This window comes from Cibotium barometz, chromosome 39 (genome assembly GCF_041138505.1).
Source record: "Cibotium barometz isolate CiBa-2024 chromosome 39, ASM4113850v1, whole genome shotgun sequence".
In the NCBI taxonomy this organism is placed as follows: domain Eukaryota; kingdom Viridiplantae; phylum Streptophyta; class Polypodiopsida; order Cyatheales; family Cibotiaceae; genus Cibotium; species Cibotium barometz.
This window is the reverse complement of record NC_141084.1, coordinates 1,857,313-1,975,451: the sequence shown is the minus strand read 5'-3', so window position 1 is coordinate 1,975,451 and position 118,139 is coordinate 1,857,313. Positions and strand designations below refer to the sequence as shown.

At 43.2% G+C, this 118,139-nt stretch overlaps 2 protein-coding genes across 8 annotated transcripts; one reads left to right on the top strand and one right to left on the bottom strand.

Annotated features, from left to right (window-relative positions):
• Nucleotides 1-7,122: 7,122 nt before the first annotated feature.
• LOC147615614 (putative fructokinase-7) lies at nucleotides 7,123-48,680 on the bottom strand. The gene is made up of 7 exons (XM_086778133.1): nucleotides 48,242-48,680; nucleotides 47,543-47,757; nucleotides 10,038-10,250; nucleotides 8,524-8,721; nucleotides 8,259-8,396; nucleotides 7,973-8,089; nucleotides 7,123-7,706 (listed from the first exon to the last, which is right to left on the bottom strand). Exons 1-7 carry the CDS (start codon nucleotides 48,459-48,461, stop codon nucleotides 7,572-7,574), a joined length of 1,236 nt encoding a protein of 411 aa, XP_086634259.1. The 5' UTR covers nucleotides 48,462-48,680; the 3' UTR covers nucleotides 7,123-7,571.
• A 146-nt stretch (nucleotides 48,681-48,826) lies between these two features.
• Nucleotides 48,827-101,708, top strand: LOC147615613 (uncharacterized). Of its 7 annotated transcripts, none has more exons than XR_015262605.1 (2): nucleotides 48,827-49,261; nucleotides 100,947-101,708. XR_015262605.1 is itself a non-coding variant. In XM_086778132.1 (2 exons), the coding sequence occupies exon 2, from the start codon at nucleotides 75,578-75,580 to the stop codon at nucleotides 76,037-76,039; it is 462 nt and encodes a 153-aa protein (XP_086634258.1). In that variant the 5' UTR covers nucleotides 48,827-49,261; nucleotides 73,147-75,577; the 3' UTR covers nucleotides 76,040-76,552. The 7 variants fall into 7 exon arrangements, 1 of the variants encoding a protein (XP_086634258.1); XR_015262607.1 differs by lacking the exon at nucleotides 100,947-101,708 and adding an exon at nucleotides 100,328-100,379; XR_015262604.1 differs by lacking the exon at nucleotides 100,947-101,708 and adding an exon at nucleotides 94,901-95,268.
• The last annotated feature ends 16,431 nt before the right edge of the window (nucleotides 101,709-118,139 follow it).

Genomic DNA, 118,139 nt, shown 5'->3' with positions numbered 1-118,139 from the left:
AAGGATAAGATTTTAGTATATCCATATAAGGTACAAGCAATGATAGGCTGGCTTGAAACCAAAAACAGTAAAAGAAGTTAGGGAATATCTAGGGCTAGCAGAGTGGTACAAGATTTTTATATCTAAACATGCCAAAGTAGCCACATCCCTAGTTGCATTTTTTAAGAAGAGTGTACCTTTTTCAATGGACTCCCATGTGCCAAAGTGCCTTTGAAAGCTAAAGGTAGCTTTAGTCACCAACGCTCCTGTCTACATGATTGGGAGTGATTTTGATTCAAATTTTGTGAGTACTTACTGTCATAGAGTTGGTACATGTGTACACTTTACTTGGGGAATTCAAATTAGTGGCTCTACAAGTACACAGTGGGACAACCGTACAAGCTTCTTTTCCCAAGAGAAATTTTCATGGATTTCTCCTTGGGTTTGGGGTTTCATCTTTATATCAATATTTGCTATAGTATACTCGCATTGACCTTTACTCAAGCTTAGTCATATTTATCAAATTCAAATTTTGTATGGCTTCTGTACAAACCAAGTACAATAGTACGGTTGGCCTTTTTCAAATTTCCTATTTGTTTAATAGTTTTCTCGACCAAATCCTTGTGTTTTTTATTAACTCTATAATTTCAAAAATTACAAAAAGCATAAAAAATAACCTTAGCCTTTGTGGAGTTATATTTAAAACTTTTGTAAACCATAGTCTACCACTCCGACAAGGTTGTATGATCTAAAACCTTATGAAAAGTCACGATCCAACTACCTTTTCTTGACAAATTGTTATTTTGCACAAACCCAAATTATTTAGTGAACCCTTAGGCAAATAGGATTAATTTATGAGTAGGATTGCATTCTAATAATTCTAAAGCTAATTCTAGGCCATGCAAGATTTAATTAGGATTACTAAACTATTAATGACCCCTTCACTTATTAATTATAGTCTATTAATAATTTTATACCTACATTCACACCTAGTTTGGTCTCGAATTTTAGCTTCTATTTATTCTAATTTTTTATATCAATGTTTTTAGAAGATCAATCACCTTTTAATGGCACCAAATAAGATTAGGGTTAATATGATGTAGTTTGAGATGTTTAAAAGCTATTCATACAAAAATTAGCTAAGAATATAATCCTATGTTGCTCTTGATCGATCCATGTAAACTTAGGTTTTGAAGTATAGCATTGAGAGTTGCCCTAAAATTATGACGTGAGCTCTCGAACAAGGGAAGGGTCAAAGGTTCTATGCCATTATAATTTGTCTTGTTGATGCCTGGTGCATGCGTTTTAAGAAGGAATTATTTTGTTTATGAAAGAATTGTGTCTCTTTTATCTATAATGGTGGCCTATGAAGGGTACCCCACATGTAGGTGTAACAGCGTGCGATTGTCACTTCGTTGGGGACTTGTGTGAAGGCGTTTCTCCGAGACCCAGATCCCTTCCGGATTGAACATGGACCACAAATCAATGAGACATGTAGCCTTGGTTTACACATTGGCAAGATGAGTAGATCCCTAATAATTTTTAATAGTAGTGGGATTGAGTAAATCTCCCATTTTGGTATTGTGTAGGGGGTAAGTAGATCCCTCCACGGTGGCAATGATGGGATTGAGTAGATATCCTGAGTGTCATTAAATTTTGGTCCATTCTGAGGGCTCATACTCTTATATGTCATGTGGAGACCGGTGCCTATGAGTACTTAGTGGGATGAAGATTATATCTTTTTATAAAGGCCTATTTTTATGAATGCTTATTTTTTGAGCATAAAATTGAATTGTGCAAAGCGTGTATGAGTAAAATCTAAATGGAAAATCCAATTATGGGTGTGTTTGTCAATCACCAAATTCGGGGACTACGTGCTTAGGTTGAAACCCATTGGGCTAGATGGGGTTAGGCCTGGCCAATGGATTTAGTAAAAGCTGAATGGATTAAACACTGGAAAATGGGTGATAGGGTGGACACAATATGGGTACTTTCCAAATGTCGAGACCAAAAGGCCAAAAGGCCAAAAGTGATTTTGAACAAGAAAGGGAATAAGATGTCATGTTGAGCCTAGGGGAGCCTACTACCGATGTTGCCCTCTTCTTTGTGAGAATTATGAGGACTTTGACTCAATTCCTACTGTAAGGTCTATTCCAATCCAACTACGTTGAGAAAGGTGTTAGATTGCCGAACAAGAAAGGGAATAAGACGTCGTGTGTTGAGCCTAGGGGAGCCTACTACCAATGCCTCTTATTTGTGAGAATTGTGAGGACTCTAACTCCATTCCTACTGTGAGGTCTATTCCATTCCAGCTATGTTAAGAAAGCTATTAGATTGCCGAGCAATAGACTATTGATGTATGGAGGCCCTGAATGAGTTTGCTCTACCCTTAGTTTATCTTCCATTTTGATTTCTCATTTAATATGGGGTAGGTTCTCACAATTTATTTCCACAAAGAGATGTTTTGGTGTACAATTTTCTACCAAAACCATACAAGTATAAAGTGGGTACCTAGACATCAACTGTTTTGTGCTCATTATACTAGTGCCATGGAAACCATGCTCAATAGGGTGGAATCTAACACCATGATACGATAGCTCATTGTTGGTACCAAGGAAACTCAATAGAGTGAACTCTAGCACCATGATATATGCTCCCCATGCTAGGGCAACCATTAGCCTTGCCAACCCCACCAGTCACTCCTACAGGCATAAGCTTTGATGTCTACTGACCCAAACCCCTTACCGAGAGGTATGTGTAGATCCCCATAATTTCCATATCCACCTCCAGTGCTACCACCTCAACTAATTCCTCTAAGAACCACACTAGAATGGCAGTACTTGATACCTATAGAAACATGAACTTCAAAACAAAGAGAGCTATAAGTCTGATGAATAGCAAGACCCATACAGGTAGTTGTAATATGATTCCTATGGGTATCCTAAATAGGCTCCATCCATAGATTATGCCTCTCTATTCAAAGCCATGGTGCAACAAAGAGCGCGTGAGACTGATCGATGCTTTGGATGCAAAGGCCCACATTGTATTACGAAGTGTCATCACAAAAACCTTGCATCAAATCCCTTAAGTGCTTAAAGCAATCCAAATCCCGTTTCAAGCCCCAATGGCATTCCTTATAGAGGCACGTACTACAAATGCAAATTTGACTATGCTTATAAGGTATCCCAATAGAGTGAGCCTTAACTTGTTGAGTGTCCAGGGAGGAGTTATTTACAGAGTCCCCCTTAATGCCATCACAAGGCTCTAAGCACCAAGACGAGGGCAATAGGCAAGCGAACATCTAACAAGGCTACAATAAGCAGAAACCTCCAACTTTCACTTTGAAATAAGAAGCCAAAGAGCATGAACAAGCCCTAAGAACTGTAGTATCCTCTAAAAAGGCTAATGAATCAGAACTAGAGGTCTAAAAAAAAAGAAGACTTCCCACCTAAGCATACCCCTGACCTTGTTCTCTAGATCCAATTACAGAAATGGTGAGGGAGCCCAAGAGCATGTCAAAGGCCTTGACTAAGTGACCATTCTCAAGAGGCTACAGAAAGACCTAGTTCTCAAGCATGTGCCTCTGGAGCCAATTTACCCATGCCAATACAAATGGGAGGCAAACTTGGCCTTCCATGGGTCATCATGGTCACCGGTGACATTTTCTCCAAGGTGATTAGCAATGACTTCATAACATCCCCTTTAAAGACAATGCCTCATAGAGGAGATTCAATGCACACAGGTCGAAGCCCACCTCCGAGTGAATATAAACCAACTGAGTGTGAATCCCCGTGGGACATAGTGGTCTCACAACCTTCTTATCCTTGGAATTTCAAGTCCTAATAAGTTCTGTTTTGCAAGGAAATTCTTGACTTTGGAGAGACTTTTCGATCAGATGAATGGGAACCTAAGAGCCTACATAGTTGAACCTGAACCTAAACAGAAGGAGGATGCCCATGCCACATTTGATCGCTCTTCGTCCCCATAACTAAAACTAAAGGATAACCAAATATGCCCATGAATATGTTGGAGTGGAGACAAAGGTTGCAACACACACACAAATGTATAACAAGTAAGCAAAGATAGAGAGAAGCACAATACTCAAAGTAGATTGTTGAGAATGAGTGAAGTACAAGTGAAGTGACATAATAGCTCACTTACACACTCACTCATAAGAGTGTGTACACATGTTTGGGTGAAAAAACCTCCTAAGAAGGAAAAATTTACATTGGTCCATAGCCTACATCCACATATCATCACTACATAAATGTTACAAACCTGTGATGATATAAACATGTACAAGGATCACGTGGATGATCAATCCCTAAATGGCAACAAGCCCAAAGCTTTATAAAAAGCTTCAAACTTCTCTCGTGAGAGCGTTTATGACGTATCTGCTACATTGTTGTGTGTAGATACATAAGCAAGGCTAATCTCTCCTACGAATAATCCTCTCCCTGACATAATCATAATGCATCTCAATGTGCTTTATGTGGTCATAAAACACTGGGTTCCTTGCAATGGTCAATGTACTCTGGCTGTCGAGGAAGATGGAGGTGGGCGACTTCCATAACACCAAGATCTATTAAAAGGCATCTAAACTATACACATTTCACAGAGTTCAATGTAAAAGCTACCATTTACTAAAATTCATAGCTCAAAGTAACAAAGCCTTCATTATGCTAAGCCATGATATATATGAATCACCAAGATAGCAAAAGCCACTAATGGACCGTCGCATGCCATAGCATCAAGCACAATTAGGATCACTGAAAGAATCAACTAAATATCACTCCCTGTAGTATATAATAGCCCAAGAATTGAGTGCTGTATAAAGTATCCAAATGTTCACTTAGTAGCCTTCCTGTAGTATATAATAGCCCAAGGATTGAGTGCTCTATAAGTATCGAAACATTCACTTGGTAGCCTCTTACCAATGCTTACTTCTGGAACTATGATGCATCAATTAGCAAACCCCAAACTAAATGTTTGGCCTCATATTGCATAGAGATAGATGAGGTACCTAACAACTTGCACCTAATAACCTACTGAGAAAGTGATACATCAACCTAGTGACGACTCCATAGGTTAACATAGTTTTACTCACTTGACCTATTGTAAGACATTTTATTATCTTACCCACTCGAATGGACAATATATTTTGTAAGATGGTGGTGGAATATATAAAGTGGCCTTACTATGTGTACATAGTTGCTTAAGACTAGTAAAGCGATCGTATTCTATGCTGGAATATACAAAGCACTACAATATATAAAGCAACCGTACCCTGTGGTTAACGTCAAATAGAGAAAGTATGAGGTCAGAACCTTGTGTACGTAGTTGCTTAAGACTAGTAATAGAGGCATGACCACTTTTCTCCCATTTCTAAGTTTGGCTAACCTAGTGTAAAAACTAGTCATTTTTATATATCATTCTTAACAATAAATAATACACCATATTGCAATAGTTTACTTATGAGCTCTCCTCTTCCCTCTTCTTGCTTGCTTGTATGCTATTGAATCTTGCTTGCTTGTTGATGGATACATGCTAGATAGGTTTGGTTGTAGGTTGTCTTCTTGCATTAGCTTCCCCTTCATTTCTCTTTTTTGTGAGAGACAATCATCATGAAGGACCATCTTTTATTTCCTCCATCTAGGTAATCCAACAACACATGGTTTGGCAAGGATAAGGTAAGCTCTTGACTTAAACATATGTTGTTGGGTCTTGCCTTAGAGCAATTTTGTTGGGATCTAACAAGGCATCGACTTCTGAGATAGTATTGGATATTGAGGCCGTCACTTGAATCTTTTTAGCTTCAAGGGTTATATATCTCATTCAATTCTATGGAGGCTTCCATTAAGAGGCAACTGACATACCCTAGAACACCTCAACAAAATGCCTCCACAAAATGATGTTGAAAGCAAAACAATACCCTATGTGAATGTGCAGAAGCCATGCTTGTTGAGACATCACTTCACAACTATTATCGAATCAAGACGGTGAATACTTCAATCTACCTTGGAAAAATATTGCCCTTGGTTGATCACTTGAACATGCTTTGCTCATATACCTTAAGAAGATAGAGCATAGGTTATAGGTTATATAATCTTCAAAGAGGAGCATTTATGGTTAGTAGAGATGTTTTGTTTGATGAAGGTCAAAGCCTTGCAAGTCGACAATGGCAGATCAGCTAAAAATCATGAACAACAAAAATTGAGCCATGTAGATGAGAGCAAAAAGAGATTGTGATAGAGAATATGAAAGACAATCACTGAAAATGAAGAACCATCCTCACCATCATCTGCCAGCACTTTAAGGTTGTCTGAAAGAGAGCCTAAGGCTCCCAAAGTCTTACATATACAAGGAAGGGCAATAATACAATAACGCAAAACAACTATGCTACAATAGAGTACTCCCAACTAACAAGCCTTCTATCATACAGGAAGAAGAGCCTCTTATTTGAAGACGTACTCACAAATCAAAGATGGTGTGATGCTATGAATGAAGAGCATCCTACACTTAGCAAGAACAAGACATGGGATCTTGTTGATTTGCTTTATGTTATTTTCAAACATATCAAGAGCAGATTTCTACTTCGATCTCGTGAAATTATTTGCATAGGATAGACTGCAACATAATGCAACATTCCCAATGCCCAAAAATAGTTTATAATATATTTGCAAGTTTGTATGTGTCTGCCTTCATATTCACATTATTTGCATAGGATAGACTGAAACATAATATGCAGCATTAACAATGCCCACAAATAGTTTAGAATATATTTGCAAGTACGTATGTGTCTGCCTTCATATTCACATCACCAAGTCTATCAATGCTTCGGTGAAGGGCTACAAGAGTGTAGCACAGACTTTATTTAGTTTGAACCAAATATACCATCACTTGGACTTGCTTTAAAGAATCTCATCCACAACATTATTTGGACAGGGTAGCTAATGGCCATAACATATTTACTCCTATAAATCAAGCACAAACCAGTGAGTTCCTATCTCTCATAAGCACTCCATTAGAGTAGACTCAGCCTCATTGAAGCTAGCAACAAAAAGAAAATAAAGCCAACACAATTTCTTTCTACCATCCATCAACGAAACCAAACTAAACAACTCACTCTTAGCAAACAAGCAATCATTAACAAACATTTATTCCCTCCAACTGGCTTAGATTGCATTATGTGTTTTCAGGCCAACCGCCTGACATGAATGATTCCCAACCTAAAATTGTCCATCTCAAAATGGTGAAATTTACGGAATAGCTTGCATAAACCTTTTACCTCAAACTTGATGCTATTCTTTTTTCCTATTCAGGGAAGTAATAGAACAGATAAGCCAGCAGAGAATGTATATTCATCATTTGTTCTACAACAAGATACATAACAAATCGACCACATGGAGATCCTAGATGGAAGTGACTATAAAAGAAGCTTTCTGCATGGTCTATTGGGATGCCCTAGGGTCTAGTGAAAATATGTATTTCACAGCTAGAAATTTTCAGCATGCACTAAAGCAAGCGCAACCTCAAACTCCATGCTGTTGACCTCTTGTGAAGCACCTTACAACTGTTTACTGTCGTAGAGATCAAGCTGGAACTTTGTTCATAGCTGTCAAGACTGCCTGCCTGTCTGGCAAGGCTGGAATAGCACCCCTCTCTGTTGTTGCAATGGCCCCGCAAGCATTGGCGAATTGCAGTGCCTCTCTTAATCTCTCCTCATCCTTCACAAAATGTACAGTATGTAAAGCCAAACCAAAACGATCACACTGCCTGTGCTCTTCTTGCTTGTCAATGCCACAACAAAAATGCACCAAGCTTTGTAAAGCAAAGGTGCCAAGCACAAGTTTCCCGCAAGTTTTCCAATCCAAAGTTGGAATAGGGAACAAACAGCACAAGGATAAAACATGGAGCCCCAAGCCACTCCTGCAGTGTCTCACTACAATTGTTATATTATACTTAAGTAAAACAAAGCCCACAGCGGACCAACCTGAATCAAAGATAGATCCTTTGCAAGCTGGCTGAGGATTCCAGCAACGAAGGCATCCCCAGCTCCTGTTGTGTCAATGGTCTCAACTTTTATTCCGCCCACTTTGCCACTAAAATCCTGTAATGTAAAGACCGCAAAGTAGTAAATAATCCATGCTCAAATGCCACAAAGTTTCCACTCTTTCACATCTATTATTTTTTGCACCTAAGCAGAAAAACATATTACAGCTGCACTCTGATAACCTAAAAGAATCAACACTCTGTACAGAAAGAGAGATTCAAACTACCTTGGTGTAGTATCTGCAACCATCTTGCCCTTCAGTCACTAGGAGCAGCTTGAGGTTTGAATGCATCAACTTCTGAGCCGCTTCATCACTATAAGGATCGCCTCCCTCTGTAAGAAACGTAATTTCCTCTTCACTTATCTGGAGTGTATCATATATGACAGTAATTAGATCATTGAAATTGCTTGCAAATGGCAGAAAATCTTGAAGATCTGGCCATGGATGAGTTACATACAGCGAGGCCCTACAGGAGTAAAACTCTACTTACTTTTATGATATCAGCTTCATTCCAGATACTCAAAATGCCTTTACGAGCTTCATCTGTTGATGGCCACAAAGGAAGCCGAAGATTGGGATCATACGACAAAATTGCGCCAGCCTCTCTAGCAATGTTCATTGCAGCCAAATGTGCAGACCTACATGGCTCTGTTATAAGACTGATAGATCCATAATGGAATATGGTTGCCTGCATACATAAGATTGATGCTGCAAAAGTGAGGCAGCTAACATATGCTAATTCATGTGCTTTTGCACATGGTAATCACAACCCTGCAGAAAGCCCTGGGGAATATATAGCAGGTGCTCTTCTGGCTAATTAGCTGCTGAGCCCATTACAACAGCAAAGCCAATGATGGCAAAAGTGCTAAGACCAACAGCGACCCATGCAATATATCTCTTTTCAGGCAAGTCAAGTTTAAGGAGATCTCTGTGCCACTCTTCCTGCTTACTGTGTAACTTTGGTTATTATGCCCAATGATGCTTCTATAATGAAGATCATGCAAAGGAATGTATGTTCTTTCAAAATGTGTCTTTAACTTTTCAACACAAAAAAATCTGAAAGAGATCATTTGTTCAAGAATCCTAGAGGTGGGGGTTTGCCCAAAGCAAAGAATCCTAGGCACTTAACTGAGACTAGGTATGAAGGATGGCCAATTGAAGAGGTCAAATTTCATGGTTTACAGCGGGCAAGAAAAGGACTCGAAAGTACATTGACTGGAAGTCTGTAGAGAAATACACAAGGACATCTTTCTTATGCAAAGTTAGGTCAAGGCTTGGAGGTAATGTTAAGAAAGCCCTCTACTAATCTGCAGAAACAATGGGAGCTGATACATACATGATCTCAGCTCTTCTATAAGGAGGACAAAGTAGACATGATTTCATCCTAATGATACCTTAGAACATCAATGCCACTCTCCTCTCACGACAATTGGTTACACAATCCACAATCTCATCAAGCACAATGATAAGTAATCGAAAAAACATCTTTGCAGTATCTCTGGCAATGTTACCTTGAAGGACCCCTACCTGAACTTTCATATCCTTCTCATGTTCCAAGGACGCCTTAAGCCCTAAGGCCCCAAAAGGAAATGACGTCCACAACAAACATCCAACTACTGCCCATTAGAAAAGCCAACAAACAGAGGGCTGATTATATCTATTCCTTGCGACAGGGTCGCCCATACAAAAATTTCCTTAATTTTTCCTTGACTGAATCTGGAATATCTGTAGAAAATTAGTGATCAGAAACAAAGCTTGAAAATCGCTCCTTGTGACAGGATCATCCATACAAAAATTTCCTTACTTAATTTTCCCTTAACTGAATCTGGAATCTGTAGAAAATTAGTGATTAGAAACAAAGCTTGAAATTCTCGTCCATAGAAGACAAATTTATCTGTACAAATAGTGTCAAACCATCAACATGAGGACCAAGCAACCATACAGTCACAAACAGGAACCTGCCATGAGAAGACAAGCAACATCCACATATAAATGGGACCAGACCTTTTGAAGAAGATCCACGTTCAGCTCACTCTCCTGCAATAGCATATCTGCACTTGGATTGCGGAAAAACATAAATTCTCGTTCACCATCTGAACGTAGTGTTACAAAAGCTAGAGCAGTTCGAGCTCCTTTATCAAACAAAATTCCTTGATCTTCCACATTGTTTTTCTTTAAAATACTGGCTAGCATGTAGCCAAACTCGTCATCACCAACCTGCAGTGGCAGCAGTATAACAGCAGTTAAAGCAAGCCTCAACAAAATCCAGAATTACTTCATCTAGAAAAAGGTGGAAAGTTACATAATACCTTCTCAAGGCCATGACAGAACCCTCTATGATGTAAAAATCAGTAGACAGGAGGAACAATGAGAAAAGTACTTCAAAGATCATTATGCTTCCCCCCCCCCCCCCAAAAAAAAGGGGGGGGACAGAAATCTTAACAAAGAATCAACAAAAGAGGAGGCAAGGAAGAAGGATATATATAAAGATGGCACAAAGACACTGAAGGCCATGCGAAAAGATAAATCCCCAGTTTGATTCTTATTCTCACTCGTAAGAAGTTTGAAGAATGCTTCATCATCACGCCAAGTCATTATTAAACAGGAATTTTTCCAGGTTGCTTCCCAAATTTAAACAACAGAAACAGTGCTACCTTGAAATATAATTCAAACTAACTCGATCATGCACAGAAACAGAAACAGTGCTAACTTGAAATACAAACCAACTCTATCATGCACATCCTGGACTACAACATCTAACTGATCACCCCTCATCTACACCCAAGAATATCTCCCAATCTTAACTTGTGCATCTGCCTGCAGCTAACTAAAACACAGAATCGCATGTGCATGTGCACAGATGTGGTTGTAATGAGTAGAGAGTTTAGGTGAGGGCTTCGCTTCACAGATATGATAAACCCCCAAAAAAAAGTGGACATGGTGTCAGATGACAGTAAGCATACATAAAATCACTGGTGGTGATGCCTTCTATTCCATTCAGTTTGGATGGTGGATGGAGAGATGTGATGTGCAGGTGATCACATCGGGCTCTGTGATCCATCCAATGAGAGTACTGGGTCACTTTGGGAAGTGTTGGTATATTGACCCTTCCCCAGTGATGGTTACTCATGCCTCGTGGTGCCTATGGCTATATTGTGGATGCCCTATCAGATATCTACATTGGGACCCTGGTGAGTGGGAATGGACTGATGTGACTAACCCATGAGGAGCATACCTTTCTTCAGCTACACTGTGCATAACGCAAGGTTGCTCATGCTTGGACAGACCGAGAGTTCCCAGTGCCCACTCTTAGGCCTCACTTGGAGGCATATGACATTATACCCCCCATTCAGAGGAGATAATGGCAGAGACTCCGGGGCACTAGTGCAAAGAAGCACAGGATTTTTATTTTATTTTATTTTTCCGGGAAAGCGATCCTTCTATTAGTTATCAAGCAAAACAGCTGTGCTGGCTAAGTACAAGCTCAAGTCCATGGAGGGGAGAAATAATCAAGAAAACTGCAAAAAGGGGGAATGGTGTTCCTCTCCCCCGGCTGGCCGCTCTGGGAAGATAAGGCTACCTCATCCAAAATTGGGAGGGAGGGGGAAGGGTGGGTGGACAGCCACATAGGTGGTCTATAATGCCAAGTGGGCTCACTGCCCCTGTCAGTGAGAAAAGGACCGTGACGCCAAATCCGCAGAAAGGCCTCGCGGTGCTTTTGCATGCGATTGGAGCCACCTTGAAGCTTCCCCCAATGTCCATAGAGGGTATGAATAATATTGAGCCAAATGCTCTGAATGGACTCCATTTGCAGGGTGAGGGTGCCTCACTACAACAAGCTCTCCAAATATGCCATGCAACAATATTTTTGTAAATCTCCCATCTCTAGCAAGACCCATGTAAAGCCCAAAGGCTTGCAGACCCTGCGATTAAGCATTTACACAAAGGACAAACACATAGACTCAAGCGTAGCATCAAAGACATGGCTCCACGTGCAAAGCCCACAACGTCCCATACCACCAGAACACACCTATCGGATGTACGCACATGATAGTCTCAAGGCCTCAAGTCCAAGTCTGAGGAGCTCTTGCTCGAACTGTCTCATAAAGTCACTTATATAGGCCTCCTATAAACTAGGAGCCAAATATAGCACATGTCTCAAAATAGTTGCTTAGCCCCACTCATAGTTTTTCCATGCGGCAACCATACGGCAAACGCATACAGGTATGGAAGTATGGAAAAAGTACCGTTCACACCTCCAAGAAATTCCATACGTTGGATACCATACGGCACCCTAAATTTAAGGAAAAACATGCTACATATTACACAAAAAACCAAAGAAACTTGAAACTGCAAAGATTTTGGGATTAGAAAAAACATAAATGATGTAGAGCCAAAATCCAAACTCCGGACTTTATATTACTGTAACCTATTTACATCATACATGTATGATAATGATGTATCATGTAACATGGGAGGTGGAGTGGGCAAATGCCAAAACCTATCACCTGTAGATTGTAGGCTGTGCCATGTGGACAAACATGAGTAGGTCCAAGCCTCAAGAAACTAAATAAAACATGAGTGGAAGCGAGCAAAAAAATGGATGATGGAGTGCTCACTGCTCAGTGGGCAAGCCGCAAAACCTGTAGATTGACTCCTGAGCAATGAGGAAAAACATTAGTAGGAAGTGGACAAAACATAAGTAGAGAGTGGAAGAATACAAAGTAACCCTAAGCCTCATCAAAGCTCCCCTCATCTTCAGCATGATCAATGGGCTCCTCATCCTCATCTGCAAACTCCTCCTCCTCCTCCTCCTCATCATCATTATCAAACTCATAAGTCTCGGTAGCAACTGAGCATGATGTCCCCACATGGCTAGAGGATGGCTAGCCATCTGTAGAGGGTGGAGCGATCGAAAGAGGTTCCAAAACCTCATCTACCTCTGCAATAGCCTCTTGCAAATCTTGCAAGGCAATCAAGCACTTCTCATCTTTTTCTTTGTTAAGCATATCCAATGTGATCTCCATTCTCTCATAGCCTGTTTCTTTGATCTTGGAGATGAGTCTCAAGTTTGTGTGTATGAAAACAAGCTTCTCCGTATGAGAAGGAAGAAGCCTGTTTCTTCTCTTAGTATGAATGAGAGAAAATGTGCTCCAATTTCTTTCACATGGGGAGACACATGTGCCTTGAAGTTCTCACCATCTTTTCATCCACAAACAGATGGGCAATCGGAAATTGCCAACTCAGTTGTATTGGATCTTCTAAAGTGTTATGTTTCGGATCATAAGGAACAGTGGAAAAAGTATCTTCCTTTGGTAGAGTTTGCTTACAACAACACCATTCACACTTCGACAGGTAAGGCACCTTTTGAGATTGTGGAAGGCGGGAAGAAAGTACCTCCGATCCTACATACAAAAGATAAGATCTTCGAGGCAGATCGTTTTGTGGAGAATATGGATGAGGCTTACAAGAAGGTCAAGGTAGCTCTTCAAAGGACTCGAGAAACAGAGAAAAGCAACAAACCTACTGTCGATCATTGGTTTTTGATTTGGGTGATTGGGTGCTTTTGAGATTTGAGAAGGCTAGAACTGATGGAAGGCAGCTGACGTGGCACAGCTGACGTGGCACAAGTGACGTGTGCAGGTATGGCTGGTCGCACAGGCTGGACTGCACGTGTGCAGGCGCTGACATGGCAGGTACAGGCGCTGACGTGTGGCTGGTTGCAAGTGATGAGAGAGAGCGAAGCGAAGGCTAGACTGCGGGTACTGTCAGCGCATGTGTGAGTGGCGGCTGGCTGCAGGCATATCATAGGCGGCCTGTGGCAAACAGCCCTACGGGTGCATACAGCAACAGAGAAGCGAAGCCGTGCAGCAAGCGCAAGGCGGGCAGCAGCGAAGCGTGGGTGCCGGGCAGCAAAACACGCAGAGAAAAAGCGATGGAGAAAGGCCGGACACCCCAAACGCAAAAAAGAAAAGCGTGGGATTCCTTTTCGAAAAAAAAACGTGCATGCGCCAAACGCCGTGTTTTTCTTTTATTAAAAAAAAGAGAGAAAAAAAGAACTATTCGATAGTTTCTTGGGAAAAGCTTTTGTAATAGTTTTTGGGAAAAAGCTCTTGTATTAGAATTTTTCCCAAGGGGGAAAAGCATAGCCCCCAAACTTGTATAAATAAGGGGCCAAGGCTCTTGTATCCCACAACACAATTTGGGTGAAAGCTAGAGGGAGATCTCCTCCCCTTGGATCAAGGAGGCATCTTCTCGGGAATTGTACAAGGGCTACGCCGACCTCGAGTCATAAATAAATACCTGCGGGGGTGCCACGCTTTGGGGCCAATTGGTCTTTTGTGCAGGAGCACTCTAGCTCCACTTATTTATTTTCTTCTTCTTCCAAATTTATTATTCCAGTTCATAAAGCGATTAAAGTGTGATTAACTGTGTTCACCGCCTCTCAAGTTTCTGAAGGCCGGTTTCAGTATGACTATCATCATGTGCATGTATATCATAATCATGGCGTCTCAAGAGTGTAGGACACTCTTGAAAGAAGACTATTCCATGTCAACAATGTACCACACATGGGCTACAGAATGAGCCAACTACCCCCATTTTAGTATGACCCAGACTCACCCTACACCAGGCTCACACATGTGGATAGGAACTAGGTAATTCGATCTGACTTGCTACAGTTACACATTTGAGATACATGGATTACCGCCGCAGGGGAGCCCCCACCACCCAAGAGGCAGTACTATAGTGACCATTTTCTGAGGCTTACAGAGGATGGATTCATACAAAGGCCAGGGTACTTGGATGTTTTCATGTCACGTGCCATGAGGATAGCGCTTGGTCAACTCAAGGTCTCATCCTGTAGGCTGGAGATTGAGGTTGGCAGCGCAGAAGGGATCCCTAGAGAGAGTACTCTATAGATTGTGGTTGGCAGAGCATAAGGGATCCCTAGAGAGAGTACTCTGTAGATTGTGCCATGGAGGAGTAGAGTCTAAGGAGCATTATATTAGTCAGTGCCCGGTGTATTATGAGATCACGGGGAGATTCCATTGCCTATTTAGAGAGGGGTTTGGACCATTAGTTGGGTTATGGAGTATCCAAATCAGCATTGAACTCTCCTTGTTGGAGATCTGACGACACAGAGAGTTACTATTTAGAGATCCTCGACTCCGGCACCTATATCACCAGTTTTTCCCACCCACAAGAGCAAGACACTTAGACAGATAAGGCCACCACCACAGTAGCGACGAGGGGCACACTATCTTGCCCCTTGACTGAAGCTACCCTGCCTCTTGCCACCGCACTTCAAAGAGCCAAATGGCCTCACCCTCTTGGACCTCAAGCATACTGATGAGATCCTCGCCCGCCACTGAGCAACTGTAGCTCCTACCTTGTCCCAACTTCTCCTTAGCCCTGCAGATATAGGGGCCCTCCTCACCCCCTCGACGATACAAGACATCCTTTATGGACCCCTACCACACATCGATAGATAGCTCCCTCTCCACACACACACCCCCGTATGCTCTACAACCATGTTGATGAGGATGGTGATCCTCCATGATGAGGACGACGATGACAATCCATACATATCCACATTTACCTGGGGATTAGTATTATTCTTTTTGTTATGTTGTCTTTTTTTTCCATGATGAGATTCCATAGACAAATTCTCATAGACCCATTGGGTCTTTTGCAAAACATTAATATATATCTTCTTCTTCTTCTTCTTTCCCTCTCTCTCTCTCTCTCTCTCTTGCCCATCACCCTAGTGCCATGTACACCAACAATTCTTAATAGTGAGCTTATTTAAAGCTCGATAGTCTATGCACACTCGCATAGAACCATCCTTCTTCTTCACCAATAAAACTAGTAAAGCCCAAGGAGAGATTCTCGACTAAATCTAACCCTTTCTTAAGTATCCACCTAGCCGCCTCTCCAACTCTTCTTGTTCTACTTTACTAAGCCTATATGGATTCTAAATAGATGTAAACTACCAGACACTAGATGTATACAATGATCTACTTCCCTACTAGGTGACAAGCCATTAGGCAAATCTTACAAAAAAGAATCCTTAAACTCATGCATTAAATTAAAAAATCAACATAATAACTTTCATTTTTTTCTAAAGAATAGCAAAGCAAATCATCACAAAAACTAACGCTACAAAGAAGTACCTCTTATGTCCTCAGTGTCCATCAGTCGCTCTATCTCTATAGAACATATAAGGTAAGCAAGGTCCATCATGTTCGCCTTGGAGTTGGATTCTTCTTCCTTCAAACTCAAAAGAAATTAAGTTAGTTAAATAACTTCTTTGTGGAGTTTGGCCCAATTTGAAAAGCCACTCCCTGCCTAGGATAACATCTATCTTGCCTAAATTCAAACTTGAAAGTCCAAAGGTTGTTTATATCCTTGAACTTCAACTTTGACACCGTTAATCATGGCATCCCACAGCACCTTATTAGGTGCCAAACACCATGTACTTATGAGCACTTGGCGCTTTGGGCAACTTCAATTTCTTAACCAATGCATAAGTAATCTACCATGATCCTAACATTATGCCCCTTGATCTTACCATGCATCATGGGGTCCAAAAGTAGGCTTCCACATTGCGGATGATAAGCAACACATGTGCTATTCTCATGGTAAACCTCGACTTCTCTAATGTACAAAGCACCCCCAAAAAAAGGGACATCTTCTGCAGAGAATGCACTTGCTTTTATTGAGATTTACCCTTTGCACCTTTTTTGGGCACTTCAAGGCGGCGCATCACAAAAAAGAGCATGGTGGCAAAAAGCTCAAGCCAAAAGTTGAGTTGACCGAATACAGAATGGGGAGAGTCATTTTTGATGTTGAGTCTAAAAAGGGGAGGTGGAGTTTTAATTAAAAGCAAGACAAACTTTTTCTTGTGTAAAAAGTTAAGAGGGTCTTTTTTAAGCCCTAGCTTTTTAGGAAAACACAAAATGAAAGCTAGCTTTTTTTGAACTCACTTGTCCCTATAAATTCAACCTTGCCCTTTGTGTTGGCTTGTACTTGCAGGTTTGTGTGGGCTTGGACTACACTATCAACGCCCTTCCTCTCCCATTGCTGAAAACCTCGTCCTCGTCCTCGTCCTCGTCCTCGCCCTCTCATCCATCCTAACGCTTTTCTCCTAACCTTTCACTTCTTTCCGGCCCGTAACTCGTCACCTTTCTGTCACTGCTTTTCTCCAAATTCAGCACGCCCGTTTCGTGTGCACCGGAACTATATGGAGTCAATGGGCAATAATTCCGTGAAGTCATCCGACAGTAATGATGTGGAGTCGGTCGGCGATGATGACTTTCAGCAAGTCAAGCCACCGGGATGGCTAGGATTTTACTAGCCACCAACAATAAGGCTGGAAGATAAACTGGAGCACATTATCCAGGATCCTTTGAGGGAGGATAGCGTAGCCTTCGACAACCTATGAGTGTAGGGTTGTCACATGGTGTCAGGAGGCTCTTGATAAGTGGGATTTGAAACCGATCCCGTCAAGTGGGAATAAACTCCGTTGGACACCGACACGCGTAATAGCACAACTTAAATATCACAATTTGAGTGGACAACTTAATAACAACTAAAAACTGAAATGAAATGTTGATCAATGGACACCAGCACTAGGGCCGGAACGGGCCGACCCCCCCCTCAATATATAATATATTTTTAGGAGTATTTAAAAGATACAATGCTCCATGGGTTCAATGAACCAGAATTTTGGACTCCAATCTCACGAAAATCACTGCCGGCTGCCAGAGAACTTCGCCGCCCTACTGTCATCTCTCCAAGATTGATTTTGTAATGACGTAGGTTTGGGTGCACATGCACATGGGGAATGGGCCCTAGGCATTTGGGCTTAGGGACATTTACATGTGTACTTTTGGGAAAATAGAGCAAAGATAGAGACTTAATGGATTAATAATTGGAAATATATGCTCTCTAATCACGATAATGCAAGAAATTCACTAAAAACTAGTTGCAAAAATCTCTGCAAACCCTAATCCGAAAATCAAGAAAATCGAGAAGTTAAAGAACTTAAAGAAAATCAAGAAACCAAGGGATAATGTGGATTAAGGGTTTTGAAAATAGAGATTAATGTCCTTTACCACTTTGTAAAAGAAATCATAGTCGTTACGTTGACGACTGACAAGCCCCCGCTCGCTGAAGCTCCCGCCTCCCCCTGCTCTGCGCGCCATCGCTTCCCCCCCCCTCCTCGCGGCCTTTCTTCCTTCCGCCCCCCGCTTGCTCCCCTCTGTTCGCCGCTGCGCCCCCCCCCTCTTTCCTCGCTGCTGCGCCGTCCCCCCTTCCTTCCTCGCTGCTGCGCCTCCCCCCCTCTTCGCCATTTCGCCCCCCCTCCCCTCTTCGCCATTTCGCCCTCCCTCCCCGCTGCCGCCTGTTCGCCCCCCCCCCCCCCCCCGCCTCTTCGCCTCTTCACGCCCGCCTCCCATCAGCAGCGCCCCGCCCCCCTCCTTCTCGCATTGTCGCCGCCCCCCCCCTTTGGGCCTCTCCCCGTGCTTTTCTCCCCTTGGGGGTTTTTGTCTTTTTTCTCATCGTCATCCGTCCTTCCGCCCCTTGGCGTGCAGCCCGCTTCCTGCAGGTTTTCCGCTTTCGCCTCGCCTTCGCTTGAGCTTCAGACTCTGATGGAGACTCCTCCCGCCTCGCCTCAGAGGGACTCTTCCGCAGCCCCCTCGCCCGCCCCCGAGGTCATCCCCATCAGGCTTTCTCTTTCGCCGGAAGAGGAAGCGAGCCTCACCGCAGAGGTGGAACGCCTTCAGGCTCACTCCACCATCTGCCGTATAGTCGGCACTCGCCCCAGCAGAGGGGAGATCAGGGATCTACTTCAGGCTCGCCTTCTTGCAGATGTGGGCAAGATCCTCGATGTACAGCTCTTGGGCCGGGGACATTATCAGATCGAGTTCGAGGCCGCCCAGAGCGTTGCCAAGGTCCTTGCCATGAGTCCTCTGGATATCAGGGGTGCTCGGGCTTTCTTCAGGCCTTGGCAGCATGGATTTGACCCAGCTGCGGCGGAGCAGGGAGAGCGCCTCTTCCATATTACAGTTTGTTTCCCTGGTCTCCGCCGGGAGTATCTTCCGCTCCTCTCCAGGCTTGGAGCATTGGTGGGCTCGGTTCTTGAGACGGGCCCCTCAGCAGCTTCAGTGGTGGCCAGAGCAGCTGGGCTACCTTCGGTCAGAGTGTTGGTATCTGACATCTCCTCCCTTCCTAAGGTCATTCAGCTACCTAGGATAGGGGGGGGGGTGGATAGATCAGAGAGTGGAGTTCTCGAGGCTCCCGAACCAGTGCTTCATTTGCAGGCAGGTCGGTCATTTGGCCAAGGCCTGCCCTCGTAGGAGACCTCGACCCTCACCACAGCAGCAGGCCACGGATGGCCCGCCCACAGATTCGGCTCGGCAGGCTGCCTCAGGGACACCTGCTCAGGCCACAGAGACCTCGGAGTGGCAGCCTGGACAGGGGCGCCGTCGAGGGAGACAGCCACAGCAGCGCGCCCAGACACCGCTGCAGCAGCAGCCACAGTCTCAGCCTCACTGGGTTCCCGTGAGGAACAGATTTGCTCCCCTTCAGGAGGAGACCCCTGCAGCGACCGAGGACCAGGAGATGCCAGCTCCCCCTCCTTCACCTCCCCCACACCCACCCCCTCCCACCGCCTCGCGTCCACCATCGCCTCCTCCCGCCCCCGCTCCGGTCTCGGCAGCGGCTCCCTCTCCTCCTCCCTCGCCTCCCCCTCCTCCCCCTCCGCCCGCCTCGCCTTCCCGGGAGGTCCTGGCAGTTCCCTGGCGATCACCTGCAGTCCGGAGGGCGCTGAGCACTGACCTCGCTCGAGCATCACAGAGGAGACCTATGCCGATTAGGGCCTCACGGATTTCATCTATCCGCAGTCGGCTGAGTCGCCTCGGCATTCGACAGCGCTCGGAGGCGTTTGATTATACCTTTACACGGCTTTTTGGAGCAGAGGGCCCCCATGAGCCAGCACCCATCCGAGTGCATGTAGTGATACCTCCGGCCCGCGGGGAGGAGGCACTAGACTCAGCGGTGGCCTTCTCGTTCCCTCTATGTGGACCTTGTGACCGGGAGTGGACTCTAGAGCTCGCTCTCAGCACGTTGAAGACTCAGGCAGTTGAGTTTTCTCATCACATGAGCGATTTGGAGGTTACAGATGTGATAGGCCGACTTTGGGAGTTGGCTCATTTTTTCTTGGATCCCGGGAGTGTGGATACATCCGGGATTCGGCATTTGGTCGTGCGCATAGTTGCAGATTTGGCACGCGACCCAGGATATGTGAGTATCCACGAGGTTACTATGTCAGAGCAGGAGGCAGTCGCCATGGGTCACAGCCACTGGCGCCTGATCCGGGATTCTTGCAGTACACCGGGTGGGCAGACTCGCAGCCGTTCGGATGGGGACTACTCTCCATCCAAGCCGCTTGCGAAGGCTCGCCGCACGGCTGAGACAGCATCCACCTCAGTAGGACATCCATGAGGATCATCTCATGGAATGTACAGGGCCTTGGCGGAGCACACTTTATACGCTATCGAGGCTGCTTGAGGCAGGAGCTACAGAGATGCCTGGTTGGTGGCAGCATTGACATTCTGATGATGCAGGAGCACCACTTGGGTGAGAGCAGGATCCGGAGATATGGTTCGGTGATGCCTGGTAGATGGGACACTTTCTGGTCTGCAGGGTTTGGTCCTTTGGGTGGACAGGGAGGAGTATGCATGGTTATTGCAGATGCATGGCGGCAGGCCATTGTGGATCGAGGGATCATTGTGCCTGGTAGAGCACAGTATGTCATTCTGAGGATGCATGATGAGCTATTGGGTGTGCTCAACATCTATGCGCCCAATCATGCTAGTGCCAGAGCAGAGTTCTGGACTCAGGTTACAGATGCATTGCCAGAGGCCGCACATTGGTGTGTTGGGGGAGACTTCAACATGCTTGAGGACCCGGCAGATAGGGTGGGAGGCAGTCATGTTACAGTGCACGGCACGGAGCTTGCAGCTTGGGACCGGTTTTGCATGTCACTGAGGATCACTGATGCATGGCAGCATGGGGCTTTCTCCCGGTCTCAGGACAGTCTAAGTTTCTCTCGGTCGGATCGCCGGCAGGGAGGGACTAATCTATCTCGGATTGATCGCTTTTATGTGGGCGATTGGTTGGGGGAGCGAGGGGGCTCCGTCGGCATTCTTGCTGGCACCTCATTTTCAGATCATGCGCCAGTTATATTGACTTTGGAGGAGGGGACACGGGAGCCCAGCTTGCAGTTGAGGATCCCAGAGCGGGTACTTGCAGACCCCAGTCTCGCTGAGGACATTGAGAGGATCTGGCATGATAGTCAGTGCTCTGACCAGGATGCAGCGGGCCAGTGTGCCCAGGGACTCATTGATCTTAGCTCTTTTCTGCACGCTGCAGCTTTGACACGACTGGGAGAGATTCGCGAGCGGGAGCAACGGCTGAGACGCAGCCTTGCTTCGCTACAGCGCCTTCAGGAGCAGCAGCCAGCATGTGAGTGGGTGGCGTCCCAGCTGAGCCAGGCCCGCCAGGAGGTTAGAGAGGCAGAGGAGCAGAGACATGAGTTTTACTATCGTCGTCAGGCCTCTCAGTGGACGCAGCTTGGTGATAGAGTGACTGGGGAGTTTTTTGAGATCACTGGACCCCGTCATGCGCGAGCAGGGGTTCGCCAGCTTGGTAGACCGGATGAATCGATAGCTACTGAGCTCGGGGAGATCAGAGCCATTGCCACTGCTTTTTATAGTGACTTGCTTTCAGCGGAGCCAGCCACTGAGGATCGAGATGTATGCAGACAGACTGTGTGGGCCCATGTGCAGAGGAGGGTCACAGACCATATGCGCACAGTTCTAGGTGCGCCTCTGTCAGAGACTGAGCTTGCCGAGGCCTTGAGGGTCCTGCCGCGACATAGTTGCCCAGGGGAGGACGGACTGACGCCGGCCTTTTTTATGCGCTATTGGGACCTTTTGGGGCCAGGCCTCCGCAGGGGCTTTCAGCATGTTTTGGACACTGGGGTGATGCCGCAGAGCTTTTCAGAGGGCTTGATCTATCTTATCCCCAAGGGAGAGGGAGTATCAGACGATATTCGGCATTGGAGGCCTATTACGATCCTCAATACTGTCTATAAGGTCTTGGCAAAGGCCTTGAGTTTGAGGATCCAGCCCTTCCTGGGGGAGTTGATTCATGCTACTCAGACAGGATTTGTCAAGGAGCGCAGTATCCTTGACAACATCTTTACTTTCTGGGAGGCGACGGCCCGAGCTAGGTTTCTTGGCGAGGACTTGGTCGTGATGCTTCTCGATTTTGAGAAGGCATACGATAGAGTTGATTGGGGATTCTTAGAGGGCACTATGCTACGCCTGGGCTTTGAGCCAGGATGGATCAGAGGGGTGGCAGCTTTGTATTCCACAGCTCGCAGCCAGGTGCTGATTGCAGGAGGTCGGGGGCCGAGTTTTGAGCTGACCAGATCAGTCCGTCAGGGGTGTCCTCTCGCCCCTTTCCTTTTTCTCTTCTTTGCGGAGGCTATGAGTATGTATTTGTCGGCAGAAGAGGTTGGTTTGAGAGGACTTCAGCTCCCAGTCCGGGGGGAGGATTTGCTTGATGCTGAGTTTGCAGACGACACGGGCTTATTTTTGCATGGCCAAGAGGCCAATCTTATTCGGGCAGAGCAGTCGCTCCAGGTTTTTAGTGCAGCTTCGGGAGCATTGATCAATTGGCGCAAGACAGTGGCCTTTTGGATCAGTAGTGCTCCCACTCCGGCATGGAGTCCGGACCCCGGTTTTAGATGGATTCCTCCCGGCACAGCAGTGCGGTATTTGGGATGCCAGATTGGCCTCGATTTGTCACCTGAGCAGCAGATTGCCCCGCTTCTTCTGAGCATTCGGAAGAACCTATTGTATTGGAGTACAGCTCGACTATCCTTGGCTGGGAGGGTGGTGGTGGCAAATCAGGTGCTGTTAGCGACTATGTGGTACATTACGTCTTGCTGGATTTTCTCGAGCTCTTGCATCAGCCAGGTACAGAGGCTGATCAGGAACTTTCTGTGGTCTGGGCGGGACGGTCAGCCAGCTCGGGCAAAGGTTGCATGGGCAGTTATTACACTTCCGCTGGCTCAGGGCGGTTTGGGCATTATAGATCCAGTCGATCAGAGTAGAGCCTTATTGGGGAAGCTTATTGTTCGGGGGTTGCTTCCAGGCGCTGAGCCTTGGAAAGAGCTCCTCTTGCAGCGACTGCAGGCCCGGGCGCCTCCTGCAGGGGGTACTTGGGCACCAGAGATTCGCTGGATCTTCATAGAGATGAGGAGGACAGGCCTCAGTAGAGGATGGGAGGACAGATTTGCTTTGAGTATCCTGAGAGCTTGGGAGCTGCTGAGACCGGGGCTCTCTCAGCGGCCTCCTTCTTGTGTTGAGGAGCGGGCCAGGCAGCCGCTCATCTGGAGCCCAGCGGTTCGTACAGAGCAGGGTCATATGCTGGGTTCTCGGCCTCGTCTAGCCTGGGGACCTTTAGCGGCAGGCCCAGCTCGTAGTTTTGGAGACTGGCAGGCTTTCTGCAGTCTACCAGAGGAGACCCAGGTGGAGAGGCTGAGTCACTTCAGAGGGGGGTTGATTATGAGGGATGATATTCAGGAGGCACTTTCAGAGGAGTGGTTCACACCTCTCGAGCCAGTGGCCCCACGGTGGATGGGAGCCTTTACACAGTTGGAGATCCTGATTGCTGTCAGAGCTAGCACTGAGGATGGCAGATGCCTCTACTATGAGATTCAGGATGAGGGCAGACTCCAGAGAGTGGAGGTGGAGTCGCCTTTGGTTGCAGAGTGCACCTTTCAGAGGATTCGGGTAGTGGCTGCCGCTTCTCGGAAGTGGCATATTGACCCCGACCCTGCTGACGTGCTCCCGGATTGGCGCATATGGGCATATGCCGCGCGCCCCTTGGCCCGGCTACAGTGGGACCCCGGAGAGTACGAGTGGCATGATCCTTATGCATCCCTTGAGGCCACAGAGATCACATTTTTCCAGTATACTGTTCGGCTGGGATGGCATATTTTGACGGCGAGGAGGACGGTTTCTCCAGCGGCAGCGGGGCATTGGCGATTGCAGGGACTATCACAGGAGTTCCTGGAGGATTTCTGGGCTCGGCTCTAAGCTAGTCGACAGGCCCGCAGGATCTCGGCTTTTCAGTGGCTGGTCGCCCACAGGGGCTCAGCAGTTGGCACTTGGCTTGTTTACAGCGGTCTTCCGGCGGCCTGCGTCCGATGCGGCCACCCTATGGAGACACAGAGACACTGCCTTTGGGACTGCCCTCAGGCACAGCAGATTTGGCTGCGGATGCTGCGTATTCTGGCCCCCCTCTCTCCAGAGGGTATGTTTACGTGGGGTGCCGCTGCTTGGTCGACTTCGTCAGGGCCTGCTATGGGCTATGAGATGGAGCAGGACAGTCAGGCCATCAGATTTATTAGGGGCCAGCCTCGCCTGGTTCCGGCACCGGATTTCTCGTCCGCCAGCTGGACACAGGAGAGGGATTTACGATGGGAGCTCCTCAGCAGCCTCACCATCTGGTTCACCTGGAGGGCCCGGTGCTTTACGGCCTTTGAGGGGAGATTAGAGCCACCAGCAGAGACTGTTCGGGGGATTTGGCAGGAGTTGATCCACACCCTGCGAGGACAGTACGACCGCATCCGGGGAGACTCGGATGAGGCGATCTTACGGCGCCAGGCCTTTCATACCACTTGGCGCTGCGGCCCGTTCTACACCCTACACACGGGATCCCCCCGTTGGCACTACAGGCCACCTGTTTGGCTCTTTCCCCCCCCCATTGTATGATTTAGCCGTTCAGTCCTTTAGACTGATGCTTGTATTTTGCAGCACCTAGGGAGAGTCTCCCGGGCTGCCATGATGTATTCACTGCTCTTCTCTCTGTTAGGAGCAGGAGAGATCTCTTTTGTAGCCCTACGGGCGTTTTTTACATAACTAATGAAAGGATCTTCTCTCGGAAAAAAAAAAATAGAGATTAATGTAAATTCAAAAATGATTATCACAGGTTTGATTGCTAATCTTTTCAGATTAAGAAAATAGCAACTCTAAGAAAATAGCAACTCTAATCTTTCAAATTTAAAAATGATTATCACAGGTTTGATTGCTAATCTTTTTAGATTAAGAAAATAGCAACTCTAAAAATCGTGTAAAAATCAATTTCAAAAATGATTAATGGTTTAATCACTCCAAAACAAAGGATCCAAGCCAAGAGCTCTGATACCAATGTGAGAGACTAGGGTTGGCCACTCAAAGCATTAAGTGACAACATGAGTTGTGTGGATCACCATCCTAGGGCAATAGCCAAGAAGGCCATGAAAGCTTGGGCATGAGCACCAAGAAGACATGAATGTCTTTAGAGTGAATATCATCAAAAGGGTACAATGTCCTTAGCCCTATGCCTAATATAGCCTAAGGCCCAAAAGTACACATGTAAATGTCCCTAAGCCCAAGTTCTTAGGCCCCATTCCCCATGTGCATGTGCATCCAAACCTACATCATTACATTAATACCCCTTAAACGCACGTGATACATAGGGTTTCTTAGTAGTGCACCCCTCAAGGGAGAAAGCATGGGTAGAAGTTATAGGAAAGTAGATAACATAGATTTTGTTGAAGGTAGGGAACTCAAAAATATAGAGCGCACTTATCACACATCCCATTCAGAGCTTGCAAGCATCATACAAAGGCAAAGGGAAACCCCTACCTCGTGGAGATGCGCTTTTGGGAAAGGAGAAGCAATGGCAATGGAGAAGTTATGAAGAGCAAGAAAACAAGGAGCAGTTTTAAATACTAGCAAAAGAGATAAGTATGGGCATCTAACTCATAAAGTGAGATTTTGCAGGACCCCACTATGTGTTGAAATAGGAATGTGTGAGGGTACAACATGAGGGGCAATCCCATTCTCCGAGCAACCTTCTCCGAGAGAGCGAGGTGAAAATTAGAGCCAAACTTGGCAATAAACCCCAAAAAAATAGAATTTTCTAGACTAAATTTCAAAACACAAATGCAATTAGAAAATAGTGCATCACTTTTCGCCAATCCAATGAGCATAAGACATATGCACTTACATAATTTCCCATTCACACCTCACCATAAACTTGTCAAAAGACACCAAAATTGCATGAACCACACATGCCCTCCAACAACTCCACTAGGATACTTTCTACGACCCCAAAAACATGGAGCCGGAACTCCACTATTTCTATCCAACCCCACATCAATAATTTGAGAGACACTTCTACCATTATGTCCCGGTGGCAATTGCCCAAAACAAGTTACTTTGCTACTAGGAGTAGTTCTGTGAATTGACCCCAGCAAAAAGCCCTAATATCCCACCAAGCTAGCCATGTCTCTAATGCAAGAATCTCTCCCTGCACAACATGGCCAGAAAACCAAAACTTTCGAATCTCATTTTTACAAGCCTCTTTAGTTGTCTCTAAAGGAGAATTTCTCCATTTTCTACACAGAGACTTATGTTCCTCAATGAAAGATGATCGAATACACTTACGCAAGTGCCTCACCATACTTTGTTTCAATGAAAAACACAACTTCTCTCTTTCTCAGGCAATATTTTCTTAGCCCCTCCAAAATAAACGGTGCGAATAGCAATCCAATTAGCATTTACTTCATCTGCCATGAATCCACGGAACTCAGGTTTATCAAAGCTGTTTTGTTGAACCACTGTATTCAACATTTTCTAAAATTCTATTTGTGCATGTACAAGTGAGATGAATACAGTTACCAAACAAGAGACTCGAAGTAGACGTTCGAAGGAGAGCAATTCCACTTGAGTAGTCTAGTCTCTACGGTCCTGTGCCTTCACTAGAATCCGCAGAGAGCGCCCCACTGGTGTTCCAGGACCACGCACAAACAGGCGCTCCCGTACTAACACCTGGCTCTCCTGATGGACCGTGGTTCTCCAGAAGCTTGGACTACCCGGCACCGAACGGGTGTTAGCAGCAGAGAGTAACCCTTATCAGATTTACATCAAAGTCCTTTGCTTAAATCTCAATCCACTTACCTGTAGCTCGCTAGTCGAAGACAAATACCAGAGGCGCCTAAGTGCAGCTGCTAGAGAAGGACACAAGGGCACAGCAGCCTTCTGGCAAGAGAGAAGAGTGTGCAACTGCCTGGAGATCTGAGTGCAGCCGTCAGCAAGTGGAGAGGTGTCCGGCGCAGCCGCCTGTGTCTGGGCGCAGCTGTTTGCAGAGTGGAGAGGTTTATGGGCGCAGCTGCCTGTGTCTGGGTGGGCGCAGCCGCCTGCAGAGTGGCGCAGCCGCTTGCAGAGTGGCGCAGCCGCTTGCTGTCTGGGCGCCTATTGTCTAGGCGCAGCCGCCTGCTGAGTGGAGAGGAGTCTGATGGGATGGTCGCCTGCACAGTCGTATATCCCAAGCTCATGAAGTAGTCGCCCATATGTAGGTGTTGGAGAGGGCACACGTCCAACAGTTGGCCGGCCCCCCTAGCTTGCATGGAGGCGGCCAGTTCCAAGGTGGGGGGTGGGTAGGTGGCCATGCACCCTCCCCCACACATAAGGGGTTCCCTTTACCCTCCACGACCCAAACGTGGGTGCCCACCCTACCAAGGACACCAAGTAATATTTGGGGAGGGTGTCCACTCATTAATGAGTGTGAACCTACAACCTTATAAAAACAAAGGTTAAAAAGAATGCTATAAAATAAACAAGTGCAATACACTTACCACCTGTTCACACACAACAAAACTCGTCAGAAGATAGAGCAAACTTCCCGACTCACTGGCAGGCGTCCCCGCTCAGTAAGTGGCACGTCAAACAGGCAAACACAAAAATACAAGTCATGCGAAAACAGTTCCAAACATGCAAAACATGAATGCATGTGCAAACAGTATCATGGACATATGTCCCGTTCATGGAACAAGTACTAAACATTTTTGTCGGGCACAATGATGGCACGACAGAAAACATAAATCCCGGTCTTCCTATGGAGTGACAGTCCCATAGGTAAGACACAGATCCAGGCACAAGCCTCCCTATGGAGTGACAATCCCATAGGCAAGACATGGCACAAATACTGGCTCTTCCATGGCGTGACAATCCCATGGATAGAACACAGTCCAGGTCATACACGGGTGGCACTAGTCTGGCTCCCGTCCATGTTATGCAAAAATACTGGCCCCTTCACATGAGACACCGGCCTGCCCTCAAGTGAACGAGACACAAGTCTGGAGATGGACCAAATGGTCAGCCAATTGGTGACATCCCCCGGGGCTTCTAAAGAGTTGTCCTCAACTGAAAAGCCTCAAGATATGCCTGCAACAGCTGTGAATAGTCAACAAAATAATCCTCATTTACCCACTTTGCATCAATGGGCAAATAATTCTTGAACTTCACAAGGTATCTCCTGGAAAGCTTTCCTGCAGGTAGCTCTCTCCTTGTGAAAGACAATCTGTTCTGGTTGGAGGATCTCCTCAAGCTCATCAATCTCTGGCGGATCTTCTGTGATAGGCTCGTCAGGATCTAGCCCGACATATTTCCGGAAAAGACTCACATGAAATGCATTGTGAATCTTCCAATGACTAGGTAAAGCAAGCCTGTATGACACTTCATTGATCTTTTGAATCACCTCGAAGGGTCCATAATAGCGAGGAGAAAGCTTAGGATACGATCCTTCTCGTCCTGGCCTCTTCCAAAGCCTAGCTTTCTCAAATTTCAGCAAAACCCAATCACCTTCTTTGACTTGCATGTCCCTTCTATGCTTGTCAGCGGCCATTTTATGCTTATCTTGTGACCTTGCAATGGCTGTGCGGACCTGAGCAAAGGCTACATCCAAGTCACGTACATACTCATCAGCTGCAAAAATCTCATCCTTTGCACGAAGGATGGGTGTCAATACCACTCTGCCATAAATAATCTCAAACGGGGCCTTTCTCGTGGAGGCATGGATCGTATTGTTGTAGGCAGACTCAACAAGTGGAAGATACTTCTCCCATGTAGTCTTTTGATCTGCAACATAACTTTAAATAGCATCATTCCCATGCTCAGATCTAGGCAAGTCCATAATAAAATCCATAGTAATACTTTCCCAAGGTTGCGAGGGAATAGGCAATGGCTGAAGTAAACTTGGAGGTTTTTGCTTGTCAAATTTCACCTTTTGGCAAGTAATACATGCACGTACATATGCCTCAATGTCTTTACGCATGCTTGGCCAAAAGAAATATCTCTCAATCATGCGTGTAGTGGGCATGATACCTCTATGACCAGCATAAGGTGGAGCGTGACATTCCTCCATAACCTTTGGACGCAAATCCTTCACCACACATAGGCAGTTATCCTTCATAAGATAACCCTCGTTGATAACATAAGAGGCATGTGAGTGACCAGCCATCAAATCAGTCCATATATGGCAAAAATCAGCATCCAAATGATACAAATCTCGCATAGCAGATAAGTCTCCATGAGAGGCCACTGAAACTGCAGCCACATAAGGCCTCTTGGATAATGCATCTGCCACCACATTTTTCTTTCCCGGAGTATGCACAATCTGAAAATGAAACATGGAAAGAAAGTTTGCCATTCTCATCTGCTTCTCCGAAAGCTTTGTTTGAGATAGAAAGTATCTCAAGCTTTGATGATCTGTCTTGACTACAAATTTAGCCCCAAGAAGATAATGTTTCCATATCTTTAAGGCATGAATTACAGCCAAGAGCTCTTTCTCATAGATATCCATATGAAGCTCAACATCATGCAAACGACGGCTCTCATATGCAACTGCATGTCCTTCTTGATTTAGGACAGCCCCTATACAATCGCCACAAGCATCACATTCCACTACAAATGACCTTTGCAAGTCGGGCACGATAGCATGCTTGAGTTGCAAAAAGGCATCCTGTTCTTTTGGAGTCCATTTGAAAGTGGTTTTCTTCTTTGTGAGATCATGTAGAGGGGTGGCTATCATAGCAAAATGCCTTATGAAACGCCTATAATATGAACATAATCCCAGAAAACTACGTACTTGATGTATGTTTTGCAATTCTGGCCAATTCATCCTTGGATACAATGTGACCCAAATAATGTATCTCTGAAAGAAAGAACTCACTTTTCTTGGCATTAATGAAAAGTTTATGCTTCCGCAACACTTCGAACACTGTGACCAAATGAGTTCTATGTTCCTCCTCATTCTTAGAGAAAACCAAGATGTCATCAAAGAATACACATGTGAATTTGCGATGGGGTTGGAATATCCTATCCATCATACGATTAAATGTGGCAGGAGCATTGGTGAGACCAAAAGGCATCACCAAAAATTCATATAATCCAAAAGCTGTCCTGAATGCAGTTTTATGGACATCTTGTGGCACCACTCGTATTTGGTGATAACCACTCTTCAAATCAAGACGGCTGAAACAAGCCGAGCCATCAAGCTTATCCAAAATGTCATCAATACGCGGGATTGGAAATCTATTCTTGATGGTAAGCTTATTTAAAGCTCTATAGTCCACACACATGCGGAATGACCCGTCTTTCTTTTGAACAAGAAGCACGGGAGAGTAATAAGGTGAGGAACTAGGCTGAACTAAACCTTTCTCTAAAAGCTCATTTACTTGCTTCATGATCTCTTCTTGTTGTGTGGCACTCACACGGTATGCAGGTTTGTTAGGTGGAGAACTTCCTGGCACAAGATCTATGCGATGATCCTCGGGCCTTTGGAGAGGTAATTCACCTGGCAATGCATCAGCAAAACAATCGTTGAATGCATGAAGAAAATTTAGCCTATCGTAAGTCATAGCATCCACATTTTGATGACTTGGTACAATGCTATCACGAACAAAAACCAAGTACGAAGAAAGACTATTTTTCATTGCTTTATTAATCTGGATGTGAGATACAAGTGGGATGGAATCCCCTTCCTTGCCGGCATTAATGAAATGCATGCGACCTCTATGCATAAAAGAAATCATGTTTGTCTTGTACTCTTTGCGGGGCTCAAGCCTATGATGCCATGGCTTGCCCAGCAATACATCACATCCATTAAGTGGTGCAACTAAGAAATGCTCATTATCAAGGTAACCCTGGATATGTATGCGCAACTTCCCTATTAGTGGGGTAACGTGCACCTCTTTACCAACAAAGGCAGCTTTTGCTTCAATCTGAGGTCCCATGTTCTCAACCTCAATACCCAAGGCAGTTGCCATCTGAATGGAGATGAAATTATCGGTTGCACAATCATCAAACATGAATAAGGCAGACTGATCTTTGATTTGACTCCATGCTTTGCATACCATCCGTTCTTTTGCATCATGTTTTGTGTTTCCCTGCACATCGGGAACTGCATGCACATTAGCCTTGGTTTGCTTGTCCTCATGCTTTGGTTTGCGGTCAGGGCATTGTCGAAACATGTGCTCTTTGCTGCCACAAGAAAAACATTTCCCCTCCTTGGCATATTGCTCCCTTTGCTCGGGGGTCAAGCCAAATTTGTTCTTCTTTGGCCCATGATCTTTAGATGAGGTATTTTCAGCTTTACCTCCCTTCTGGGTCTCCCAGAGTTCTTTTTAGGTGGCTGTCCACCTTTTTGCAGATTTGGGACAGCCTTATCTTTGCCCTTTGAACCCCCTTGATCTTGCTTAATTTTGAGCACCAATTGCTCCGTAGCAAGAGCAAAGGCTACAAGCTGTTGCAAAGTATGTTTCGGGTGCAATTCAATGCCCGAACGATAAGTTGGTTGCAATCCGGAGCGAAACTTCCTCTTTCTTTCATCCTCAGTGATTTGCATAAAAGGAGTTACCTCAAGCAACACTTTCCAAAACTTATTGACATACTGTTGTACACTTTCATTATCTCTTTGCTCAAGTCTATCCCACTTTTGGGTGAGAGTTTGCTCTGCATTAGGTGGCAAGAACTGAGCATAAAATCTGTCCTTAAACTCTTTCCAGGTGCAAATGGGGTCTTTGGTGATCTTTTCAGTGATCCACCAATGAGCAGCGGTCCCCTTCAAGAACATGCTAGCATGGTGTACTTTAGACTTCTCGGTGAAGTCCTCATCGCTAAAAGCAATGTCAAACTATGCCACAAATGCTAACACTTTGGAAGCATCATGCTCTCCATGAAAAACATCAAACTTAACGGACTTGTCACCTGCTTTAAATTCCTTGAGCTTTCTGGCATGAGGCTCATGGTCCTCTCTTTTTCTTTTCCCCTTTTCCAACAGGGCCGCCCTATCTGCATAGGCTCCATGGACCATCATGGGAGTTTCATGAAGCACGGTGGCATGTGCTTCACGAACCTGAGAATCAGATGCATGTGACCTCCCTGCATAAGGCAATGTCTCTCCATGAGACAACTCAGTAGGCAAAGCTCTTCTAGTGGCAGACCTATCACCCCCTCCATGGGATACATGTCTTGGATGCATGTGACCATCATGCCCTCCATGAGCACTAGCATACATATACCTGTCAGCCTTTGTGCCTTGTGGAGAAGATGCATGACGAGAGGTGAGTATCACCTCTTCCCTTTGCATAAATGACCTCAACCTTTGAGATGCGGGATCTCCATGCTTCAAGCGAGGTGGATTTCTGAATTTCAGCTCTCCATCTTCCCCCTCTTTGATGTCACCTTTGCGGAGGAGGTAGGAAAGTGCCAACTCCCTTGGCTTCTTGCCCACTTCCCGTGCCATGGACTCACAAGTCACGTCTACCATTGCATCGGCTTTCCTTGCTTCAATGGCACTTTGCACATGGAGATCTTCATGCAAAAATTTCAGCTCTTGCTCTTGTGCCTGCAAAAGCTTTCTCATATGCTCCAATTCAGCCCTCATTGCATCAGGCTCTTCTTCTTGCATGACTGTCTTTCCTCGAGACAGTTGTCCCCTTGAATCACTATCATTTACCCTCTCAAGGGGCTTGTGCCTTCCCTGTAAAGCATCAGAACCACGCGAGGCACTAGATGGGCCCCTCGAATTAGGCACTTCCAAAGGGTTGCCTTGGCTGTCCATTGTGTTAAGTGTGCTAGAAGCGGGGTGTCCAATACACAGGTTCATTTCCCACTAAGAAGAGGGAAATAACCGTCCTCTGATACCAATGAAACCGATCCCGTCAAGTGGGAATAGACTCCGTTGGACACCCACACGCGTAATAGCACAACTTAAATATCACAATTTGAATGGACAACTTAATAACAACTGAAAACTGAAATGAAATGTTGATCAATGGACACCAGCACTGGGGCCGGAACGGGCCGACCCCCCCCCTCAATATATAATATATTATTGGGAGTATTTAAAAGATACAATGCTCCATGGGTTCAATGAACCGGATGATGTCCATGTACAACTCAAAGTAGACGTTCGAAGGAGAGCAATTCCACTTGAGTAGTCTAGTCTCTACGGTCCTGTGCCTTCACTGGAATCCGCAGAGAGCGCCCCACTGGTGTTCCAGGACCACGCACAAACAGGCGCTCCCGTACTAACGCCTGGCTCTCCCGATGGACCGTGGTTCTCCAGAAGCTTGGACTACCCGGCACCGAACGGGTGTTAGCAGCGGAGAGTAACCCTTATCAGATTTACATCAAAGTCCTTTGCTTAAATCTCAATCCACTTACCTGTAGCTCGCTAGTGGAAGACAAATACCAGAGGGGCCTAAGTGCAGCTGCTAGAGAAGGACACCAGGGCACAGCAGCCTGCTGGCAAGAGAGAAGAGTGCGCAGCCGCCTGGAGATCTGAGCGCAGTCGTCAGCAAATGGAGAGGTCTCCGGCGTAGCTCCCTGTGTCTGGGTGCAGCCGTCTGCAGAGTGGAGAGGTTTATGGGCGCAGCCGCCTACTCTCTGGGCACAGCCGCCTGCTGAGTGGAGAGAAGTCTGATGGGATGGTCGCCTGCACAGTCGTATATCCCAAGCTAATGAAGCGGTCGCCCATATGTAGGTGTTGGAGAGGGCACACGTCCAACAGTTGGCCGACCCCCCTAGCTTGCATGGAGGCGGCCAGTTCCAAGGTTGGGGGTGGGTAGGTGGCCATGCACCCACCCCCACACATAAGGGGTTCCCTTTACCCTCCATGACCCAAACGTGGGTGCCCACCCTACCAAGGACACCAAGTAATATTTGGGGAGGGTGTCCACTCATTAATGAGTGTGAACCTACAACCTTATAAAAACAAAGGTTAAAAAGAATGCCATAAAATAAACAAGTGCAATACACTTACCATTTGTTCACACGCAACAAAACTTGTCAGAAGACAGAGCAAACTTCATGACTCACTGGTAGGTGTCCCCGCTCAGTAAGTGGCACGTCAAACAGGCAAACACAAAAATACAAGTCATGCGAAAACAATTCCAAACATGCAAAACATGAATGCATGTGCAAATAGTATCATGGACATATCTCCCGTTCATGGAACAAGTACTAAACATTTTTGTTGGGCACAATGATGGCACGACAGAAAACATAAATCCCGGTCTTCCTATGTAGTGACAATCCCATAGGTAAGACACAGATCCAGGCACGAGCCTCCCTATGGAGTGACAATCCCATAGGCAAGACACGGCACAAATACTGGCTCTTCTATGGCGTGACAATCCCATGGATAGAACACAGTCTAGGTCATACACGGGTGGCACCAGTCTAGCTCCCGTCCATACGACACCATCCTGCTAACACACGGGTGGCACCAGTCTGGCTCCATCCATGTTATGCAAAAATACTGGCCCCTTCACATGAGACACCGGCCTGGACTCAAGTGAACGAGACACAAATCTGGAGATGGACCAAATGGTCGGCCAATTGGTGATAGGATTCAAGTTTGAATTGAATTTGCACACACATTCGTGGGTCCAAGAGTGGCTCAATAGTCTTGACTTCAAAGACCCTAAGTTGTGATGCTTGTTTTCACATGCTTTTTTGTAAAATCCCTAATTAGTAATTTTTAAAATATTTTTGAAGCCTTTGCCAAACTGTGATGGAATCTAATTTGTTTCATGCTCTTACTTTTCCACTTGAGTAGATAATTCTGTTTAACACGGTGAGGAGATCACATTAGGCTTTACCATGACCTTCATGTTATCTGGATAGCCACTAGGTGGCAGGTGACGCAAGCGATCTTGTTGGGTGTTGAATTAACCCAAGATGGGATGCCCATTAGGCAATCTTGTGGTGATGGTCATACTCTAGGATGCCTGGGCCGAGGTTTCCAGATGGCTTACAGACAGCTAGTGGAGCTAACTACAGGAGTCAGGGACACGGATTCGGGTGTGAACATGGTGGTATCTCTCATCCTTGACTTTGCATGGATTAGATTGACCATCAAGTTGACATAAGATTTGACCTTGGTGTTTAGAGAGGAATTCGGTTGCTTCAAGGCTAGGTTGTAGAGAGGAAAGTTGGCCATTCAATCTTGTTAAATATTAATAGTGATTAATGTGGGAATAAACAAGTGCTAGGTGGTTGAGTAAACTAGCACTAAATGTAAGCCTTAAATAAAGAGGTTCCAATGTGTGAACAACCGCTAGTATGTACAAGACTCTTGTGTAGAAACAGCCTCTTAAAAGGCATATGTGGTGGCCATAGTCACAGGGGACGGCAGCTTGGAACGCCGGGACGACGATTCGGGACGGACTAGGGACGGGGACGGACGGGGACGGACGGCCATCCCCCACGTCACGTTTCTCACAGGGGACGGCGATGGGGACGGCGCAGGAACGGGGACGGCGGTCGGGGACGGCAGAGAGCCGTTGCTCGCCATTTTTTGCCGTTGCGCCTGCCGTTTTTGGCCGTTGCGCCTGCTCGTTTCTAGCCGTTTATGGTTGTTGGCTCTTTGAGGCTTGGCCCTCTCTCTCTCTCTTGCCCTTGAGGCTTTCCTCTCTCTCTCTCTTGCCTATCTATATAAGAACAAGCCTCTACAAGGCTACAAGCACACACAAGTTCACAACTCTCAAGGCTCAAGCTTCTTCTCTCTTCCAACTTCCAAGTTCCAAGCTCTAGGCTCTCACACAAGGCCCGCGGGCCACCGCCCTACTATCTAGATTCTAGAATCTAGACTCTCTCTCTCTCTCTCTCTCTCTCTCTCTCTCACCTCTCCCTCAAGCCTCTTGAGTCTTGACTCTTCCAACTTCCAAGCCTCTAGGCTCTCTCTCTCTCTCATTCCTCAAGGCTCTCTCTCTCTCTCTCTCTCTCTCTCTCTCTCTCTCTCTCATTCCTCAAGGCTCAAGAGTCAAGCCATCTTCAACCATGGCATCCTCCTCACGTGCCGGGGCTTCTCGTAGAAGGACAACGGGATGGACATGGTGGGAGGAGGTTAACTACACCACATCCGTTCATGGAGGCGGTTCTCGGCCATGGGTATGCAAGCTTTGCCCGTACCGGCGAACGGGTGGCGCCGACAAAGTGCGAGCCCACCTCTTGCATGAGAGTGGGCATGAGGTGAGGTTTTGCATGAATGTCACGCTCGAGAAGAGACGGGAACTTCTTGACAAGCTTAGCGTCTACGAAGCAGTCGAAGCGACAAGAAGGACACCACGAGTGGCCGTGGATCCCGCGACGATGGGGAGAGGAACTCAAGCCTCTACAATGGAGTCATGTGGTGGATCAGGATCATGCACACCATCACCTTCACCATCAAGTCGGAATGTTACTCCATCCACGACACCGGCACCCTCCATCTCCACGGCCTCTCAATCATTACGTGGCCCACGGCGACAATCTACACTTGGGGAGAATTGGAACCCCAAGTTGAAGGAGGAGGTGGATATGGCGGTGGCCCGCTTCTTCTTCCACGACCACATTGCCTTTCAAGCGGCTAGGTAAGTGCAATCGATCATTGCCAATTCATCATTCATGTTTTCATCATCCTAGTCCCCTTCTCATTAGTAAATTACTTTCTTGAATAGGTCGGAATACTTTAAGGTCATGGTTAAGAAGATTGGGGAGTATGGCTCAACCTATACGCCGCCCTCATCCGAGAGCTTGCGCACTACATTGCTTGAGAAGGAGAAGCGCATTGTAGAGCAAGCGGCCGACAACACAAAGCGGCAATGGGACAGGAACGGAGTCTCCCTCATTGTGGATGGATGGAGTGACACCCGCAAGAGGAGTATTCACGGCATGGTTGCATATTCCCGCGGAGAGACGTACTTCATCTCATCTCATGATGCATCCGGCACTGGGAAGAGCGCAGATGTGCTTGCGGCGGAGTGGGCTACCACCATGGATATCGTTGGGCCCGAGCATGTAGTGGGCTTTGTTGCGGATGGGGAGCCTTCCAATAGGGCGGCGGGAGCTATTCTCCAAGGTATGTATGGACATGTCACGGTGTCCTTTTGTATGGCTCATTGCCTAAACAACCTCCTCAAGGACATCGGGGCATTACCATGGATCAGCCCGCTCATTGAGGAGGCCAACACCATGGTCTCCTTTGTCCTCAACCACCAAAGACTTTGGCATGAGTTCAACAAGAGGTCCTGTCTCTCTCTCCTCAAATATTCCGACACCTGGTTTGCCTACAACTTTCTCATGTTGGGCCAGTTGAAGGATTGTAGTGGTGCTTTGAGGGGGCTTTTCCTTAGCGACGAGTTTGTCGCCATGCAAGAGTCCCATACAAACACTGGCCAAGAGTGTAGGCTACGGGCGGATGCTGCCTCTTGGTGGAAGCGTGTGAAGACCACAGATGCTATGGTGAGGCCCATAGTCCACCTATTGAGGATTGTAGACGCTATGCAACCATGCATAGGCAAGGTCTACGAGGCCATGGATCGCATGATAGAGAAGTTGAAAGACTTTGTGCCTGACGAAGACAGATACGAGGAGATCCATGCCTTGTGTCTAGGAAGGTGGAATTCCTACTACTCTCCATTGCATGCAGCAGCTTATGTGGTGGACCCACAATTCCAAGGCAACAAGCAGGAGAGCGACCGAGAGGTGAGCGCTGGATGGAGGATCATCTTGGATCGTCTTGTGCCTGATGCATCGGTTAGGCGCAAGATCAGGGACCAGCTTTCGATGTACAGGTCATTTCATGGCTCCTATGGCTGTCATGATGCACAGGTTGACCGCTCCAAAGTTGGTGCTGCTCTATGGTGGGAGGACTTTGGTTCAGATGGACCGGAGCTGCAGCAGCTTGCCATCCGCATACTTAGCCAGGCTGTCAGCTCCTCTTGCTTGGAGAAACTTTGGAGTACCTACAGCCACATTGCCTCTAGGAAGAGAAACCGACTCGGGGTAGAGCGTGCCAATGACCTTGTCTTCGTCAGCGCAAACTTGCGAATGCTTTGCAAGAGCGTGACCAAGAAGGCAGATTTCTTCACCGAGTGGGAGATGAGTCAACAAGAAGAGCAACAAGAGGATGAGGTGCAGAAGCAGCATGCCAGTGAGGATGAGACTGAGGATGAGCTTGATGCTTCTTTGGCACAAGCTACCCATGACCATGAGGCGAGCACTTCACGTGGATGATCATTCATGGATCATGATTCATGGGCCTTACTACTTAGCTCTAGCCTCTAGCCTCTAGTCTTCAGCACTTTTTTGTCATTGACTCATTTGAGTCCGTCCATGTATTCTGCCTCCTTAAGGCTTAGTCCTGACTCCTGAGTCCTGACTCATTTTGTATCTACTTAATTATTAATATGACTCAAAAGCTTACCATTTTAGTGTAAATTTGTGCTCATTTTGATGTACTTCCAAAGTAGAATAAGTGTAGAGTAGAAAAATTTAAAAAAAAAGGTATTTTTTGAGTGCCGTTCCCTCCCCCGTCCCCGTTCCCTACTTATGGCCGTCCCCCGTCCCGTCCCCGTCCCCCGTCACCGTCCCCCATTCCTTGTGACTATGGTGGTGGCATCATACTTAGAATATGTGGTGGAATCTTATTTAGCATATGCAGTGGCATCACATCTAGCATATGCTTAGAATATGTAATGAGGTCTCTCTTATAAAAAAGACCTACTTCTATAATGAATTTATGTTTTCCACTACATCTTGTACTCCCACAATCCATTTCATCTTATGTTGATTCTCTTGTTGATTATCATCTCTCTTCCTCTTCTTCCCATTTGTGTGGTTGCACAGAAGGCAATAGACAACATTTTGGTATCAAAGCAAGGAGGTGTTGTGTAGTTTCGAGCACACATCCCGCCACCATCTCAGTGCCTGTTGCCGCCGTGCGCCCCTGCCCTAGAGCCGCCCGCCGCCATCTCAGTGCTTGTTGCCGCCATGCGGCGCCGCTACCCTAGAGCCGCCCGCCACCATCTCAGTGCTTGTTGCCGCCGTGCACCGCTGCCCCAGAGCTGCCCGCCATTTAGAGCTGTGCGCCGCCATTGGCCAATCAGGCAACGCTAGTGCCCAGCACACCACCTCCACCGACTAACTAGGCGGAGCCACCGCAGTCAGCTCCGCCGCCGCCGATTTCTGCTGCCCACGCTCCAAGCGCCACCACCGTTGAGCCTGCCGCTTGCGCCCGCCCAGTTCCGTTGCCTCAGCCTACTCTACAAGGACCTCAGTTCATTGTCGCCCACATCTCTGTCTTGTTCTCCACTCCCGAGCTCATCTTGGTCTATTTGAGGGAAAGAGGAAAGATAACGATCAATAGCATCTTCCTCATAGAGGTGCACACATTTGGGGCTTTCTTTCCATACCTTTTTTTTTGTCAAATACAAAGCCTTTGTGATGTATATTTGGCGATTCTTGTTCATCAAGGGAAGTTTTGTAAGGTGGAAGCATCCATAGGCACTCTTGTTCCTGTGCCCTACTCCTGGAATCTTGTGTTAGCTCATTCAAGTATACTTCAATGATCGCATCTTCATTCTTGTCATATCCCGATGCATTGTATGCACATTCCGTAACTCTCCCTTTCTCATATTTTCCCAAGAGCTCACAGCAAGGGGGAGGAGGCTTTCCTGTTCCTAGTTCTCTCTCCAACTTTGGGAAATCTTGTACTGCTGTGAGGATATTGCAAAGAGCTGCTTCCACTGAGCTTTCTAGATTTGGTGCATTCATGACAACTCAAGATCGGCTTGATGGTCCCAACTACTCATTATGGAGTTTCATGCTGAAGAATCTCTTAATTGCCAAGGGGCTATGGGAGATTGTCCCGGAGCAAGAACCTTGTCCTGTTGCACCAACTCCTCGTGCCTCGACATCAAGGGCGACTTAGACTACAAGTTGTGTCAAGCATTATAGCATCGCCTCCTGGACCCACTAAAGACGGTGGGATGACCATGATTGCTCTTTCAATCAAGTGCTCAATTGTACCTCACATCCAATTTTGCAGCTCCGCAAGGGCTACCTGGGTGGTCCTCGAGACCATGTTCCAGTCCCATAATGAAGCACGAGTCATGTACCTGATGCGGGAGCTGGACGACTTTACCATGAACGAAGGTGATTCCATTGCAGATCATCTTACACCAAGGTAACATACCTAAAAGAACAACTGCTGAATATAGATGAGATAGTTGATAACAGAAAATTGGTCACCACCATTCTTAACTCCTTACCTGAGTCCTATCAGAGTTTCCATACTTCTCTGAATCTCCCTATGAGAGGAGGCAATCCTATATACTTCGAGGAGTTGGTTGATTACTTCTCTATGAGATGCAGACGAGGAAGAACAGATCCAGGGGTGATGCAAGCAAAGGAGACCAAGCCTACTTCTAAGGCAAAGTGGACTCGTCACACAGGGTGACACCAAGAAGAAGAAAGGAAAGTGTCACTACTGCCACAAGCCAAGGCACTACAGAAGATTGCAAAGCTGAAAGCTAATAAAGTAAACCTAGTCCAAGATGACGGGGCTTTCTAGCCACATTATCACTATGGGGGGGGATATTATTAGTGATTAATGTGGGAATAAACTAGTGCTAGGTGGTTGAGTAAAGTAGCACTGAATGTAAGCCTTAAATAAAGCGGTTCCAAGAACAACTGCTAGTATGTACAAGTCTCTTGTGTAGGAGCAACCTCTTAAAAGGCATATGTTGTGGCATCATATTTGGCATATGTGATGGCATCATACTTACAATATGCGGTGGAATCTTATTTACCATATGTGGTGGCATCACATCTAACATATGCCTAGAATATGTAACGAGGTCTTTCCTATAAGAAGAACCTACTTCTATAATGAATTTATGCTTTTCACTACATCTTGTACTCCCACAATCCCTTTAATCTTATGCTAATTCTCTTGTTGATTATCGTCTCCTTCTTTCTTCTTCCCACTTGTGTGGTTGCACACAAGGCAATAGACAAAAAATCTATGATCATGCTTAACCGAGATTTTATGTGGGGTATGCTCTCGTGGTATGGCACGTTAGAGTGGATCTCCCGAGGCTTCGTGGTTTTCTTGTCCGGTACACTCTATGCATTGGGACATCCATATCTAGGCAAACAAACCTTTCCAAGCCTCAAAAGTAATCGACTTCGAATGGAACACTAAATCAATATCTTTTTCTATGAAGCACCCATTGAAGTATCCGAATCACTAAAGTATCCTGAACTAGTGCCAAATTCTCCAAAATGATAATCACCTTGGCAACGCATCCTAAAGCGGACACAAAGTGACATGACAAGGGGCTCCAAGCCAAGATTGGAATGAACTTGTGTCATAAGTAGACAGATGTCTTTTCTTTTCTTTTTTTTTTTCCAAGCAAAAGATCCTTCAATTAGTTAATAAAAAAACAGCCACAAAGGGCTAAGTACAAACACGACGGGCTAGATACAAACTCGCCTCATATAAGGGCGGGAGACAAGTGATCACAAGGGGATGAGATGCTTCTCCTCCGGCTGGCTGCGCTGTGAGGAGAAGGCTATCTCATACACAGGGAGGGGGGAAACAACCACACAGGTGGTCTATAATGCCAGATGGGATCACCGCCTTTATCTGTGGCCAGGCCTCCAAAGCCTCAAGAAGGCTTCCCGCTGCTTCCGCATGCGGTCAAAACCTCCCTATAGCTTCCCCACTAACCGCGGAGGGTGTGAATAATATCAAACCATATGCTCTTGATGGTCTCAGTCGACAGAGTGTGGGTACCCTCGACGGCCTTGCTGCATCTAGCACACCAAATGTGCCAGGCTGCGATGCTACTGCAAATCTCCCATCTCTAGCATGAGCGTGGCCACCTGCCATCTATAGGAGAGGCTATGACCGGTACTGCTGCAATACCATGGTGAGAGACCTGAAGGGCTAGCCCTCCATCATCCTCCTCATAAGCCCTGATCGCTCCAGCCTCTGTGACCCAAGCAATAGTGCCCCAAGTGATGATCCGGGTCGATGCCCTGTCCATAGCGAAGATGCGAAGAATCCGCTGCCAGATCTGTTGAGCCTTTGGGCAATCCCAAAGGCAATGTCGCTGAGACTCCTAGTGGTGGACGCACCACGGGCAAGCCGCTAACCGACCTCCCACTGCCAGCCAAGTACCGACCGCCAAACTCATGTGTGCCATCAACCAGAGAAAGAGTGATCTTTCTAGGCCGAAAGCTATCCCAACGCCTCTTCCACAAATCTAAAAGGAAGCGCTGTGATGGGCCCTGTGACTGCCAATGCGCTGCTGCTGCCGGTGTGCCATCTATCTCAGGCATCTAGATCCTCTGTATATGCAAAGAAGGGGACATCCAGAGTCTCCTCCCGATCCCCAGGATCATGCCAAGTCCACTCTCTCGGGACCCACTGCAATCGTGTGAGAGGTCGGCGCTCCCAACTCCATAGCCGCCATAGTCTCAGCCTGGCCACCTTGGCCGGTGCTGGATCTATGTGCCATTCCTATGCCCGAAACTGATCACCCTCACCCTCTGCAAGGTGCAGCCTCTGAAATTCTCCAAGGGAAGCTCTGATTTCTCTAGTTTTCCCTAGGATCCAATAGAAAAAGTGAGCAGACCACTGTCCTCATCTGCTATGTGGACAGCCAGAAGGATATCGTGTTTGGTGAACACTCCTAACCACACTGGGGGGTCAAGTCTGGAATAGGCATCAACCACTCCTAAGGGATAGCTGAGTCAATGTCGGTGCTGAGCCTATCTCGACTCCGGATCCCTATCAGGCCTCTCTCCTGCTCCTCCAGGGGTAACAACTTGTGTGCAATCCAATCTCCAAGAGACTTGGCTGGTCCCGTACTCAAGGCTCCCCAAGATACATGCGGTCGGGCCCCCAACATGTGGCCACTGGGTAAACATATCAAGGGGTTCCAGACCAAATGTTGCCAGAGCCGCTCCTCTGAGGCAACTGGAACTATCTATCTAGGGGCTGGCTTGAGATGATCCCAAGCCCGAAGTAAACTGCCTGCAAATATGTCCTTAAAAGTTGGGCTAAAACCACAAGCTCTCATCTCTGTGAAGATCCATCGAGTACTCTGTGGCCACGGGCCCCCCAGGCTCGAAGTGCGTGCTAACATCCGAGCCAATAAGAAATCCTTCCAGGACTCACCACCGAAAAGGAGTCATCTGACAATCAGCTTGCCTAACAGGGCACGAATCTAAATAGTTGGATCGATGAGGCCAAGCCCCCCTCTGCTATGTGGCTCAATGATCACTCGCCATGCCACCTTGGCCCTGGGTGGCCTCCCAACACTTCCGGCCCATAAGAAGTTTTGGATCAAATGATGAACCTGGCCAATGCATGCCTGAGAAAAGACCCAGCACAAAGTGATGTACCACATGGTGGCTAGCAATACTTGGTTCGCCACCACCACTCTGCCTGCTAGGGAGAGCCTCACCAAGCTCCAATATAAAAGCTTCTTTCGAATACTCAGAAGAAGCGGGGCGATCTGCCACTCGGGAGAGATATCAATGCGAACCTGGCAGCCAAGATATCGAACTGGAGTGCCCCTTGGGATCCACTGAAAATCCTCAACTAGTCACCAAGTCGGGGCGGGTGCTGAGCCTATGTAACATGCAACGGAAGTATTCGTAATTAAGGATCCTGTCACACAAATTCTCACACCGTCTTCTGTATCCTGAGTTCCGCGAGTTTAGCAATCCACTTTTATGACTTCAAACTTTAAGAGATTTGAGAGAGAGAGAGAGAGAGAGAGAGAGAGAGAGAGAGAGAGAGAAATGAAATGATATATTAACGTCTTCAAAAGGCCAAAATGACCTATGAGACCAAAAAGGTTACAACAATTGGTGGATCTGATACAATGTCTATGTAAGCAAAGCTAAAAACAACTAAACAACTAACTGAAACTGAAACAACTATGAGGAAAAGTACGGTACTAGGAGCTCCTAATGGATAACATCTGGGAGGAAAACTCCAGCAACAAAGGTAAGCATCATACACATCACTATCCAAAGATGTCTCTCATCGGTCGATGGCGGATATCCTCAATGTCCTCCATGGTGAGTACTCTGACTGGACGTTTCCCATGCCGTGCTAGTATGGTCCTGATCCTTTGTTGTAGTCTCCGCCGGTGTCGAGATGGGCCTCTCATCTTGGGGTGCCTGGACCACCCCAGCTCTATAGCCTGATCAATCAGTGTACCTCTGGTGCGGCTATACTCTGGGGCTAGCTGCAATGCCTGCTGACCTAACTGCTCAATCTCTGGAGAGAGAGAGAGAGAGAGAGAGAGAGAGAGAGAGAGAGAGACTGTACACCGTATGTGGTCCCGAATTACCCACCGAAGGGCCCCCTATCCCGTTACCGGAATAGTATTTGCTTTATTACTTTGAAGAGACTGACGATAAGCCAAATAAAAGATCTCTGAGAACCAAGAGTCGGGCTGAATTGTACACGGCTGTAGAAGCACCAATGATGTCCAATCTCAAGCCTATGCACTCTTCAGAATGGATGTAGGAAGGCGCAAATCTGAGGCTAAGAGAAGGGGCTAATTGGGACTGTTCTAGGCTATGTATGAATGCTAAAAATGAATATGAATGCTGAGTTTTACCTTCACCAAGTGGCTGGAGCAAAACGATGCATATAAGGATGCTGAAAATGCAAGGTGATCTGTAGGGCTGAATGCTGTAGATGCTGCCTTTTGGTCAAGCATTGATGCTCAAGCGTTGATGCTCCTATATGCTCAAGCGTTGATGCTCCTATATGCTGATGGATGAAACACTGATGGCTGATATGTTGAATGCTCCAATCGCTTATGCTCCTTGGGCTGAAGGCTCCAAGCGTCGAGGTCTTCTTGGCTGAATATGAATGAATGAATGATGATATGCTCAACTATTTAAATGGGCTTTTGATGCTGGTCGGCTGGCTACAGAGCTGGCCGACCGCATCATGTCCTGGATAAATGGATAAATAAGGTAAAAATGCCAATTAAATGCTATAAATTATGGGAAAAATACTGGAATAATACTGAGTAATATTCTGATGCTTCTGTCATGGTCTATGTGGTCTTATGTGCCTATGGGATGAATGACATGCAAAATGCAACCATGAGCTAATGCAAACCCTTAGGCTTCTACTGACTTTACATGCAAGCCGCTGTAGAGAGGCAAGACTCCTCTGCAAACTCCTCTCTTGCTCCTGAGAACCCTCTAATCGGCTCTGGGCTGCCTCCTGCAAGAAAAAACCTATCTCCCGTAAGCCCTCCTCCACTGTACGCAGAGCAAAGCTTGAAAGAAAATCCAAACCCGCCTATATATGCTCTATCCTGCTGCAAATCTCTGGGTCTTGAATGAGGCTGTCCGGGATCCTCGAGCTCATCTATCTGTCATGCCTCCAGGGGTCCTCTAAGGACAAAATAACCGGGGCGTGGTCAAAAAGTGTAGTGCCTACCAAAATACCAATCATACCTCCTCGGCTGCAAGCCCACTCATCCACGTAAAATCTATCAAGTCTAGAGAGGTTGGGGCCGGTGCTCCTCCTATCCGATCTCGAGAAGTGAAGGCTCCCGAGGCTACGCCCAAACTCTAAAAGATGCCATGGGTCCTGTCCCCTGACTGCAAGAACCATCTCCTCCCAGGCTAAGTACTCTGCCCCTGAAATTGTGGCCGTGCCACCCCCAAGTCTATCCTCTGCTACCTCTATCATGTTGAAGTCACCACCCAAGCACCAAAAGTCAGCCTAAGGGAGGGCCTGCCATACTAAGCTCCAAAAGAGGACTCTAGAGTCTACCTACAGCAGCGTTCAGAGCGTAGACGTTGAGGAAGCCAACGCTATCCTCTCTGACAATAATGGTAATCCACTGTGCACGCCCGGGGACAATGATTCTTGAGCCAGATACTACCGGAGGCAGCTGCTCACTAACAGAAATACACACCCCTCCCTGCGTCCCAGAGGGGCCGAAAGATGGGGACAAGAAAGTGTGCCTCCTGCCTAGAAGAATCTTCCCGCATCTACAGGTGCGCCCCTCTGAGTGGTGATGCTCCTGGAGGAATAGAATAGAACAACAGATAGCTTGAGGCAGCTACGAATGGACCCTACATTTATATAGTCAATGTATTGATCATAAGACTTGAAACCACAAAAAAAGTTACATTGAAGAGCAGTGTGGGACAGAATAAGGACTGTGACCTACCCTTATTTACTTTTTGGGACCCTCGCTCGGGGGAGTTGAAACCACACTTCTGCATTGATATATATATATATATAATACCTAGATGAATCCAGGAACATGCCCAAATTCACCTTTTAGGAGATACTACGACATCCCCACTAACGTCATCAGTGCCCAATAGTGGGTGTAGAACTTTGTATCAAGATATGCTCTCACACACGCATTCCACACACACACACACACTGATTAATTAATGCTTGATACAAAGGCTTCACCTATCACCTAAGAATAGAAGGCCCTAAAAAATGGGAAGGATGATGCACTGATGTCAAATACCCAACCATGTGAGGGAGTACAGTTACAAAAGGTCCTTACTACATATTGTTCTGTAAAGGACAGATTCTTCTTACTTAAAGCATAGAACAACTTAAGGGGTAGCGGTAATGTGTATCACTTTTATAAAAGTTTAAAGCTTCATCCTTAGTAAGTGATGGTAGATATTTTGACAGTGGGAGCCCCACAGTGTGTGTGTGCCAGCTCATTAAAAAACATCAATCACTCTGTGTAGGGACTTCAAAGTTTATCTAAAATAACTGAAAAACAATAACAAGCCCATAAATAATAGCTACTGGTTGCTGACACTGGCTAAAACATATTGATCGCTCAAATTTAAGATGAGAGAATAAGATTTCCAATATGGTTGCATAAAGATGAAATAACAAGAACATTCCCATTGTATCCATACATCTTGCCTCTCCTTTCTCCTTCTCAAGCCCCTCAAGTTTCACCTTGACAAAGCTGCAACTTGCTAAAGAGGTCAGTAATGATCACTGTGGCCTAACCTATCATGGCATAGGGAAGACGATGATGCAGGAGGAAAAAACTATCTTAAATACAGGGACAAACTGATCAGGCGGAACCAAGGGTGGCACCCAGCATAAATCGAATGACTGATGACCAAGTCATAGAAGGTGTTACAAACAAAGACAAGGCAGCAGAATGAACTTTTCGTGTTCCTGCATAAGAATCAATTTTTTTCAGCAACTACAGAGTCAAAAGTGCTTACCTTGCCAATGAAGGCAGATCTGCCACCAAGTCTTGCAATTCCCACTGCCACATTTGCAGGTGCACCTCCAGGAGCTTTCTTAAAAGCCGGCGCTTCAGCGAGGGACACTCCACCAACAGTAGGCACAAAGTCTATCAACATTTCCCCAAAACAAACTACCAAAGGTGATTCGGGAGGTATCACATCGCTATTCAAAGCTGCGACTCTTACAAATTCTGCATCCGGTATATACCAATTTATGACTGGCGCGCAAACCAAACTGTGCAAAAACATAATAATTCTGTAGAACTGAATAAACACACGTGGTAACTCGCTGGCCTGCCGACGCACAACAGAGGTCATGGTTTGATGATGAACACCGGCATCTATAATCTATAATAATATAATAAATAACTCACACAAAAGAACAGAACAGAAGAGAGGTAAGCCCGGGTGTAAACGCAATAGCCCAAAAGACTCTAAGGCGAAGCAAATTTGAATGCTTGCTAGCAGCAGACTCGGATCAAGGGGGACGATGACCATAGCAAGCCCATCCCGATTACAAGCCTTACCCTTCTTTAACCGGACTCAGCATACGCAGCGAAGGTTCCGTAAACCAAACGTGACGGGTCCGCTCTCTCTAATGCCAGTGGGATGTGAGGACGTAAAATCCTATCACTGTTAGACACTGTTGGACCCATCGCGGAGGGAGTCACGAACCTTGATGACGCCGTCTGCTAGAAGAACCGGAGAACTGCTGATTGGTTTTTCGGACGCTTGTGCTGGTTCTCAGGGAAAAAGAGGGGTTGCAAATCAGCTGCGGGCCGAACTTGAGCGCAGCCAACCCAGTGGGTTCGGAGAGGCAAGGCGCCCGCAGCCACTGTTTTGTTGCGAGTTCCAAAGAGGAGGACGACGACAAAGACGACGCAGCACAAGCCATGCTGTTGCTGCTGCTGCTCCAGCTCCTTGAAGGATGTCTTGGTGCCACAAAAACACAGATGAATGACCGGAGGACTGGTGTCGATTACCGATATTTCGCCCTAAACAGGCCACAGTTTGCCTATTTCAAGCGCCATAGCCAAAGCCTGCGCGCAATTTCCAAAGACTGCTGACGTGGCAGCACTTTTTGGACGGGAAGGTGTCCCTCCTTCCACGTCGTGTCCAAACGAAACACATTCCGAATTTTTAAAGTTTGAGAAAGAAATCCGTACTGCAAACGTTAATGTATAATAAACAATGTTTAATTCGCTGACATTGACTTATAAGATTCATCAAATGCAAGACACGTCACGGCCATGCTAATTGAGACTCTCCATGCTCTTGCCTGTTAGCGTTTAGCATAGCATTCTTTCCCCCTCTACCCCTACTTTCGGTGGTCGCCTGCAACTGACATTCCGTCCCCAGCAACCCCCCCCCCCCCCGGGTGCATGGGCACCGAGTGGAGGGGTTCCCATTCACTCATTAGGCCTCAAACAAGTACAGCAGGGCAAGCAAGCTTGCAGATCAAATCCCCTATGCAGTAGTTGTTTCCCCCTTGGCCCCCATCGATGGCGCAAGGCAGAGAAGCCATAACTGGATACGACAGTGTCATCGAAGATTTCTTGGCCACCAAGCAATAGTTGGAAGATTATAGAGCAAGAGTGGAGGAACTTAATCTGTTGCTGCCCCAGAAGCAAAGAGACCAGCTTGAAGAACAGGAATAACACGCTGTGCCAATAGAGAGGACTGCGAAAGCATCAGGTAATCCCTATCCCCTTGTTCCCCAAGTCTGTCTCCCAACAGAATTGGTGAATAAACAGGAGAGAGATTACACAACCAGGCTACTGTTTGGCCCTAGACCATCAGAATTCCTGAAGGGGTGGGTAAGAGATAATTAGACTAGCATTGGGATTGAAGTGGAGGTGATTCAAGCCCTCCCAAATGGCTATTACATCTTCCTGTTAAAGACCCTTCAATGGCCTTGAAGGTGATGGGCTCATGCCAATGGATGTACATGAACTTATCCTTAGGTGGTAGACCGAAACCCTCTGCATGTCCGGTTTGGGTTGAGCTCCCCAATCTGCCCTTCTATCTTTATCCTTGGTCAAAGAGAATAGTAGCTCCTATAGGTAAGGTCTTAGGTCTAAGGCCCAAAAATTATTATAACCCCGCTTGGCATCCTCAAATTCTGGTTGAAGTGGATCTGGACAAGCCCCTGATTGAGGAAATTGAGGTAAATTGTGCTGAATATATGTTCAAGCAACAAATCATGTATAAACACCTCCCCACTGCCTGCTTTCACTGTGAGGCTCAAGGGCATGTTATAAGAAATTGTCCGGTTAGATACCTTAACCTAAAATCCCCTAGCCCCCAAGTCTCTCCTGCTACCATCCCCAAATCGCAGAATATAGAGGCTAGTACCTCTCAGAACCACACCCCCCCTCCCCCTCCCCCCCCCCCCCCCCCCCCTCCAGCCGATGTGCATGGAAAAGATAAAAATGATGTCTTTAGTGTACCCAATAGAAGGAAAAGTTTTAGACAACCAAGGACCATTCACCATAAGTCATTTGCCAACTCGTATGCCCCACTGGACAACCCCTCAGATTCTAATGAAGTAGAAGACTCTCAGGGGACTTCCATCCTCCCTACTCCCTTGGATAGAAACAGACTGAACGCTGAGATTAATCAGATGGATCATGACCTAGATAATAATTTTAACCCTCTAGAAGATGGACAGTCTGAAGAAGCCCTAAACAAGGTCAACCTTGAACTTTCTGACCCTGATGCAAGAATGTTGGGAGAAATGGATGTTGCAAAAGAGCTGAAAAGGGTCCACTCTCAGCTGGGATCCTCAACCCCTCAGTCAACTACCAAGAATGGCTCTAAAAAGCCACATGCTCAAAGGAAGACCAAATGAGGTGCTCGACCTTTAATGTTAAGGATCTTACAGACCCCTTAAAGGCCCAAAAGGTTAGAAATTGGCTAAAAAAGAAAGGAAATTTTGACTTTATTGCTCTCACAGAAGTGAAAGCTACTGGACAGGAACTAGAAACAAGGTTGTAGACCATCTCAACCATACATGGATATACACTGCACACTCTCAAGGTTCTGGAGGAGTTGCAATTGGTATACATATGGACCTTCAGGAAAATCTCAAGGATGTTCATGTGGATGTATTTAACCAGTGGGCTGCCTTTGAATTAACTACTTTCTCATTCATTGGCATATATGCTGCATGCCCTCAAACCATAAGGGGTAGAACTTGGAGAACCTTGGCACAGGTCCCGGCTCCTATCATTCTAATAGGGGACTTTAATATGGTTGAAAATAGAGATGACAGGTTCAGAGGTGCAGGGCAGATTCTGAGAGGGGCTGAATTGCAGTCATGGCATTTCACTTTTGATTTTTTTGACCTGTGTGACCTTGTAAATGTAGGAGAATTCACTTGGCATAATTATGTTGTGGGAGAACATGCCAAGAAAGCTAGACTAGACAGAGGTTATGTCAACAAGAGTCTATGTAACTCCTTTATTAGGACTAAATGTAAAACAAACTTTTCCACATGTCTGTCTGATCACTATCCCATCTTACTCCTCATGGATAATACTGACAAAAAGGTCAGCAATCAGTGGAGGAAGAGATCAAGAAAAATTGGAGTGACTTCTTTGGAAGAGGACTCACTCCAGCTAAGGCATGGAGTCTTCCTATAGTGCAGGAAGAGATCAAGAAAAATTGGAGTGACTTCTTTGGAAGAGGACTCACTCCAGTTAAGGCATGGAGTCTTGTTATCAAATCTTCCCAAACCCTTCTTATTTGTACTAATTGACCAGAGTCAGGAAACAAAGGAAAGATCAGCTATATTTGAAACTTAAAGAGTTGGAAGAAGTAGCAAACAAGAAAAACCCTACAATTCAGGAAGAGGTGTGTAGGCTTAGAGCTCAGATTAAGAAGGAAGAAGACATCTCCCTGCAACATTCCAACCTCTTCTTCAGAGATTGGTGGGCTGGCAAAAGTGACCTGCCATCCCCTGAAATGTTCAAAATGCTGAAAGTGAAACAAAGCAAAGAGTCTCTTCCTTTCCTCCAAGATGTGAATGGGACTAAGTATTGCTCAGAGGAGGGCAATAGAAAAGTGGCCCTCCACCATTTTAGGAATATTTTCAGCAAGGGGGGAGAGATCACAAAGGATCAAACCAAATGCATAGCATTAATGGGGGAAGCTAGGAAACCTACCATCCCAGAAACCATATCCAAAACCATGGAGAATAATCTGTCAGAGGAAGAAATTAGTAGGGCCATAGACAGCCTTAAAGGCAAAAAGAGTCTAGGGATTGATGGTATGCCCTATTGTCAAATCCCCACGGATCCCCTCGTGATTGATCTTGGTTCGAACTCGAATCCTGCAAACAAACGAACAAACAAACAAGCAAGGGGGTGCAGGCCTGACTCACCTCCCAACCATGACAGCCGTGGGCAAGCCCACAGTCTTGGCTGTCCCCACCGAGCCACGAGCTGAGCTAACTAGGTTGACGTACCGACCAATCTCCTCCTCGCGACGTCCCATACCGCCATGAAGCTGCCCTCGCGGGCCTCGAGATTGCTGCCGGCCTCGACTGCATAAAGCAGGTGCACGTCTGCACTAGATCCAGGCTCCAAGACCATAGAGCTCTCACAAACTCGCGAGACTCTCTATATTACAATAACTAACCTTGGCCACCCTTTTATAGGCTCTTGGCCGGTCATCGGGCGTCCACACTTGGCCGCCCGCCCGTCCATACTTGGGTGCCCGCCCGTTAGTATATCCCTAACTCAGCTCGTCAATCAGCCTGCCTAGTTCCAAGCTTCCCCAAGCCTCGAAACTAGTCTTGCATGCGTATAGCACACGGTAGATACACACTGTGCACATGACATACTCCCCTTCCTCTAAGAGCTCACTCCTGAGCTCACTAAAAAGCCAGGATAATCTCTCTGAAGAGAAGTCAATGTCTCCCATGTAGCGTCCTCCTCAACACGATCCTTCCACTTTATCTTGTATTCCGTGATAAGCGTACTACGCAATCTTCGTTCACGAAATCCAAGAATCTTTTCAGGTTCGTGCGGAACAAATGTCATGTCCTGGACATCTATAATTTCTTGAGAAGTAACTAACTGATCTGCTCCACCCAGTACTTCCTTAAGTCTACTGACATGAAATACAGGATGAACTTTCACATGAGAAGGCAAATCCAATTCATATGCAACTGAACCAATCCGTCGAGTAACACGAAATGGTCCACAGTATCTAGGGGATAATTTCGGAGATCTACTTGTCCGTAAAGTCTCGGAATCTTTCGGAACTCGCAAATACACCATTGTTCCTTCAGAGAACTCTCTAGGTGAACGATGTCTATTAGAATAAAACCTGTCTCGGTCTTGAGCACTTCTAATAGATTCCTTTGCAACTTGTAACATTTCCTGCATATCTTGCAAAAAATTACGTGCTGCATCATGCTGAAGTCCTGAGAATCCTACTGTAACAGGTGATCTTGGTTGAAAACCGTACATAAGCATGAAAGGACTAAACCCTGTACTCGTATGCTTAGTACTGTTATATGCAAATTCTAACATAGGAAGATAATCCTCCCATGAACACTGTCTTTTGGATACATATGCTCGAAGCATATCCTTCAAAATCTGATTCACTCTTTCAGTCTGGCCATCAGATTGAGGATGATCTAAGGAACTCAAATTCAAAGTTGTTTCCAACTTCTCAAAAACAAGTTTCCAAAAGTCACTCGTAAACTTAGAGTCCCTATCACTGACTATGTCTTGCGGTAACCCGTACAGTCTAAACAATTGCTCGATAAACTACCGACCTAATTGCGTAGCTGTAATAGTCTTCCAGGTCGGTAAAAATCTAGCCATTTTTGTCAAGCGATCTACCACAACCCAAATAGAATCGTGGCCTTGATGTGTTCTTGGCAATCCGGTAATAAAATCCATGGAAATACTTTCCCATTTATTACCTGGGATTTGCAAAGGATGTAACAACCCAGCCTGTCTAAAGCGTTCAGCTTTATTTACCTGACAAATCTGACACTTGAGAACATAATCTTCTACATACCCTTTCATCTTCGGCCAATAAAAAGTGTGTTTCACTAATGATAGCGTCCTATGTATCCCAGGGTGTCCAGCAGAAGGGGCGTCGTGACACTCCCTCAGAATCTTGGACCTAATGTCCGAGATATGTGGTACACAAATTTTGTCATTTCGGAATAGTAAACCATTCCGAATCATCCACTGGCCTCCTGCAGCCTGAATGGTGAACTGCTCAGTCACCGAGTCTTGGTCAATCAATGAGCTCCCGTCCTGGATCTTCTGCCAAAATGGACCAAAATAACTATCAGTCCTGCAAAGCCCTCTCAATGACTGAAATAAGTCAGTAGAAATCTCGGTGAACGACAAAGTATTCACCTCTCTAATCCGACTAAGCGCATCTGCAATACTATTCATGGACCCTTTCCGATAACGGATCTCAAAATCAAAATCTTACAATAACTCTGCCCAACGAGCTCTCCTGCCTCTCAAATCATCTGCATCACACACATACAGTCATCAGGAGTGTGAGCTGAGAGTACTCCCGTACAGATTTCCGAAGAAATCTGTACTCCCGTACAGATTTCCGAAGAAAAACAACAGAACCGAGAAAAGAACGAAGTTGTTTCACTGTTCGTGGTATAGGCCAGTCCAAAACCTTCTGAACTCGATCATAGTCAATGCTCAATCCATCTCTAGTGATCTTGTGTCCCAAGTAAATGATGTCGGTCATAAAGAACTCACATTTACTTAACTTAGCATATAGTCGATTCTGTCTTTAAATAGATAAGACAATCGTGAGGTGTCTGACATGATCCTCAAGAGTACGACTATAAATCAAAATATCATCCAGGAACACCACCACAAATTTTCCCAAATGTTCACGAAAAAGATCGTTCATCATTTGCTGGAAAGTGGCTGGAGCATTGGTTAACCCAAAAGGTAATACGAGAAACTCGTAATGGCCATACCTAGTCCGAAAGGCGGTTCTTTCGACATGCCTTTCATGAATACGTATCTGGTGATAGCCAGTACTTAAATCTATCTTCGTGAAATATTTCGCTCGTGCTAACCGTTTATAGTGATCCTCGCGCCCGCTTCAAGAGCGTGTGGTAGTAAGTTAGGATGAAGTCCCAAGTGATGTACTTCATGTATATATTATGAGAGTAGTCATTGTAATAACATTAGGCCTCTTATGAGTCAAGTAATGCACTCCATGGATATATTATGAGAGTAGTCATTGTAATAGCATTAGGCCTCTTATGAGCCTAAACTGCCGACTGACCATAGATTAAGTGAGTGTTAACACTTATGGCCATGTATATAAGTGAATTTCTCTCATAATACAAGATACTCTCCCATTGTGCAATTGAGTCATGATCTTGCTAATCGCTCTCCCTAATGCATGCTAGTGAGTGTGTGAGTGAAGTGAGGTGAGAAGAGGGACGAGTGCGTGTCGTGCAACGCGGCGGTGTGACAACACTTGCGGGGGAGGCGCAGTGGAATTTCTTCTCAAGGAGTTGTAGATCTTGGAGACCTCAAGGGTTATGAGCTCGGCCATTGGATAGATCCTCATGACAGTTGCGGTTCACTAGGTTATCTCTTATTGGATGTGTTTCAAGGGGGGTTAGGGTGAGTCATAACACTGATGTACAAGCCCAAGGGTGTACCTCCTCATATAAAAGAGGGCCATTTTAAGCAATGAATCACATTACTGCACAACATCTCAAGCCATTCGGAGGCAGTTTACAGCTTGTTCTGTGTGAGTTGGAGAGGTTTCTGATTAGCTGGATATCAAGTGAAGTCAGCTGAGGCTTATAAGTGGAAGATCAGAGCTGACTTGAGAGGATAATTGTAGGAGTCAGCTGGATTTGATTGGAGATCTTGAGGAGTGCTTAGGTGTTCGGTGGTATTAGCTGGAGGGCCGAGGACAGAAGCCAGGTTGATTGGTGTCCTTTGAGCTGGGATCTTGGCGTTCCCGAGTTCTAATCCCATTGTGTATTCTTCTTGTGCGCCTGTTGGTGTTGTAGAAGAGGCCATTACCCAGTCATCACACATGTTTTGGTGCAACTGAGGATCAGAAGGTTCTTATCTAGGGCTCTAGAAAACACCCTTGTTTGGAGGCTTGTATCTCCTAAACTGTGAATCCGATGAAGGCGCTCTAGGGTTCATCGAAAAGATGACATCGAGCTTTTCAACTTTGGTCTTTGCCATCCAAATTCAAAATTGATCGTTTATGCCTCCGACCAACAGCCTCAAAATTCAACCCAAAAATCGAAGCAAAAAATAGCTCGAAAAGCACGAAAAATCGCAAAAAACAGCGCAAAAATGACTTTGAACCATATTCGGGCTACTTTTTGAGGGTCTAAATGGCAAATTCATAAACGACTCAAGCAGACAAAATTGTAGTACTCTAAAAATACTACAACTCTCATACAGAGTTTTTCCAAATTCCTTTTAGAACACCCTCAAAAACGTGTTGTGAAACAGGGAAAAATTACCTAGAAAAAAATTTCATCATGAGACACTTATGAAAAATAGGTTTTAGAACCTTCTCTTTTATCTCGAAAGTTACTATCATGCACTTTTTTTGGAAAAATATCCCTAAGGTCATTCACGTGCGTGTAGCGTCTCAGCTAATCAAGGCAAACGAACACTCGTTTGACCCAACGAAGAGTACGCCAAGCCTCTTGAGGCTGTAATGGGTTGTGAGAAAATATAAAAAGCAAAAAAAAAAACACATTTGCTTGCTCTTTAAGGAGCAATTGACATCATCAAACATGGCAAACGATAGAGGGACTACGTGGGCAGACACCCTCACTGAACCCAATGGTTGACATCTTCGAGCCATTGAGATCTATGCCCCAACTACAACTCCCAATACCATTTGCCATGCCAACAAAACAAGAGTGTCATCGGGTTTTGCACCGCTGTCACTTCAATCCCAACGGGCTTTGGTCCTTTTCCTAACATTTTCACAAATAACAATCCTTGGATGCCCACACCTTGGACATACTGACTAGTCTAAGAAGGGGGGTTTCCCAAGAGCTTAGTGAGTCCCTCCCCACAAGAGCACTCACATACGGCCTCAGTGACTCATACAAAAATACGACCATACAAATTTCCACAATCATGGGCAAATGCGACAGAACAACAGATCCTGTTCAATTAATACAAATGTTTGAACAGAGATGTGAGGTCTTTGGAAATCCCACCTGTCACACCAAGGTACATGCGTTGAACCTATGCTTAGAGAAAAGCTAGTCGATGGTTCATCACATTGATGCCAACGATGCCAACAATCAAGACCAACTCCAGAACCTTGAAGTCAGCCTTTATCCATGGCTTTTCTAGACAAGGTGATCGGTGGAGTGCAGCAAAAGAACTCTATTCAATTGAGCGTAAAACAAATGAAAACATTAGAGACTTTATCCTACGGATAAAACTCTTGGACTCACAATGTGAGTCATGGGAAAAATTAAACGATTTTAAATTGAAAAGATGTTTCATGATGGGCTTAAAGAATAACAGCTTACACAACTTGATCATTATATCCAACCCAGAAACATTGGATGCATGTTGTAGAGAAGCAGTACGTTTAGATGACAACTTGCTGGAAGATGATCATGCTAGGAGGTGTTCCTCATCTAAACCAAGTGAAGCAATGGCAAAAGAAAGATTCATCTCGGAATTGTGATTTCCCGAATTCTATGTAGCCTTGCTTAAAAGCTTTCAAACATCTCTAAGAGGAAATGAGCTCCTTCAAACCCAACCATCCTTAATGCCTCTACAAGTGAGGAGCGAAATGCATTGTATTAAGTGTAATCACTATGACCATCCCAATTCCCATTATGTATACAAGGCACTAGTTTTTCTGTACTACATCTATTGTAAGTCCTTTGATCATCATACTAAAGAGTGTCCCAATTCATTAATAATTGACTCAAAACCTCTATCTCTCGTGCACTAGACACAAACAGTCCAAAGGGTAGAAACTGCTCAGGAAGCAGTTAATTGAACACTTCAGTGTTTCTATTGTCGTGGACCTCACAAAGTGGCAAGCTGAACAATTTGAAATACTTCCATGCCCATATTCTCTCACACTTTGCAACCCATGTGTGAATGATGTGGCATTGATTACATGTTCCAAGATTTCCCAAGAGACGAGTTGCTTCAATGCAACTAGTCTCACAAAATACAACTCTTAACATCTTAAGTGTACAAAATGGGCAATTGTCCATGGTACCCTTGAATGTGCTTACACGCTTACAAGCCAAGGCACGAGAAACGGTTAAAAAGAACGCAAAAGACAATACCTCAACATGGGTAGAAGAACATGCTTTAAAGCAGAACCCAAAAGAAAAAGCAAAACCTTTTAAACCCAAGAAAAACAAGGGACATTAAACTGTCGACCACACGGTTGAATTAAAGGACATGAAAAAAGAGCCTGTGGAGGACATAAACCCAAAAGAGCCAAAAGCTACACATGATTCAAAATCATCCACCTCAAAGGCCACTACACAAACCACAAAACCCATATGTGCGACACAAGATACAAAAACCCCAAAGAAAATTCGATCTCGTCAGATGGGTAAACATAATGAAAACCTGACGATCCAAAGAAAGTCAAAAGATGAAACAAGTTCTAGTACGTCACTTAGTGAGGATGAAACAAGTTTTGGTTCATCACCCAGTGCACTTAATAGACCAATCAAGAAACTAGAACCCACCCAACCACCCCAAATTGAAAATCATGATCATATAACATGCGGAACGCAAAAAGCAAGCTTAGGAGAGCATGCTTAGCATGGTTGAGTGTCTTACAAGATCACCGGTTGTGATTGAGCCTCATAATGTCAATCCTAAAAAAGCAACCAAAATACAAAACACAGAGGAGTACCATTTTCCCTTTCAAGAGGAAGACATACTATACTTTCTATAGAAGGGTTATTAGAGATAGATTGCACGAATTATGCAGTTGAGAAAGCACATGAGGAATTTGATGAATCCCTTATGAAATGAAAGCAGTCTCTCAAAACCTCATTTGGAGGAATGTTCTTCTCTCATGGTGAAGCGAGCATAAATTAACACTTGCACCTTTAAGAGCTTAACATGAGTTATACCAAGACATAAAGAGCTCCATAGAACAGGATTGTGAGGATTCGCAAGTTTCCAAACAGACCTCATTTAGAATTATCAGAGGACCAAGTGTGCCATTGTACACATTGGGTACTCTTGAAAAAGCTGAGAGCCAAAAAGAGGACGAAAGTGAATGGGAATATGAAACCGAAACAAGATCTGAAGTTGAAACAAAAACTGAAACATCCATGGTTCCTCTTGGAAGACTCTAGAATGGTATCGTTCGATTTCTCTCCAGGCAATGATGTTGATTAGCACTCAATCTAGTCATAACATCATGACAATAGACACATAGGTGTCATTAGTACAACCTAAAATCATCCTTATAGACAATGGTCTTGCAAGAGGAACCATTGGACAAAACATTGAAGTTTCTAGTTATTTTAGTTATGCTACTCAAACAATCGGTGGAGATTTGGAATTTACATTCCATGTTACTCTAGATTCTCTTAAATATGATGTTATCCTTGGTGGAACTTGGATACGTGACTCGTTGTATTCAATTGATGAATCCATGCAAATAGCCACCTTGAGCACTTCTGCAGGCATTGTATAATTGTTATTACGAGAGGAAGAGACCTTGGAGGAGTGGGGACTTCCAACGTATCTTATTGAAAAGATCCCTAGGAGTCTGGTTGGATTGGAAATTTCAAATCAAATCACCATAGCTCAAGCACAACTTTATCCAACATGAGAACACAATCTTATGACCCTTGAGTTATGGGATTTGTTAGGTTAACCAACACTCATGGCTCATCCTGAAAGAATTCCCTTTATGCAGGACTTGAACATGCCATGTTTGGGGTACTTTGAACATACAATGTATATTGAAACTAACCCCCTTACTTGTAAGTTTTTTGTGGTCGTATATGTGTTGTGCTTTGCCAGCACAATAGGATCATCATGATGGTCGACGGCACAAAGTTGATAATACCATACTGTAAGGAAGAGGATCCAACCCTAATGGATTTCTATGATGCTGAACGCAAAAAGTTAAGAGCCTCTTCCATAGAAGCCCCTCTACACAATGATCTACCATCTGTGTCAACGATCGATTTCGATAAAGCATCTACTCCTTCAATCCCATCCTCACAAACAAACTTTGATGCTAAAACCTCGCAATCAATAGTTATTTCTGAAGAAGTTTTCCCCGCACAACCATCTATCTCTTACAAGGAACTCAAAGGAAAAGCCCCGGAGCCTATGCCTCTTCATTGACAAAGGCTGCTGGTTGGAGGCCAAAACGATTGATTTTGACTTCGGACAGCCGGACCAAAGTTGAAGAGCTCGATGTCAGCTTTCCGATGAGCTTTAGAGCACCTTCATCGGATTCACGGTTTAGGAGATATGAGCCTCTAAACAGGGGTGATTGCTAGAACCCTAGATAAGAACCTTCTGATTCTCAGTGGCACCAAAACATGTGTGATGACTGGGTGATGGCCTCTACTACAACACTAACAGGCACACAAGAAGAATACACAATGGGATCAGAACAAGGGAGTGCCAAGATTCTAGCTCAAAGGGCACCAATCAACCTGGCTCCTGTCTTCAGCCCTCCAATTGATACAACCGGACACCTAAACACTCCTTAAGCTCTCCAGTTGATTTCTACAATTATCCTCTCAGGTTAGCTTGGATCTTCCACTTATAAACCTCAGCTGACTTCCAGCTGATCAGAAACCTCTACAGGTGACAGAATTGGTTGTAAACTACCTCCGAATGGCTTATGCTGACTCTGATCCAAAACACGTCCTTGTCTCCTTTACTGTCCTTCAACATCAGCTCACCTTTAAGCCACAACCCCAAGACCTTCCTGGACACCTAGCTGACCCTCTACTGCCCTTTCTTTAATCTGAAGCAAGCTGAGAACTGTCTCAACTGACTGACATAGAATCAGCTGATTCAATCACCTCCATTGTACCAAAATCTTCTCTCATATGTTAATTTGACACTCTCAGGCCCTTAGGTAGTTCTAAACTTAAAGAGATTTCACACTTTGAGCTCTCTGTTGATTTACAGCTGACACATAGCTGTCTCAGATCTAACTGTCCTCTCAAAGTTGACTAAACTGACTCAGCTAATGCAAGCTTCCTCTCCTTTGCATCCGCTGACACCTCTAGATGCTCAAACCACACAAGGCTCCAACCTTATGGACACTGACTCACAACTGCCACAAAAACATCATTCGACCTTTAACCCATCCGACTGCTAACCCATCGGCTAATAGTTGACTTTTGATAGACTTGTGATAGTCAGTTGTGACTTTGGATCACTTCCCTTCAACTTAGATAAACCAAAACAAGGTCCCTACACCTTCAACTGATTATACGTGATAATAGGCTGACACACACTTGACTCTATATGTAAGATTCCTCCCTCCAAGTTTTGAGGAGTAAAGGTATAAGAACCTCTCCTTCTGTTCTTGAAATTATTTCCCTCTCTGGAATAGGAGAAAGATCTTGTTTTACCCTGTTTTGGCCTAGAGAGAGAGAATCCAAAATTGAGATATCTTTGGATATAAAAATCCTCCTAGTGTCTAAAATGGATTCCCCTGAAATAGAAGTTCAAAATGAACTTTTCAATGTGCATTTGGAATCAATTGAAAATGTGTATAAGGGACCTTAGTCTAAGGGTCTAGATTTTCAGAAATTTTTGGATTATGATCCAATTAAGTTTCCAATGGGCCAATTGGATAAATCCAAGTGTTGGGATGAGGTAAATCCAAGAGAATAAAAGAAAATACCAAAAAAATGAGTAAATACTCACATAAGATGAAGAGTTGACTGAGTACAAGGTTTATTAGTTAAAAATTATGAGATATTACTAAAAAATGAGATATTTTAGAATAATGATGCATTTTTGACACCTTTGTAAGGAGAGGGGGACTCTTGAGTTAGGCACCTATTTCACATGTGGAAGGGTTTTTAATTCAAAAAGATTGTGATATTTTTATCTCTCCTCTCTCCTAGATCAAACCAAATAAAAAAGGGAGCCAAACTGGTTCAAATCTTGTCCAAATTGAGTCAAACTAAACTTGAAAAATTCTATAACCCAGTTGGACTTGGTTAGTGGCCTCCCTCACCTATAAACCTCAGTCATTTGTAAAAAAATATTGGAGCTATACTATGCTAGTATTATATTAAAATAATCATATTTTTTATTATTTCTTAAATTTTCCTCTCTTGGGAGCTTGAAGCTCTCTCTCTCTCTACAACAACTCTTGGAGTTGCTCTTCTCCTCTTGGTGGACCAATTGATTGGTTGGGGACTTCACTACTAATAGAGAATCAAGCCAAACTTGGAGGTAAAATCAATTTTTATGGTTTTTTTCAATTTATCTCAATGACTTTCTTCTTCTCAATCCCTCTCAAGCTTGAGAAGCTTTCTAAATAATTGTTTTAATTCAAATCAAGCTTTCCCTTAAAGTCTTAATGCTTAATTAAGAGAAAGTTAATCTTTATGCTTAATTGTAATGCTTTCTTTAAGTAAATCTCTCTCTCTAAAAGAATAACCATCTTTATGGCTAAACCCATTGAAAAAGGATGTTTCTCAATGATAGTCTCTTAATTCAAAGCTAAACTCTAGGCTTGATAAGCTAAAGATTAAGAAAATGGTATTTTTTATGATTTTGTGTTAACAAAATAATAGTTATTTCTTTTAGATTATTTATAAGTAGATTAAAACTACTTATGGTTATTTCTTTTAGATTATTTATAAGTAGGTTAAAATAATGGTTATTTCTTTTAGATTTAGGTTAAAACTACTTTGATTGATTCTAAATAAGAAATAGATTATCCTATCAATTTGGAAAAAGAAAAATAATGGAATGAGCTTCATCTAGTGGGATAATCATAATTAAGTTTATGATTATGGTTAAAATTATGATTTAAATTCATACTTTGATTTTAAGTATAAAAGAAGAACTATTATCATATTTTGATTAAAAGCTTTTACTCTTTTAAGAAAAATTGAGAATTATCAATAATAGCAGTGAAGCTATGGTAAAATTTTTAGAAAATAATACATATCTTATTTTTATACATAATGCTAGAAGAGGACTTTCTACCATATTCTAGGATTGGACATCCTATGCAAAAAGAATGATTTTCATCTTATTCATGAGAAATACTTTTTTTAATCATGCATAATTAATTGATTATGAGAAAAGAGTAAATTTTGATAAATTTATTTTTATACAAAGAAAGGAATTCCCATGATATTTGAGATTCAATTAATTAAATGGTAAAAGAGAAATTTTTGGCATAATTCAAATTATAAATATTTATCAAAAGTGAAATTTTGAGCATTATTAATTTTATTGAAAAATATGGGTAGAATTGATTTTTGTAAATCCCTGAATCTTTTACTCAAAAAGAATAATATTGAATATGTTTCACTTGAGAATTTTGAGAAAGAATATGAAAATATCCATGGAGAAAAAGTACCTTTAACTAGGCCAAGCAATTGACAGAAACTTAGAAATGTCTCATCGGTATCGAAAGTAGAAAACGGTACTAGATGTGAATGCGATGTGAATAAGATGTGAATGCGATGTGAGTGGATGTGATGTGATGAGATGTGATGTGATGTAAATGGAAGTGGATGTGGATGGGATGTGATGTGATGTAAATGGATGTGGATGTGAATGTGATGAGATGTGAATAAGATGTGATGATATGTGAAAGGATGTGATGTGATGTAAATGGATGAGAATGAGATGTGATGATATGTGAAAGGATGTGATGTGATGTAAATGGAAGAGAATGGGATGTGATGTGATAGATGTGAATGTGAATGAATGGATGGATGTGGATAGATGTAAATGTGAATGAATGGATGGATGTGGATGAATGTGATGAGATGTGAATGGATGTGATGAGATATGGATAGATGTGGACGTGATGTAATGTGGATGGAATGAATGTGATGTGATATGGATGGAATGAATGTGATGTGATAAGGATAGATGTGGATGGAATGTATGTAATGTGATGTGGATGCAATGGGTGTGATGAGATGTGAATGGATGTGAATGTGATGTGAATGTATTTTAATGGATGCGATGAGATGTGAATGGATGTGAATGTGATGTGATGATATCTGAATGGATGTGATGTGATGTGAATATGATATGATGAGATGTAAATGGATGTGAATATGAAGTGATGAGATGTGAATGGATGAGATGTGATGTGGATGGATGTGATATGATGAGATGTGGATGTGAATGAATATAAATGAATGTGATGTAATGTGAATGGATGGATGAGATGTAAGGTGGATAAATGTGATGTGATGCGGATCTAGGCACAGTCGACCGAGGTTGACCAGCCTCGGTTCGATTTAAATGGTGAGCTTCCGGTACGGTGGATGACCGACCAAAGAAGCGGCCTATGAGTGAAGCGCTAGGTGACCTGCGAGGAGCTTAGAGGGTGCTGACCATACGGTGCTCGGGCTTTGGGTCACCGAAGATACCCACGCGTGCATCGAGGAAGAAAATGGAACAAGGAGTTAGAGTTGTTTTCTGAACTCGAGCATGGATCTGGTAAATTGTCCTTTCTGGTTCATAACGGATGAGTCCATGGCTTTTATATGGATCTGTTGGTTGCTCTTGCTGATTTTACGGGAGAGTCCATCTGGATTTTCTTAAGTGAATATATTTTTGGGTACTATGAGCTAGGAACTATTGAAAAGGTGCGTGAGTGAACTGGTGGTGAGCATTCTGGTTGCCAATGATTCCATAGGTACATCGATGGAGTGATTGGAAATTAGAATTCAAGCTAGATATTTTAGAGAATTATAATCAGTGATACTATGGTTTCATTAAAAGATTGTTTTAAAGACAGCTGAATCTGTGAAACATGAAATTTCATATTGGGTGTGTAAGTGGTGTGACTATTTGAAGTTTGCTTGAAGTGCCAGCTACTAGGGGGACTGGGAACTCTTTTCCTTGGTACCCGGGGCAAAACATAACCAAATTTCTAAATGGATCCTATCACTACAGTGGTTGGGCGGTTGGCTAACCCATGGGATTTGATGGGGTTAGGCTGGACTGATGGACCCCTAAAATGAGACTCAATTCTATTAAGTTACGATAGTTGAAGTAAATCCCGGATAACCCTTGTTCTATAGAAAAGAATCAACGGTTGTGCCTCTTGATGAGGAAAAAAGCGTTGGACTCTATGATCCAAGTGCAAGTCTTTTCCTTGATCTGACCATGAGACTTACGGATTCAGTCGGATCAGTTTGGTTAGTGATGACCTTGACTACGTTAGAATAAAATTATCCTGGAGGAATCGCCTATGTTTGCTAGGAAAGGGAAGTTTTTTCGGGTTTGGTTTTAGAAGAACCAAGGGATTAGTCTCTTGTCCGGGTATTCGTGGGCGAGCCCCCGAGTGAGAGGCTCTGCCTTGCGCAAGAAGTGCTACTTCCGCTCTGCTAACACCCCTAAATTCGTTGCGCAGAGGGGACAGGGATCTTTCACTTTACATTCATCTCTTATTCTGACTGAGTCAGCACTGACTTAGTGCTGTTTCTGAGTCAGCACTGACTCTGAAATAGCTCACCAGTCATCGTCAGACTCACACACTCAGATTCTCTAACTTTATAACCTGAAGAAAAATAACATTTTCATCATAACTAAAACTTTCAAACAAAGGACGACAATCACTCATAACTGTTCACAAACCAAACTCTGTCTGCTTCAAGTAAACAAAACACAATAGTTTCTCAAGAGCCCTCAAGCCTGGGTTCAAACAAAAGAAGAAAACATCACAAAGCTCATGGATGCACACTCAGCTGATGGGGAAAGTAGCTACAGCTAATCAAAATTGGTATGAATCCAGTATCTAACTGAGTTTAGCTCCTCAAAGAGATCCTAGGAGACACATTGTTAAAAGCATGGATCGAGCTCTCCTAAAGACAAGACAACTATTTAATCACACACTAATCTTACTCTAATGACAATCCTAATCTAAGGTGGATAGAAATGAAGAAAAGTCATCATAAGTGTGTTCAAATTAAGGTTTAGACTCAAGTTTAGTTAGGTTACAAGATGGAAACTTGTACTCATAAAAAGACTTGAGATGTTGTACAAGTGATGTGATTCATTGCTTGAAATGGCCCTCTTTTATATGAGGAGGTACACCCCTGGGCTTGTACATCAATGTTATGGCCCACCCTAACCCCCCTTGAAACACATCCAACAAGAGTTTACCTGGTGAACCGAAATTGTCGTGAGGATCTTTCCACCAATGGCCGAGCTCGTAAACCTTGAGGTCTCCAAGCTCTACAACTCCTTGAGAAGCAATTTCACCACGTCTCCCGCCACGAGCGTTGTCACATTGCCACGTTGGACTATGGGTATTCGTCCCTCCTCTCACCTCATTTCACTCATACACACTCATTAGCATGCATTAGGGAGAGAGATTAGCAAGAGCAAGACTCAATTGCACAATGGGAGAGTATCTTGTATTATGAGAGAAATTCACTTATATACATGGCCATAAGTTTTCACACTTACTTAAGCTGTGGCCGACCAGCACTTTAGGCTCATAAGAGGCCTAATGACTACACTCATAATATATCCATGAAGTACATCAATTGGGATTTTATCCTAATTTGCTACCACACGCTCTTGAAGCGGGGGTCACCATAAATACTCCGTGACACCATTACGGGCGTCCATCTAAGCTGCAGCTTTGGACACTATTGCTTCATATCTTGAATGTATGACCCTTTGGTGTACCTACCTTGACTCCTTGATGTAAGATAATGGTGGTAGCTCTTGTTTAACCCTAGAAATGGATTAACATCTCCCCCCTTCCTGATGGCAATCGCGTCCGCGTGATCGCGTTGAAGGCCTTTATGTGGGGAGAATGGACAAGCTTTGTCGATGGCTTTGATGTTGAGTGACCTTCGATGGTCTGAGTTCTCGGAGGAAGGAATAAGAAAAGCTAGTTACTGAATGAAAAGGTTAGTGGTTTGTTGGGAATCCCTGACGGGGTGGGGTTTTTTGGGAATGATTGCATTTTTATTTTGTGTGAGAAATTTTTTATTTTTTATTTTTTTAACCCACCTTTTTTTTGGCAATTATAAGCAAGGTTACATGTGATTTGTGTTAGTAGGGAAACTAAGAGATGTTAATAATGGGAGAGAAGAGAGGGAAGAAATTTGAAGAAAATTACCTTCGATGATGTCCCTTTGTGTGGCAGGATTCTTGTCAAATGTTGTTGAGTAGGACCTGTTCTCACATGCTTCTTCCCATGTGGTTTTTTATGTTTTTATGTATATTTAAGTGCTCTTATGAAGTAGATATACATGAAGGACAAGAATTGAGTCAAATAAACTCTTATTAAGCTGTTGCTTTTTGTTCAAGTAGCCACTTGTTGGTGAGAATTACGTCAACTTGCGAGGCTTATATAGATATCTTCACTAAGGATTGAAGATCATGGATTTGTGAGAAGATGGTAGGATCGTTTGGAGAGGCTTGTAATTTGAAGGAAAGTTCTAGGCAATGGGTTGTACCATTGACTAGGATTTTGCCCACCATGGCTCCCCCATCCAAAGATGTACCTGGAAGTTATCGTTTACTGAGGCTTTGGTGCAAATGTTCTCCAGTGCATGAGTATGGATATGTACTCATGATGTAGCTGCTACATTAACATAGCAAAAAAGAATAGTAAGCTATAATCTTAACAGAATATAATGGCTATTGAAGATCCTTGGGAGTTGTTTGGTAGGCCATATGTGTGACTCCCTTGTGTTTGTGTGTGTGTGTGTGTGTGTTTCTTTTTTTAAACTACCACCTTGTGAGCAACAAGCCCTTGTGGCTACTTTCTTTTTTGAGAGAATAGGTTCTTATGTCTGCCACGTAGCTTCTGCACTAACGCTTCACATCTAGAGGGGTGAAAAGGGTATTGTGAGTTTGTCTTTGATGTGCTCATAAGTCTCTGATGCAGACGTGGGAATTGATTCTTGAATTTTTGGCTCAAATGTTGTTGAGGTGATAGGTAAGAATGCTGTTTGGTTACCATTGGGGTTGCTTGAACACACCAGCTCTTGCGTAGGTGTTGAATGCACGAGAGTGGTTGAGTGACTTGCTTGGTGTTGCTTGGGCCTCCATTCTTGTCGAACTTTAGGTGAAGCTGTTGGGGTTGAAGTTGGTGGTGAGGCTTTCTTCAGGCTATTTGATTTTGGCAACCATATAATGGAATGACCATTATAGTATCCTTGTTGTTGAAGCACGTCCACAGGCACCTATCTTTGATGAACATTATAATGTGGTGTGGCTGATGCTTATGGTACTGAGGTTTCTTTTTTTGTGCAGGCTTAGGGGACTCTTTGATGCACTTAGAAATCCAGGCGTTATATAGATGTGTTATGTGGGGGCTGGGTGATGGCCTTTATACACCACCAGTAGGCACACAAGAAGATAATGTAAGAGGAACAGAACTAGGGGGCACTCAAATCCCAGCTCCAAGAGGCACCAATCAGCTCAACTCCTGTCCTCTACCCCTAGCTAATCACTCTAGACACCTCTACACTCTTAAAAGCCCTCCCAACCTCCCTATCCGATCTAGTCAGCTACATCAGATGTCCTCCCAAGTCAACTCTCACGAGAAACAACACCTAGATCCCTTATCCTTCTGACTCTTGATTCTGACTCCAAACTATCAGCTCTTCCCTTCAACTCGGACACACCAAGACAAGCATTCTACACAAACAGTGATCATACTAAGGTCCAGTGACACTCAGCTACCTCAAAAACCCTCTCAGCCCCCCACAACCCTTCTGACTCCTAACTGCTCATAGTCCCCAGACTATAAGACCAGGCTCACAAACATTTCTCACCCACTACTCTCAGCTGATGATACTAAAGCTCAGCTGACTGTTAGAAATTTCCTTGATAGTATCCTTACAAATCCAAGCGTTGGACCTCAAAACCATTGAAGGTCACTCAACATCAAAGCTATCGACAAAGCTGGTCCATTCTCCCTACACAAAGGTCTTCAACGCGATCGGGCAGACGTGATCATAATCAGGAAGGGGTGGATGTTAATCCATTCCTAGGGTTAACAAGAGCTACCGCCATTATCTTACATCATGCAGTCAAGGTAGATACACCAAAGGATTATACATTCAAGATATGAAGCAATAGTGTCCAAAGCTAGAACTTGGACAGGCGCCCGTTAATGGTGTGATGGAGTATTTATGGTGATCCCCGCTTCGTCAAGAGCGTATGGTAGCAAGTTAGGATGAAGTATCTTACATCATGGAGTCAAGGTAGATACACCAAAGGGTTATACGTTCAAGATATGAAGCAATAGTGTCCAAAGCTAGAACTTGGACAGGCGCCCGTTAATGGCGTGATGGAGTATTTATGGTGATCCCCGCTTCTTCAAGAGCGTATGGCAAGTTAAGATGAAGTCCCAAGTGATGTAATTCTTGGATATATTATGAGAGTAGTCATTGTAATAGCATTAGGCCTCTTATGAGCCTAAAGTGCTAGCCGGTCATAGTTTAAGTGAGCATGAACACTTATGGCCATGTATATAAGTGAATTTCTCTCATAATACAAGATATTCTCCCATTGTGCAATTGAGTCTTGCTCTTACTAATCTCTCTCCCTAATGTATGCTAGTGAGTGTGTGTGAGTGAAGTGAGGTGAGAGGAGGGACGAGTACCCGTAGTGCAATCTGGCGATGTGACAACGTTCATGGGAGGCGTGGTGGAATTGCTTCTTAAGGAGTTGTAGAGCTTGGATACCTCAATGGTTAACAAGCTCGGCAATTGGAAAGATCCTCACAATAGTTGTGGTTCACCAGGTAATCTCTTGTTGGATGTGTTTCAAGGGGGGTTAGGGTGAGCCATAACATTGATGTACAAGCCTAAGGGTGTACCTCCTCATATAAAAGAGGGCCATTTCAAGTAATGAATCACATCACTTGCACAACATATCAAGTCTTTTTATGAGTACAAGTTTCCATCTTGTAACCTAAGTGAACTTGAGTCTAAACCTTAATTTGAACACACTCATGATGACTTTTCTTCATTTCTATCCACCTTAGATTAAGATTGTCATTAGAGTAATATTAGTGTGTGATTAGATAGTTGTCTTGTCTTTAGGAGAGCTTGATCCATGCTTTTAACAATTGTCCCTTAGGATCTATGAGGAGTTGAACTCCGTTACATACTTGATTCTGACCAATTTTGATCAACTGTAGCTGATTTCCATTAGCTGAGTGCTGGTTTGTGTGAGAGAAAGACCAACTTTTTGTGGCATTGGTTTGAGAGTTTGAAGTTGTTTATCGCCATGATCTATCTGTGGAGGACCCATGAGCTTTGTGATGTTTTCTTCTTTTGTTTGAACCCATGCCTCAGGGCTCTTAAGACACTATTGTGTTTTGTTTACTTGAAGCAGACACAGTTTGGTTTGTGAACAGTTATGAGTGATTGCCAAGTTGTTTGTTTGGAAGTTTCAGTTGTTGTGATGAAGATGTTATTTTTCTTGAGATCGTAAAGTTAGAGAATCTAAGTGTTGAGTTTGATGATGACTGGTGAGCTATTTCAGAGTGAGTGCTGACTTAGAAACAGCTCTGAGTCACTGCTGACTCCGTCAAAATCAGAGGTGAATGTATAGAGTCAACTGTGTGTTAGCTTGCTCTTAGGTATAATCAGTTGAAGGTGTAGGGAACTTGTTTTGGTTTGTCTAAGTTGAATGGAAGGTATCGTGAGTCACAACCGACTATTACAAGTCTATCAAAAGTCAGCTATCAGCAGTCGGACAGGTTAAAGGTCTAATGATGTTTCTATGGTAGTTGTGAGTCAATTGGTGTCAATTGGTGTTTCTGTGGCAGTTGTGAGTCAATTGGTGTCAGCAAGTGTCCATAAGGTTGGAGCCTTGTGTGTTTGAACATCTAGAGGTGTCAGCGGACGTAGAGGAGAGGAAGCCTACATTAGCTGAGTTAGTTTAGTCAACTTTGGGAGGACAGTTAGATCTGAGACAGTTGTGTGTCAGCTGTAATTAACAGAGAGCTTAAAGTGTGAAATCTCTTTAAGTTTAGAACTACTTGAGGGGCTGAGAGTGTCAAATAACATGTTAGCAAAGATTTTGGTACAATGGAGGTGATTGAACCATCCAGTTCTGTGTCAGTCAGCTAAGGCAGTTCTTAACTTGCTTCAGATTAGAGAAAGGGCAGCAGAGGGTCAAGTAGGTTTCCAAGAAGGTCTTGGGGTTGTGGCTTAAAGGTGAGCTGGTGTAGGAGGACAATAAAGGAGACTAGAGGACCTATTTTGGATTGGTGTAAGCATCAACCATTCGGAGGTAGTTTACAGCCAGTTCTTTGTTAGCTGGAGAGGTTTCTGATCAGGAGGATATCAGTTGAGGCTTATAAGTGAAAGGTCAGAAGTGACCTGAGAGGATAATTGTAGGAGTCAGCTGGATTTGATTGGAGAGCTTGAGGAGTGTTTAGGTGTTTGGTGGTATCAACTAGAGGGCCAAGGGCAAGAGCTAGGTTGATTGGTGCCCTTTGAGCTGGGATCTTGGCGTTTTTGATCCCATTGTCTATTCTTCTTGTGTGGCTGTTTGTGCTGTAGTAGAGGCCATCACCTAGTCATCACACATGTTTTGGTGCCACTGAGGATCAGAAAGTTCTTTTCTAGGGCTTTGGTAGTAGGTTGGAGTTCAATTGTTGATCAACTCAAGACCAATGGGGTTGGATTTGATTATGATGTGTTCAGAGGTCAGAAGGGTGAGGATGTCACCCATTTTTTTAGGAGTGTTGAGTTGGTAGCCTTGAGGAACAACAGAGATGGTGATTTTTAAAATTTGAAGTTGCGAAGTTTGTTGTTGCTAGAGAATGAACCACCCAGAGAGTGGTTTGAGTATGAAGCCACTAATGCTGAGATAGGAAACTAGGATAGGTTGAGGGAAGCCTTGAAGAGGAAATATGGGAGAGCTGATAGTCCTAAGGACGTGTGGAAAGAGTTGGGTAGGTTGACCCAAAGAGAAGATAAAGAAGTGTCAGTTTTGTTGATAGGTTTGAAGCGGCTTGGAAGAGGATGCTCAAGAGTTTGGGAGAGAATCAGGTTCCTCTTGACTTTCTATAAAAAAGGATGAGAAGATCAAGGAGAAGGTAGAGGTGAAAGACCCGCTTACTTTTAGAATATCCGTGAAGACTACTGTGTACCAGGAAAGGAAGATGAAGAGAAGAGCAGGTTTGTGTATGCCATTCACTAGGCCAGGTAGGGTTGCTGCGTTTGATCTGATAGATGTGTATCCTGCTAGAGGCAGTATGCAGGTTGTGGATCCCTATGTGAGTTAAGCGTCGTTGAATGGCAAAGGCAATAGATGAGTGCGTTTGTAAAGCTGTAGAAAGTGCAGGTTGCATGTCTGTGGACCTATCATTGGAGATAGTGGATGCTGGCAAAGGGATGGAGTTTTGCCTAGAGGTTGGTGAGTTTGCAATGGAGGGGCAAGTGATCCCTAATGTGATGGAGATATCACAAGAGTTTGAGATGAGAATTGATTCATCAGAAGATACCCATGGTGAGTCTACATAGTTGTTTAATGGTGTGGTAGAGTGTGAGGGTGAGAATATGTCAAAATTGCTATTCTATGTTGGACACATGTCATGAAGGTGCTAGCATGAATTAACAGATGGGTGCACATGAGTATATGGATAGGGATTTGGATGGTGATATGGGTACTTTGTTAGATCACACCTAAGAGGGTGTTTTTGATTTGTTTGAAGAATCTATGGATCTAGCAGAGGGAAAACAATATGATGCTAATGTGGATGCTGGAGTGTGTGTCAGGATGATGAGCTGATGGATGCTGTTAACAAGTTGTGGGATGAGGAAAGTGTGGATGTTGACCAAGAGACGTAGTTGGTTTACTGATTTGGGTTCTTTTCTTGATGGAGTTCAGGATGGTCTTGTTGGGGGGTTTCTTTATGATAGTGAGAATGTATTGGGGGAATGGTATGTAGGCTTCATGTGGAGGAGAAGAGAGTTGCTAAATGTTCTGATATGTGTGAGGTCAGTGTTGACAAGGATGGAGAGGCAGGGAGTAGGCTGGATTGTAAGTGTACATGGAAGATGATGTAACCCGATGATAAAGGGAAGAACTCAGTCAAACTGGTTCGTTTTGGAGGAGGGTGTTGTACCCTTTTGATCTTGGAGGCTATTGAGATGCTAGATCATGCCTTTGTTGCTATAAATAGAGTTGTTTAGAGTGTATTATGAAGTGATGAGCTTGAAGCACAAAGGAGACAGTGAGAATATGAATGTTTTCACCTAGGGGGTGGGCTATATGTGAGGGAAATCTCAAGCCCATCCTAAACATGGACTATAGATAGATGTAATGTATAAATGATAGTGAGAGAAAGATCCCAAGTGGCTAAAGATGTGGTGACCAAATGAATAAATGTAGGTGCGTGAAACCAAAAAAAGAAAGTGCATGGGTGATCAAAAGAAGTGGGTGACATAAGTTCTAGAAGGAAGCAAGGCGGTGACGAGGAGAAAAGGAGAATTGGGGGATGTTTTCGAGTGTGGTTCATCAAGAGTGTGGCTAGAGTGACCACCATGAAGAGAGACCACCAATGAGAGACTGTAGTGGAGTGTGTCTCTTGCAGGTCTATTTTCTTTGGTTAAAGCTTGCTGGCTAGATTTTCTGCATTTTTTTTCTAGATTTCAGAGAAGAAGACAATGCAGTGTGAGAGGAATTGTTTGGATTAGAGTGGAGGGAGAGATGGAGGCCAAAGATTCTTGTAGAAGGTGTGTCCCTAGGATCTATGAATGAGGAGCTAAAATCTATTAGATACTTGATTCAGACCAATTCTAATCAACTGTAGTTGATTTCCATCAGCTGAGTGTTGGTTTGTGTGTGAGAGAAAGACCTGTTATTTGTGGCAGCGGTTTCAGAGTTTGAAGTTGTTATCGTTGGGATGTATTTGTGGAGGATCCATGAGCTTTGTGATGTTTTTTTGTTTTGTTCAAACTTAGTTCTCAGGGCTGTTGAGACACTGTTGTGTTTTGTTATATGAAGCAGACATAGTTTTAGTTTGTGACAGTTATGAGTGATTACCAAGTCCTTTGTTTGGAAGTTTCTGTTTTGATGAAGATGTTGTTTTCTTGAGTTCATGAAGTTAGAGAATCTGAGTGTGTGAGTTTGATGATGACTGGTGAGCTATTTTTGAGTCAGTGGTGACTTAAAAACAACTATTTCTAAGTCACCCTCTGATTCTGACCAAGTCAGAATCAAAGGTGAATGTATAGAGTCAGCTGGTGTGTCAGCTTGGTGTCATGTATAATCAGTTGAAGGTGTAGGTACCTTGTTTTGGTTTGTTTGAGTTGAAGGGAAGTGATCCTGAGTCACAGCTGACTATCACAAGTCTGTGAGAAGTCAGATATCAATAGTCGGACGGGTTAAAGGTCTAATGATGTTTCTGTGAAAATAAGAGTCAGTTGTCATCAACAAGTGTCCATAAGGTTGGAGCCTTGTGTCGTTTGAGTGGTTTGAACATCTAGAGGTGTCAGCGCACGCAGATAGAGGAAGCCTACATTAGTCGAGTCAGTTTAGTCAACTTTGAGAGGATAGTTAGATCTGAGGTAGTTGTGTGTTAGTTGTAATCAGCAAAGAGCTCAAAGTGTGATATCTCTTTAAGTTTAGCTGCTTGTGTCAGAGGACATGTGAGAGAAGATTCTGATAAAGTAGAGGTGACTAAATTGACTGAATCAGCCAGTTTTGTGTCAAACAGCTGAGGTTATTCTCAGCCTGCTTCAGATCAGAGAGAGGACAACAGAGAGTCAGCTAGGTGTCCAGGAAGTTCCTGGGGTTGTGGCTTAAAGATGAGCTGATGTTGGAGGACAGTAAAGGAGACTAGAGGACCTATTTTGGACTGGAGTTAGCATCAGCCATTTGGAGGCAATTTACAGCCAGTTTTATGTTAACTGGAGAGCTTTGTGATCAGCTGGATGCCAGTTGAAGTTGAGAGTCTTATAACTGGAGAGCTTTGTGATTAGCTGGATGCCAGTTGAAGTTGAGAGTCTTATAAGTGGAAGGTCAGAGCTTTTGGGGGAGGTCAGAGCGGACGTGAGAGGATAGCTGGAGGAGTTAGTTGGATCTGATTGGATAGCTTGAGGAGTGTTTAGGTGTCCGGTGGTGTTAGCTAGAGGTTTGAGGATAAGAGCTAGGTTGATTGGTGCCCTTTGAGCTGGGATCTTGGTGTTCACCAGTTGTGATCCCATTGTGTATTCTTCTTGTGTGTCTGTTGGTGTTGCAGTAGAGGAAATCACTCAGTCATCACACATGTTTTGGTGCCGCTAGAGGATCAGAAGATTCTTATCTAGGGCTTTGGTGAGGAGGTTGAAGTCCACTTGTTGATATCAACTCAAGACCAATGGGTGGGGATTTGGTTATGATGTGTTCAGAGGTCAGAAGGATGAGGATGTCATCTAGTTTCTGAGGAGTGTTGAGTTGTAGCCTTGAGGAACAATAGAGATGATGATTCCTACAGGTTGAAGTTGGTAAGCTTTTTGCTAGAGAGTGGTTTGAGTATGAAGCCACTGATGCTGAGACAGGAAACTGGGATAGGTTGAGGGAAGCTCTGAAGAGGAAATATGGGAGAGCTGACAGTCCTAAGGACTTGTGGAAAGAGTTGGGTAGGTTGACCTAAAGAGAAGATGAAGAAGTGTCAGATTTTGTTGATAGGTTTAAAGTGGCTTGGAGGAGGATGCTCAAGAGTTTGGGAGAGAATTAGGTTCCTCCTGACTTTCTAGAAAAGGATAAGTCCATTGAGCTGCTGCATGAGAAGATCAAGGAGAAAGGAGAGGTGAAAGACCCACTTACTTTTACAAAAGCCATGAAGAATACTGTGTACGAGAAAAGGAAGATGAAGAGGAGAGCGGGTTTGTGTATGCCATCCACTAGGCTAGGTAGGGTTGCTGCGTTTGATCTACTTGATGTGTGTCCTGCTAGAGGCAGTATGCAGGTTGTAGATCCCTATGTGAGTGAAGCATCTGTGAATGCAAAGGCAATAGATGAGTATGTTTGTAAAGTTTTAGAAAGTGCAGGTTTCATGTTTGTGGACCCAACATTGAAGATAGTGGATGCTCGCAAAGGAATGGAGTTTTTCCCAGAGGTTGGTGAGTCTGCTATGGAGGGGCAAGTGATCCCTAATGTGCTAGAGATATCACAAGAGTCTGATATGAGAATTGATTCATCAGAAGATGTCCATGTGGAGTTTACATGGTTGTTTAATGGTGTGGTAGAGTGTGAGGGTGAAAATCTGTTAAAATTGCCATTCTATGTTGGACACAAGTGATGAAGGTGCTAGCATGAATCAACAGATGGGTGCGCATGAGTGTATGGATAGGGATTTGGATGGTGATATGGGTACTTTGTGAGATGATGCCTTGGAGGGTGTTTTTGATTTGTTTGAAGGATCTGTGGATCTAGCCGAGGCTAAACAATTTGATGCTTATGTGGATGCTGGAGTGTATGTGGGGATGATGAGCAGATGGATTCTATTAGCATGTTGTGGGATGAGGAAGTTGTGGATACTGACCAGGAGACACAGTTGGTTTTGATGATTTGGGATCTTTGCTTGATGGAGTTCAGGATGGTGTGGTTGGAGGGTTTCTTTATGATTAGTGAGGATGTATTGGGGGAATGGTATGTAGGCTTCATGGAGGAGTAGAGAGTTGCTAAATGTTCTAAGATGTGTAAGCTCTATGTTGACGAGGATGGAGGGACAGGGAGGAGGCTAGATACTAAGTGTACATGGAAGATGCAACCCGATGATAAGGGCAAAACTCTGAGGTTTTCTGATGAATGTGCGCAGGTGTTTGATCAAGGAGGATGGCTCAGTTTAGCTAGTTGATTTTGGAGGAGGGTGTTGTACCCTTTTGATCTTGGAGGGTATTGAGATACTGGATCATGCCGGTGTTGTACCCTTTTGATCTTGGAGGGTATTGAGATACTGGATCATGCCTTTGTTGCTGTAAATAGAGGTGTATAAAGTGGTTTGTGAAATGATGAGCTTGAAGCACCAAGGAGACAGTGAAAACATGGATCTGTTCACCTAGGGGGTGGGCTATATGTGAGGGAAATCTCAAGCCCATCCTAAACGTGGAGTGTAGATAGATGTAATTTATAAATGATAGTGAGAGAAGGATCCCAAGTGGCTAAAGATGTGGCGACCAAATGAAAAACCGTAGGTGCATGAAACCAAAAAAAGAAAGTGCATGGGCGATCAAAAGAAGCAGGCCATGCAGGTTTTAGAAGGAAGCTGGTGGCAATGAGGAGAAAAGGAGAATTGGGGGATGTTTTCGAGTGTGGTTCATCGAGAGTGTGGCTAGAGTGACTGCCGGGAAGAGAGACCACTAGTGAGAGATTGCAGTATTTTCTTTGGTTGAAGCTTGCAAGCTAGAGTTCCTATAATTGTTTTCTAGATTTCAAAGAAGAAGATAGTGCAGTGTGAGGAATTTTTCTTGGATTAGAGCAGAGGGAGAGATGGAGGCCAGAGAGTGTTGTGGGAGGTGTGTCCCTTAGGATCTTTGAGGACGTGAACTTCGTTAAATACTTGATTCAGACTAAATTTGATCAACCGTAGCTGCTTCCATTAGCTGAGTACTAGTTTGTGTGAGAGAAAGACCTGCTGTTCGTGGTAGTGGTTTCAGAGTTTGAAGTTGTTTTCCGGCGGGATATATATGCGGGAGGATCCGAGAGCTTTATGATGTTTTCTTCTTTTGTTTTCACCCAAATCTCAGGGCTATTGAGACACTGTTGTGTTTTGTTTATCTAAAGCAAATAGAGTTTGGTTTGTGATAGTTATGAGTGATTGCCAAGTCCTTTGTTTGGAAGTTTCAGTTGTGATGACAATGTTGTTTTGGTTGAGTTCATGAAGTTAGAGAATCTGAGTGTGTGAGGCTGATGATGATTGGTTAGCTATTTTTGAGTCAATTGAGGTAGAATTAGAGTTGAATGTATAGAGTTAGTTGTGCCTGCTATGAGGTATAATCACTACAGGTTTAGGGACCTTGTTTTGGTTTGTCTGAGTTGAAGGGAAGTGATTGTGAGTCCTAACTAACTGTCAGAGGTCTGGGAGAAGTCAGCCTATCACTAGTCAAATGGGTTAAGGTCTGATGATGTTTCTGTGGCAGGCAGCTTGAGCTAGCTGTTGTTAGCAAAAGTGTCCATAAGGTTGGAGCATTGTGTGGTTTGAGTGGTTTGTAAATCTAGAGATGTTAGCAGATAGAGAGGAGAGAAAGCCTGCATTAGCTGAGTCAATTTAGTCAACTTTGAGAGGACAATCAGATCTGATGCAGCTTTGTGTCAGCTATAATCAATCACAGAGTAAAGAGATCAAAGTGTGATATCTCTTTAAGTTTAGAACTGCGCGAGGGCCTGAGAGTGTTAGAGGACATGTGAGATAAGATTTTGGTACAGTGGAGGTGATTAAATCAGCGGGTTCTGTTTCAGTCAGCTGGGGCAGTTCTCATCCTGCTTTAGATGAGAGAAAAGGCAGCAGAGGGTCGACTAGGTGTCTAGGAAGATCATGGGGTTGTGGAATTAAGGTGAGATGATGTTGGAGTACAATAAAGGAGACTAGAGCACCTATTTTGGATTTTTATTAGCATCAGCCATTCGGAGGCAGTTTACCAGCCAGTTCTGTGTTAGCTGGAGAGGTTTCTGATGATAAGCTGGATGTTAGCTAAGGCTTATAAGTGGAAGGTCAAATCCAACTTGAGAGAACAGCTAGAGGAGTTAGCTGGATGTGATTGGAGAGCTTGAGGAGTGTTTGGATGTTCGGTGGTATCAGCTGGAGGACTAAGGACAGGAGCCACGTTGATTGGTGCCCTTTGAGTTGGGATCTTGGTGTTCCCCAATTCTGATCCCAGTGTGTATTCTTCTTGTGTTCCTGTTGGTGTTGTAGTAGAGGCCATCACCTAGTCATCACACATGTTTTGGTGGCCCCATTGAGGATCAAAAGGTTCTTATCTAGGGCTTTGGTTAGCAGGTTGGAATCCACTTGTTCATATCAACTCAGGACCAATGGGGCTGGATTTGGTTATGATGTGTTTAGAGGTGAGAAGGGTGAGGATGTCACCTAGTTTCTGAGGAGTGTTGAGTTGTAGCCTTGAGGAACAATAGAGATGATGATTCCTACAAGTTGAAGTTGGTAAGTTTTTTGCTAGAGGATGCAGCTAGAGAGTGGTTTGAGTATGAAGTCATTGATGCTGAGATAAGAAACTGGGATAGGTTGAGGGAAGCCTTGAAGAGAAAATATGGGAAAGCTGATAGTACTAAGGACTTCTGGAAAGATTTGGGTAGGTTGACCCAAAGAGAAGATGAAGAAGTGTCAGATTTTGTTGACATGTTTGAAGTGGCTTGGAGGAGGATGCTCAAGAGTTTGGGAGAGAATTAGGTTCCTCTTGACTTTCTAAAAAAGGATAAGTCCATTGAGACATGAGAAGGTCAAGGAGAAGGTAGAGCTGAAAGATCAAAATTGCCATTCTATGTTGGACACAAGTGATGAAGGTGCTAGCATGAATCAGCATATTGGTGCGCATGAGTATATGGATAGGGGTCTGGATGGTGATATGGATACTTTGTCAGATGACACCTTGGAGGGTGTTTTTAATTTGTTTGAAGGATTTGTCGATCTAGGTAAGGCTGAACAGTTTGATGTTGATGTGGATGCTAGAGTGTGTGTGGGGATGATGAGCTAATGGATGCTGTTAGAGCAGGTTGTGGGATGTGGAAGTTGTGGATGGTGACCAGGAGATGCAGTTGGTTGTTGATGGGGGGTTTCTTTGTGATAGTGAGGATGTATTGGGGGAATGGTATGTAGGCTTCATGGAGGAGAAGAGAGTTGCTAAATGTTATGAGATGTGTGAGCTCAGTGTTGACAAGGATGGAGGGACAAAAGGAGGCTAGATGGTAAGTGTACATGGAAGATGCAACCTGATGATAAGGGCAAAACTCCGAGGTTGTCTCTTGATTGTGTGTAGGTGTTTGATCCACAAGGATGGCTCAGTTGAGCTGGTTGGTTTTGGAGGAGGGTGTTTTACCCTTTTGACCTTGGAGGGTATTGAGATGCGGATCATGGCTTTGTTGGTGGTAAATAGAGTTGTATAGAGTGGTTTGTGAAGTAATGAGCTTGAAGCACAAAGGAGACAGCGAAAACAAAACATAATTGTTTTCACCTAGGGGGTGGGCTATACGTGAGGGAAATATCAAGCCCATCCTAAACATGGAGTGTAGATAGATGTAATGTATAAATGATAGTGAGAGAAAGTTCCCAAGTGGCTAAAGACATGGTGACCAAATGAATAAACGCAGGTGCGTGAAACAAAAAAAAAAAAGAGTGCATGGGCGACCAAAAGAAGCGGGCAACGTAGGTTCTGAAAGGAAACAGGGTGACGACGACGAGAAAAGGAGAATTGGGGAAGTTTTCGAGTGTGGTTCATCGAGAGTGTGGCTAGAGTGACCACCGGGAAGAGAGACCACTAGCGAGAGATTGCATTGAAGTGTGTCGCCTGCAGGTTTGTTTTCTTTGGTCGAAGCTTGCAGGCTAGGGTTCCTGCAATTTTTTTCTAGATTTCAGAGACGAAGACAGTGCAGTGTGAGAGGAATTTCTTGGATCAGAGCAGAGTGAGAATTGGAGGCCAAAGAGTCTTGTAGGAGGTGCGTCCCCCCTTAGGATCTCTAAGGAGCTGAACTCTGTTAGATACTTGATTCAAACCAATTCTGATGAAGTGTAGTTGCTTTCCATTAGGTGAGTGATGGTTTGCGTGAGAGAAAGACCTGCTATTCGTGGCACTGTTGAGACATTGTTGTATTTTGTTTATCTGAAGCAGACAGTTTTAGTTTGTGATAGTGAGTGATTACCAAGTTCTTTGTTTGGAAGTTTCAGCTGTCAAGATGTTGTTTTGCTTAAGTTCATGAAGTTAGAGAATCTGAGTGTGTGAGTCTGATGATGATTGGTGAGTCATTAGTCAGAATCAGAGGTGAATATATAGAGTTAGCTGGTGTGTTAGCTTGTTGTTAGGTTTAATTAGGTGAAGGTGTAGGGACCTTGTTTTGGTTTGTCTAAGTTGAAGGGAAGTGATCCTAAGTCACACCTCACTGTTAGAAGTCAGCTATAAGCAGCTGTCAGTTGGGTTAAAGGTCTAATGATGTTTCTGTGGCAATTGTGAGTCAGTTGTGTTGTCAGTTGGGTTAAAGGTCTAATGATGTTTCTGTGGCAATTGTGAGTCAGTTGTGTTGTCAGCAAGTGTCCATAAGGTTGGAGCCTTGTGTGGTTTGAGTAGTTTGAACATCTAGAGGTGTCAATGGACGTAGAGGAGAGGAAGCCTGCATTAGCTGAGTTACCTTAGTCAACTTTGAGAGAACAATTAGATTTGAGGTAGCTGTGTGTCAGTTGTAATTAGTAGAGAGTTCAAACTGTGATATCTCTTTAAGTTTAGAACTTCCCGAGGGCCTGAGAGTGTCCGAGAACATGTGAGAGAAGATTCTGATAACAATGGAGGTGAGTGAATGAGCCGATTCTGTGAGGTAGTTCTTAGCCTGCTTCAGATCAGAGAAAGGGCAGCAGAGAGGGTCAACTAGGTGTCCAGGAAGGTCATGGGGTTGTGGCTTTAAGGTGAGCTGACGTTCGAGGACAATAAAGGAGACTAGAAGACCTCTTTTGTACTAGAGCTAGCATCAGCCATTCGGAGGTAGTTTGAGCTAGTTGGAGAGGTTTCTGATCAGCTGCTGCTGCTGGCAGTCAGTTGAAGTTAGCTAAGGCTTATAAGTTGAAGGTAAGATCTGACCTGAGAGGATAGCTGGAGGAGTAAGCTGGATCTAATTTGAGAGCTTGAGGAGTGTTTAGGTGTTTGATGATGGTGCCAGTTGGAGGGCTGAGGACAATAGCCACGTTGATTGGTTCCCTTTGAGCTGGGATCTTGGTGTTCCCCAGTTTTAAGACCATCACCATTCATCACACATGTTTTGGTACCCCCACTAAGGATCACAACGTTCTTATCTAGGGCTTGGTCAGTAGGTTGGAGTCCACTTGTTGATCAACTCAGGACCACAATGGGGATGGATTTAATTAGAGAAGGGTGTGAGGATGTCACCCAGTTTCTTAGGAGTGTTTAGTTGTATCCTTGAAGAACAGAGATAATGATTCCTAAAAGTTGAAGTTCGTAAGTTTGTTGCTAGAGGATGCAGCTAGATAGTCGTTTCACTATGAAGCCAGTGAATACAGGAAACTGGGAGATAGGTTGAGGTAAGCCATGAAGGGGAAATATCGGAGAGCTGACAGTCCTAAGGACTTGTGGAAAGAGTTGGGTAGGTTAACCCAAAGAGAAGATGAAGAAGTGTCAGATTTTGTTGACAGGTTTGAAGGCAGCTTGGAGGAGGATGCTGAAGAGTTTGGGAGAGAAACAGGTTTCTCTTGGCTTTCTAAAAAAGGATAAGTCCATTGAACTGCTACATGAGAAGATCAAGGAGAAGGTAGAGGTGAAAGACCCACTTACTTTGCGAAAGCCGTGAAGACTATTGTGTACCAGGAAACGAAGATGAAGAGGAGAGTAGGCTTGTGTATGCCATCCACTAGACCAGGTAGGGTTGTTGCGTTTGATTTGTTTAATGTGTGTCTTGCCAGAGAAAGTATGCAGGTTGTGGATCCCTATGTGAGTGAAGCGTCAGTGAATGCAAAGGCAATAGATCAGTGTGTTTGCAAAGCTGTAGAATGTGCAGGTTTTGCATGTCTGTGGACCCAACGTTGAAGATAGTGGATGCTGGCGAAGGGATGGAGTTTTGCCCAAAGGTTGGTGAGTCTGCTATGGAGGGGCAAGTGATCCCTAGTGTTTTGGAGATATGACAGGAGTCTGAGATGAGAATTGATTCATGAGAAGATGCCCATGTTGTGTCTACATGGTTGTTTGATGGTGTGGTAGAGTGTGAGGGTGAGAATCGGTCAAAATTGCCATTCTATGTTGGACACAAGTGATGAAGGTGCTAGCATGAATCAGTGGGTGTGCATGACTATATGGAGGATGTTGGTGATATGGGTACTTTGTCAGATGATGCCTTGGAGGGTGTTTTTGATTTGTTTGAAGGATTTGTAGATCTAACTGAGGTGGTTAAACAGTTTGATGCTGATGTGGATGCTGGAGTGTGTGTGGGGATGATGAGCTGATGGATGTAGTTAGCAGGTTGTGTGATGAGAAAGTTGTGGATGTTGACCAGGAGATTCAGTTGGCTGGATGATTTGGGCTCTTCGCTTGGTGGAGGTCAGGATGGTCTCGTTGGGGGTTTCTTTGTGATAGTGAGGATATATTGGGGGAATGGTATATAGGCTTCATGGAGGAGAAGAGAGTTTCTAAATGTTTTGAGATGTGTGAGCTCAGTGTTGACAAGGATGCAGGGAGAGGGAGGAGGCTGGATAATAAGTAAACATGGAATATGCAACCCGATGATAAGGGCAAAACTTTGAGGTTGTCTGATGAGAATGTGTGCAGGTGTTTGATCAAGGAGGATGGCTCAGTTCAGCTGGTTGGTTTTGGAGGAGGGTGTTGTACCCTTTTGATCCTGGAGGGTACCTTTATTGCTATGTAAGTAGATATGTATAGAGTGGTTTGTGAAGTGATGAGATTGAAGCACAAAGGAGACAGTGAAAACATGAATGTTTAGACCTAGCGGAGTGGGCTATATGCGAGTGAAAGATCCCTGACCCCTTCGTGTAATGAATTATGGGAACATCCACATTCCTTTACATCACATCACATCCTTTCACATCCACATCCACATCCATTTACATCACATCTCATCCTATCACATCCACATCCATATTCATTTACATTATATCACATCTTATCACATCCACATCCACATTCATTTACATCCCATCACATCTTATCACATCCACATCCATTTACATCACATCTCGTCTTTTCACATATCCTCGCATCTCATTCTCATCTCATCATTTACTTTCACATTCATTTACACCACTTCACATCCCATCCACATTCATTTACATCACACCACATCTTATCACATCCACTCACATCTTATCACATCCTATCACATCTCATTCACATCTCATTCACATCCTATCACATCCCATTCACATCTTATCACATCCATTCACATCCTATCACATCCCATTCACATCGTATTACATCTCATTCACATTTAGTAGCTTTTTCTACTTTGATACCGATGATGGAATTTTTTCTAAATTTCTGTCAATTGCTTGGCTTAGGTAAAGGTACTTTTTCTCGATGGATATTTTCATATTCTTTCTCAAATTTCTCAAGTGAATATATTCAATATTCTACTTTTGAGTAAAAGAATTCATGGGATTTACAAAAATCAATTTTACCCATATTTTTCAATAATGCTCAAAATTTCTCTTTTGATAAATACTCGTAATTTGAATTATGCTAAAAATTTCTCTTTTTTCATTTAATTTTTTGGATCTCAATTATTATGGGAATTCCTGTTTTTGTATTCAAGTGTAGTTGCTTTCCAATTCTAATCAACTGTAGTTGCTTTCCATCGACTAAGTGATGGACAATTCTGATCAACTGTAGTTGTTTTCCAATTCTGATCAACTGTAGTTGCTTTCCATCGTCTAAGTGATGGTTTGTGTGAGAACTGTCTGAGGGCATGAGAGTGTCAGAGGACATGTCAGAGAAGATTCTGGTACAATAGAGGTGACTAAATCAGTCGTTTTTATGTCAGTTAACTGAGGAAGTTCTCAGCCTGCTTTAGATCAGAGAAAGGGCAGCAAAGGGTCAACTAGGTGTCTAGGAAGGTCCTAGGGTTATGGCTTTAACGTGAGCTGATGTTGGAGGACAATAAAGCAGATTGGAGGACCTGTTTTGGACTAGGGTTAGCATCTGCCATTCAGAGGCACTTTACAGCCAGTTTTGTGTCAGTTGGAGAGGTTTGGTTATAATGTGTTCAGAGGTCAGAAGAGTGAGGATGTCACCCAATTTCTGAGGAGTGTTGAGTTGGTAGCCTTGAAGAACAATAGAGATGATGATTTCTATAAGTTGAAGTTAGTAAGTTTGTTGCTAGAGGATGCGACCAAAGAGTGGTTCGAGTATGAAGCCACTGATGCTAAGACAGGGAACTGGGATAGGTTGAGGGAAGTCCTGAAGAGGAAATATGGGAGAGCTAACAGTCCTAAAGATTTGTGGAAAGAGTTGGGTAGGTTGATCCAAGAGAAGATGAAGAAGTGTTAGATTTTGTTGATGACAGGCTTGAAGCGGCTTGGAGGAGGATGCTCGAGTTTTGGAGAGAATCAAGTTCCTCTCGACTTTCTAAAAAAGAATAAGTCCATTGAGCTGCTGCATGACAAGATCAAGGAGAAGGTAGAGGTGAAAGATCCACTTAATTTTGCAGAAGTCATGGAGCCTGCTATGTACTAGGAAAGGAAGATGAAGAGGAGAGCAGGTTTGTGTATGCCATCCACTAGGTGAGGTAGGGTTGCTGCGTTTGATTTACTTGATGTGTGTCTTGCTAGAGGCACAGTATGTAGGTTGTGAATCCCTATGTGAGTGAAGCGTCAATGAATGCTAAGGCAATAGATCAGTGTGTTTGTAAAGCTGTAGAAAGTGTAGGTTGCATGTCTGTGGATCCATTGTTGAAGATAGTGGATGCTAGCGAAGGGATAGAGTTTTGCCTAGATGTTGGTGAGTCTGCTATGGAGGGGCAAGTGATCCCTAATGTGCTAGAGATATCACAAGATTCTGAGATGAGAATTGATTCATCAAAAGATGCCCATGTGGAGTCTACATGGTTGTTAAATGGTGTGGTAGAGTGTGAGGGTGAGACTTGGTGAAATTTACCATTCTATGTTGGACACATGTGATTAAGGTGCTAGCGTGAATCAGTAGATGGGTGCGCATGTGTATATGGATAGGGGTCTGGATGGTGATATGGGTTCTTTGTCCGACGCCACCTTGGAGGGTGTTTTTGATTTGTTTGAAGGATCTGTGGATCTAGCTCAGGATGAACAATTTGATGCTGATGTGGATGCTGGAGTGTGTGCAGGGATGATGAGGTGATGGATGGTATTGGTAAGTTTTGGGATGAGGAAGTTGTGGATGCTGACCAAGAGACGCAGTTGGTTGATTTGGCTTTTTGTTTGATGGGGTTCAGGATGGTCTAGTTCGGGGAAATCTTTGTGATAGTGAGGATGTATTGGGGGAATGGTATATAGGCTTCATGGAGGAGCAGAGAGTTGCTAAATGTTTAGAGATGTGTGAGCTCAGTGTTGAAAAGAATGGAGGGACAGGGAGGACGCTGGTAAGTGTACATGGAAGATGCAACCCGATGTTAAGGGCATAACTCTGAGGTTGTCTGATGATTGTGTATAGGTGTTTGATCAAGGAGGATGGCTCAATTCAGGTGGTTGGTTTTGGAGGAGGGTGTTGTACCCTTTTGATCTTGGAGGGTATTGAGATGCTCGATCATGCCTTTGTTGTTGTAAATAGAGTTGTATAGTGTGGTTTGTGAAGTGATGAGATTGAAGCACAAAGGAGACAGTGAAAACATGGATGTTTTCATCGGGGGGGTGGGCTTCATGTGAGGGAAATCTCAAGCCCATCCTAAACGTGGAGTGTAGATACATGTAATGTATAAATGATAGTGAGAGAAGGATCCCAAGTGGCTAAAGATGTGGCGACCAAATGAATAAATGCAGGTGCGTGAAACCAAAAAAAGAAAGTGTATGGGTGATTAAAAGAAGCGGGCCACGCAGGTTTTGGAAGGACAGAGCGCAGCAATGAGGAGAAAGGAGAATTGGGGGATGTTTTCGAGTGTGGTTCATCGAGAGTATGGCTAGAGTGACCACTGGGAAGAGAGACCACTAGTGAGAGATTGCAGTGGAGTGTCTCCTACAAGTCTATTTTCTTTGGTTGAAGCTTGCAGGCTAGAGTTCGTATAGTTTTTTGTCTAGATTTTAGAGAAGAAGATAGTGCAGTGTGAGAGGAATTGCTTCGATCAGAGCGGAGGGAGACCTGGAGGACATAAAGTCTTGTAGGAGGTGTGTCCCCTTGGATCTCTGAGGAGCTGAACTCCGTTAGATACTTGATTCAAACCAATTCTAATCAACTGTAGCTTCTTTTCATTAGCGGAGTGCTGGTTTGTGTGAGAGAAAAACCTATTGTTCGTGTGGCAATGGTTTTAGAGTTTGAAGTTGTTGTCGTTGCCGCCGGGATCTATCTGTAGAGGATCCATGAGGTTTTTGATGTTTTCTTGTTTTGTTTGAACCCAGATCTCAGGGCTGTTGCGACACTGTTGTGTTTTTTTAATCTGTAGCATTAGACAAAGTTTGGTTTGTGACAGTTATGAGTTATTACTAAGTCCTTTGTTAGAAAGTTTTAGTTGTGAGATGAAGATGTTTTGCTTGAGTTCATGAAGTTAGAGAATCTGAGTGTGTGAGTTTGATGATGACTTGTGAGCTATTTTTGAGTCAATGTTGACTCAGAAATAGAATTTTGACTCAGTTAGAATTAGAGGTGAATGTATAGAGTCAGCTATGTGTCAGCCTACTGTCAAGTATAATCAGCTGAAATTGTAGGGACCTTATTTTGGTTTGTCTGAGTTGAAGTGAAGTGATCTAGAGTCACATAGCTGATTGTCAAAAGTCTATCAGAAGTCGGCCTATCAACAACCGGATGGGTTAAAGGTCTAATGATCCAGAGTCACAAGCTGATTGTCAAAAGTCTATCAGAAGTTAGCTACAACCGGATGGGTTAATGGTCTAATGATGTTTATGTGGCAGCTGTGAGTCAGCTGTTGTCACCAAGTGTTCATAAGGTTGGGGCCTTGTGTGGTTTGAACATCCAGAGTTGTAGTGGGACACAGAGGAGAGGAAGCTTGCATCATTAGCTGAGTTAGTTTAGTCAACTTTGAGAGGGCAATCAGATCTGAGGCAGCTATGTGTCACCTGTAATTAGCAGAGAGCTTAAAGTGTGATATCTTTTTATGTTTATAACTTCCTGAGGGCATAAGAGTGTCAGAGGACATGTGAAAGAAGATTCTAGTATAGTGGAGGTGACTGAATTAGGCGGTTCTATGTCAGTTAGCTGTGCTAAGGCAGTTTTTAGCCTGCTTTAGATCAGAGAAAGGGCAACATAGGGTCAGCTAGGTGTCCAAGAAGGTCGTGGGGTTGTGGCTTTAAGGTGATATGATGTTGGAGGAGAATAAAGGAGACTGGAGGACTTGTTTTGGAAAGGAGTTAGCATCAGCCATTCGGAGGCAGTTTACAGCCAGTTCTGTGTCAGTTGGAGATATTTCTAATCAGTTGGATGTCAACTGAAGTTAACTAAGGCTTATAAGTGGAAGGTCAAAGCTTTTGGAGGTTAGAGCTGACTTGAGAGTATAGCTGGAGGAGTCAGCTCGATCTGATTGGAGAGCTTGAGGAGTGTTTACATGTCCAATGTGGTGTCAACTAGAGGACTGAAGATAGGAGCCAGGTTGATTGGTTCCCTTTGAGCTGGGATCTTTGTGTTCCCCAATTCTGATCCCATTGTGTATTCTTCTTGTGTGTCTATTGGTGTTGTAGTAGTAGAGGCCATCACCCAGTGATCACACAACATCATGACATATGAGCATTAAGACATAATATTCAATATGTAAGTGAAGAATGATGTGTCTTGTTTACAGCAATGAGGCATGGAGTGATTTGATTGTAATTATAAAAAAATCTACTATGACCCTTCTTAATATTTCAATGGGTCTTGTTACATGACATACACATGCACAATGGGTGTTGTCACTTGATATACATACATGTGCACAAGGGTTTTGTTTAACCTCTTATAAATTGACAATGTTGTCTATGTTCTATGTTAATGCCACCTTCTTTACTTCGATTAAGTTTATGTTTAGATTTTTTAATGGTTTATTAGCAAAGCCTTAATATAGTGATACATAGATATAATTTTTTGGTTATTTATGTGATTTAAATGTGTCATCTTTTCTTCTTTGTTATAAATGGTACACCTAGTAGAGTGGGTTATAAGAGACCAATACTTGCTACGTAATCATGTGTGATTGCACTCAATTGAAGGTTACTTTTTGTACTCATTACACCTACCACATGTTTGTGCCTCTTTGAGTCTTAAAAATGGTATGCAAAATTAGGGCTCTTAAGCTCAGCTGAGTGTACTAGAAAATTAGGGCTCTTAAGCTCAGCTGAGTGTACTAGAAAATCATTGTAGGTTGATCCCTTATTCACTAGTGAGGATTGAGAATTGATTTAACATTAGTAAAGAGTGCATTTTAGTATGAGGGATATCTACTAAAAAAGGGGGAATTTATTGTTTTGCTATGTCCTAGGATGTGTCCTAGAATATTATTGTGTAGGCTAATTCCTTATGCATTGGTGAGAATATAGATAAGTGATATGGCATCACTAAAGAGTTAGTATATTTATTTCAATATGAAGAATATCTATTGAAAAAGGGAGCCTTTATTATTTCACTATGTAATGTGATGGAGTTGAGACACCTTCACACTGACATCTGGTCTACACTTTGACGAGAGGTAGAAAGTGATTTTAAGAAATATATTTCAAGTAAGAGGGAGTACAAGGTCATGTCAAAGAAGATGTTTTTTGTTTAAGAAGGAAACCATATGGTTATTGTCATTGTAGCATGCATACACTCTCTCAATGCGAAGTAGTGTCATTTTTGGTGGATATATTGCAATGTCATCCGAGTAATAAAACAAGGACAAGATCTTTACATGGAACATGCCACCAAGAAAAAGGTGGTTGAGGTAGAGAAGAAGCAAACAAACAAGAGAAGGCAAACTCAACAAATAGAACCACCAATTATTGGAAATGGTTGGAAGCAATTCTCAAGCTCTTATGAGCTAAATGTTAAATTATGATAACTTGTTCTTAGAGATAAGTTCTCTAATTATCATCTATACTTTGACTTAAGTATAAAGTCAATGAAGATATTATATCATCTCATGAGCTTATGGTTTCTATAATCCTTATTAGATGATGTTATGCATTGTCACTTCCTTTTCTCCTTTGATTACCTTTTAGTAGAAAGATAAGTGAAGATAAATAATGCTCTTTTTGGATAGGTCCCAAAATATTAGCAAATTGTTGTTAAAATTTATGGCTCAAGCTTCCTAATGAAAATCAACTATCTATTTAGATTTTAATCCTAATCTAATTAATATGTGTTTAGTGCTAAGATAAGCTAGGGTGAGTGATACCTAATAACAAACATGAAGAATCAACTAAGCTAACTAAGCTTAAGACTTAAGCACAATTAGGTTGCAAGATTGAGACTTGTAGTCATAAAAAGGCTTGAGAGCTTGCTTCATTTTTCATTGCTTGAAATGGTTCCCTTTTATATCAGGAGGTACACTCTTGGGCTTGTACATCAATGTGGGATAAGTTTCCACTCTTCTCTCTACCTTACATGTCACCTCAAATCTCAACACCCCCCCTCAATATACTGACGACCTATCTTTGAGGCCTAGAGGTCATCTCTACGAGTGAGATCTCCCCCTTGATATAGGAGACTTGACCTATCTTTGAGGTCTAGAGGTCTCTTCTAAGAGTAGGGTTACAAAGTTTGGCTATTTCATCTATCTTGACTACATGATCGGTACTAGAGGGTAGGATATACAAAGTTTTTAGAAAAGATGATTGGAGCTAGAGGTATCATTTTTTGCCAGAGAGTGACCATTTTTCACATAGTTGTTTTCTTGATTATGTTTGGAGTAGCAATGTTCTTCCAAGTGCCCAATCCTTCCACATGCATTATAAATTCTTTTTGGTTTACTTTTGAAATGACCATTTACAAGATGTGACCAAGCTTGCCAACAGTGATTACATCTTTGAGATGTTGATTGATTTATTCTTTGAAATCTCTCATCCTTTGTAAACAGTGCTTGTCCACTTGAATGTGATTTGAATGGTTCTTTATCCTTGAATTTTGATTCTTGTTCAAGTAGAGATGATTCTACATTTTGAAGTTTAGTGTTAGGTATATTTTTAATTGTAGCACAACAAGTGATTCATAAGGTTCTTTGTCAATTCTTTTTAACAATATGGAAATAGATTCATCTTCCTCAATGACTTTCTTTAATGCACTAAGTTGCTGCTTGATACCTTTGAATTTACTGATGTATTGTGCCATGGTCTTGGTCTCCTTCTTGTTGAGCTTGTAAAACTGCATGAGAAGGTTGATTGTTGAGCTCTTTGAGTCGGTGCCGAAAATCTTGTTGAGTTCTTGCCAGGCCAACTTGGCATCCTTGATACTAGCAATGTGACTAATCACATCATCATCAAGATTTTGAGCGATAAGACCCAATGCTTTGTTGTTTTGAAGTGGCTCAATCTCCACTTGTTCATCCTCAATTAGGTGACAAAGCCCCTTACGCATAAGCAAGTACATGGTCTTGCTTTGCCATGTGTTAAACCCATCACCCCCCATTAAATCTTGAGACGATTGTTACATGCTCCATGATGAGAAGGGAGTCTTACCTTGAGTCTTTATTTTAGTGCTTAGGCAGTGTCTAACCCTTTTACAAGTGATTGCTAATTATATGCTAGAGATAAACTCAATGCGATGAAAAAATCACTTAGGTTGAGCAATGCAAGTGGTTAAGATGGATTTTGATGCAATAGAGAGTTTTCCACAATGGAAAAATACTAATTTTTCAATTTCAACTTTGATTAAGCTTAATTGTTTCTAAATGAATGTTAATAATAGTGATTAAGTGCTAAGCACAATGATCAATAAGACTGCAACTTTGAGTCTTCAATTGACCTTGTGGAAGAAAGATTTGATGAGAATTTTTGCATAAGATTCTTAGGCTTGATGAGATGTGAATATTTGAGTAGAGAAAACCAGCTCAATAACTCCAAAATTAGTGAATTAAGTTGAAAAACAGGCTACTGGTTTTTCACTCATTGTAGCCAACATACCCACCAACCATTTTGCACAAGATTTGAGCTATAGATACCTTAAGGTATGTAGAACACACAGCTAGTAGGGCTTGCCCTAATTCAATGCACCCACCTCAATAACTCCAAAATTAGTGAATTAAGTTGAAAAACAGGCTACTGGTTTTTTACTCATTGTAGCCAACATACCCAACCATTTTGCACAAGATTTGAGCTATAGATACCTTAAGGTATGTAGAACACACAGCTAGTAGGGCTTGCCCTAATTCAATGCACACATGGCATATGGATCAAAAGACCAATCGGTGCATATTCACGATTTTCGACAGCACAGTGAATGAAATCGTCTAATTCCTCTGGTTGGAATGAGCACCTAGGTGAGGCCACTGTTTTGCTAGAGGGGATTTGAAAATGGTAAAGATAATAGGGAATACCAAGCTTTTCAATTTGGGCCACAAAAGAGGAAGGATGATAAGGTTGAGATTAAGTGGGTGTGCAAATGATTAATAGGCTGAGATTAGTGCAATGTGAGGTGAGGGAGATGAATGCTAAGATATAGGGAGCAAGAACTTGGCTCTGATACCATGTTGAGATTCATGGATCAAGCTTTCTAATGATAATTAACTATCTAATTAGATCCTAATCCTAATCTAGTTAACATATTAGTGCTAAGATAAGCTAGGGTGGGTGATACCTAATATAACAAACATGATGAATGAACTAAGCTAGGGTGGGTGATACCTAATATAACAAACATGATAAATGAACTAAGCTAAGCTTAAGACTTAAGAAAAATTAGGTTACAAGATTGAGACTTGTACTCATAAAAAGAGGCTTGCAAGCTTTTCATTGCTTGAAGTGGTCCCCTTTTATAGATGAGGAGGTACACACTTGGGCTTGTACATCAATGTGGGATAAGTCTCCACTCTTCTCTCTAGCTTATATGTCATCTCAAATCTCAACAATTGTGTCATCCATTATGTGTATTATGCTCCACTCTCCCTGCACACTATAGTAGACTAGGGTTGTACCCCTGATAATAAAAAACCATGATCTTACTATTTTCTCTCTCTCTCAAGAACAAGATCTTATGTTTCATTATGTCTTATGTTCTCTCATATATAATCATTAAAGTAGGCATTATGTTTAATTGCATGTGCTTTGCTCTTATGTTTTGCTTTCACACGTTCATTATCAAAGAAGATATAATCTTCAATAATGTTAGATCGTTGCATAACTTACATGGAGGGAACTTTAATTTGTAATTAGGGGCTAGAGGTTTTTAGGTGCAACATCATGCATGGTAGTCTTGCATATGGATTTGCCAAGGAATATAGAGCAGGAGGCATCGACATCAAGGTGCCCATAAATAGGGTGCTTCATATGTGAAGGAGATGATTTGGCAAGAAATTATCATTTGAACTAGGAATTGAGGGCCATAGTAGAGTTGAAAGATCCTTCAATATCATCGAAATCATTACAAATGAGTACTTTGGTTTAAGGATAAAGACATAGAGGTGATTCGTCTTCCAATGAGGTTGATATGCTTATTCTCGAGGGAAGAGCATTGATGAGAGGTGAACTCTTGTTTTGAAAGCAAGTGTATAACGAGCCTTTCACATGGCTTGCGGCGGGCAAGGCAACGCGGCACCGTGGAGCACGCCCATGTGGCAACACATGCTATGTGGTTGGTTGTGTGAGCACTCATGTGATCATGCATTAGAAGCATTTTCTCATGATTGGACATATGGAGATTTAAGTAGACATCAATTTGAGGATTATAAAGGCCAGATGTCTTAAGAGGCTAGATATGGATTAGAAGAGTGTGAAATGGTCAATTCATTAAGAGTGAATGTTTAAATAAATAAATTATGGATTATGTGAGAAGGGGTGAGGATTGGGAGTCATGCCCCTCCCTCACATTGGTGAGCTATGGCATGAAGAAGAAGACTATCCGTGTTGTTGTCCATCGAGGCAAAGCAAAGAGTATGAGGTTGTTAGAGGATCATCATTATTCATTGGTCATACCAAAGTTGTGAGTGGACATATCAACAAGGCCTTAATAATATTAAGAAAGTCTTACTAAGTTTCCGAAGCATATTTAAACCAGGGCCTTAAGCATTTTGAAGGTTACGAGGTTATAAGACCTTTGGAAAATGCAATAATCGATAAAAGAATGGAGTAGAAGAAGGATAAAAATAGAGGACACGAGGTTGAGTTGAAAGGCCAACTTGGCATCTTGACTACATCACCTCCCCCAAAACAAAACCCATGTGTCAGTTACACCCTCCCCACCCTACCTTGCCCCTCCCAATGAGCAGTTTGCCATCTCTTGGCCTTGCCTAGGTTGCCTTGCCCTTATCCTCCTCGGTTGGTCCTTTCAATGCTCCATCCCATCTCTATAGACCACTTTAAATTCTTCAAATGTTACTTTTAGTGCTAAAGTTTTACAAGAATTGTTCTCAAGGCCACTTCAAATTCTTCAAATTTTCCAATGGTACTTTTACCACTAAAGTTTTGCATCATTATATTAGAAAGTCAATCATGAAATACCTACCTTCTCGTCATAGTGATAATGGCCATGGCCTAGTGTACAGCTCCCAAGGCTACTTGCTTCCAAATTTGGGTTTTTTTTGGGACCTTGGCGGACTCCCATTGTGTGATCTTTTTTCTCGGTTCTTCATCGGATGATATCATGTTTTCTTTGTAAATATCATTTATATTTAGTATTGGGCTTAGTTTGTTTTAAAAAGCCATGTGAAGCTTTAGAGTTAGGACAGGTTTTTTTTTATAGCTTTTCAAGAAAGAAAATGTTGGGACTTAAAGCTATTTAAGGTTTAGGTCCTATTTGTGGAAGGGGATTGTAAAAAGAGAATTGGGGCTTTTGGAGAGGAGGCGCATGAAGCTCTAGAGAAGGAGCTTTGTTCTTAAAAAAAGCTTATATTTTTTCCCCCTCCCTCGTACGACGCCTACCTAAGAGAAGAGTTTTTGTTTTTATTTTGTTATTTTGTTTTTTTTGTTATTTTGTTTTGGTTTTTTTTGGGTGGGAGCTTTGAACTTCTTGTTTGCACATAAGTTCGTTTTTTTCGTTATTTGTCTCAATGCACTCTCGCTGAGAGAAGAAGGCTTGAAGCCTTTGTAGTTATCTTTCATTGGCTTTGAGAGAGAGAGAGAGAGAGAGAGAGAGGGAAAACATTCAATTTGTTGTTGCTATTATGCTTAACCGGATAAAAGCCAAGGCCATCGTCGTCTAAGGGGGCGACAAGGTGGATGCAGCAATAAAGTGCGGAAGTGCAACTGTGGCTAGAGGCACGCATTACGAGAGAGGCTTTCCAAGCACACCACATTACACAGGCTTTACAACCACACCACATTCATTACATGTGGGCTTGCTTACTTGGAACAATACCCTCTTAATGCTTCCACAAACACAAATTGATGTGATTTACCCAAATCCTCAAACGTATCTTTTTGGTGGCATAGGCGTGGAAGCCTCTCTTCGATATGGATTGCCGACTAGTATAAATTTCTTGTGTAGTGGGCATGGAAGCCTCTCTTTGACGTGGATTGCTGACTAGTATCAATTTCTAGTGATTTCTCTATCTCTTTTGCAGTATGGATGGTGATGTGTTTTACGCCAATTTTCCTTTATCTGTGGATGTGTTTCTTGCAAAGTATGTGTATGAGGGATTGAGATGTATTTGATGTTGAAAATCGGGTTGCAGGAATACGCGGGCGCATGCACGGACGCATGTGCACGCGTGCACGCACACACACAGAGTGGAGAAGCTCAAGGGAGCACACAATGAGATGATAGATAGATAATGAATGTGTGCTGTACAAAGTAGATAAGTATACCCCAAGATGGGTGTATACTAGCACATGGGAAAAAACCTCCTAAAGAGGGAAAAAGTGCCCCGGCTAGTCTTAGTGTGTTCACACACATCACTACCAAATATGGCTACAAATCTCCCCTGGGAGTGATGATGTGAACAAGGGTTGAGCTGGAACTAGAAGTACAGAGATATGCCAAGCTCTTTGGATTGTTAAGGAGCCCAGACTCGTCTTCACCAAAGGAAAGTAAGCTAAAGCTTTGCGAAAAGCTTCAAACTTCTCTCGTGGGAGAGCCTTCGTGAACAAATCTACCAAGTTGTCGTGTTAGCACATAGGTTGAGCTGATTTCCCTTATAGAGCATCTCTCCCTAACATAATGATAGTGCACCTCGATGTGCTTTGTCTGAGTATAAAAAACTGGATTCCTCGCAACTTCCATAACGCTCTGACTATTAGTGAAGATGATATGGCTAAGGACTTGCCAATACACAAATCAGCAATAAGGCGTCTCAGCCAAACACACTCAATGTAACCGTAAATGTTGCCCTATACTAAGCTTCACAGCAGCTAGAAGTGGCCACAGTGGGTTGCTTTCTTGTTGAGCCATGATATACATGAATCACCAAGGCGAAAGCAAAAACCACTCTCGTGGAGACTCTTGTGTCATAACATCTAGCCTAGTCTGAATTTGTAAATGCATGCAACTGTGATTTACCCCCCTTGGGATAAAATAACTGAAAGTGCTTAGTGCCTTTTAGGTAACGAAACACTCGTTTGACAGATTGCCAATACTCTGTGCTTGGGCTATGCAATCTGCTTAATATTGAGACCACATATTGAATGTCAAGCCCAGTGTTACACAAAAAGATAAGCTTTCATATACATCTAGCCTGTATAGGCCATAAGGCAAAGTAATAGAAGCAACAATTATCTTGCCCTAGTACATATAATATATCTGAAAGCATAATTGTTCCACCATTTGCAGCATTGAGAACAATTTTACCAACTCCTTTTACAAGATATGAGGAGTTGTTTACACAAAGTTACAATGTTTTTCTATGGAGAAAATTCAAGTGATGAGAACAAACTATGATGAGACGTAATGTGCTTACTAGCACCACTGTCAAAATACTTCTGTACATACATCCTTATGCGAAGGGTCATAGCTGCAATGCACAATGAAAGCCCAATCATCATGTGCATAGTTTGTAGATTCCTTATTTTCTACATTTGTTTTGTTGATGCATCAGCTACAACCATACCTGAGTCTTTCTTTTTCTCCTTCTCTAATCGTTTCCTGCACTCATTAATGTAGTGACCAACTTTCTTGCAATAGTTGCATTTGCCCTTTTTCTTTGGCTTGATGCCTTCCTTGTCTCTAGGCTTGCCCGATGACTCTGATTTTGGTTTGAAACTACCCTGAGGAAAGGATTTACGTTTGTGTTTTTGTTGACTGGAAGTAGTAAAAGCCAAACCTCCTATACGTATGACATATTTGTTTTACGTGGATTGATCTTCTTGTAAGAGCATAGAAACAAACTCTTTAAAATTCAAGGTATTTGGATTGCCTTTCATCATAAGTCTGATGGTAGAAACAAAACTTTGTTACGAGTCAGGTGACATATTTAAGACAGTAGACACCAATGAACTGTCAAGATATATCTCATCAACACTGGCCAACTGCTCCTTAAAATCCTTGATTTTTGGAAGGAAACTATCCATGGAGTCTCCCTCATCCATATGCTCTGACTCTAATTACTTGCGTCGTATATAAGAAACACGTGCTTCATTACATACCTGGTATAATAACATAAGTGTATCCCAAGCATGTTTAGCACTCCCTTGCATGACCGAATGTGAGGAATGATACTCCTCACAACTAACAAAGCAAGCAACACATGTGCCTATGCATCTCTTCCATCCCACTTTGTTTATTCCTGCGCATAGGAGGTATGCTATGTTGTGGTAATGCACCATGTGAAACTGAGTCCGTGTCTGCAGATGTGCCTTCTATATCATGTTCATCAGAAAAACCAGGATGTTTCTCAATGCTAGCCACAACATTCTATATCCATTTTGCTACCAATACATGCCGCATCATATAGGACCATAACGAGTAGTTGGTCCCATCAAGCTTATCCTCAATGGGATAACATCCAAAATACATCAATTTCTGTCATTTTTGATAATAGCCAAGCAAGTAATCATGCAATCTGCAAAGTGCTGAGTGCTCTTTGATGCAACCAAGGTGGCTACTTGATAAAGTCGTTTTGATAATGGAGACCTACAAGGTGTATGAAAGAAATGCAGAGTATAGTGAGTAGTTACTTGTAAGATGCAAACAAAGAGTGATGTCACTAAAGTGAAGCCTGTAGATGATTTCTTGTACATCTACACACTTGTTTGTAGTAGAACTTACGAAACTACTCCAAAATCTGATGAAGAACAATGTAAATCCGATTCCCAAAGATGTCTACAAAAAAATCAAAAACCGTGCGAATGTCTCCTAAAACGTGCTTGGAATGAAAATCTGACCGAAAAACTACACACTTCACAGTTCTCTTTCTTCTCCCAAAAGGGCTTCTTGATCTGATTTAAGAAGATAGGAGACTTGGGGTGGGGTAGGCAGCAGCACAGGGGTGAGGAGCGTATGCTCTAATACCAAATGTTAGAAATAGGGTTGTAGGAATGCGCGTGCACGTGCACGTGCACACACGCACACGCACACGCACACGTACACGCACAGTGGAGAAGCTCAAGGGAGCAAACAATGAGATGATAGATAGATAATGAATGTGTGCTGTACAAAGAAGATAAGTATACCCCAAGATTGGTGTATACTAGCACGGGGAAAAAAACCTCCTAAGGAGGAAAAAGTGCCTCGGATGGTCCTAGTGTGTACCAAAAATGGCTACATTTGGTAGTACAAGCTTTTCGTATGAGATTAGGGCCCATTGAGAGCCTTACAAAGTTGTGTGGATGGAAATTGAGGATTTGTCAAAGGCTCCTCAAAGTCTGTTTAGGAGTTTGTGTGGCAAAGATTAATCACAAATATACATGTTTTGAGCATGGTGGCTCAAGGTTCAACTTGCCACTTCTAGACCTGAGGCTACATTTGTGAAGCTAAATCATAACCCATAGCTCCTAGCTATGAGGCTACCTTTGTAAAGCTAAACCACAAGTGGCGGCCCAACATGTAGCTCTTAGCCCTAAGACTATCTTTGTGAAGCTAAATTGCTTTATTGATGCTTTGGACCCTGTGTTGCAAAGTAAGGTTTGAGGATGAAGGCCGGCCACTCTCTTCAAGATGCAATCTGGATTGCTAAGGAGAAAGAGACAAAGATGCAAGTTGCTCAGTGTCCTCCATCATCTTTGAAACCAGCTCCTACACAAATGCATGTTTTTTCTCCTCCAGTAGGTGAGAGTTTAGTGGATTGATGAGTTTGCTAACCTTCGAGTTTAGTTATTGTTGGCAGCAACAATGACAACCCAAAAATACCTTCGAGTTTAGTTATTGTTGGTAGTTGAGTTATTGTTGGTAGCAACAACAACCCCCCAAAAATACCTAGCTTAGAGAAGGGGGTGGCCTAAATGGAGCATTTTTCCAAGAACATGGCCATATGTGTTGCAATTGTCCAAAGATCTCGGAGGCCAATCCATCTTCTATGCTAGGAGCTAATGTATTGGATGTGTCTATTGAAGATTTAGCTTTAGGAGGCATGGGGCACTATGAATAAGTCAAGGCAGAGGTCCTTGTGGGTAAAAGAACTCATACTCAAATGGAGGTAAACACGGAAGAGGCTAAGACTTCTCATGCAGCACAAAAACCTAAGAAGAGCTTGAGGAAGATTGGATTGGGTGATGGTGCCAAGGCCTATGGTGCCAAGGTCTATGACTTGATAGAAAGTCTATGGACACTCAAGGTGGACATGACTGTTTCACAAATTTTGGCTATTAGTCCAAGCATGAGGAAATAGTGGTCCTGAGCTATTAATAAAAAGTCATCCTCCAAGCGATGGTCCAAGGGAGTTCATAAAGATGCAAGTGATGTTACGATCCATTTGCATGATGATTTGCCAGTATGATGTGATTATTTAGAGCTTAACTATTCATGGAGCCTACATTAATGGAGGAGTAGCCACCATGTTACCATGGAAAAATTTGGGCTTCATTGCCACCATGAAGTTTTTCCTTTTCCTTGTTTAGCCTTACACCCAAGATCCTCTCATAGCTACTGATTTTTCACTACCCATAGGTGCCCACACCTGCCCATAGGTGCTTAATTATCTGCCTGTAGTAGGTGATGCCACTGAGAAAGTACCAAGGCGATTTTTGAACCCAAGATCTCTTGGTCCTAGGCAAACACCTTCACCACTTGAGATTTCACATCATTGGTTGAAGCTTTTCCTTTTCATATCAAGTTGTCCCTTATAATTCTTGTGTGAGAGCTTTTGGGAGGGATGATTAAGAAGCTTAACATTGATATATGTGGTATGCAAGTGCCTTTGTATTTTTAGGTTATTCCTACCAAGGCGGATCGAGTGGCCCACCCTCTTATCTTAGGAAGGCCTTGGATGTAGCGAGTGAACATGACCCAAAAGTGGAAGATGAGAGATTTTCTTATGCAATAAACAGTGTGACCATCGAATACAGTACAACATTCAAAGTGGGCAAGCTCGAGATTAGGAAAAGGAGGAGACCTCCTATGATAGTGAGAGTATGACATAGATGCTACTAACTCTTCTTATGATGATGATGATGATGATGAGGATTCCCCACTCAACAAGATTTCTATGTATGTGTTTGGGGTTTTGATGTTTTGGATAGGGATACCATGCCAGCACACGAGAGGAGGACTAACAATGCAAAGATGCTTGAGTCTTCTTTGAGACGGAGGAAGAGAAGGAGGATTACCTTAATATGCTTGATGGTTTTCCCTAACTAACTCTTTACTACAAAGTAGATAGGCCTTTGACAAATGACTATGATTGAGCACAAGATAGATTTGAAGCTTAAAGCAAAGCTAGCAGTACAATGACTTCGAAGATTGGGGACTATGTAACATGATGCCTTGAAGATAAAGATTAATCAACTTTTAAAAGTAGGCTTTATCTTTCTCATGGAGAATTCAAGATGGGTTTCACCCATGGTGGTGTCTCCAAATAATAGGGGTAAAGTGGCATATATGTATTGATTTTTGACCTCTTAATATTTGCACAAAAGGGATCACATCATCCTCTTCCTTTCCAAGAGATTCTTGATCATGTGGTGGGTCATGAGATGTATATGGTATGTGATGGATATTCGGGCTAATTTTAAATTTGAATCACCAAGAAGGACCAATTGAGGACTACTTTCATCATAGCTCGGGGATGCTTTGCTTATTGTGTGATGCCCTTTAGATTAACAAATGCACTGATAACCTTTCAATGTTTTATAAATGCAGTGCTTGAGCCATCTCTTGGTATGTTCCTTCATGTCGACTTGGATGATTTTTGTATCTACTCTTCTAGGATTGGGCACCTTGAGAAGTTTTGTCAAGATTTTGAGAGTCTTGATGAGGCTTAAGGATATCCCAACCCTTCCAAATGTCACATTGTTGAAGCTAAGGTTTGGTTGCTTGGCCATGTGGTTTCATTTGATGGTATCACTATGGATATCGAGAAGATGGAGGCTATTCTTTCTATACCTATTCCCAAATTGGCTTGTACATTGTTGACTTTTATCAAGAAGGTTAAGTAATACACATGTTTCTTAGACAATCTTGCATAAAATCTCTATCCTCTTCATCGTCTTACTTTTCAACCACATGCTTATGTTGAGATTGATGCACATCGAGCCGTATTTTAGGCCACAAAGCAAGCCATTGTGGAGGCTCCCATTCTTATGCCTCCTATTGGAATGAAGAGTTCTATGTGTCTTTGAGTGTTGGCCAAGAGGCTTTGGGGGCTATCTCTTGCAAAACGGTGAATAAGGTGTTATGTGGCCAATCTACTACATTGGGTGTGGTGATGCTTCCTATGGAGGTATATATACTTGTGGCTATGGATTACATGACATGATGGGATGAGGCTAAGGCTACCCATGATGCTACTACCAAGATGGTGGTAAAGTTTCTTGTGGAGCATGTGTGCTCTCATTTTGGTAAACCTTTGGAAATTCTTACTAAAAATGGGTGAGGTTTTCAAGGTGATCTTTTGAGAGAATTGATGGCTAATTTTTTATTATTAAACATTGATGCTTGTCTCCTTTTACTATTCACAATGCAATGGGTTGGTTGAGAAGACCAATGGGATCTTGTGTAGCATTATTTCTAAGATTGTAAGGACAAGCCTCGTCGTTGGGAGGATGAAGCTCTTCTTCATGCCTTGTGGGCTTATCGCACAACATATAAGGTGGCTTTGGGGTTTACTCCTTTCCACCTTATCTATGGTATGGATGTTATTCTTCCTATTGAGCTCAAAGTGCTTAGCTTTTAAATAGCTCTTCCTCATGGATGGGGAGATTAAGAGGCATTGGCACAATGCCTTTGTCAACTATATGTGTTAGAAGATGATGGAGACCATGCTTTGGAATGATTTGAGAAGCAAGCTGCACATTCAAAGTAACCATTTGACAACAAATTTAAGAATAAGGAGGCTTATGGATGCTTGTTTGAATAGGTTTGATTGTAGGTTTTGCTCCCCCATTAGCTTCCCCTTCAGAACTATCACAAAGGACCATCTCTTTTGCCTCCATCTATGATGGGATTTTTTTGCTAGAGTTTTTGATGCACGTTCAGGCAAAAACGTGTGTGTATGCCCACGATTGTCTACATCGGCTTTGATCTTTTCCGTTTGAAGTTGTTGCACTGACATTGGGTTGAGTGTTGAGTTTTTTTAATTTTTATGAGAACTCCCATTGAGCGATCTATTTTCTCAGTTCTCCATTGGAGTGCATCGTGTTTTCTTTGTAAATATCATGTAGATTTAGTATTGGGATCAGGTTAATTTTTTTAAAAGTTATGTGAAGTTTTGGACTTGGGAGAAAGCTTCTTGTTTTTTAAAAGCTATGTGAAGTTTTGGAGTTGCGAGAAAGCTTTTGGTTTTTTTAAACTACTTTTTAAGAAAGCTAAACTTGGCACTTAAGTAGCTATGAAGATTTACAATATAGAGGTTTTTTTAGACTACTTTTTAAGAAAGCTAAACTTGGCACTTAAGCAGCTATGAAGATTTACAATATAGAGAAGGAGATTTGTTCTTTAAAAACAGCTCAAGGAAAAGCTTATTTTTTCCCCTCTAGCTTTGATCTTCTTGTCTGCGCGAGAGAGATAATTTCCATTATTTGTGTCTATGCACTGAGAGAAGAAGGCTTGAAGCCTTTGTAGTTATCTTTTGTTGTCTTAGAAAGAGAGAGTGCATTCTACAGACACACCTATGTGCTATGAGAGAGAAAACCTTAAGATGTTTACGCTTTAACAGACAAAGCCAAGGCCATGATCATTGTTGTCTAAGGTGGTCATCAACGAGGTGGGCATGCACGACTGCAAGCAAGGCTAAGAAGGGTGGGAAGCACAGGTTTTTACCATGGCTAGAGGCTTTGCAAGCACGCATTACACATGGGTTTGTTTGGCTAACTCGGTTTGAAGCTCATATCCATAATGATTGCTTTCTTCTTGTTTGTCTCTCCATCTCTAGACATCATATACACACCTTAAAGAATAGCATGTGTAGTTGCAAGTCGCCTAGTAGAGCAGTGCTATGCTTTAGTTGATACTCCCATGTGATTTAGTTGCAAGATCCCTAGCAGTGTTCTAGTTTAAGGAATGACATGCATAACTTTCCTATGTTGGATTGACTTTTTATAAATTTGGTATTAATTCTTTTACTTATGCATTGAAGGGAGTTTTTTACTAATGGATTAAAGCACCCACAAAATTGCTAGGTTAGGAGAAAAATGCTTTCAATCAAAATCATATTGATAAAAACAAACAATTGCTTGAGGGAAATTCTAAAATTGACTATCTTTTGCCCACCCTTTAGTGTATCTATTTATAACTGATAATCATGAGCTCTAGGGGTTGGAGAATGGCATCAGAGCCATGCCTCTGGGATGGGAGCCATTCTTGGGGTCTACAATGACTTCATTTAATCTTTGAGTCTAAAATAACATCATTTTCTTGATGTCATTGATTATCATATAGTGTGTGATGAGTGTACTCAAATGATCATAGGGATGGATATTAAATCTAGAAACAAGTTCTACATGATGCTAGTGAATGAAGTCATTGCTGCAGTGGGACCAAGATTGGGGAGGGAAACGTATCAGTGATACTAGAGAAGTGTGTAAAGGGTGCAGCTACCATTTCCTATAATGGATGCAGAGCAACTTAGAAAAGTAGTGTGGAGTGTTGTCCGATGGCCTAAGGTATTGTTGAAACATGTGGATGTGAATTTAGAAGGGCCTATGGTTCATGTGGCTGAACAGAGACCAACAATGCGGTTCCAATGTTGGCTAGAAATGCTCCACCTTCAAGGAAAAGGAGCTACACTTTCATTACCACAAAGCCAAAGGAGAAAGTTCCACAAGTTTCTAGTTATTATGTGTTACTTGAATTAATGTAATGGGTATCCGTTATTGACTATTGTCAGAACAAGTGTTGCCAACTTGCTAATTATGACATGGTGATTAAAATACCTAAAGAGTTTTTGGGGACAATCCTTGGAATCTTGTACAACTCATGTGTATGATGTGATTTCTATAGCTTGGAACCACAACAACTCAAAAGATTCGCTATGAATGGTAAGGCAATATGTTATAAAAATCATGGTATGTGGTGCATGGAATCCCCAAAACAACATTTTATCATTATAGGGAATAGTTTGAGGCTGGTATGCATCGATATGTCCATGGAAATATAGGGATTATAAGGAGAAGTAAGGAGCATATAGGTATGGCTAGAGCACTAATCCAAGATCTTGTGGATAATAATTCAGAGCGGATACCTCATAAAAGTAGAACTATGCTAGATGGTTCAAGGGAGACCCAATTGGTGATACCAAAAACTATAAGGAGGTGGACATATATAAGCAAGTGGGCATATTGGATGAGGTCAACGTGATGCTGAATCAGTTGGGCTGTGAGAAAAAGTTATCCAAGTCTTCATTTGGGAGGATTTGGAACATAGATTATAGGCATGTGGCCTTGTCCAAGATAAGTGAGTTTTCTAAGTGCAACCTGTGTAGTTCGATCAAGGCATGACTAGCAACCACAAAGGATTTACAAGAGCAAGAAAGGATTGGGATAGACATGAGCTTGGAGATCCATTCTGTATGTTCTATTACCTTGGGTTGGCTGGCAAGGCCTAGGGTAGAGCACAGGCTTGAGCTGCCCTTTGATAGAAGTTTGTAACTTTGTGATTGCCCCATTTTTGGCAATATGTGCAATAGAGGTTAGGATGGGGTCCCAAATGTGGACACTCCGTGTTGGTATGGTTAGCTTGACAGATCGAGCACCATACAAGCTGCCTCTTTAGATAGAGATGGGGTTGGCCGACCCAATGCCGACCTTGGTCGGTTCTCCAATGTTGGGTCATTTGCTGCATTGATACAGCACAACCAACTGCTCAACTTGCTATCTAGATGTGGACTCTTTGCTCTTTCCATGTCGGGTTTTGTATTGGTGGTCTTGAAAGAGGCTTTTGATGTACCCTTATGAAGTTCTCAGGAATGTGTTCCCTTGAAGTTGTCCTCAAAGTCCGTAGCACTCCTACAACATTGCTCGAAGGAGGTATGAGCCATGGCATATAATGAATTGTGCAAGGGCACATTATCCATACCTTCTAGGAATCTTCCTATTAGTCTTTCATCAGAGAACTTATCTCTAGCGCTGTGAGAATGGAGATATCTAACTCTATTGATATAGTCTCGGATGGTTTCACCATCCCTTTGTCGGACATTGTGCAGCTGCTCCACTGGACTCCACTGGACTCCATCTGGTACCTTGGAGAGAATATCCTATCTTGAAGGCCTCTTTCAAGGATTCAAAGGTGGTCTTTTCCTAAGCTTTCAAGGACCTAAACCATGGCCTACTTTACCGTCGAGGGTGAGGCCAAAGGCACTCACCTTAACCTGATCTTCTACGTGGCCAAAGGCTTTAAAAATTTGGTTGAACATCTCTAAATGTGGGATGGGGTCTCTAGTCCCATCAAATTTAGTGATCAGCTTTGAGATGTTTGTAAATTTTTTCCACTCTAATCTGGGTGCAGGTGTAGGTTACACTGGTGCTGGGGGCGTGATGCTATAGCCACCCCCTCCCTATTTCCATGGGCTAATGTTAACATTTCTAGGGTTAGCCCTACCATGGCTGGAGTGGGTTTAGGTTGAGGAATGTTTGGAGAGGAGGAGTGGGGCCAGGTGGATAATAAACCATTGGAGGCCCTTATCTTATAGGTGGGTTAGATTGTACCCCTTGTGGTTCCATGTGGTACCCAAGGTATGCTCCCTATGGTGGTGGATACTGTTGATATCCAGGTGGATTGGGCTAATGTGATGGGCCTGGGTAGATCCTTTCTCACTGGTATGATGTTTTTGGTCCTTGAGAAGATGGACCTGGCTCTAGGTTTTGTATAGGTCTTTGGGCCCTATAAGAATCAGCCACTCCTGAAACAGGCACGACTCTTTAGATTGGTGGTTCAGTTTGGGTGTGATGGCTTTTGCTCCACCCTATTTTCACTCTAGGATCTAGAGACGGTGCGGGCTCACTTTCTTGTGGATGGTCCATTCCTCTCGCCCTGGGTTGCGGCTCTTCCGACTGTGTGTTTCCCACCAGGATAAAATTGTGGAGCCTCGAAGCAAGGCTTCTCTATGAATGTGTGGGAGAGGTAGGAGCTTGCTCTTGGACATGTGATCTTTCTATGAACTGAGGTTCAGGATCTCCCATGTCTCAAGGTGAGGAGTTTCTCATCCCCTGTGTGCTGGATTGGTCTTCACTCTCACACTCGTGCTATCAAAGACGAGCACCATTTGGCTCCATGTGGTATTGATGACTGATGGGTCCAACCTTATAAAGAGAGGGAGCTTCGGGAGAGTTCATGTTGTCAAAAAGAGGGTTGTTTTGCACCAGTTTACACCAGCATAGGTGTATGAAATGTGGAACTACTGTGCAGAAACCCTCTTTGAAAATTATGTTTTTTTGGGAATGGTATGGGAGTACGCTTTCTAGAGCTGAAGGGAACGAGCGTAGTCTTCTCAGAGAGCAGATGGCATGGATGTTCGCTTTATGAAGGACATGGGCATGGCTTCACAAAAGGAACAAGCGTGTGCTTTGAGTGTGCTTTGAGATGGAGAAGGTAAGGGCATGGCATATGAATGGTACGGATGTGGCAAGTTTGCCATGCTTTAGGCAGAACAACTGGTACATGTGTTCACTTTAGATAGGACAAGTGGTATGGGCGTGGCACAAGTGGAGCAGCTGTACGCTTTCTGAAGCTGGGCAAAAGAAAATGGCTCGGGCATGGCAAAACTGACACGGCCATGGGAAAAACATGGTGAATGCTCTAGAATGGGCATACCTTTAGGAAGGAACGACTGTGGCACAAAAGGAACGGCTATGACAAATATGGAACGATCGTGGCACTGTCAGATTCATAGATTTTTCTAGATTTTCCAAGGGATTTAAGGGAACTTAAGGTTGCAGGTCTAACATCCACCCACTATATTCCCTGACAATGCAGTTGTACCTACTTGGTTGAATGCAATTGAATGCCCTTTACACCCACTTAATGCAATTATTCTATTTTTCATGCTAACTGCCACATTCAAGGCTGGAGATCTTCCCAGATTTGGCTAGTGAGAATGGAACGGGCGTGTAAAGGAATGGCCATTTGCTTCTCAGAATGTGATTTCTGCCTTGTTTCTCCCTCTAATTCTGGCAATTTCAGGTATCTTCCCACTAATTTTTTGAGTTTTTGATTTAATAGAGAGCTAGAGCTAGTCTCAAGCTATCTATTGATGCCTATAATGCTTAATGAAACCTAAATAATTAAGATAAATTAACTAATTAAGCTAAGATGCAAGCTTCATGAAAAAAGAAAGAAAAATCAAAGATTTGCATGAATGTCAAGGGAAATGTTTGAGCACTTACTTGCTTCTCTTGCACTCGGTGAGGATCTCAATGCTCGATGAACCTCCATTGTTCCATGGAGTCACCATTAAACAAACAAAAATAAGCTCAAAATCAAGCAACCAACCGGTGTATTTACACTCCAACCAGGCCAAATAAGGACTCTAGGAAATGAAGAAAGTGGAGGACCCTAAGCTAAATGCCATCCCCGATAGCGACGCCAACGATGTTAAACCTAAGATACTACCTTACACACAAGAGAGAGAGAGAGAGAGAGAGAGAGAGAGAGAGAGAGAGAGAGAGAAGAGAAGATAAACAACATACAAGGGTCGAGTCTAGAGAGTTGCACTCAGCCAACCCTAATGAGGGTTAACTCCTCGATGTGAAGCTGCTAGTAGGGACTCACTCCACCTCTACTTGTGTCACTCAAGTAGAGATTCAATAGCTAGGTAGAGAGAAAGAAGGTGGGCGCTATGGAAAGCTCAACCTTCACCTCATGCCACATGCATACAAGAGGGACTTGGTAGAGAGAAAAAAGAGGGAAGAGAAGCTAGAGCATCACCATCCCTACAAGCACACACCAACAATCAAGCATGCAAGAACAACAAACAAGCATACAACCACAAGCTCATGAGAGAGAGAGAAAGAGAGAGGAAAGACTCAAATGAGACTAATGGCATTGTCCCTTTCCATATTTCATCAAATGTCTTATATATAAGAGCTTATAGTTTACAATGGCCGGCCACCCATTTACAATTGGGGGCCCAAAACTAGTCTTCCTAGCTCTATGTACAACTATTCCTTATGACTGGCATTACACAAGTCGTAAGCTTGGTCATCCCATGTCTCTTTTACATTAAGTGTTTTGTGCGGTTACAAAATATAAATACAATAGGCATAGACACACTTGAAAAGTAATGTTAACTAGAGTGGTTAACAATAGTGCACAAAAGGGTGCACAATTAGAGCTTGGCAAGCAAGCTTAAGAAGAGGAAAGTTCCTCTTCTCTACTAGTAAGAAGAAGCCATAGATGGCTTGTTGGCCATGGATTTGGCTAGACATTCATGTGTTTGGATACCTCAAAGGGAGGTAATGCAAGAAATTGTAGCATAGAGAAAGGCTCTTGTGAAGCCTTGTCTGAAAGGACTAATGAGAACGCAACCAAGTTTTTTGTGAAGGCATGTAAAGCCTAGATAAGATCAATGGAAGAGCTTGTGTCCTTGGAAGTATAAGAAAGAATCACAACCAGAATCTGAAAAGTTTGGTGAAAAGATACCGCTTTTAATGGGGATGCCAAGAAAGAACTAGTAGAGAAGTTGCAAACGGAGCTCAAATGGGAGGTTACAAAAACATGCCAGTTTGTTGGTTAATGGAGAGTCACAACCATGAAGTTGTAGAAAACAAGGCTATTAAAGTTCTTACAAGCCCTTTAGCAGAGCTGTAGTGCTCACTAGTGAGCTTCTCAGTTGATGGGGCAGATGTGCAGCATTATCTGCCACTTGAGCTAAGGCAAAGGAGGAAGAGACGGAGAAGGCAACACGCAAAAAGGTGGAAGGTGGTACGAGCTGCTATGGAGGTGGCACATAAAGCTTCTCACATAGAAACCCAACTTGAAGAAGAGGCTAAGCAGTTAGCAGTAGAGGAAGCCAAGGCTCTCACCCTAGCACAGAAGGCATAAAGCAACACAGCAGGCAACTTAGTGATGCCTAGAGAAGAGAGGTGGTAGCGATGAGTATAGCTCAACAACAATATCATATGCTGCGCACAGTGGTGGAGGAGACTTTTGAGAAGTGGGAAAGAATAATGCTAGGTGGGCAAGAAGATCGCAGGAGTAGGAAATAAGTATTCAAGGTCTGTGTAATGCTCCTTGCATTATAAGCTTGAGGACTTATAAGACTAGAACCTTGATTCTCCACCTACCCATATCCCAAATAGTCCCTTACCTCATGGTTATATAGGCCTAAGTGTTGCATGACCGTCCAACTTCAGCCCCTTGACCTTTCATTGTGACTAGACATTTCCTTTTCCTTATCCAATGCCTCTTCAACTACCCCTGTGTCCCTTGGGCTTCCATTGTGCACCATCTACTTTCCTTTTTAACTTTAACTTTAATGCCTATTAACCATTTCTTAGGTATTTTCTATTGGAAATTCCATGAACCTTATTTATATGCAACCTTTTACATATAAATAATCTTTCCTAGTCTTACCTTTTAGTATTACCTTTCCTCCCCCTTGAAAGAAAAGTTTTCATCCTCGAAAATAAAAATGGGTAACTTCTTTTTGAGTATGCCAACCTTCTCTTAAAATTTTATCACACTCATTCTTTTAAGTATCGTCAAATATCTCAAAGCCTTCAAGCACAATACTTTGGAGAAAGATTAGAACCTTTTCCCCCTTTTAAAAGAAACAAAGTTCTCCTGAACTCTTTGGTTTACCTTATTGCTATCTCAAAAGATAATCTTCTCTTTTTTAAGGTCTCATACTTCACTTCTTTTCAAGATAATACTTTTACTCTCTTATACTATAGCATGCTTATAATCATAATAGAAATCTAGTTTAAAGATTTCTTACTTTTCCTTTTAAATCAAACTTAAACAAGTATTTAACTTGGAATAAGTTCTCTTTTATAAGTATTTCAGTTAGAGAAACACTTCCTTTAGTATAGGAATATTACTTCCTCGTTCATGTGCCTTTGAACTCCCTTTCATGAGAGACTATCTTTTTCTTTTAAGAACACCTACTATCCATGTAAGTATTATTGCACCATACAGATCTGACACGGTGTTGTTGAACTTTATAATATTCTTAGAACAATGATGTTGGCTTTAACACCTTCTTTTAAGATGAATACTTTATTCTGGTTGATGCTGAACATGAGGAAAAACCAATATGATTATGTCCACCAACTTTGCATATGTCCTTGATCAGAGGCTTGCATGCAATTAATGACTTTTATTGCTCTTTTTTTTCTTCTGGAGTGTCATGATCACTCAAAAACTTTACTTTTATTGCCATCAATCTTTTTCTAGTGCACACTTGTATGCACTTAATTAGAACCAATCTTATGGATATTTCCTTTTTGTGAGACACAATTCCCAAATAAGATTGTTCTATTACCTTTTAGTACCTTACGTACTAGTTGACCAATCTTGCATACCATAAGCAATGAAGAGTAAAGTAACCATTTACTCCCTTGGCCAATTCCTTTTACTTTTCTACCGTCAACTCAATCGAGAAATTCTTTCAGATGAGACAACCTTAACCTTGATCGGTCAACTCCTTTGGATTACTCATACATTGGCATAACATACATCACAAGGCGTCCCATTCCACCTAGTTGCTCCTAAGTACCTTGAGTAACCGGTCATAACACTAGACCCTACCTTTTAAAAGTTTGGACGTCCTTGAGTTTGGATTTTGGCAATAACTCCTTTTTCATTACACTTCAATAAGTGAAACAATGTCCACATAGACATTTCTTTTTATTGGTAGACCGTTTTCAAGCAACTTATTTACTTGATAACTTTTATGCATATAAAGAAACAATTATAAAGTTCCTTATAGTACCATGTCTACCGCTATGGAATCCACGAGCATAGCCACTCGTAATTATGCCTCTCTTTAATATGGTCAACTTTTCTTTTCACAAATGAGTACGTCTCATACTTACAAGCACATACTCATACCTTTATGATGTGGCCAAAGCAAACATCACTTTATTATGTCACCACCATGAGAATTTATAGTGTTTCCTCTTTTCCAAGGAATTAGACTCTTATTTATGAATAAATATGCCGCTTTTACCAGGCATTAACTATCTTTATCGTCCCGAATCAACATTGGTAAACATGTTTTGTTCAAATGACCCAAAGTGGTACTTTTCCATGAGTCATCCCTTTAAACGAATCTAAAAAGATTATGTTTGAGGCACCGTGACCATTCATTAAGGTTAAACTTTGTAAATGAAGTTACCTGATAATAGATGTGAGTTGTACTCCATTATGAGCCAACTCACCTAAATCGAGATCAAACACTATAGTTATAACTAACCTTTAAGCGCTTGTACACAACATAAACACTAAAAGAATTCAACCTTAAATTGCTTGTATGCTCAATTCATAAACATCAACATTTATCTTTAGATAACCTTTTGAACTTAATGAAAAATCAATGATTAAAGGAATACCCCTTACTTGAAAAACATGTCCTCAACTAAACTCTCAAATAGTTTGAAATTTGTCGACACAATACATAAAGAGAGTAGGGGAAATTTTTTTGTCCATAACTTTCCGTTGCTATGTCAATAGTGCACCCTTAACTCCATAAAAAACATTAACTATTGATTATCACTAGCACTTCACTAGTAATCAAAAAAATTATCTGGTGTTCTTACACCCACTAGTAAACTGTATTGAAACATGTGACCAATCGTCCTTCATACACTTGATGCAAGCATTCAAAACATATCTATGCTTCTAATCGTATGTTAAAAGCCCATAATATTAAACTTCAATCTCATGCATGACCATGCTCACTTACAAAAACTCAAGTTTCCACACGAGGCCAATACTAGAGTGACTAGAGCAAGAATCTCAAATAATCTAGTGTGAAACACACTAGACCCATACATCCCAAGCCCATCATACTCAAACACATACGTCACGAGTGTAAAATACGTACAAGACCTTCTACATGTAATGGTTCTTGGTGATGTACAAAACTTAAAAATATTAATATGACATAAATCATATGAACAAATTCATTTTATGGCCGCATACGCAAGAATTTGCAAACAAAAATGAGCACCAACCTTTACTCCACGCACTCGATGAAGACTTTGATGAAAAAAGATTCTTCCCATGCCCATCAAGCATATAGCATAAAGTGTAGTGCATCTGACTACACACACAAATCATACTGACTTTCTCAACTTGGTCATTGTGAGCTATGTTGCAACAACCTTACAATGGGAAACTGGGACTATGCTTTGCGAGAAACTAACGCCTGGTGTACCTTTTCTGCAATTATGTAGTCTCCAATTTCGAATGTGGGATACATCGATAGTGATGGGATGAATCTTTGTTTAGCTACAAACCATTCCAAAAAAAGCCATGCTTATTTGGAAGGCCACATTCATCATCTCGACTATCATCTGTGCATGGCTTTAGGCCATTGGATCCCTTGGAATTATTGCCATTAAAGCTGTCACCCGTGGCTGACCCTAATCTCACGGAGAATCCACATCGTCGTCTTTTGCACATGAAAATCCTCTCTGATGCATGGTGGTAGCATTGATGGAAGCTCAATGGTGGGGCCAACCCATAGAGGATCATCATCATCATCTTTTATGCGTAAAAAACCTCTGTGATGTGTGGTGGCATCAATGGAATCCTGATGGCCAAACCATGGAGAATCTTTGTCAATCATCATCTTTCGCTGACAAAAACACCTATATTGCCCACGAGTCAGCTCAATCAGGCTTCAAAAAGAAGCATTATAATGATGCCGTTCATTGCTGTTACCATCCACACAATGGTGTAGCAAAGTTTAATGCAAATCTTGCCAGCGACTCTACTGTATGGCGGCGGCACTGTGTCGACCGTCTTGTTATTTCAGCGGAATCATGTGCACCATGTAGACCACACCAAGCATGTAAAGATCTTGAGCAATGTGTTTTGATTATGTTTAGACCACATGGACCATGCAGAGCACATGGTGAGAAGAGAGAGCATAGAGCACAGAGAACACATAGACCCCACTCTACCCATGAAGTATAGGACACGGATCTTATAGATCACATTCATACAACAACAAGGATGTAAAGATATTGAGTAGCCATTTCGGACCATGTATAGAGAGCATGCGGACCATGCAAGGCACACCATGAGAAGACCAAGCATATAGAGATCACATAGAGCCAATTCCAACCATGAGAAGACCAACCATATACAAATCACATGGAGAACACTGAGATAATATTGAGCATGTAAAGATCTCAAAAGGTCCATTTTAACCATATATACAGACCACATGGACCACCATGCATGGCACATTGTGAGAAGACTGAGCATACAGAGATCACATTCAACCCATTCTGACCATGTATGAGGAGATATATAGACCGTACAGACTATGCGGAGATAACAACAAGCACGTAAAGACCTTGAGTATCCCATTTTGACCATGTATAAAGAACGCATGGACCATGTAGAAAGGACACTATGGGAAGAAACATATAACAACCCATTCCAACCATATGTGGATCATATGGACTATACACATAGCACACTGAGGGAAGACCATATGTATAAACCATATGGACCATCCAAGCCCAAGATCTATAACATCATGCATGGTCATCATACGGATGATGTATGTATGTCCATGGTGCACATATGATGATAGCATGTATGTCCATGCCATGTTTCATGTTGACATGGACTCATTACATGTTGACATGGATACATTAAAATTGCCACATCATTAGAGTAGTCCACATAAGTGAAACCCATGGAACCAAAGCTCGCCCCGCCAAATTCTTGCCAAGAAAAAGTCCCCCTTTCAACCGTTCCTCATTATCTGAGCTATTTTTTCTTAATGACACACTTTCAGAATCATTACCACCAAAAGTTCCAACAACTAGCATAAATATCGAGGTTAAGGGACTAGGTCTACTATGTTTACTTAGTTCCTTTAAATGGTGGCACCATCACATGTACCTAGTTCTCATCACTGAAGTCAAGAGGAGGGAGGGATGTATACATCTATCCCTTCCAAATCAATCCTCAATATTCAGCTAGTGCACACATTTGTATAGTGAGCACTAGTTGTAGAGTGAGGTGGTTCAATCTATCATGTCAGATTCATTACCAAATAAGTTACCATCCATGGGATGCTTTCCATGTTTATAGTTCTACCTTTAGAGCTTGAGTATCTTTTCTTAAATAAATGTGGTCTATTACCTAATCATGTGCCATCTTGGAGCCTCTAGATATCTAGTTGGGAGATATCCAATCCAAGATCACTTTTTAGGTTCTAAACATGATGCAATCCCTAGTATATGGATTGGTGCATGAACAAAAGGCTCTTCTAGACTATCAATCTAGATTTGTTACTCTTAGAATCTTCGATGATAGAGAATATTTAATAAGAGTGGAGATGATGAAAAGTGCCCAAAAAGACATCATATGAATATGGTTGGCACACCAAAAATGTATGATTATAATGGAGCTTAAAGACTTTCATATTTAGGTTTTACTACAAAACTCCCATGTGTCTTGCTATCTACCATTTTTACAATTAGATCCATTCATTTTAATGCAACTTTTTCCATTTTTCTATCAATTTCTTAGTGATGATGTCACTCCCACCTCCTCCACTAGGATTAGAGTTGCTTATTGATATCCATTGTGTTGGGTTGGAATTGTATCTGGTGCCTTGTTGGCCCTTAGTTTTTCCCAAATTTCTCTTGACATTTTTCCACTAGGGCTTTGGTTATTTCTAGCTTTTAGATTTCCTCTTTCGTGTTTGGGTGTTTGCCAAGTGATTTTCTCAAGGATTTACTTGTTAGAGTAACATACCCAACTACGTTGACCTGAATCTATGGTCCTTTCATCTGAACCACCCAAATTTAGACCATGTTTCACGGTTACCCACTTTCTTCGGCTTGGTTGAGATCCCACCCGAACATCTACCTCATCTTTCCTCTACTATGTTAAAATCCCTAATATGGGATTGATAATGGTGATTAGCATAGAGATTAAGCATTACTAAGGTTGGTTAAACCACACCAAAAAAACTCCATGAGAACGAGAGAGAGAGAGAGAGAGAGAGAGAGAAAGAAAGAAAGATTTTATTAACGTCTTCCAAAAGACCGAACTCAGCCTATGAGACAAATCGGTGTACTTGTATGGGGTATCCTCTGTCATCCCAAAACAAAATGAAAAAGTAATGAGCTAAAAAGCTGAATCTGGGTGTGCAATAAGTACAATGAGTGGTGAAGGGGATGGAGCTCTACTACTAGGAGAATGCAAAGCTATATGCATGGAGTATACAATCATGATATGCAACCTAGCTAGCTCCATCATGTACCATATTGGAGGTATAAAATGGTATACATCAATGAAGGGGGTGTCCACAGCTCCCTGAAGAACATGCCTAGGTGTGCTCTGAAGCGAGCTAGTTGCTCCGCACCCTCTCTGTGAAACTGAGCTCTGATCTCTGTCATCTCTCTTTGGTATAGGCGTGGTGTTCGAAAGCCAGGTGTCCTCTGTCTCCTATGGGCTTTGAGTGTCTCTGCTCTCTGGAGAGTAATTCCCTGCCGTGTAGGGGTTGGGAGTGGGATGGATCTCTGAAAAAATGTAGTAATCTGTGCTTGTCGTCCCCCCTCTGGACCTGTCTAAGCTTGTAATGATGTCTCTCTGTGGCGCTGTATGTCTAGAATGAATCTCCCCAGTATGCGCTGGTCTGCTGCCTCAAATATCTGGCATAGGGAATGTGGCTCTCTGAATAAAATGAGATATCTCTCTCTGATGGCTGTATATGCTCTGCATCTGCATACATATTGCTCCTCACTCTCCACCTCCTCTTTGCATAATCTGCATACCCTCTCCTCTTGGGGGATCCGTGCTGCTCTGCCAGTCTCAATCTCCAATCGGTGTGATGAAACTCTAAGCTGACCAATAGCCACTCGCGAGCCGTGTGGTAAAAAGCCCTCCATGTATCTAGGCCTCTCTATAAATCCATCATCAGTGATACTCATGAAGTGATCTCTATAGTATAGCATCTTCGGTGGAAGAGGCTGTGTAGGCAATATCCATGTCTCTCGTGTATAGAGCTACCATAGATCCTGTCTCAATACTCTGTTCCTCTCTCACTATGAGAGAGACGGATATGTGGTGCATCCCTGTCATACTGGAATGGTGGTAGATGATCCATGTCTAGGCCATGCTGTGAGAACCAATGTGTGACCTGTGCATACCATGATCCTCTATCTCCTACCTCAGCTAGCTGTCTAGATGCCTCAAAAGGCGAGAGAGAGAGAGAGAGAGAGAGAGAGAGAGAGAGAGAGAGAGAGAGAGAGAGAGAGTAGCACACTCAACACTCAATTCTATTACATATCACAAGATACAATGTGTGAAACTTCTTTTTTGTAGATAGCCTCCACTCATCCAAATTTACATGTGGCACTCCACACTCCACATGAGTGGCCACAACTCACATCACACAAATCATGCACCTTTGATGTGCATTCCCACACACACATACATCGCAATTACATCTCTCAACACCCCCTCTTAATCGAGCTGTTGTTGTACAACTCACCCATCACTCACACGACAATAGGCATTGCACCTTTCTACACTCCCTTTCAATGCTATTGGGTTGTTACATCACATTGTGCTAGGGCAGGAACATGCACACTATCCACTTTTGAGTCTCAATTTAGGTAGGACTGCACCCTCCACTTTGAGCACCTATTTTTGCTCAGGCTGAGATCTTAGTTCCATTTTTAGCACCATACATCCCTTTTGAGACCTTCACCTCACGTAGGAGAGCCCTCATGCACTGGGTGAATACAAATTCTCGTTTTGAGCTTTTAATTGCTCGGGTATGGTTACCCTCATAACATGGGTGAAACAGAAAATATAACACATTTTGGCCAAAGCCGGGCAGGGAGCCCGCTTATGTGAACACATACAAGATTTTGCTTCACTCCATTAAAACAAGGTTTCAAAAGCTTTTGACCAAAAAATATGTATGTGTGAATGAATTTTCAAAATGCTATTTGAAAAGCATATGAACAAGCTTTTAAAACTTGTGTGAATGAGCCTTAGGTTCAACTTTCATTTTAAAATTAAAAGCTTTAAAGAATAGCTTTTGAAATTGCTAGAACCTCCACGTGACAACTTGCCCTTTTGAGTGGGACTATCTCCTTCTTTGCAACACACCAACGCGAGGCCTTTTCTACATAACACAAAATTACCAATCCTTCTCTGCAAGATGCGCTGGTAGTCTTCATGCTCACTTCTGAAGTCTCTTGCAAACCCGTGGCCCATGTGCTATAGGCTGATGATGTGTTTGTTTTTTTTTCAGCCTTGCGGACCCTACAAGGTCTCCTTCTTCCTCACACTTGTTGACCTTGCCTTGTCAAGATTCAATGGTGACCTTGTTATGAGACTGGTAGGTAACACTAAAAGCTAAGACTAGGAAATATTATTTATATGTAAAAGGTTACATATAAATAAGGTTTAGGGGATTTCAAATAGAAAATACCTAAGCAATGGTTAATAGGCATTAAAATTAAAGTTAAAAAGGAAAGCAGATGGCACACAATGGAAGCCCAAGGGACACAGGGGTAGTTTGAAGAGGCATTAGACAAGGAAAAGGCAATGTCTAGTTAATGAAAGGTCAAGGGGATGAAGTTGGAAGGTCATGCACCACTTAGGCCTGTATAACCATGAGGTACGAGACTATTTGGGATATGGTTGGGTGGAGAATCAAGGTTCTAGTCTTACAAGTCCTCCAGCTCATAA

What these genes read in the sequence shown, in the direction of transcription:
- LOC147615614 (XM_086778133.1), bottom strand. Translation starts at nt 48,461, where the DNA reads ATGGCTTGTGCTGCGTCGTCTTTGTCGTCGTCCTCCTCTTTGGAACTC. An exon ending in ACGTGGATCTTCTTCAAAAG is followed by an intron (nt 8,722 to 10,037) that starts GTCTGGTCCCAT and finishes TTATGTATGCAG; the next exon opens with GCAACCATATTCCATTATGG. An exon ending in ATGAAGCTGATATCATAAAA is followed by an intron (nt 8,397 to 8,523) that starts GTAAGTAGAGTT and finishes GATACACTCCAG; the next exon opens with ATAAGTGAAGAGGAAATTAC.
- LOC147615613 (XM_086778132.1), top strand. Translation starts at nt 75,578, where the DNA reads ATGAAGAATACTGTGTACGAGAAAAGGAAGATGAAGAGGAGAGCGGGT.